The sequence below is a fragment of the Patagioenas fasciata genome, chromosome 15 (genome assembly GCF_037038585.1).
Source record: "Patagioenas fasciata isolate bPatFas1 chromosome 15, bPatFas1.hap1, whole genome shotgun sequence".
Classification (NCBI taxonomy): domain Eukaryota; kingdom Metazoa; phylum Chordata; class Aves; order Columbiformes; family Columbidae; genus Patagioenas; species Patagioenas fasciata.
The window spans coordinates 2,309,829-2,418,218 of record NC_092534.1 but is presented as its reverse complement, the minus strand read 5'-3'; the positions used below and the strand labels follow the sequence as shown (position 1 = coordinate 2,418,218).

The following is a 108,390-nucleotide window of genomic DNA, read 5'->3' as shown; positions in this document are numbered from 1 at the left end:
GGGCAGCCTGTTCCAATGCCCCACAGCCCTTTGGGGAAGAAATTGTTCCCCACATCCAACCTCAACCTCCCCTGGTGCAACTTGAGGCCGTTTCCTCTGCTCCTGGTGCTTGTTCCTGGGGAGCAGAGCCCGACCCCCCTGGCTCCAAGCTCCTTTCAGGCAGTGCAGAGATCAGAAGGTCTCCCCTCAGCTCCTGTTCTCCAGCTGAACCCCCCAGGTCCCTCAGCCGCTCCCATCACACTTGTGCTCCAGCCCCTCACCAGCTCCGTTCCCTTCTCTCAACTCGCTCCAGCACCTCAAGGCCTTTCTTGGCGTGAGGGGCCCTAAACTGCCCCAGGATTCGAGGTTTGGCCCCAGCACCGAGCACAGTGTCACAATCACTCCTCTAGCCCTGCTGGTCACACTGTTCCTGATACAATCTTAATTCTGGAGCCCATCCATAAGAAATGTTTCTTCACTAATCAGGTTTCCAGGAGCATTAACTCCTGCTCCGAGGTGTCATTCCTCCCGAGCCCCACACGTATTTCTGGCAATGCAGCTCCGTGCACTATTTCTGCGGGAATCGGAACCTCCCGGCCCGGCTGCCACAGCCTCTCCCGCACCGTTCGGCTCCTGCTGCGGAACCAGCCGGGCAGTGGCACCCACCAGCCGCCCTTCGCCACCGCTACAGACACAAATGCACATAACCTCGTGTTTATTTAAACTTTTAATATTTAAGCCCACCCTTGGTATTTTTTTAAGTTCGATCACCCAGCTCCCGCCGCTCTCCCACGCCGCTGAAGCATCTGGTAACGCAGCCCGAGGCTGGTGGGACACGAACCGCCATCCCTGCACGCAGGTGCCGCCAGACGCGATGCGCTCCGGCCTGCGAGCAGCACAGCGGCCCTGCCCGCCCGCAGGGACCGAGCAACCTCCTCACACCCAACCCAGGGTCCTGCGGCCGCCAACACCTTCCCAGCACCCCCGGAGACGCGTCCGGCCCGGCCCGCCCGCCCTCACCAGCTGGTAGACGCTGCTGTTGTCACCCGCCGCCATCTTGCACAACTGCTCCCCCGCCAGCAGTGCCCTCCCACCCCGCGCCGCCGCCTTTTATAGCCTCCGCCGCCCTTCTCTGCGCTCTCATTGGCCATCTCGAAATTCAACACGCACCAATCCCAGAGCTCCTGCGGCGCCCTATCGACAGCCGGTTGGCTGGTGGGATTTGAATTGAAACAACTGCCCAATCAGCGTGGGGCTTCCGCGCCTCCTCCCCCGCCCTCCGTCGCAATGCGACTGCGAGCGGAGCGGTCTTTGGAGCCGCGGGGCGGGGCGAGGGGGCGCGGCTGGGGCGGGGCGGGTCCCCAGGGCCCGGGTGGCGGCGGGCGGTCCGGCTCGGCCCGGGGCGGGGCCCCGCTTGCCTGCGGGCGGCCATTGGGACGTGCCCGGAGGCAGCGCTGGGGGAGGTGCCCGCCGCCCGCCAGCTGTCCAGCTGTTATCTTTTCAGAAGCTGTAGCATCATGGGAATAAACGCTGGAGAAAAGCACTAGGGTGTAAACGTGTTTTTTTTGGTTTTTTTGGATTTTCTTTCTGACTCGGCTTCCTAAATGTTTGTCACATATTAATGAGCTTAATCACAGTCCCTGGGATGTAATTCGGTTCCAAAATGAGGGCAGAGAAAACATCTTGTCCCTGCTGGCACCAGAAGGGCCATGCTTTGCCAGCTCAGCTCGCCGGCTCGATGGAGGAGAAAAAGACCAAGGATGACGCTGTAAAAACAAAACCGTGTCTGCTCTGAGCTGTTTGAACTTCTACAGACACATTCAACCTTGTATGTAAAAAACAGATACTGAACAGCTTCTGAATTCGTTTACATGTTGCTCTGTACCACTTAGCACTTGAAAACTATGGGGTCCGCCCTCAAAAATGTGGAATTTTACCACAGCAAAGCTCAAACAAAACCCAATTTCTCAAGGAAGTGGCGCCAGGCTGAGCAGCCAGGCCTTGGGAAGCACAACGTAAAATGAAAGCAGGTGTGTATGTAAACAGGGATATGTCTATAAAGTTGGACGGCAGAGAGGGCCCACAGCAGCAGCGCGGCGTGGAAACCTGCTCAGCGCCTCCCATGCCCTGCGGAGCTATAGGAAGCCAGTTGTTCTGTGCACTTCAATGTATGACACATCCTTCCTACACTGAGATTATTCTCTCTTAGCAGATGTATAGAAAATTAAACACCCAAACTAACTTCAAAGTGAAAGGAGGAGTTTAATTGCTCTGTGCACTTAAGACAGAGACACGAATTTGCCATGCTAACCCTCCACGCATCCATTATACCCAACACAACAAATGCATTGCAAACGTTTTTCTTACGCTATTATTAATAAAAAATCAGGCTGATGGGCAGCAAAATTGCTCTAATCAGTTATGCATTTAAGTATTTACCCCAGTAGTTTTATGTAATATCTGTATTTTTACTGGAATGCTCTAACTAAAACATGAACAGTTTATTCATGAATAACTGTTTTCCACTGAAGAACAAAAATATATATGGATGTTACAACGGGGTATTGTGCCAAGAAAGAAAAAGGATGGCAAGTGTCAACTTTTTTCCTGCTCTTCAATGCATAAAAAAGGGTGTGTTTACCCATTTTAGGAAAATCTTACCAAAAAAGGGGAGAAAAAAAGCAAATAAACCTGTGAAGCACCTGAGTGTGTTAAAACAGGTTGTTCAAACGCACCAGGCACAGAACACATGGATGAATAATTGAAGCACATTAACCTTGGCTTAGAAAAATGAAGCTTTTTTTTAATATATAGAAATCTAATGTATTTTCCCTTGGAAAACTAAGGCCCTCAACTCCAAGGAATGTCTGATTTATATGGGAGATCTGAGTCTTTACAGAGATCTGAAAAATTACAGACAAAATACACTACCATTTAAATACACTGATCGCTAAAGGCACAACTAAGTGTTGTGAAGGAGAAATATCAAGCATCTCTAAAGTACTAAAAAAAAGAAAGAAGCTAACTGCACGTTTGTTGCAATTTCAATGTCAGTTATATTAATTTGGCACTGCCGTTATTCCACCAAGATAATGCAGGGCAGTGTTAATGACGTGTTTGGAAGCCGTTTGGCAGAGCTGATGGTTGCACGGGAGGGAGGCGAAGGGCCAAGGGCACCCCAGCCAGCAGCATGGGAACAGCACAGAACTGTGAGCGTACTCTTTGTCTTAATAAGAAATGCATTATCTGTTGATAACGCAGTCTTATTTAACATGCAAGGTGCACATACAGAATCTGCATTTTAAGTTAGAACCATAAAATCATTTTAGCTGGAAAAGACCCTCAGGATCATGGAGTCCAACCACAACCCACCCCTGGCACTGCCTCATGTCCTGAGAACCTCATGTCCGTCTGTCCAACCCTCCAGGGATGGTGACTCCAGCACTGCCCTGGGCAGCCTGTTCAATGCCCCACAGCCCTTTGGGGAAGAAATTGTTCCCCAGATCCAACCTCAACCTCCCCTGGTGCAACTTGAGGCCGTTTCCTCTGCTCCTGGCGCTTGTTCCTGGGGAGCAGAGCCCGACCCCCCTGGCTCCAAGCTCCTTTCAGGCAGTTCAGAGATCAGAAGGTCTCCCCTCAGCTCCTGTTCTCCAGCTGAACCCCCAGGTCCCTCAGCCGCTCCCATCACACTTGTGCTCCAGCCCCTCACCAGCTGCCTTCTCTCCACTCTCTCTAGTTAAACCAAGACTGAGCCAATTTGCCACATTGTCAACGTTTAGGAAGAAAAACGTGCCAGCAAACACAACCCGACAGTCCCGCTGAGTCCCGACCGCACCAGCCGTCCCCTCCACAGGCGACACACAGCTTCAAGAATCCTGCTCCATTATGAGTTTGTTTTGTGTGTTTGTATTAAGCACTTTGTTCTCCCCAGTGATTTTTACAAGTAGCTTTTCATACAAGGAAATGCTGAATACAGATCAAGAGATTTTTGAAGACTTTATTAAATGAGGTGGTAAGAACCCATCTCCACACAAGTGTTTCATTTTGGGAGAGCAGAGGTATAATACATGAGCCACAGGTGAGTGCATCGCCCCTCCCACCCCCCCCAGCTTCCAAGAAATAGAACAGCAGGAATAACACACCCTCCTTCCTACAGAACTCCACAGGGATCCTTCCTGCGGTTGTTTGGAACTGGAGAGAAAGGACCAGGAGTGGCAAGCGTCTCATTCTTCACCGCACCATCCCCAGCACCGTTCGGCACAGGGCTCAGGAGCAGCCGAACGCATCTGCGCGGTATCGTTTGATATCAATCCGTGACAGCCCCAATCGGGCCATCAGAACTCAAAAAAGGCTGTTTCTCTGTTGAAAATCCTTACACTTCTAAGTGCATGTCCATGGAAAATTGGCAATGGAGGAGAAAGTGAATTTAAGAGCTACGGAGGAGGCAGAGCAGTGAGCGCAGTGCAAACACTGAAAATAACGCACGCTCCTTTATTACTTACGCCTGGGTTAATTTATGTTATCTGAAAGTTCCCGGCCAAGCTTTCTGCTCAGATGAACTGCTGCGAATCCATCCTGTTAAATGAATTCGATGCCAGCAGTGAGCTTGGCACAAATCCTTTAATAATTAAATTGATTGAAAAATAAAATGCCATATTTAAAGTGTGTTTTGACTCTGAAAAGCAAATCAAATGGCATAAAGGATCTTCCCAGGGCCCTCGCTTTCCAGCAGCTGTGCAGAATGAATTCAGCAAGCTCACAGGAGAGAAACTCTTCACCCACAGCTACACAAAGGGCTCTGGGCTGGGCGCGCCAGCCTGCCTTTCTGCTTCAGCTCTGTAGTCGTGACTGAACTGTGTTATGAAAGGGAGCTGCCTTTTCCTAAAGGTGTAAGAAGGCAACCAAAAGTCTTTTAGACAAGCGGGACATGGATTTAAGTAAGAAGATGCCATTTTTAGAGAGACTTTTCTGACCACAAAGACACTTCAAGTGCGGAATTGATCAAAACCAAAAAACCTCGGTGGAAAACTCGCTATCATTGAACAGCCTACGGAAGTAACACGTCAAAGGAAAATGACTTTGCAGAAATCTTTATAGATCTAGCTGAACAAAAACTGGAGAGTCCTTCATTTCTTGGATGACACGTGTACCCCGTGAGCTGAAGCGCTATCATTTACAAGTGGAAACTCAAAGGATCAGGAAAGTGAAGCAAAAAGCGTATCACTCTGCCTCCACCAGAACGTCACTTTATTGTTTATCTGTCATCAACAATGTAAAACTCTACGAGATACTCTATCCTGGTTTTTAAAAAGGTAAAGGTTACATTGGATTAGCTACGTGGTACGAAAGAAACTACAGCCATCACAGTAGAATGCGACTGGAGGGAGAATTTGAGTTACAAAAAGTGTACACTGCAAGCAGAGGGAAGTGCACATTAAATCAAATGCCTGTAGGATTCATTACTTTTAAATGCACAGTGACAATTTTGAGAAACTGTACATAATAGAATTACAGAAATGACCGGAAAAGAACCAAAATTACATTTTGCGTATGCCCATCCAACTCATTGATGTTCTATATTTTCAGTGCTTTTGGAAAATTCGTTTACCAAACAAAATTTAAGTTGTTAATTTGACTAAAACGTGAAGTAGAAGGATCGAAATCAAAAGTATATTGGAAGTACGCCTAACCTACAAGAATAAGCCAAGAGGGGAGGGTGCTGGGAGAGGCTGGGAGGGAGGAAAGAAAGGAAAGAGCAAAGGGAGAAGAGAAGAAAGAGAAGAAAGGCTTTTTCTTCTATCTCAGAAGTTCTTCCAATGCAGTGTATATCTGATGTACAGCTCTTTGCTTTCAGTCCATTTCTGAAGTTTACATTTTGTAGCCTTTTTCCATACTAACTGGTCGACCCGACCAGCGCTGCTGCCACGCAACAAGAGCGACACGAATCCCAATGCATCAAATCTTCCCTTGCTGTGATTTCTTCACGGCCCCATTTTTTCTGGTTTTCTTTGAACGGGGTTCGGTGTTTTCCTGAATTGTTCACAGGGTCAGGTGGAATTGAGTTCCAAATCACTCTGCGGTTTTGTAGCATCCTGATTTCTTTCTGCGGCGAACCCCCGGCCACGTTTGCAGTTCTTCCGTAGCAGAAAGACAAACCGTGTTGCTCAAGCGGTGAGCGTTCACCCTTGACGGCGGGGGTTGCAGACCATTGTGTTGAGCGTATCCCTGAGTGCAGCTATCCTGCAGGATTCACTTCCCAGTGCACCGAGATTTCCTAGGTTTCCTCAGATGAAGCCCCAGTGTGCATCACCACCGGCTGTGGTGCGGCTCCGGATGCCTGAGGCCGAGTGGATTCTGGTGGGAACTGACCTCGCTGAACCAGACCGATCCGCTCTCCCCGCTCACACCCAGGCAGTCCAACCTTCATACAGCTGAGCCAAGTTATCTAGATTAGTTGCTTCCTTAATCACAAAGTCAACCTATTGGGAACAAGGTATTAAAAATAAGCGACATTTTTTAAAGTGATCTTAAAATGTACCGTTGAACGTCCCCTGTAAATACAAAACTGCAGTGAAAAAAAAATCGAGAGTAACTGTAACCTTAATCTTGCACAGCTTTGTGTCGTCCATGTAAGAAATAGGAATTTGTACTGGATGGGCAAAAAAAGATCATGCGCCATCTTTTTACAGAATCCCACAGTGTCAGGGACTGGAAGGGACCTGGAAAGCTCATCCAGTGCAATCCCCCCATGGAGCAGGAACACCCAGCTGAGGTTCCACAGGAAGGTGTCCAGGCGGGTTTGAATGTCTGCACAGAAGGAGACTCCACAACCTCCCTGGGCAGCCTGGGCCAGGCTCTGACACCCTCACCAGGAACAAGTTGCTTCTCATCTTTAAGTGGAACCTCCTGTGTTCCAGTTTGCACCCATTGCCCCTTGTCCTGTCACTGGTTGTCACCGAGAAGAGCCTGGCTCCATCCTCCTGACACTGCCCCTTTCCATATTGATCCCCAGGAATGAGTCCCCCCTCAGCCTCCTCTTCTCCAGCTCCAGAGCCCCAGCTCCCTCAGCCTTTCCTCACACGGCAGATGCTCCACTCCCTTCAGCATCTTGGTGGCTGCGCTGGACTCTCTCCAGCAGTTCCCTGTCCTTCTGGAACTGAGGGGCCACAACTGCACTCTCCCCAGGGCAGAGCAGAGGGGCAGGAGAACCTCTCTGACCTACTGACCACCCCCTTCTAACCCACCCCAGGTACCATTGGCCTTCCTGGCCACAAGGGCCCAGTGCTGGCTCATGCTCATCCTGCTGTCCCCAGGACCCCCAGGTCCCTTTCCCCTACGCTGCTCTCCAACAGCTCATTCCCGAACTCATATTAGAACCTAATTCCTAACCCCTATCTTGGAAATGGTCACAGCATTCTCCAATTTACATGGACATCTGGGCCCACAGACTCAGTTTCCCAGAGACTGGTCGCCACGGCCAAGTTCAAACCCTTCGGCAGATGTACAGACCTCACGTTCTCCCTGGGTACCAACAAACATTCCCTCACTGATATACAAAGGGCATTTTATCCGATTCAGGAGTTTGTGTAAATCTATGGCACAGGAAACAAAAACATTTGCTAAAAACCCAGATGCAGCAGCACACCTTGCTTTGCATTGGAAATAAATGCCCCATCCAAAGGGATCCCCGTTCACACCAGGATTTCAGTCTCTCAGGCGAACCTCAGCGCGCGCACACACACACACACCCACACACACACACACCCACACACACACACCCCAACTGCCACGTATTTAACTGGAACTTCCCTGCTGCCAACTCACCTGTTCAGCAACAGACATTCTCCTGTTGGGATCCACATCTCGGCCCTCGAGCTTGGCTTTGACCCGCTTCCACACGCTAACTGCATATGAATTCCTTTCCTGCACGGCTAAAGGCACAAAATAAAATCAAGTCAATTTTCCGTTCCCACACTGAGGTGTTTTTGGGGTTTGTCGTCGTTGTTAGTTTTGGTTGTTTGGGGGACTTCGTTTGTTTTTAAGCCCTGTATTTACCTTTTCCTGTTTTAGGGTCCCTGGCTGTCTTTTTGGGACTACAGGCGACACTTTTACCAGTTCCCGGGACTGTGCTCGGAGGAGTATCTGCTGACGTGGCAAGATTTTTCTGAATTAGCTTTCTTGCATTCTGCGACATCACCTCTGGCTGAGTTTTCTGCCCCGTATTGCTACGTACAGCTGTAAGGGAAGTTCAAAGGCACTTTGAGTATTCAAAATAAGACATTATAGATGCAAGAAAAGCACCATTAAATGTGTATCAAATGCAGCTGTCAATCCCTCAGATAAAAGCATTTTAAACTCTGCACCAGTTCTTCCCTCTTCACTCTGTTACGCCATTTCTTTCACTTCATAAAGAAGAGGTTTTGTTCCATTGCAAAGCATTTATTTAAATAATGCAAGTTTTTATGGGCTCTCTTAACCTCGAATTCTATCATTGCGTGTGACAGTTATAAAAGACACATCTTGTACATGACAGAAATCAGGAACCTGCGCTTAGTCCAAATACAGAGTAGATTAATCCTTTAAGGAGAAAGGAATTCATGCTCAGGAGAAACTTTATTCATGTTTATAACTGTAAAATACTGAAAACATTGCCAACATAAATGCATTTGTAGAGTGTCGGGATTCTGAAGCCACCATAATTTTAATACTAGTTTCAAGAGAAATGACAGTTCAGTTGACGTATGTGACAACGTGTCGTGTCTGTGGGATGAACCCAGAGCGTGACCAAGCGGTCACTCCGTACCGGACACTGGACAAGTTTAACCTCACGGGCTTTTCTAACCTCACAGAGGTTGTCTGCATTTCAAAGTTTAACGAAAAGTTCCGATCCCACCACTAATCTATATTCCTGATGTTTTAATGCTCGTACTTTGCCAAGCGTTACCTGCAGCGAAGGTTGGCTGATACGGAGCAGCTGACGTTGGGCTCGAGCACTCGTTTGATGTATCCGTGACTAAGGGTGATGCAAAACCCACCAGATTATTGTAGACACTGTGTAGACACAACGGAGTTGATAAATATTCATGCAACTACCTGACTCAGTGAAAACTCAAAAATGAAAGCTTCGAGGCAAATTTTGCACAAGGATTTGTGCATTCGAAGCAAACCCCCACGCTCCGTTTGTCACGTGCAAGTAGAGAAGCAAAAGCTGTCACCTAAAAGACGGCGATTTCTCACCTTTGGCTTTGCGTTTTCAGTTCTTTCAAGGTGGGAGTTATTTCCTGCAGCATTTCGATGTGTTCCTGACTGCGGACTTGACCCATAACCTGAACTAATGTAAACAAAACTGTCTGAATATTATCTTGCCACGATTTATATTCGCCCAAGAACTGCCTAACACTGTTCTCATAAGGAACATCTTCACCATCCGCCAAAGCCGCTTCTTCATCCTGTAACAAAGATGTGCAGAAAGGTTAACTGTATGATACGTATTTTGGCTAAAAGAATAAAGATGAGCATTTCCTGGCCTTTTCAGCCCCTCAATGTGTCATTTGACTGCAAATGACCAGAATTTTCAGCAGTTACATTTCAAGAAAATCAATTTGAAAAATATCAAACGTTTTACTGATTAAAAGCCAAAAGGATTCGTAAACACACAGAATCTTTCAACTGCCAAAAAAGAAAAAAGGCTTAATTGAACCAAAGCCTGATTAACCTAAATCTAGAAATAAAGCTTTATAATGTTCATTTAATCTCTAAGAATTCAGGTCTTGAATTCCATATACACGATCACATCTTCCTGTTTCTGGATACTTTAAAAAGCACATGGCAACTATAAACTCCGCTGACATGGTCTGGAGCAATAAATGTACTCAAGTTCCAGGCTTACCTTTGCCATAGCTTTCAGTAGATGTTTGACATCTCCAAGTTGTCTGTTATGACCCGTTAGCACAGTTTTAATACTGTCCACCAGATTCTGAATGGTTTCACAAACGGTCTCTATTTGCTGTTCTCTTTCCGTTTGTACCGTTCTCTGCGTCGAGATTTCCTGGGTCAGCTGCTTGTGAGCCGAGTGGAGCCATTCGGAGCTGCCAATAGGATGTTCGAGACCAGTGCCCTAAAATGACAGACATTTTTGACCTGCATCCAGAGAGAAAATTCAATTACTGCGTAGATGCTGCTGCCAAATGTTTAGCAGCGGATGAAATAAACTCTGTAACCCACAGCCCATTAGAAGGTACACATAACATTGATTTAGAACGAAAGACAAAATGGAGAACTCATGAGTCTGTCACGTTCTGTGTTTTGCTTTGACCGTCACTCACCACTCTCTGCAGCAGGCGAAGCTCCAGTTCAGACACCGAACTGTTGAACTGAGACGCGAACGAGCACATTTGTTGGCAGCGTTTGAGAAGTTCAAATAATGCAGCATCAAGATTTAAGGCTTCTGCTGTTCTAGTACGTAAACTTTCAAAATGAATTATATTACTGCAGAGGAAAGTGACCTGAAAATGAAAGCAAGAGCGCAAAAAGTTATTCCAATTGAAGTGTCTATTGCACAAACTGCATTTGTTCCATGTCTTTCAAAGGGAGAATTTTAAATCCCGCAGTAAAGCTGCTCTGTTTGAGCAGCGCTACCATTCCAGGGTCAGCCAGCCCTGCAGCAATTCTCCCAGGGATTATTTGTATTGCTTCTCAAGTGGGACTCCAAGGAGTATTTAGTTATCTACATCTGCTCGTTAGATGCTGAGAAGGAAAAAAAAATCTTCTACATAAAACTCAAGTAGGAAATAGAGTGAACACACTTAGCAAGTCACTATATGGATGTATTCCAGAGTACCTGACTTGCTCTTTGACTTTCTTTCAGTACAAGGTTTCTTCTTTCAGCAATAGTGGCATCAAAATCTTGCAAGACTGGTGCCAGTGCTGGATTAGCACCTCCCGCCCATTTTAAACGCTGCTCAATACTTGCTTCAAGTGCTGCCAGTTTCTCCTGCATTGGCGAAGAAAAGCAAAAACCAAACCAGATAATGCATATTGATATGTATCATCCTAAGCCTAATTTAAAAATTCTAAGACATGCAGACACATTCTTACACTCCTATATAAAAGAATGTGGTGTATATGACTGACAAATGTCAGCTTATGCTGTTTAAAAGGTTTATATTCAGCACAACTGGATTTGATTGTTATGGAAATAAAGTCAGCTGTCCAGATTTTAACCCACCAGAAAACAAAACCAAAAAAACCCACACACAACAAAACACAAAAGCAAGTGTATCACATTTGTAGAATAAAAATGATACAAAATCATAGGAGTCCTGAATTATTTTTACAAATAACCTTCAAAAAATTACAAGCATACCTTCATACCTGAATAGAAAATTAAAATTCAAGAAGGTAAGCAGTATTTATTTTAAACAATTAAACATTCTGTATTACTGATAGCCAGAATTCTGAAAAGCTGAGTGAAGCCCAGTACACAGAAGCCGCAAAGAGAAAAACTGATTTGCCCAGATCTACACAGGGACCTTCAGACACTGAGCTGGTAAAATGGCACGAAGGATGATCTAAGCTTAAAGAACAGGAGCAAGAGAGAAGATAATGTGGAGGTGGCAGAGAATCCTGGGGTTTGTGTTGGAGTCACGCTCCAATGAAGCGCTGAATGAAGCTCCCCAGACAGCAGTACCTGCACTGTTGCGATTGAAGCTTCGATCTGACTGAGCGTGTGGAGCTTCTTTTTCATGCTGGCTAGAATGGCAGAGCGAGGCGGAGGAGTGACCGAGATGGCTTGTGGGCGGCTGATGAGGAGATCTTCGTGTTGCCACTGCAGGAAAACACCAGAAACACTTGATTACCAATGTTGCTCAGCACAAAGTACTTTGCTTCACAAACAGCAATTCTAGTCCTCTGTACACTTGCTAAGTAAGGGCATTTTAAATTTGTGTCAGATGATACCAGCACACTGAGATCTAAATTATTAGAGAGCATTAAACTATATAAGTAGCTGTAAACTGTTTTTCCGGTTTGGATATTTATACCGCTAATCAGTCATTAACCTCCTAGATGTGATTTACACACATTTCCTCAATCTAAAAAACCCATCGATATCCAGAAACAATTCACTTGTGATGCACTAAACCCAAGACGACCTTGCTCACCGGTCTGTGAAATGCTTTATGAATTGCCACGGAGAAAACCTGTACCCCGGATCTACAAATCACTACAAAATAAAGAGCAACGGTGCTACAACCCAACTGGATCCAGCTCAAGGTACATGGGGGTGTTTATCTAAAGCCTCAATAGAACATTTTCAAGATTGATAGTTCTGCTATTTATATTCTTTCAGAAGGCAAACAGTGGAGCAAGGGGACAGCGAACGCATTAAAACTTGGAAGGAAAGGTACAAGATGACATTCAGCAATGCAGATTCTGCTCCAATGAATCTCCTCCCTTAAAATCTTAGTCTGTTTGACAAAAGGGGGACAATGGGACAACATTGCTAGTAAGAAAGCCAGTGAAAGACTTCTTTTCTAATGGTTATTGAAAAAAATTACATGCATTGCCTTGAAAGTATTTACACGTTGTTACATTTGCATCTTATAAAGCAGCCAGTCTGCAAAATAAGCCAGCTGTAACTTTTTCCTTACGTATTTACAGAATAATTTAGAACAAAATTAGGGCAACAAAGATGCTGAAGGGAGTGGAGCATCTCCCATGTGAGGAAAGGCTGAGGGAGCTGGGGCTCTGGAGCTGTAATACGGTGACAACCAGTGATAGGACAAGGGGCAATGGGTGCAAACTGGAACACAGGAGGTTCCACTGAAATATGAGAAGAAACTTGTTCCTGGTGAGGGTGTCAGAGCCTGGCCCAGGCTGCCCAGGGAGGTTGTGGAGTCTCCTTCTGTGCAGACATTCAAACCCGCCTGGACACCTTCCTGTGGAACCTCAGCTGGGTGTTCCTGCTCCATGGGGGGATTGCACTGGATGAGCTTTCCAGGGCCCTTTCAACCCCTGACATTCTGGGATTCCGTGAAATATAAAGTTCGAGTTGTGCTCAGCCCCAGTAACCAGAGCTCACTTTCCGGAGACCGGAGCTGGAGAGGAGGAAGGCGTGTTTTACCTGGAACATGGCGATGTGCAGCTGCACTCTCTGCAGACTGGTCTTGCAGGATGAAATGCTGGTTTCCAGCCTGCGCACCAAATCGTGCTTCTTCCAGGCGGTGTCGTAGGAACTGGCCAACACCGTCGCCCTGTTCATCACCAGCTGCGAGAACTTGCCGATCTGGATGTTGTGCTCCACAGCTTTCTTGCACAGGTCGTCCACCGAAACCTTGCTTTCTGCCCCAAAGTCTTTAGCCTCTACCTGAGCAATGATATCGACGCCCAAAGCGCTGATGAAACTACACAAGGTCAGTCCCAAAGCTTGATTGGGAAGGCCGATTAAAAGCTGCCTCACAAAGTCAGCTGTAAAAGCCTTGATTGGTTTGGCCATTTGGTCTTCACTGAAGCAAGAGTTTCTGTAAAGGGCTTTGACGTTGACAATTTGCACAGGTCCATTCACCGCATTCTGGTCTTCAAGTGAACTGATCCCTTTGAAAAGAACAAGATAGTATTTTTGTTATAAACAAAACATTTGATGCATCTAGGAAAATATTATCTGACTTAGAAATACAACTAGATTACAGGAAACAATTTTTAATCTCTGCACACTTGCCAGATATAAAGGGTAAGTTACAGTAAAAGTGACCATTTACACATCCTTCTCACCAGGGCACAGGACGAGAAGGGGACAAGGCAATACCGAACATCTGATAACATTTATTTACCTGACAGTGTTTTAGAAAAGGTACCACAGAGCCTGAAAAATTCTTTAATTGTTTGCAGTCTCTTCAGAAAGAAAATTTCCTCTAGAACTTGGCGATTATTGTCATCATCAAAGAAGTTCACTTGGGTGCTGCGGGCTTCCCTAATTATGTCAATCTTACGCCAAGCAACAGGTATTTCCATCTTGTTTAGCTGAGCGATGAAAAGGCAACAAATTAGTATTGTTTTTAGAAAACTTTCATATTCCTGACTCAACAAGGACTCCGATAAGAAGAAATCCATACCTTTTCAATCAATAAACCAAACGCAGTTTCCACTTGAGCAAACATTCCATCAAAGGCCACCAAAAGCATCTGACCAGCTGACATCTTGGGGGTTTCATCAACTGAACCATTTCTTGGCTGAATCAGCTCACCATACTGAGCATGAAGTACTCTTTAAAAAAAGAAATACATGTTTTTGCTTAAGTCTACAAGAAATAAATAGGATTTTCTTGAACTGATTGATCCCACAACTGGAGCAGACTGGAATTAAGCTGCATCTAAAGTAGGTGGAAGCTTTGCAGGCTATTCTTAACCCCTCGCCCCACTTCCCATGTCAGCACTCGTGCTGGTCTCATATGAACGACCAAGGATACCAATGAGATGGATTTGGATTAAAGGACCAGATACAAAACTGACTTAAAGTACAGGTAGAGGATACAGACCGTACTTTTTATGAGCATGGTAAGACAAGTTATGAATAGTACACGATGTAAATACCACCCTGAAAACCAAGTAGTGGTTTTATAGTATACACATAATTGGCTGAATGGATTATGGGGTAAAAAGGCAGAGGATGAGGTCTCGGGGTACGGCTGAGGTGGTTTAACACTGTGCTGCTCCTGAAAGAGCGGTGTTATCCTCTCCCTCCTAGCACTTTGACCCTCAACCAACAGGCTGAGCAGGCGTGCCAATGGGTGAACCTGGAAGAAAATTAACCCAAGAGAAAAACAGCAAGTTGTTTGCTACTGGTCCGGCAGCCTTCCCTATCCCACAGGACTGTCACCGGCTCAAGGGAAGCAGCACGATCACATTTGCTCCACAGGAACATCCTGAAATGCTGGAATATCGTCTGTTTGTAGGGTTTTTTGTTTATATACATTTTTTTTTATACCAAGTCACTGATTCATTATGCAAAAGCTGCACCAAACCTCCTGACAAGAGGAGCGCCACGGTTACAAGCTCTTCCTTTCACAGGTTCTTCCCACCAACTAACAGACTGGTTCCTATTCTTAGCGTCCCTTAAACTTCAAAGAGAAAAATCACAACTATGTAACTTGGAAAAAGCTGATTACTGAAAGTCAGCTTTAAGCAGATGTAAATTGCCATAGCTCTGTATTTCCATGTATGCATGTGGATAAACACACAGAGAAGAAACAAGCGCAGGCATCGCCTCTGCTTACAGAGGGCAAGAAAAGCCTGTACATCAAACAAATAATAAAGTTTAGTCAAATTAATGTTCCACAGCCTTCATTCTCCCATATCTGAACTACCAGAAGAAGCGATTTACCTCGCAACATCGATGTAATGTGTGTGTGTTTCCTCCTCCAGCCCCATGGCAGCATTTCGCAAGTAGGCCTGAAGAGATTCAACCAGCGTTTGCAGAGGGACTCCATCGGTTGTTTGCTCAATAAGATTATCCAATTCGTGGAGCATACTTTCCAAAGTATACTCTCCTTTCATTAAGCACCTCAGCGCTTCTGGGAAAATGATCTGTCGGAAGTTTGAGTTCAATTCCTGTTGGAAAAGATGAAAACGTAATAAATTTTCCTCCCTCAGAAAGTATTACACGCAACATCTTTCTCATTGTAGGATCACACCACAGGATGGTAACATGATGGTGGTCAGTCAAGGCTCAAAACCTAGTATTTTTTTAATTTCGAGAAATCAGGAAGACATTAAACCCTGTACAAACCCAGAGGTTTGACATTTGCGCAATGTCAAAGTGCCTCAGCAGCAGCCCCTCCCAGCAGAGCATCAGTGGTACAGACCACACTTTGCCAACCAATTTCATCTGATTACGTAGCTTTTCTTCTTCATTGTGTAACTATAAATGAGTTACATTATTTCCTGTATTCATGATTTGCTAATCAGACTCGGCAAAGGAAACAAATTAAAGACTTGCCAGATAGTCATTATTTTGTGAGAGTCCTACTCATGCCACAGAAATCGATGCGGGTAAGAGAAACGGTACCTTAAGTGGCATGAAGCAATTTTCCTCAAGCAGAACGCATCAGAGGGCTAAAGGCAGCTACAGAGAGAACCAACCAATGTGCTCAATCTCCAAAATGAGACAAGACACACCAAAAACATTCATTATCTTGGCTGCTCATACACATCTCACCCAGGAGCTCACAGGGAAGACAACATGTGTAGGTGAAAGATCTCAGCTGCAATGCAATTCAATTGCATGCCCGTTTTTTAAACACTTCTGAAGTGTTAATACTTTGAAGAGCGAAGAAACAAAAAGTGATGAAAATCTCAATGTGCTCCCCCATGTTGGCAGGTCAACCTTTCTCAAATACAAAGCAGTGGAACGAAAACCCTCAAAAAGCTCTTCACACCGGCCACAGTTTGTAAACCACCTCAGTCTTCAGCAGATATTTCAGTCGAGCTCCTGCTAATGTTTGGTTTTGTTTTATTAAAGTGAAAACATTTTTCGAACACAGGATTATAAATACATTTTTCTCCTTCCCTGTAAATAAGGTTTTCCCAATTTGTTTTAAACTGCTTGTTTCAGGTGAAAATAAGTAAGGTTTAACAGGAGAAGAGAACAGAACAAGCACAGATTAAAGAGTATGAAAGTTATTCTGGACTGGAGAATACAAGAATGAAAGCAAGACGCGAAGCCGGTGTGTCTATAAATCTGATCCTAACTTCTGATCCAACAGTGTGCCCAAGGCGGCCAAGAAGGCCAATGGTATCCTGTCCTGTATCCAAAATAGCATGGTCAGCAGCACAAGGGCAGTGATCCTTCCCCTGCACTCTGCATTGGGGAGGCCACACCTGGAGTATTGTGTTCAGTTCTGGGCCCCTCAGGTCAGGAAAGAGATTGAAGTGCTGGAGGGGGTCCAGAGAAGAGGAACAAGAGTGGGGAAGGGGCTTGAACACAAGCCTTATGGGGAGAGGCTGAGGGAGCTGGGCTTGTTCAGTCTGGAGAAGAGGAGGCTTAGAGGTGAGCTCAGCACTCTCTAGGACGACCTGAAGGGCAGTTCTAGCCAGGGGGGATTGGGCTCTTCTCCCAGGCAGTCAGCAATAGGACAAGGGGGCAGGGGCTTCAACTCTGCCAGGGGAAATTGAGGCTGGAGATTAGAAAGCAATTCTGTGCAGAGAGAGTGGTCAGCATTGGAATGGCTGCCCAGGGAGGTGCTGGACTCACCGGCCCTGGAGGTTTGTAAACTGAGATTGGCCACGGCACTGAGTGCCATGATCTGGGCAATGGACTGGAGTTGGACCAAGGGTTGGACTGGATGATCTCTGAGGGCTTTTCCAACCCAGTCCATTCTGTGATTCTTTTTCATGGTTACTTGGCAGCAGTTGTTACACTTTGTCATGTATAGATCAAAACAGTTTATTTCAAGCAATAAAAATGTAAATGGCAGCAGTAAATGTCTGTTCAGCTCAACCAAATATGGGAACCAAGACCAAGTCCAATAAAAAAACCCACAAACCTCTTGGCAGCATCATATGCAAACATTTAACTGTTAAAGTAAGAGGCTTTTAAGAATGGCTTAGCTAAACCTTAGAAGGCTGGGGATGAGGAAAGAAAAAGTAACATAAAAGCCAGTCTCACCTGAAGTGAGATATATACACCATTAGCTAAGTGAACAGCTTCCGACGCTTCAAGTGGGTTGGGAATATCCAGGTCCTGGGGTACGAGGTGACACTGCTTCAGCAGCTGCACGAGGCACGTCACGTTCCCACTCATGCTGCAGAGCTCCTCCAGGAACCAGGCTCCATCTCTCGAGGTCAGATCAACCAGCTGCTCCCCAGCACTAGATGCTGCACCCTCCATCATCAGATTGCGCCTGGACGAGTTACGATGGTCAGTGTGGCAGTCCCGAGCACCCCCCACCCTTCGTGAAACAAAGGGCTCAATAATGGTGCATGTTTATGCCTTAAACAGCTGGGCTTTGCAACTCTGGGCAAAGATAGGTGGCTGTGAAGGCAGACACTATACTTTCCCCTCAAGGTCTTTAACAAATGAACATTTTGGAGATAAAGGTAATTAATAGCGTTGCTTCTACCAAGTTCTCAGTTAATCGGGATGACCAAGATGGGTCATCCAGTGGACAATGAACCGCTAGGAGAAATCAAACCACCAGCTACCATGAATACACAAACCAACTCACTTCTGGTCAGTGCTGGGACCATCCCTCTAATTTCTTGACCACCAACTAATTTCTGGAATGATCCTAATTAGCATGAAGAGAGAGCAGAGGGAGGAGATGAGCCGTCCCTCTCCTGTCTCACGTGCAAAGGGACTGGGTTATCAAGCTTCCTCACTTGGGTCTCTCTGGAGTCTGTCTGCATTTTGTGTGTGTGTTTGAGTGTACACTCCGCAGCATTAATGAAGTTTTGCACCCACCAGCAAGACAATTACAGAGAACACTGGAGTGCTGAGATCTTACCTTTTCTTCTGATATCTTAACCTATCTCTCTGCTTTTCCTCTCTCTCTCTAACTTTATTCTGGGTACGTAGGAGTAACATCTCGTGAATTTTGTTCTTAAACCCTTGCTAAGTTTTTATGATAAAGTTACAAACTTTTGCCAAGCCACTGTTCACTGGAATTCCGCTGAGTGTTTTTAGCAAATTCATTATTTAATTGAACTTCTCAGGGGATTGTCACCACTTTGTGTTAATGCACAGAGTGTTCAGTTAATCCAAATCTCACCTGGTGTGATGGGACAGTTGGACAACCTGTCTGCTCTTGCATTCTCCACATCATTATGTCCCTTGAACATCCCTTTAATGCCGCCTCAAACATAAGCACATGCAAAACAATTTCCCGAGAAGCAACTCACCTCGTTAGTGTACAAAGAGCAGAGATGATCACGCTGGCTAAGCTCAGCGAGCCCTCCTCTCCGTTCTCATGGAGGAAAACCTTTATGCACCGTTCAATTTCCTTCAGCTGCTCTTCGCAAACAGGTACAGTAACCGCCTCCTGTTTCAAACGCTCCACCTGCCTGATCAGTCTGTTATTGATATCTGCTGCATAGCGCTGGAGAGTCATCTCCGTAGCGGTTATGAACTGGCACATACTTGGGGGTGGTTGAGGAGCGTATTGCATTTCATACCTGTAAAGCAAAAGTACAAAGACAAAACTCTCTCAAGATCTAGCAAATTGCATCCTGCTCTGCAGGTAGGAAAAATAACTCCCCTTTTGAACAGTTCCCACATCACCTCTGGAATCCCACGGTACTTGCTGCCTACCCCAATGGCACTCACATAAAGTCCAAGAATGCACCATATTTCATTACTATTTGCAAGGACAGGAGACAATCAGTAGCCCTTGAGGCAAATAATAAATAGAAGACAAGAAATAGGAAGGAAACATGTTCAAGTGTAAACTCTTAAATACAATCTAGACCCTGTAAGCCAGGCAGTAGTAATGCTGAAACAGCCTGACTTTAGAGGAAAAAGAACAAAAAAATACTTGCTTGAAAATCTGCTTTTATAATAATAATAAAAAAACCCCAAACTTTAGTGGACTTAAGTAATTTTTAAATACCAGAAGTTTCTAAAACCCCAAAATCTCACTACCCTACAGCCACAAACAGGAATCTTCATTTGTTCACTACAGGGCAATGTTACTTGGTTTCCTTTTTGCAGTACACGAGTTAAACTCTGGAACAGGATTTTTAAAGCAGTTTTTCATCTTTTTCTTCAAACTTTTGGAATTACAACTTGATCTTTATACCTGGATTGGTCCTTGCAAAAGTATTTCTTTTAACTGGAAAATTAAAATCCTGAAGTCACTTGAAAATTAAATTCTTCAAACAACCCATTATTCTGTCAACTTACTTCCTGAAGATCTCCTGGCAGCGCTCTATGGTCATGTTGCGGATGAGCTCTTCCATCCAGGTTTTCCACTGCTCTATTCGGTGCTTCTGGAACACAGCTTTGGGATACTGCAGAGCTACTGTTGCGTAGTTGTGCAATTGCTCGAGACAACCCCGTAAAACGGATCTCCTCTGCTGCAGGAGAGCACCGACTTCACCTTCCAGCTGCTCACACTGACTGATGAGATGTGCCTGGCCCGCGTTCTGCAGAAACGCTGTTGCTGGTACGTAACTTGGGGGACCTTTCAAGAAAGACGATGAAAAATTAAGCTTTACTCTTCTCTGAAGCATACACATTTTATAGCATACAAGTACTGAGTGTTAACATCCCCTCGAAAACATTTTTACCTTTATTGAGAATTCATACTGATAATTTCAAGCACAAGGTTAGAGAACAAATTCATGCAGAGCTGGGACAAGACAGACATTCCTTCAGGCAGCTTAGAACAGAAGCCTTGAAGTGCTCTAAATTGGCCTTTTCATTTATTATATACAAGGCATTGCCTTTAAGGTAGAGGATACTCATAAAGCTGCCTGATAGTAAATTGTAGTTACCTTCAAACCACTGAAAACCCCACGAATACCATTTATACCTAGGTCCATTTGTGTGCTGATCTCTTGAAGGAGACTTGCAAGTTGCGTTGCCTCTAAATTGCTGAAAGCCGTTTGGTAATGCGTTATCCACTGCTCAAACTCATTCAGCTTCACCTGGATGGCCTCCTGCACCGCTCTCTGCTGAGACTGCAACTGAGTGTGCTCAGAATACCTGAATCATTGAAGCCACAGAATCAAGTTAGTGCTACATATACTTAACTATATTGAATACAAAGCCTTATTGAATACAGCTACCTTGTTGACCAGAAAATGATTGTGTTCCCACTAATTGCATGCAACTCTAACAATATTGTGTTAATAATGAATTCTGTTTTCCTACAAAATAACGAACGCATGTGCGTATTCAGGCAATTCTGGAACCCTGGACTAATTTCAAATAAAGTCGAAAAACAGTTTAAAGAATTAGAAACCTGGATGAAGAGATTTTGTGCTATTTATCAACAGCTGCATTACATGGATTGATTTGATGGGACAGCACATTCTGTCTTTTGCCTTGTGAGTCGAGTGTGGAACATGAACAGCACTGGTGATACCAATGGAGTATGAGGTGCAGGACAAGTAAGATTTAGTAGGAAAACGGTTTTGATAGCACTTCTGTACAAGGAGTGATGTGCTTACTGTACAAATACCTTTTAACCATCTATTAATTTCTCTCAAATACACATTTTAACATGTAACTCATAAGTATATCACTAAACCACCAACTCTATTAATGTGCAAGATTCCTGACAGAATTCCTGGCTCCTCTTACCTGTGCTGAAGTGTGTGAGAGGGGTGATCCGCTCCTTCTGCGCCCTCCAGAAACTCAATCTCCTCCAGTAGTTTTCCTTGCAACTTTTCTACATCTGTCAACTGTTCTTGCAGGTTCAGATACTCTTCTAAACTACTGTCCAATTTTGGCAGCACAGCAAGCATTTCGTCTCTGTTCTTAAACCAGTTGACCTAGAACCAAGACAGACATTGTAGAACAGGACTTAACTGAACAGGTAAGAGGACACAACATGGCAGCACCAAACCCTTCACCGATGTCCATCTAGGGTTACCTCCAGTGCTACAAGTGCTAAAGCTTAACAGACGTCATTTATTCAGACTGCCCTCTAAATGTCTGATTTTATTTTTCTAGCCCAGATTAAGGCAAAACTTGAAAACATTTTAGAATTAAGCACACAGAAAATGAAAACTAGGTATTTGCAAGTTCCATACAAGCACTTCCCTCAAACTCAGTTTAACTCAATAAGGTTTGTGAACCATTCCTAAGAAATTACCACCTCTTCCACCACCCCCCTAACGCACAAATAAGTCAAGTGAAAGCATAGGGCCTGCTCTGGTTATAAAATAGCAAACGACTGTAGCAAACTCACCTTGATTTCAGCCACTCTTGAAGAAAAGAGACTCCGTGTGATATCTCTTTCCATTTCTCTTTTGCTTTGCTTGTTCTCAGCCTGCTGGCCGCCCCCGCCGTAGACGGCTCCAGCAAACCCCGCTTCACCTCCCGCTGTCCAGTCCACCAGAGGGTCATACACAAAAGCTTCCAGCAGCGTCAGCAAAGTCTCTCTCCCACGCCGCATGATGTGAAGGACCTGCCACCGTGTTTTAAACAGACTCATCTTACATCATCCTTGGAGAAAAGCGGTATTTTAAATGCAAAATACTGCACTTGAGGAGGCACAGAAATCCCTATCTTATGCTCTAGCAACAAACACTTGAGGAAGAAAACTCCCCTTTGTTCAGAGCTTTTTTCTTTTTAAAAATATATCTGTCATGTTTATAAAGGATGAGTCCTGAAGAAAGGGGGTAAACAAAACTGCACCAAAAAAGCCTCAGGGAAAACCATTTTACATCTGGAGCTACGAGTCACAGAATCCCAGAATGTCAGGGATGGGAAGGGACCTGGAAAGCTCACCCAGTGCAATCCCCCCATGGAGCAGGAACACCCAGCTGAGGTTCCACAGGAAGGTGTCCAGGCGGGTTTGAATGTCTGCACAGAAGGAGACTCCACAACCTCCCTGGGCAGCCTGGGCCAGGCTCTGCCACCCTCACCCCCAACAAGTTTCTCCTCATATTACAGTGGAACCTCCTGTGTTCCAGTTTGCACCCATTGCCCCTTGTCCTGTCACTGGTTGTCACCAAGAAGAGCCTGGCTCCATCCTCCTGACACTGCCCCTTTCCATATTGATCCCCAGGAATGAGTCCCCCCTCAGTCTCCTCTCCTCCAGCTCCAGAGCCCCAGCTCCCTCAGCCTTTCCTCACACGGGAGATGCTCCACTCCCTTCAGCATCTTGGTGGCTGCGCTGGACTCTCTCCAGCAGTTCCCTGTCCTTCTGGAACTGAGGGGCCACAACTGGACACAATATTCCAGGTGTGGTCTCCCCAGGGCAGAGCAGAGGGGCAGGAGAACCTCTCTGACCTACTGACCACCCCCTTCTAACCCACCCCAGGTACCATTGGCCTTCCTGGCCACAAGGGCCCAGTGCTGGCTCATGGTCATCCTGCTGTTCCCAGGCCCCCCAGGTCCCTTTTCCCTACACTGCTCTCTAATAGATCATTCCCCAACTTACACTGGAACCTGGGGTTGTTCGTGCCCAGATTCAAGACTCTACACTTGGCCTTGTTCTATTTCATTAAATGTTTCCCTGCCCAGCTCTCCAGCCTGTCCAGGTCTCTGGATGGCAGCACAGCTTCCAGTGTCACCACTCCTCCCAGCTTGGTGTCACCAGCAAACTTGCTGACAGTCACTCTATTCCCTCATCCAAATAATTGATGAATATATTGAATAATACCGGCCCCAGTACTGACCCCTGAGGCACTGCACTGGATCCAGGCCTCAACTGGACTTTGCCCCATTGACCACGACTCTCTGGCTTCTTCCCTTCAGCCAGTTCACAGTCCACTGAACTGTAGCTGTACCACTACCTGTACGTGTATTTATCTGACATTCTCTTGTTTCTTAAATACCTACTATAAGATGTATCTAAAATAAGGTGACGGCTTTCTAAATCAACAGCAGAATATTTAATAGAGAAGCTCTAAGGTGGTGTTCAGCAAGCGACAGTCCTCAGTTTTCTGCCAGTGTCCTACTCACCTGTTCACAGGAAAGCCTGAAAACCCCTTCTACTCCCGTCACTCCAAGTGCTGTTTCAATATTGTGCGTCATCCGAAATGGAACCTTCTCTGGTACCCTGAGGCTTTTTCCTTTAAGAGAAAAAATTTAAGTTGTTTGTTTGTTTTTAATTACCAAGAAGATAAACCTTTTATTTGAATAACATATAGCATTTTTTATATTACCTTTTTCAAAGCAAACATTATAATCTATGTGGACAACTTCTCCTGTAGTCATATCTATAAGAACATTATCCAGATGTCTGTCTCCAAGACCAATGATGTAGCCAACCATGGACATAACTGCAGTGGATCTTGCATATGACTTTAAAGAGAGTTTCAGGAAAAAATTATTGGTGGGAATCCTCCGCCAACACATCGGACTGACTACCATCTTGAAACATTACTTTAAACGTAAGTGCAAGACAAATCAAAACCAACTTATTCCAAGCTGTTTTCTATTTGTTGTCTGATGATATAAGAGATTTTCACATCTTAGGCTGATAGCTCTACATTATTAAACTAGAACTATCAGGTATATACCTTTTTTTTTTCCAGATGGCACAGTTGCCACCATTTCCTGTTACATGAAATTTTGGCAGTGCCAGCTCATCTAACTTAGGAGTATTGTTTGAACACATCCCAGGCACTTGTTTCCCCTCATCCCATTAAAAACAAGCCTTTCAGAGGGAAAAATGTATTTGTGATGACTCACCTGTGTAACTCTCCACCACTCATCCGGTGTGGTACACGATGACCAAAGCTCCTTCGCCAGGAGATTTGGGGGAGTTGCTTCCATCAGCTCTTCCAGAACAGCCCTCATGACATTCAAGGGCCAGTCGCGCCGGGACACGTCGAGGCTGAGCCCGACCGCCTTGAGAGCGGGGCCGATCTTACTGTAGTAAAGCTCACTGGGTCTGGGCACTATTCCAGGATTCTGAGGAGTCTGGTAAGAATCCTGAGCCTAGAAGAGGTACAAATGGTGGTTCATTATTATTTACTTATTTATTATTATTATTACTATTATTATTTATTGCTCATTCCCACAGAAAAGCATCAAAAAAATCCAGTTTGATGAGAATGAAATATGAAATCAACTCCTCAGAGAATCACTTCTACAGCTCAGAGAACTCCTTCAAAATTCAATAGTTAAGAAAGCCTCAATAAACTCAAAACTTTTGGCCTAACTCTACTCTTATCAAGGTAAATTTCAAAAATGGAAGTGTAAAACTCTATTTAAAATGAAATGAGAATGAGATGTGCAACTAGAATAATTTTAATCAAGGTTAACTCTTTTTGTGCAAAAATACTTCTTGAATCATCATGCCAGAATAGTGCATGTTACGTACTGTGATAAATGTATATATCCAATTTCTAGTGAAATCCCAAGAGATATGAACACACAGCACCATTCTGCATCATTCTGAACAAAACACAATCCTGTTACAACTGCGTGATTTAGAACTGTAAGGCAAATCAGAATAAATGGTTCCCTTCTGTATTGTCCCAGCTGGCATACAACACAGTTGTCACCTTTTGTGCTTGTAAAGCAGCTTCTCGCTGTTGCCACCGCTTGTACAGGCCGAACAGCGGCGTCGCTCCGTCCACCCACTGGATCAGGCCCGACCTCGTCCCCAGCGGTGTCACCGAGTAGTGCCGCGCGTGGAACCGCGGCGTCTCTTGGCGGTTAATAGTAGCAAACATCGTGTTCACAATTGATAAGAACTGCATGATTCTTTCATCTAGATGCAAGTCTTCCAAACCTGCGACACATTTATTTTGTTTCAAATTTAGTTTCTGGATTAAAAAAACCCTAAACTACAGCGTTTTTTGAAATTGGAATTCATTTCAGACTATGAATAGCTTTATAAATTATGCAGATCAAGGATGAGCTCTTCAGTCTAAATCTTCACGCAGCATTTGCCCAGTTTCCAACAGCTCTCTGTGAGCAGTACACACAACAGTTACCAACTTAACAAATGGGTCTTGTCCTTTCGGGGAAGACATGAAGTCCCACATTAAAAAACAGATGTGAAATGCTCCTGATCTACAGGTTCACAAGGTAAAATTGCTCAAAAATGTACAGTGGGGTGAGAGGTGGGGAGGAGAGGGAGCGGGTGCTCCAAACACCACGTTCCTCCTATCATGCAGCAGAGAAAGCTCAAGTTGCAACTACGTGTCTTCCCAACTTTAATATGGTCTGATTTGTAACAAGAGACAGTAACTTGTATGAGAAAATATCCATTTCTTACCTTTGAAGAGGTAGGGATAGTTCTTCCCATCCGAACCCAGGAAAAGCAGCTTTTTAGGCTTGGTTTTGGTCGGCAGAATCGTGATGGTGCTGCCCACGCTATGAATTGTGACCGTGTCTCTGGTGGATACTTCTCCAGGAAGGGCTATTTCAGTGTTGAGCATGGCAGCCAGCCAAGGGCTGATCTCTTCAAGCCGTAAAAGGTAACTGGCCCGTTTCTGTGCTCTTTGCTGCAAACTTAGCATTACCTATCCCAAAGAAATGTTAAGGTGAACCTCACCCTAAACCAGAACAACTACCATTATAAAGAAAAACAAACCAAATAAAACTCAAACCAAAACCAATGAAAAAGCCCACACACAAAACCAAAAAAAAAACCCCGAACAATTAACACAACAACAACAAAAAAAAATCCAAACCAAAAAACAACACCAAAACCAAACACCCAAACCGACTTAATGGTAGTCATCTTCCAGAAAGCATGGAGATTTTTCTTAACCTACCTTTCATCCTCACCACCCTACTAATCCACTTGTAGCTTAGCATGAAGATGACAAAACCTAAAACGCATCCTTTATGCAGCAAATATACCCTTCATGGTGATAAGCACCAATGTCACAACAAATCAAAGTGCTCAGGAGGTTTGCTCCTGCAATTATAAATATGTGAGCTGTGGTCAAAAGCAGCAGCATTCAGCACTCTCTTGTTTACATATCTGTATCATCATCTGTTCTGCAAAGCAGAATGGGAACTACAAAAACACCTAAAGGTCTATTTGTGTGTAAAACCTAGGATCTGTCTATCAAGACTTTTCAAAAATCACCAGGTTGGCTCTGGTTGTCCAAGTGAATACGTATTGTTTCTCCTCAGACTCAAAAGACAAGATCACATAATTGAAAAATCAGAGAGTATTTGGGAAGGGTTGACCATCTGAAGACTGCCACACAGCCTGAGGTCTATACTTAGATAACCAGAGTACCAACTTGTCAGAATTTAAATCCACTACACTCAAATGGCACGGAGTTTCAGAAAGACAGCATTAACAAAATTAAAGCCCTCTGCCCAAAAACTGACACAATCTCAGACAGCAGAAGATGAGAGAGTGTCACAAGTCTGTACTCGCAGTTTGTGCATATAATACCTCTTTAAAAGGGAGCCAGCTGCTTCCAGGTTTAGCAGGATTCAAAGGATTCTTAAGTTTCTCTAGTGCATTCTCAATGGCATCTCCATAGTTGTCCTGAAACCACTTCTCGTGAGGAGTTTCTGCAGGAGCCGCAGTGATGCTCCGCACGTGCTCCAAAGCAAAGACAATGGGTTTCATCAGAGCGGTGTGCTTCTCACGCATGATTGCGATCTTCTCCTCTCTAAAAACAAAACAATTTTCTCTTAATTCCATAAAGCTTCATAAGCATAGCATTGAAATAAAGGCTTCAAATGTGCTAAGAATTCACAAAAAATGGTTATATCTCTACATGAGGTCTTTGAGGATGGCCACATGAAGAGCATTTCATTCCACATGGTACGCGTCTTGCTCTGAATCATACTTTTTTGTTTTCTGGGGGTTTGTTGTTTTGTTTGGTTTTGGTTTTAAACCAAAACATTTTAACTGAGCTCTTCACTACCTGGAAACACTGAGGAGAAGCTCAGAGAGCTCAAACCACCCTAAGCAACTGTTCCCTCTAATAGAAGAGCTCCTAATTACTCCTTCCCAAGTGTACCATGCTATGAAGAACGGGAAGAGCACAAATCAGATGTGGTTCTTCTCTCATTCACAGGAGAAAGCAGGTGAGAGGAAAAAGACTTGCTGAGCGCTGAAAACCAAAAGCAGATTAAGGCGCTCCATTACTCCAAATATCAGTGTTTACAGTGAACTCCAAATAAACTACATTCTTCAACATGCTTGTCCTCATTCCAGCTGACTTGTAAGAAAGACCTTGGGAAGAAGAACTACAGGATCCCATAGTCCACGACCTAATATACATCAGGTTCTAACACTGATGCTGTAGCATCAAAATGTTCTTGAAATATGGTCAGTGACTTACAAAGCAGCAGGTAGGATAGCACAAATTCAGGAGCAGCAACACTGCTGATTGGTTTGTCCTCAAGAACAAACACTTGTTATAATCATCACTTGAATTATTCAAAAAAAGAAACCATACTTCCGTAAAGTGTTGTTGTTTTGGACCCTCTTGACTTCGTCTTCCAGTTGTTGAATCCTCCTGAGGACGTACATGTGCTGCTGCAGTAAGACTCCCAACCAAAGCTCATCCCAAAGAACAGTAACTCTGCGCAACTCGGCCACCAGCATCTGAACCTGGATCAAAAAAAAGTAAGATTCACTTACTTTCAGGAGTATTAAGACTTATTCTTAAAAATCAATTTGATAAAAGACAACAGCCTAACAAAAAAGATGCACCAAATTTTCAGTAGGCCTTCCACAAGACAGACAAATTACATAGTTTGTGGTTCAAATAAAAGCACAAGTGACACACATGTGGATTATTTACCTGCAATACCATTGTTGGATTTGCAGCAGAGAGTTTCTCCACGATTTTGCTGTAACAATCTTGCATCATTGCTTGGTCTTCATTTAACCCCACTTTTGTATCATCTTTACTGCTTTCTTGAGAAGCTGTGGGGCTCCCTCCATCACATTCACCACCCAACAGTTCTTCTCCTTGAATATTACCCAACAAAGTGGGGATAGCAGAAGGCAGCTTGTTCCCTACATTAAAAACAGATGCTGAAATATTATCTACACTGTTCTGGCCTTGAAAGATATATCACTCAATACTTCATTTAGCATCAAGTCCTCATATTCCATTAAGTAATACGATAAAATTGAAAAAAAAAAAAAAAAAAACAAACCGAAATAACTTATTTGACAAACTGGTATATCAAATGAAAATTATCAGCAAGGTCCATAATAAAAATGTTTAAGATAGAAAGTATCAGAGTTACTGGAAAAAAAAAAAACACAAACTCCTTCAGTATCATTTTATCCAGTACAAAAAAATTGTATCAGCTGAAGTGTATTTGAACAGTTGTTTTTTCCTCCATACCTGAAGTCTGGGATTCACTGCTGAGTGAAATGGTACCCACGATTGCAGGATATAGTATGAGGTGAGGAGAATCTTGAGCCACTCGACACAATAAGTTGCAAATACTCTGACGAACATACACTTCGGGGTGATTCAGGCGGGAGAAAAGCTGAGGAATAATACCTGCATAGACAGGAAAGAAAATGTGCCAGTTCATTTCCACACACTTCAAATGATACAGAATTTTATTTTCAAAAGTATACTGGTTTTGCACTAGTAGAACATAAACATTATTTTCCCCAATAGAAACTACTTCTTTTAAATAACTGTCTTTCACAGTACAGGCAACAGCTTATTCCCCTCTACTATTCAAATACAGATATTATCAGACGTAATATAGAAATCCTTCAGTCAAGTTCTAAGAAGTGATTTTTGTGCATTGTATCTGTCATAATTTTTTTAAAAATAAGGAGAGTCACATTAGTATTTCATGAAGCCAGCACAGCTGGATGTTTCAAAAGAAAGTACAATTTGGCAATCGTTGGGCTCCTCTGCTGCCACTTTCCACATTCAATCACCTTTTGTGGGAAAGTCCCTAAGTGACCAAAGTCAGTTGTGTTATATTTAGAGGAAATGTGTCAAAATTCATTTTAGCAAGTAGATAAGATATCCTTACCTCTCCAAGGAGCTGTAGGGGTAGTTTCCAGCCCATGCTCCAGATACTGGCGAAGTTCTCCAGCATGTTTCACGAGCAATCGTAAGAGCCTGAGAGTTGCCATCACAATAACATCATCAGTGCTTTGCTCAGAAGTGTTCCTTAAGTGCAGTCTGGGATCATCTTCATCAAGTGCAACCTTGAAAGAAAGAAATTCTGCTCTAAATGCATATCATTATTTAGGGAAGTTTGTAACCGGCTTCCTTATCAGCACAAACACTGACCTGACCAGCGTTGAGCTTGAGAAAGGTGAAATACGCACTGCAGGAGAGTTTATAGAGACTGAAGATTCTGTCTACAACTTTCCTCCACACTTTAATTAACCCTTCTGTTGCATTTTCATCAAGATCTGAAAGCCAGGGACAAGTCGTTAATAACTGACGCCATATAACGTCCACCATATCATCTTCCTCGTTGTCTTCGTTTTCAGTGATCTGTAGTGTCATATCTTCATCCTAAATGCCAATAAGGAGACAATAGATTTGATTAAGTCCTCTGACCATTTCCACAAGCAGTATCAGCTCCCAACCCAGCTGCTGTCTTGGGAATTCATGCAATTGCATCACTCCATCCTATTACCACAGTCAACAGAACGTGTTACCACCTCACTGATCTTAACTTTAACTTTAAAACATTTACAAGAGTTAATGCGAATCACAAGTAAAATAGGTTTTACGCTGAAGCTGAACAGTTTTTAAGCAAGCAAATTCAAACTTACTTGAATCCCAGCTGGACGACACACTGCCTGCCCAAGGATCCCGTAGATTTTCTCTTTATCTTCCTCGGCAATGTTGTCTGGAAGCAAGTTCTGAACCTCCGATTTTTCCCGGGGCAGCAGTCGAACGCCTTCTCCCTGACTGTAACATGTAAGGAATTATTGATCCTCAATATATTAGTATTTGTAGAGCTACTGAACACATTAACATTGAATATTGTCCTGGTTTTGTTAAAAAACAAGTTTCTCTTTTAGTGAATTTGCCTGTCAGCTAAAGCTTCATATCAGCTGCATTTTCCTGGAGAACCAGATCCATGTTTTGGTAAACACAGCAATGGAATGTGAAGTTATTGATAAGCATGGATGGACATCTCGCAAGAGGGGCAAAGAGAAACAGGTGACCAAAAACTGACCAACTGTGTATAACATCCCATTCACGTGAATACTTCATATAGAAGTGGGAGATCATGAGGATCTCGTCCCTTTTCCTTATGGAGACATTAGGAGAGGACCTTGCGAGTCGTCCCTACAAACTGAGGCCAGTGACAGACTGAATCCAGCTCCGGTTGGCTGCAGAGTCCAGTCCAGGACTTCGGGTGCTGGCTCTGCAGTTGCTGAGACTTTCAAGATTGGTTTTGCATTATTTTCTCTATTCTTATCAGTAGCATTAGTAAAACATTGTTAATTTTCCCAACTCTCTTCTCTCTGCCCTTCTTTCCCTCCCGATCGCCTGTGCTGAGTGGGAAGGGGAAGAGGGAGGGGCTAAAAAGGGGGAAGGGGGTGGAGGAGGTGAACAATACATCTGCCAGGGTTTTATTGTCACCCCGCAATCAAAACCCTCGACATATACAACTTCTTAAAGGAAAAAAAATCTTCACCCTTTAACTAAGAATTAAACTCACTTCTTCTTAGAGGTGACAAGTAATGAAGACAACATCCACAGTTCTCTGCTCACATGTGGCTTCTGACCACAAAACACAATAATCATAAATACAAAGGTAGGGTTTATCTTCAGAAAGAAAACTAGTTGTGCCACACAAATGGAAGAGTTCGGATGAATTTACCTGGCATTATCAACTACTTTCCGACCCCATCTATAAGCCCAACTAGCCAGGGCTGCCCAGGATTTGGCCACCTCAGGTGCCTGCACCGAAGACAAGTGGTAGAGCTGGCCTAGGATGAAGTCAGGTTCTCCAACGCCGATATTTACTGTGACGGCAGAAAGAGAGCGATGTGCGTTACCATGTAAAACCTCCTCCTCATTTCCTCAATATAAAAAATAACAGCAACATATTTTAAGTACCTAATTTTTTTTTTTTTGGTCAAGTTAGTACCCAAAAGGGTCAAGTTTTCCAACATGCAGTTATTTTTCAGTTCTGACACTGGCTGCAAAACAAAGAGCAGTTTTTCCATTCACTAACAACCATTGCCAACACTCTACAATTGTTTTCTCTTTCACAAAAAGATGGTGCTGAGGCGAGAAACTCATCATCTCCAGAAGAGCAAGATGCTTCAGAAAGTAGACTTAGGAACTACCAAGGGCAGTGTGTGTGTTTATTTGTCTATATATTTATTTTCATCACCATCAAGTCAAAAAGCTCCTACCACTTAACATTCATCAGCAGCTCTAAAATAATTATGATTCTGCAAGACAGGAATTAAGTTATTTGTGAAATCCATGTTTAAGCAAAGAAAGAACTTCACATTTGAAGAAAAGTCTGCCAAAAACTGGGAATTCAAGTACATTTCGTGGCAAAAACGTGTAGATCAAAGATTACAAGAAAACCTAAGGTTACTGCTTTTCACCTTCCTCAGGGCCTTCAAAATATAAGTCTTATCCATGCTCAACCTGAGAGATCTAATTCAAACTAATAGTTATAGGACCTGAAAGCAGACAGAATTTGATGCCCTCCTCATAAAAGAAATGCATTCCAGTTTCTTGTTCCGGCTAATCACTCTAATCAGAAACGTGTGAAAGAAATATGAAATATCAATATTAAGAAGAACACCTCTACCTGTAGATTCACTTTCAATCCTAGGATATTCTTCTTCCAGTGTATTAACAGCTGGGAGGTCAATCAAATTATATATGTTTTTAGACAACGTAGACAGACCAGTGTGATTCTGCTGCTGCCGAGCTCTATACACTTGTTTCAGCTGTCCCGAAATCTCTTTCCATTCTGCTTGAATCCATTTTGCCAGTGTGAGAATAGATTTAGCAACAGCATATTCAGCTTTGGCAGATTTGCAGAAGGATATGGCACAAGAACTCAGCATTTCCATGGCATGTGTTGACTGACCTGCACACCATGAAAAGCGTATCAGTAGAGTGTTCACTGCATTCCAAACGCTTCCAAAATTCAGCATATGCAGCTTGTAACAATATATTTTTACAAAGAAAATACTCTTCTGAAGTTCAAAACGACAAGGAGAAAAAGACTTGCGAAAACGCTCTCAGATTGAGTCAACAGTTAATAGGATCAAATCAATTCTTAATGATACTGCACCATAAAGCGGAATTAGCCTGGTGATAAGGACAAGAAGTCCAAGCAGCTCCAACATAATCAGCAAATACTCACCCGCTGTGTACAACAATTTTGTTTTCTCAATGTCAAGTTCAGGACCCCATTTTTCATCTATCTGACCAGGCCCAGACAGTTTTTTGAAGTGCTGGACTAAGTCCTGTGCAGTGGTGGTTCTTCCCAGCTGAACTTCGCTGCACTGGGCGAGCAGCCGCGTGGCCAGGGCGATATTTCCTCGCTTCCGGGCAAATTTCGCTGCTGTTAAGCCCAGCTCCATTAGATGGCTTTTAATTGGGACAGTTGGTTCTGAAGAAGAGCGCAAGACATTCTTAAATAAAGTTATTCAACAGTAATTTGCACTGGGGGTATGAAGATATTTTCTGCCCAAGGTATTCTGTATGTGGTCATCAGTAAAAGATTGCTCAGCTCTTTTGTATTTCCTAAACCTTCCTGCAGAAATTTAGATGACTTCATTTCTGCCTAGAATACTTATATACTCCATCTGAAATAAATAATATATATCCAGAGATTTTCTGCTGGGCAAAAGAGTAACTTATTCAGCATAAGCATTCTTCTTCACTAAGAAATCTGCTTGTCCCCCAATACAACTTTTTTTCCCATTACCCCTTATTATATTGCACATTTAAATGGCTTTTATGACTATTAAAGACCCATTATTGATAGTGCTGAAGAGTTTAAAAGCAAAAGCACTTAAAGCGTGAGGAGATGAGCAAGTAAAACATGATCAGAAGAGTTTAATTTGGAACTGCTAAGCCTTTTAGAAGATTTTTTTTTCTTTTTAGTTGTAAAGCAAGACAGCTAAATAACCAAAGCCTGGCTTGTAAAAATTAATGCATCTAAATAAAAGATAAAGACACAGGTGCTGTTTTCAGTTCAGATTCTGCCTTTACCTTTCCTAATGCTAAACTGAGAGCATCCCTACCTTTCAGCTTCCCCAGCAGCTGGTTCTGGTAGGCGGTGTAGCGCAGCGCGTGCATCCACAGCCGCACGTCATGCTGCTTGCACGACCTCAGAGCCTCATTGAAGAGAGGGATGAGACAGTCCTGGAAGAGGCGCACAGGGTGCACAGTTGTCACTAATGTGTATCTTCATTTATCAAGACTATTTTAGTGCATAAGAAATATTCTTATTTGTATTAGTAGCCACTCTGATTAATAAAATGGAAATAAAACTAATAAAACTCCCCTCAGTTCCAGAAGGACAGGGAACTGCTGGAGAGAGTCCAGCGCAGCCACCAAGATGCTGAAGGGAGTGGAGCATCTGCCGTGTGAGGAAAGGCTGAGGGAGCTGGGGCTCTGGAGCTGTTTGGAGAAGAGGAGACTGAGGGGGGACTCATTCCTGGGGATCAATATGGAAAGGGGCAGTGTCAGGAGGATGGAGCCAGGCTCTTCTGGGTGACAACCAGTGACAGGACAAGGGGCAATGGGTGCAAACTGGAACACAGGAGGTTCCACTGAAAGATGAGAAGAAACTTGTTCCTGGTGAGGGTGGCAGAGCCTGGCCCAGGCTGCCCAGGGGGGTTGTGGAGTCTCCTTCTCTGCAGACATTCAAACCCGCCTGGACACCTTCCTGTGGAACCTCAGCTGGGTGTTCCTGCTCCATGGGGGGATTGCACTGGATGAGCTCTCCAGGTCCCTTCCAACCCTGACACTCTGGGATTCTGTGAAATGTGTTTTATGCAGCTCTAGAAAGATATGTTTCATTTTGAGAGGACAACAAAATAGCTCAAAATCAAGCAAAACTGTTTTCTGAACAACACGATTAGAAATCAGAACTACATAATGCACGCTGGTCAAAGCTTGACGGTGAGTTTTCAATTGCTGAAGTAATTGGTTTTTGATGTAAACTACACGTGTGTGTTGTAGGAATAAGTGTTACAATGCAAAAATATATCAATACTTCTCTAAAAAGCAGCTGCCAATGAACCTTTAAAAATACTGTAAGTAACTGAAAGAGATGGTATATTTAGAACTATAGAAAGGAGCCCAGTGGAGATGTAAATTTAAAATAACCTGGGTCAAGGCACGCTAAAAAACTAAATGTGGTCTTTTTACAGCATGATTCACTATAGCCAAAAAAACGAATGAGTTTTCTATACTCAGTAGCTCATGACACGAGATGGAGAAAGACAACTCCAGGTCAGGTGTGAAACACGCAGTGGTACCTCTGATGTCAGCCTGTTGGAGACGGTGTTTTCCAAAGCAGAGCAACAATACAGCTGCAGAGTGCTCAGCACCGGTAAGGACTGCGACACCGTGAGAGTGGAGAGTCTCAAAGGTCCAATCGCGATCCGGGATGTCTGCTTTAAGTACTTGATCACATTTCTGAAAGAAAATATTCAGGTTGGTTTTGTTAGTGAGACTTTAAGAGTAAACAGCGTATCAAAATTACAAAGGAAAACACAAATTCAGCTTCAAGAGATGTGGAGAAAATGTTGCAATATCACACACAAGTTCCCGTATGATACTTCAATAATAAACTGACAAGAAGCAAAACTTCAGCAGCTCAAAGAACTACACAATCTTCGAGTTAAACATCACCTTATTTTTCCACAGTAAGCTTATCACTCACAACAGGTAAAACCAGTAGCAAACTGCCCTGAAGCACACACTTTTCACAAAGTTCGGTTTAACAAAGCAGAACAGATTTTCCCAGTACATTCCATTTACTCCAGCTTACTCAGATATGGCCTGCCACTTCTGCTCCTGCTCCGGGTGGTTCACAGCCGTTGCCAGACACACGGCGCTTCTTAAAAGCTGCACTTCAACTGCTTTTTGAAGTTCTCTTGGATCGGGACTTAGCATATTAGGAAGGAGCTTCTTCATGTCTACAAGGAGATTAAACAATTCAAATCAACTAGAATTGTCACATTTTGTCATCGTTTGAGAAAGCAAGAAAGCTTGGAAAAAAGGTTTTTAGTATCTATGTGTGTATGGGTTTATTCATATTAGAAATTGATGATAAATTACTTAGAAATAGACACATTAAGTCCAGAAAACGCACTTATATCAACATTTAGAATGAGCGCTGCCCATCATTTTGAAGCTCGACTCAAAGATTATGGTCAATCCACTGAACACAGCAAAACTGCGTGAAGAATTTCAGTCTGTCATTTATAGACACAGATACATGAATAGTTACTTTTGTACTTAAAGTAACATTAACTTATGCATTCATACCTATTTTTTCTTTGGATCCCCCTGCAAGCAGGTTGATATTTTCTCCTGGTAATAATTCTAGTTGTTCAGTGCATTCAGTAAGTTGTCCAGACTCAAAGCTGCTCAAAGACCTGCAAATCAACGTTTACAGTTTTATTTTCACATTTCTTACTTCATACCAGCTGCTAAATAACTTATAACTACATAGCAAGGAAGTCGCAAGCTTAAGTCAAAGCCCTTCTGGTTAATTCTGGTTTTTACAGAGAGCAGTAAAGGGCAATAGTGCAATAGGGCAATTCAATATTCAAGAGAAAGGAAAAAACACCTCAGCAGCTATGAAGCTTTCTATCACTCTATACACAATAATCTCCTACCACAGTCAGGAGGAAAAAGGTCGACTTTGAAGAGTTTAAAACCAAACAAAAATCCAACACTTCTTTTAACCCCAACTATGCAAAGAAAAAGAAGTTTTAGAGCAAGCCATGGTCTCAATTCTTCATTTTATTTAAACCAAAATTCCAGAAACACCAGAATATCGCACAGATCATATGTTATACAAATTTATACTGCTTAACAGCCTGAAGCTGCTACCTTAAGAAATAATATGGGCATTATAGATTTTTACAGAACTGCACAAAAAGGCACTGAAAGGCTAAGGAGGTTGATGGTCTAGAATACAGAAGACCTGACAGTTCCAAGAACAGTCACTTTTTCAGACCCACAAGATCCTATTTCAAAGCCTCCTTCTATGCTTTTATTTTCAACTCCAGAAATTTCAGTCAAAAGGACTTTATGATGCTTACTGGAGCGGGACCAGAGAAGAGGAACAAGACTGGGGAAGGGACTTGAACACAAGCCCTATGGGGAGAGGCTGAGGGAGCTGGGCTTGTTCAGTCTGGAGCAGAGGAGGCTCAGAGGTGAGCTCAGCACTCTCTAGAACGACCTGAAGGGCAGTTCTGGCCAGGGGGGATTGGGCTCTTCTCCCAGGCACTCAGCAATAGGACAAGGGGGCATGGGCTTCAACTCTGCCAGGGGAAATTGAGGCTGGAGATTAGAAAGCAGTTCTGTGCAGAGAGAGTGGTCAGCATTGGAATGGCTGCCCAGGGAGGTGCTGGACTCACCGGCCCTGGAGGTTTGTAAACTGAGATTGGCCATGGCACTGAGTGCCATGATCTGGTCAATGGACTGGAGTTGGACCAAGGGTTGGACTGGATGATCTCTGAGCTCTTTTCCAACCCGGTCCATTCTGTGATTCTGTGATTATAGAGATGGAAAGTAACCAAGTTGTCAAATGAAACCGAAAGGACCCTTAAACCTTGAAGGACTATTTCAATGCCACAAATATTTTTTTCATGAACCAGGCAAATATTGAGGATTAGGAAAAAAATGCACAAACTTCAAGTCTAAATTCCGCTTTAAAAAAATGGAAAAAAAATAGATTAAGCAGCCACGACCACCACCTTAATATACTTTTTACATTAAATTAATGAATTAAAGTAATTTTAAGAACTGTACCACTGACAGGCATTTTAATTTTTACTATTTGCATGAAAGGATTTATCTTCTGGCAATAGAAGTAGAATGAATTTGATATCTTCTATTTTCAATTAAAAGATGTATTTCTGGACTACTAAGAAGCTTCAGCAGCCAGAAAGCCACAGCAACTGCTCAGAATGATGTTACCTCTTTACTTATCTGTATGGATACTAAACATCAGGGCCAAGTTTTCCCCTCCCAAGAACACAACTTCTCATCGCGCCCCTATTTCAATGACATCCGGTTTCTAAAAACCATAAAAACTTTCACATTTCCCTTCTAAGACACTGAACCCAAGGTACCGTTGAATATACTATGTCCTTACTTGATGTAGTTGAAGTCTGCTTTCAGGTTGATTGAGGTATTACTATTGCTTTTCTTCAAGTCGTGGACCATGTTTTGCCACTCCTGCACCGCAGCCCAGTCAGCGATGGAGATGTAACATTCACAGGCCTTGTTCCCCAGGTAGTTTATCACCTCCGGGGACGAGTCGCTTGGCTTAGTCAGAACAGTTTTTCTAGTTTCTCCTGTGAAATGAAAAAAGTAGCATATATACTTAAATATACATTGACACTTATATATTTTAAAATTGCAATTCTATTACACAAATGTAATTTCTACCTCTTTTACCAAGAAAATAAATTTTTTCAAATCAGTTACATAAGATTTACAGTATTCATCTTCCACTTATACATTAAAAAGATGGAACATTTTCAAAGGAGATTTTAAAAAAATTTAGTCCATAGCTGAAAAGAAGCATCAAAACAGGAAAAAACAACTAATTTAGGAACAGAAGATGCCTTTTCAAAGATGAAACAGAATACTGAAACAGTCTCAGCCGTTAAACAGCTCTAACTAGTGTGTTCATGATACAGCTACATGTCATAAATACTAAGCCTTCAGTTATGATGATCTAAAGTAATGTAGAACTAAATTAGTAAATTACAAAATGTTTTACCTATAATTTTTAGTCTCATTCAGCTAGACCACAGTACTGCAACCCCTCATATCTACACATAATATTGGTTTCAAGGGCATTAAGCATCTCAGTTTAACTGCAGGTGGAAACAAGTTTTCAGATACAAGAATTAGACGCTATAATTACCACTGCATGTTCTGATTGTATGTACGTACAGCTACAAAACGGTTATTTCTCTGTAAAAGAAACCATTAAATACTGACCGTTGACGGAATGCTTTGGGCTGGCGTTGTTGACGCTGTTGGAATTGGCCAACTTGAGCACAGTTTTGTCAAAGCCCGTGATGCAGCAATCCATCCCCGTCATGGAGCACAGGTGCTCCTGGTACTCCGCAGTTGCCTTCTCAAACCTTCAATGGTTTAAGAACTTCGTCAGCACTTGACAAAAACAAGTTCTCTTTTTCAGTAAATCAACTATATTTAACATTTCATTACCACAATGCTCAAAAAGTTGACAGCGCCTTTGGCAAAAGAAAGGGATTAATACAAGTTTACCGGTCGAATTTCCAGGTTATGGCACAGTATGTAAGTTCTTCTGTTCAGGTTTTAATGCCAATTTCCAACCAAGCACAGGTTGAAGGAGATACATGAGTTTCATATTTGACTGCCACGCTTTTAACCTGAGCGAGTAAAGCTGGATACTGATGAGCTACATATCATTTAACAGAGGATTTTAAAACTGGATCTAGGACAGCAATTTATACCTTAGACTGGATACTTCTGAGAAACTTCTCAGATATTACAAAGCTGCATATTATTTACAGGAATCTAACAGAAAACAGGAAAAAGCTATAAAACTTCATTTTTTGGTCTTGTCTGGGTTTTTTACATGGCAGGTAAATAATGAAAGGCGGCTCTTTTTCATGGCATAGAGATAAATGGATGCATGCCTTTAAGGAGGTGAAAACATCAAAATGAAGGCACACCCTAGCTGCAACATTGACCCACTTATTTGTATCTGCAGACAAAGTTTCTACTTCAACAGATGCAGAAGCCACTTTTCAAAGCTGAACTAAAACTGCAAAGCATCTCCCTCGGAGTCCCTCTCTTGGCAAACCGTGGCGGGTAATCAGATCACGCTGTTCGTCAGAAACTTCATTAGAAAAATATTTAAATTAATAATATTTTGCAATGGAAAATTAAATACACTATGAAAACAGTATTGCTATGTACGAACAATTAAGAAAAAAAACAGCTTAGGAATGCTGTTTATAGTTAAATCCTGGTCATTTATTTAGAAGTTAAAATATCTAAGAATGCTGGATGCATTAGGTATCTCTGCAAAACACGATGACTTTAATCGATATAGAAATGAGATCAGACTTAGTTTACGCCACAAGATTAAGAAGCAGAACTACGCATAAGGAGGAAAATAACGTCCATGTTTGTAGCATCCAGTGATGTGAGAAAACTCACCGGCCTTCCGCTTGCTGAGCTACGGAATGGATCCAGGCCAGACTCCTCCCCAGCACCACCGACGACCAGACCGCGATGCCCTGGATGGCTTCGGGACAGTGCAGCTCACACAGCGCTTCCACCAGCATCATAATTGTCACTTCCAATTCATTTCCCTAAAGCCAAACCAAAAGCTTTACTTAGCTAATCTCATATACAAGAAGTGCTATAGACACGGTTAAATATTTGGAAGCGGTAAAGTAATATTTCATTATATGCATCCACAAGTGAAGTATTAATGCTCCACTGTTAATACTATTAATATTCTGCATATCCATCCATCCCAGTGCTTTTGGAGAAGAGAAGAGGATACGCAGGGAATTCACAGCCTGAACATCAGTTGTTAGCAACATGACATGATCTATAGCCAGAGAACCCATAAAGAAGCAGTGAATATCTAATAAATCTCCTTTGTAAAAACGTTTACACAAAGCAAGTCACATACTGATGAAACTATTCAACCTTTCCAAAAAGGCTTAAACACTTGATCCACTTGCGCTATTCCTGCACTTACCTGCTAGTTCCTCTCAGAAGGACACTCAGGATCCACCTCCCTCCTGCACATACCCATGGGTAAGCAAAGACCCTACACAACCTCAGGAAGGCCTCACACCAACACAAGGTTTTAAAAAGGTTTAAGAACCTTCTGCTCAAAATTGCTCAATTCAAATGGTGAACAAACTATAGCATTCATTTCTCTATGGGACATGACCGCACGCACACAGCACATCCTCATCTCTAACCTCCCGCAAAAGCCCATCAATACAGAAGCAGTTTAAAACATGGCTTTAAATAACACAGAATCAACTGGGTTGGAAAAGCCCTCAGAGATCATCCAGTCCAACCCTTGGTCCAACTCCAGTCCATTGACCAGATCATGGCACTCAGTGCCATGGCCAATCTCAGTTTACAAACCTCCAGGGCCGCTGAGTCCAGCACCTCCCTGGGCAGCCATTCCAATGCTGACCACTCTCTCTGCACAGAACTGCTTTCTAATCTCCAGCCTCAATTTCCCCTGGCAGAGTTGAAGCCCATGCCCCCTTGTCCTATTGCTGACTGCCTGGGAGAAGAGCCCAATCCCCCCCTGGCTAGAACTGCCCTTCAGGTCGTTCTAGAGAGTGCTGAGCTCACCTCTGAGCCTCCTCTTCTCCAGACTGAACAAGCCCAGCTCCCTCAACCTCAACGGTCTTGTGTTCGAGTCCCTTCCCCAGTCTTGTTGCTCTTCTCTGGACCCGCTCCAGCACTTCAATCTCTTTCCTGACCTGAGGGCCCAGAACTGAACACAATACTCCAGGTGTGGCCTCCCCAATGCAGAGTCCAGGGGAAGGATCACTGCCCCTGTCCTGCTGACCACACTGGTTTGGCTACAGGACAGGACACCATTGGCCTTCTTGGCCACCTGGGCACACTGTTGGCTCACGTTGAGCTTCCTGTCCATTAGTCCCCCCAGGTCCCTTTCTGCCTGACTGCTCTCCAGCCACTCTGTTGCAGCCTGGAGCGCTGCAGGGGGTTGTTGTGGCCAAAGTGCAGGACCCGACATTTGGCCTTGTTGAACTTCAGCCCATTGGAATCAGCCCATTTTTCCAGTCTATCCAGAGTCCTCCTGCCTTCCAGCAGGTTCACACTCCCTCCTGACTTGGTGTTATCAGGAAATTTGCTGATGATGGTCTCAATCACCTCATCTAAATCATCAATAAAGATGTTAAACAGGACTGGACCCAACACTGACCCCTGGGGACACCACTAGTGACTGGCCGCCAGCTGGATGCAGCTCCATTCACCAGCACTCTCTGGGCCCGGCCCTCCAGCCAGTTCTGAACCCAGCAGAGAGTGCACTTGTCCAAGCCATGGGCTGCCAGCTTTTGCAGGAGTATATGATGGGAGACAGTGTCAAAGGCTTTGCTGAAGTCTAGATAGGCGACATCCACGGCTTTCCCCTCATCCACCAGCTGGGTCACCTGATCATAAAAGAAGAGTAGCTCGGTCAGACAGGACCTGCCCCTCCTAAACCCATGCTGGCTGGGTCTGATCCCTTGTCTATCCTGAAGGTGTTGTGTGATTGCATTCACGATGATCTGCTCCATCAGCCTGACCAGGCACCCAGGTCAGGTTGACAGGCCTGGAGTTGCCAGGGTCAGCTTTGCAGCCCTTTTTGTGAATTGGGGTAACATTCGCCAATTTCCAATCGTATGGGACCTCCCCACAATCTTTTACAAACCAGTTGGTTTAATAACCACTGATTGACTTAGTTTAGTTCCTCTAGAACAGCATGGGAATATTTGTGCAAGAGTCTACATAGTCTGAGAAGAGTACCTGAGAGAGACTATTATTAGTTTTCATTTCGGTGAGTAAATCAAAGCCGTGCCTGACGGTCACTGCGGGCTGGCCAGCCAGCAACCCAACTCGCATGATGGAAAGTCTAATCCGCGTTAGCCAGTCTTGGCACGTCTGACGATTAGTATAAAAGAACGTCCTGATAACCTTTAAAGACAGAAAACAGAAGTTTTACAATACCATTCTTTCACAGGAATCAGAATAGTTAAAGTACTTCATATTTATAACAAAGTTGGGACAGGTTTCTTTTTTCCAAGTGAGCTTTAAATTTAGACATGAAGACACAGGTAAAACTTTGCATTTTGAATTTTATTAAAACAGATGGTCTGAAGTCTTGCACGGGACACAACTGGCCAGGCACACTGCCAAGCTAAAAATCTTGACATGAACTGACTATAAATTATATCTTACTGTCACATCAGAGTCCAATAATGAAACTTGGACAGTGAAGAATGTTTTGCAGTGAGAACCACACAGAAGGGTATGTTGTTTATAAATAACAATTATATTCCTCAAGAAGCAATTTAAAGCCTCAGATAATTGTGTTACTTTATAACAGGACTGCTGACAAGCTACTAGTAAAAGTGACTGCTACAAATCAGAGGTACTACAGACTTGATTTGTAGCACTGCACAAGTTACTACTCCAGAAAGAAATCCTGTTTTCACATGTTCTCCAGGAATAAGCCCAATTCAAAGCCAGAGTCTTTGACCTGGAGTTCTTCTGAGGCTCCATGGTTAAAACCTGAACAATCCAAAACCACAGTTCATTCACCAGACTGTTCCAACCAACATCAGCACTGCGGGACAGACAAACCTTGGGTGGAGAGGTGAGGGCATTGGCACATCCTTCGTACGCATTGTACATCAATTTTTCCAAGTTTTCCAGGTACTGCAGAAGGAGAACAAGCCTGAGCTGGTTGTTGCTGTGTCCTTCGTCATTGTCAGCAGTAGTCCACTGGCTAACGTCTTGGTCAGGATTTAATGTATGGGCTGCAAGACTCCTAATAATACCTACACATTTTATCAAAACATGGAAGAAAAGAGTTACCAGACGATATTTTACTTAAATGCATCAAGGGATAGCAATGCTGCAGTAAAATCTCTTAAAAGTTAATAATAATTATGCAAATATTCTTCGCTATCGCATTTCTTGATGTGTCAGACAAAACCATGCTAAAAAATCTACAATCACTGAAAAATAAAACCATTGTGCTTCTCAACTTGGACATGAAGTTTTCAGCTGCACAACCTCTCCCCAAAATAAACACACATGAAAATAAATCATGTTCCTCAAGTTACCTTCAATGGTTTGAAACGTGTCTTGGGCTCTGCCCAGAGGAGTCCGTAGCTTCGAAAGAACAGTGAACTGAGCTGCTTCCCAGACAGCCCATTGCCAGAGAACAGCATCGGTCTTGAGTAGGTTCCGCGGGATGGCTGATTGATCCCTTTTGTCCAGCCTTTGACAACTATAGAATAACCTTTCTAACCAGTTATCCTTCCTGAAAGGAAACAGCAGCCCATTAGCACCCGTTCATGTGGGAACAAGTTCATACTCACACACTTCGGGTCCCTATTGCTCTCAAACAAACCTCTCACAGGATTATTTCCAAGCGGTAATCAACGTGCACAGGCAAATATGCAAACAGGTGACTGGCGTCCTTCCATCAGAAATGATGGAAGGTAAAGCAATGTAATTTGTAAAGGTAACTACAAATTTTTAACTAACCACAGCTTAAATTGTTTACTATAAATCCAGCATCCACGGATTTCAGTTTTAAAAGTTCTTACCCAGTTCGGTGACAGTTTCCATACAAAATAAAACTAATGACATCAGAGAAATCCTGCGGGTGGAATGTATTACTTGGAGCTTTGCTCATATGACTTCTTATAGCCAAAGAAATTTCTTGTATTTCTGTGTGGGTACGGTTACTGCAGGAAGAGGAGGGAGGAGAAAAACAACCCAGGCTATAATCTACTTAATAAATAAAACAAATTGTGCAAAAAAGTTACACACACACACACACACACATATATATATACACACGCAACGACTGGAAATAAGTAAGTCCTTTAAGACAAATTGCAGGACATAATATTGCTGAAGCTCTGGATAACACAGACCTTGCCAGGATTCATATTTGCTACAAGAAATGCTGCACTTTATCAAATTTGTTAATTACTTTGTGTACCACCTACTGTTCCTACACCTGCAACAACATGGAAGAAATAGCAATACACTTGATGTTTTTTGATTTCAAATTAAGACAGTATGATGACATTCAACTGGCATTCTTTTTTGGATAAATGTCATTGAAGAAAGAAACTAGATCATTCTCTGTATTGAAGTTAATCTGAACAATTTACCTTAACACAACATCTAAAGGAATCGACTTCAGAAGTTTTCCAAAAGTCTGTCTGACACGAGCACCGCTATGCACTAGTTGAACACGACACACGTCAACACACCTGTATCACCAAAACAACAACAAAAAGTCATAACATTTCCATTAACAGCATAATTCAAATAACATACAGAATTCTGCGCGAGTACCTTTGTAACAGGTCATCTGGGAGGGAGGAAGACAGGGCATGGAGGCTGCTGCATGCTTGAAGACAAATGTTCACATCTTCCAGGAGGGCTGAATTAAGGAGTTGAAAGAAAAAGAAGAAACTTACGCATTATTCTGGTTGTGGTAGAACATCTGAAGACATTTTTACAGCATGGATGGTAGGGGGAGACACAGGTTTTAGGCAATACTTTGGATTTAGTTGACTGGTTGTAGTATAACAAGTAAATGCTGAGTAACAAGAAGTGACTTGTGCTACATGTTACTTTTACTGATGGCTGATAGATTAATCCTTCTGTTGTCTCCATACGTTGGCATCACAGAAAATATATTTCAGTAAGAAAAACTAAGGCAAAGTTAATAACTCCCGGCCATGGGAAGTTACTGCTTCCGTTAGCATTATGTTACTGAAAGCATCTGTTCCCATGTATCTATTTCCAGGTTCTTTTGCAATCCAAATCAGTACACCACATCACAGAAAGGTTCCACTGCTTCTGATAAAATAATAATTTGTGGTTGTGAAATTAGTCTACCAAATGTCAGTGATGTGCCAAATCTTACAAGTACGATTGCATTTTATTTTAAGAAAGTAGTTGTTTGCATAAGTAATGGGTAGGGATTCATTCGAGAAAAATGATAGGAGAGTGTAAGTTTCTACATAACACAAAGCAGAACCATCCCTAAAAGTAAATGAAACAACAAGCAGTTACAGCTATCAGTGGTACATGACAAGGTCGCTTATGTACTCAATTATGCCAGGTAAAAGACAGTTAATCAATAAAAACATGCAATATCTTACTGTTTGCTAAAAGTCCTTTACAAAACTTATGAAAAGATGGGAGAGAAAATAACGGTGCGTATGTTTCTGACTTTTTCATCAGAACGGCCACTTCCAAAGCCCAGGTCATAAGTAGTCGCCTGCAAAAACCAAAAGTATTAGTCACTGTATATATAGTTACAGAAAGACACCTTTCAATAGAACTTAAACTACTTTTCCTTACAGATGAGCATTAGACTATAACTCATCTTTTTTAAACAGAAGGTTGCACAGCATTTTGGTAACTATCGCAAAAAGGTAGCTAGTTACCTGGTATCTTGAATAAGGTTATCCTTCTTAAGCAGTAGTCCCAAAAGGTTTAGTATGATTGAGAAGTGTTTCTTTGTTGCTGTGGTTACAGTACTTATAACCGCCCCGTCAAACAGCGAGGGAGAGGAAGAACTGAGGCTGCTGGATATGAAATGGTCATGTCTGAAACGGCAATGTAAAACCAGCCCACGATTAGGGATAATTCCTTAAACTATACAAGAGGGGAGAAAAATAACAACAAACCGCCAAAAAAAACCAAACAAACCCCAAGAAAACAGCAGCAAAAGTCAATAAACACCCAGATAGTTACTACATTATGTTAAAACTCAAATATTTTGATCCAAAGCTATAATTTTCCATCAGTCCATGCAGCCCAATAATCTGGTTTCAAATGCTTAGCGATAAAAAAAAATCAAACCCAAGAAATGTACAGATTGACAGTTACAGTAGTATATTCCCTTCCTTTGACACCATTCTACAGTAAAAAGGTTCAAACTGTGTTTAAATCTGTTGTTCACACTTCATTACCTCTCCTAGATCTCACAGTAAACAAATAGTAAATAATCTTCCCTTATTTACTTTCAGTAGTTCTCCCTCAGTTATCTCTAGTCAAACACAAGACTTCTAATCTGCCTTTGAATAAAATGCCAAATTTTAAGCCAGGATATGCTCTCTTGGCTGGGTTACAGACTCCCTGCAATTAACGAAAGTAAAAACTGATTAGGGAAGTTTGGGCACCAGCTTGATTGTAATAGCCTATTTAAATTCAGCCCTCGAACAATATATTCTATTCACATCAGTCCATCCTCATGCTCTCAAAATACGGGTGAATTATTGATCTTCATACCTGGAGCAGTGTGAATAGAGCGTATAGAGCACAGCGTACTGGACAGCAGGAAAATGAACTGCAATGTCACCATGAACGACCATCAGGTTTTTACTCAGTAGTGCAAACACAGTCGGCGAAAGGGCCCACATCTGTAAAACAATTGCAACATAAGCAAAGGAATACAAGAAATAAGACCTATTTCCGTAACATTAAGTATTGTGTTTTACTTCTTCTTAAGGGATATAATCTAATTTTCTGATCTCAATTGTAACTACTTGCTTTCTCCTTTTAAAATAACCTTTTAAAAGCAGTTTATGTTTTTATTTGGGAAGAGCTGGAACTACCAGAGGACCTGCTTAAGGCGTCTTGATTTTCAGCTGAATTACTATGACGATCTTAAAATGAATAACACTGACGAGATGCTCTTCCCTAGAAACCGCTGCTCATTATGCACCAACTAGAGATACACTCCACCCATTCTAGTTCCAAATTTTAATACTGGTATTTCTACAACATAAGTTAGGAAACAAATGCGATCACTTTAATTACACATACGTACATTACAGGTGAAATACATCATGGTATATCCTAAGTTAAAAAGTGTTTTTGCCCTTACTGCACAAACTGTATTTGTACAGTTTTACTCACCCCAATTAATGAGTTTTTCGCATTTCCAATAGTACTTAGGGCACTGAGGTCAAATATAACAACAAACTTTGCATTATCCACATTGAATATACGCTTCTTGAAAGAGTCATGCTGGATTTCAGCGCAGGCCTCGGGCAGATGTAAACTATAGAGCAGACTGTTGAGAGCACAGGTCATTTCCCCCAGGATCAGCCTGTACGCAGTTTCCAGCACAGGAATGTTCTTCAGGCTCAGCACGGCTTGGTACACAGCGTGGGCTGCTGCCACAACCTGCCAGAGACATCATTACAGTGAGAACTCGTTAGCACATCATAACACATCCTCAACACCAATGGAGAATTTCAAATTATGCTTCTTTATCTATTAATAGCCTAGGCTGATACACAAACCTGTCTTCAGTTTCCTGTAATTAACTACTACATACTTATAGACTCTATTAATTACTTTCTGGATCACACACGTCACACATCACAGAATCCCAGAGTGTCAGGGTTGGAAGGGACCTGGAAAGCTCATCCAGTGCAATCCCCCCATGGAGCAAGAACACCCAGCTGAGGTTACACAGGAGGTGTCCAGGCGGGTTTGAATGTCTGCACAGAAGGAGACTCCACAACCTCCCTGGGCAGCCTGGGCCAGGCTCTGACACCCTCACCAGGAACAAGTTTCTTCTCATATTTCAGTGGAACCTCCTGTGTTCCAGTTTGCACCCATTGCCCCTTGTCCTGTCACTGGTTGTCACCCAGAAGAGCCTGGCTCCATCCTCCTGACACTCCCCCTTTCCATATTGACCCCCAGGAATGAGTCACCTCTCAATCTCCTCTTCTCCAGCTCCAGAGCCCCAGCTCCCTCAGCCTTTCCTCACACGGCAGATGCTCCACTCCCTCCAGCATCTTGGTGGCTGCGCTGGACTCTCTCCAGCAGTTCCCTGTCCTTCTGGAACTGAGGGGCCACAACTGGACACAATATTCCAGGTGTGGTCTCCCCAGGGCAGAGCAGAGGGGCAGGAGAACCTCTCTCTGGTACAATGGCCTATTTACCAATTCGTGATCAAATCTAAATGCCCAAACCAAGAACAAGCTACATCTGCCTTTTTGGAAATTTCACAGATATATACTTAGATTTAAAAATACATATTTCAGATGTACAAAGTTTTGCAGCTTAATAAATATATTCTAATAAATGCACGAAGGCAGTTGTAATAGACCTGGAGAAGTCGCCTACTCTTACCTCTTTCTCCTTATGATAACGAAGAACAAGTAGTTTAGACTCTGGTATAAATAATTTCTCTACAAACGACGACGGTAGTTTTGTATTTATTTGTTCAACAATCTGGGGATAAAAAGCAATTATAAATACCTTCACCTAGACTGATTTTTATCAGAAAATATTATTAAATATTAATTAAAATACTTTTTTTTTCTAGCTTGTATACACTGTATTTATCAAGAACAGCTTTCCAGCAATGCAAGTATTTTGTATTTGCTTTCCCAAATTCACAGAGAATGAGTTATTTCCAGGCTTTAACAGCCCAGTTAAGAAAGTTGTGTGATAAATTTCAGTCGACCTGGGTTTAAGACTTCATGTTCTACACATTAAGAGCTGTGTTTTGAATAAATCTGATTTCCCAGGTCATGGTGTAAATAGATAAACAAAATGCATGAAGCACTAAGATTCTGGAAGTCATCAGGTGGTGGTATCAACTTCAGAGGCCACAGAATGGGGCTGCCCAGTCAAGCTAGATAGGGAGAAAACCCAACCAACCCAACAACAACCCCCCCACCACCACTCAGGCTAAAACTAAACAGCACTTAACAACAAGCTGGTACCATAAGCTTTACAGAAAACAAGCATTTAGAAGAGGAATTTCTTGCTTGTGATCAGGAAGAGTTTTAAACATTTATCTACTACACACGCAAAAAAGGTCGCTTGGAAAATTATATTTTCCGATGGGAAAACAGCAATAATAAAAATATGTACAAACCAGCGTCAACAGATTGAGGACTGAAATGACGTAATCGGTGCCACAAGTCTGACAGTTCTCCATTTGATCTAATCCATACGTGATGACCATGTCACAGTGAATGGTCATACTGGGGTCCAGGCTGCCCAGTAAAACCCCCACGCACTCGTTGGCGGCGGTGAGCACGGCTTCCGAAAAGAACACCTGGTTTGCTGCAGTCACACATCGCATCACTCGGTACAGAACCTGCCAAAGGAGAAACAAACCTCAGTTCAACACTGTTCCAAACAGACAAGGACTGCAGGCTGGGTCATGATATCCACACTCATTTGATATCCTGTCCCCTTGCCTACTTTGCAGCTTAGAAAATTCTGGCAATAAAATATTCTGAATAACAACGCACCGGACTTCAGAAATATAAGGAAAAACAAACCTTCAACTGTATGGTTTCCTACTTAATAAAGACCTGCCAAGGTCTAGAAAACCTACATTTTTTATTCCAAATTCTGCTCAGTTCCAACTAACTTCAACAGAGCCCCTCTTGTAAAAGACAGACTAGATTTGTTGAGCTTTTGTCACAAAAATCCTCTTCAGATTAAGACAAATTCCACAACCGTCTCAGCCTTAATGGGGAAATCATACACTTATTTAGCCGAGAAGTTTTGTTCCTCACAGAACTCTGCAGGAGCATAAATTCCAGTTGTGCAGTTCATGCAGCCACTGCAAAATTCCAACTGCAGGTATTCTCATATTTTTACTTGTTTATTTTTAATTATTCACACCTTCTACAGATCCTGTTACAAAAGCATAGTAGCTACTTAGCACGTATTGTAATATTTGAGTTTACACCATACTATACTATGGAACAACAGGACTTTGCTAAGAGATCTGATAGATATAAATTTCAGTATGGATTAAAAAATCCCTACATTTTATAAAAATCTAACTCAATTTGAATCCAGCTTTTACAGCATCACAGCAGTGTGAATAAATGGTAACCTTATGGTTACAAAGACAGATAACACAAGCGTAAACCTAGCTGCGTGAAGTTAAAAATGCCTAAAAAAAGTTAGTTTCTACTATATATGGCTCCCATATGCTGCTGTCACAATCTATACTTGAATATTTAACAAAATTCTTGTAGCATACTTCTTCAAGAAAATGCACTTGCCCAAAGCTGAGCTTATCACAGAATCCCAGAATGTCAGGGCCCTGGAAAGCTCATCCAGTGCAATCCCCCCATGGAGTAGGAACACCCAGCTGAGGTTCCACAGGAAGGTGTCCAGGCGGGTTTGAATGTCTGCACAGAAGGAGACTCCACAACCTCCCTGGGCAGCCTGGGCCAGGCTCTGCCACCCTTACCAGGAACAAGTTTCTTCTCAAATTTAAGTGGAACTTCTTGTGTTCCAGTTTGTACCCATTGCCCCTTGTCCTGTCACTGGTTGTCACCCAGAAGAGCCTGGCTCCATCCTCCTGACACTGCCCCTTTCCATATTGATCCCCAGGAATGAGTCCCCCCTCAGTCTCCTCTTCTCCAGCTCCAGAGCCCCAGCTCCCTCAGCCTTTCCTCACACGGCAGATGCTCCACTCCCTTCAGCACCTTGGTGGCTGCGCTGGACTCTCTCCAGCAGTTCCCTGTCCTTCTGGAACTGAGGGGCCACAACTGGACACAATATTCCAGGTGTGGTCTCCCCAGGGCAGCGCAGAGGGGCAGGAGAACCTCTCTGACCTAATGACCACCCCCAGTACTATTGGCCTTCCTGGCCACAAGGGCCCAGTGCTGGCTCATGGTCACCCTGCTGTCCCCAGGACCCCCAGGTCCCTTTCCCCCACACTGCTCTCTAATAGGTCGTTCCCCAACTTATACTGGAACCTGGGGTTGTTCCTGCCCAGATTCAAGACTCTACACTTGCCCTTGTTATATTTAATTTTTTCCTGCCCAACTCTCCAGCCTATAGATATTCACGTCAAATTTTCAAAACCTAAATAAACTCAACAGTGAACAGTGTCACTTTATGGTGATAAATCATGTCAGCAAGAACCAAAAAGGTGAATTCTCACATCAGTGACATATCCTTCGGTAATGGGTGGCCCCCGGATGGGGCTGAAGCGCTCCCCGATGCTCCTCACCACCGTGCTGAACACCCGCAGCAGCGCGGCCAGCTTGGGCAGCGACACGGAAGGAGGAGGAATATCTTCATCCACCGACTCCCCAGACGCCACGTGGCTCAGATCCTGCAGCACACAAGTTTGACGTGTTAGTGCACACATGAACAGCGATGATACATGCATAAAAGATCAAAATATGAGATTTGAAGTACGTTATTTTCCAGATGCTATCATAGATAGCATCCAAGAACAGATCTATCTCCAGTATCTCTAACTTCACATGCAGACAACGATGAGCAAGTCACTGAGTAGTGATGAAACACTTTGTTAGTTTATCACGGAAAAAACATACTCAGGCTATATCTTGCACATTAGAACAGAAGCTTATGATGTTCCTGACTGCTGGAATATGATCACCTGCAATGCTGCCCTGTTATAACACTTGTCTGCACACTTTTACCCATCGAATTATAAGCAAATATATATAATGAGCACATATACATATACTGTTCCCCTTCGCAAACTCAAAATCTTCCTTTAATGACAGTTTCAGATCAACTTTACACCCTGTTAACTAACCAAAGATTAAAAAGTCAAAATAAAGTGTGTTAAATGAGCATGCTTTCCTTTTCTATCAGCTCCTGCCGCATTATTTCCTTCACAATATAATCCATTCCTTTATTTAAAAGAAAAACAGCTTGACGATTAATCTATGAAAGCTTTAAGAATTCTTTTCCCCACAGGGAATCACCACTAAAAAGCTCTGGAGTTGGACAATTAGAGAAGACACCAAGGAAAGACAGTGAAGTATCTTCACTGCAGCTTTTTAAAAATGAAGGCATTCCTATTTGGCTAATTGCTTTTATTTTTATTATAACCTGACATTCTCAATGACAAAGGCTGAAAGCTTGGCTATGATCCTGTTTCAGTGGTTCACAAGGATTCATGTAGAATTGCCATTTATTAAGAAATCCACAACAGTTAAGTCTGGTTTATGCCATAAAGTCTTATTTACCTCAGCGTAAGCTTCCATATCTTCTAAAAACTGACCCAAGAGCGTGGTAGAAAAAGTAAGATCAGCCACCCAAAAGGGCTCCAAGCTCTGCAGCCATCCTGTATAAAAACACCAGGGCAATTAAAACAGGGGAATAAGGTAAGAGCAGAAAATTAAATTTTAGTTGCATATTGTTGAGCTAAAGGTTGCTAAGAGCTCATCTGCATGAAAATTTTAACATAAGTTGTTTTTAAAATAAATATAAACTGTATTTCATTATTTTGTCCCTATGACAAATTCATTTTAAGGTTCAGTCCTGCCCCACAGCAGCTAAACTTGAAGGATAGAATGTCACAGGAAACATAACACATCCACTGGGAATAAGTCCAAGGCAACTGCTATAACTATAGCAAGAAGTTCCCAATTCTTAACTGCCAGTACAGTGTCTTTACCACCAAGGCTTTCTAGAAGTACATAGGAGAAAAACTATTCTTTCACAGAGAACGCATTACGATCTACAATTCATTAAAAACTGTTAAAAAGTTCCACAAAACGAATGATGTTTAAATGTAGCCTGATTAAAGCATCCCATTTTTCTAGCTATCGTGTAAAATGGCAAATGCAAATTTATTTTAAAAATTAGGAACAAAGTCTCCTGTTATGTAGCCAGAAACTCACTTTGGTGTTATGTCAACTTGCACGTCAGTAAGATCAGACTTGTGGAAGTGAATGCACACTATTCTCCTGGACAAGGTGTCCAGCACACAGCTGGGTGAACACACAGCACACTGGGTGAGCAATCACCGGGCTCAAAGGGTTCCAGTAAATGGGGTCATGTCAGGCTGGTGACCAGTCTCTACCGGGTTCCACAGGGATCCGTCTTAGGGCCAGCGCTCTTCAATATCTTTATAAATGACTTAGACTCAGGACTTAGTAAGCTTGCCAATGACATAAAATTGGGAGGAGCTGTCAACACTCTGGAGGGCAGAGAGGCCCTGCAGGGGGATCTGGACAAACCGGAGAACCAGGCAATCACCAGCAAGGGCAAGAGCCGGATTTTGCACCTGGGACACGGCAACCCTGGCTGTACACACAGACTAGGGGACGAGATGCTGGAGAGCAGCTCTGTGGAGAGGGATCTGGGGGTTCTGGTCGATGGCCGGTTGAACATGAGCCACCAGTGTCCCTGGAGCCAAGAGGGCCCCGTGTCCTGGTGCATCCAGCACAGCACGGCCAGCCGGGCAGGGGGGGATTGTCCCGCTCTGCTCTGCGCTGGGGCGGCCTCACCTGGAGCATTCACTGTGTGCAGGGCTGGGGACACAGGAGAAAAGGAGACAAAGCTACTGGAGTGTCCAGGAGAGGCTACAAAGTTGGTGAAGGTTTGGAGGGGAAGCCGGATGAGGAGCGGTTAAGTCCCTGGGTTTGTTCAGCTGGAGCAGAGGAGACTGAGGGCAGAGCTCATGGGCTGCAGGTTCCTCAGCAGGAGCAGGAGGGGCAGGGCTGAGCTCTTCTCTGTGACAGTGACAGAACCCAGGGAACGGCAGAAGATGTGCCAGGGAGGGTCAGTGGGACATGAGGCAAAGGTTCTTCACCCAGAGGTGCTGGACACTGAACAGGCTCCCAGGGAGGGGTCACGGCCCCAGCCTGACAGTGTTCAAGAAGAGACCGGACAACGTCCTCAGACACACGGGGTGACCTGTGGGGTGTCCTGTGCAGGGACAGGAGTTGGACTCCATGATCCTTGTGGAACCCTCTCAACTCAGGACATCCCATGATTCTACAAGCCAGAGTGATTTTTGGTCAAACTCACCAGACACCTGCTGCGTCAGGGAAGGTTTCTGCGTATGATCTATGTGCCACCCCACCAGGATGTCCACCGTGTCCTGAAAAGCAATTTTGAAAAAAGGTTAATGACCCAATTTGCTGTATCAACATTCCTACGTGAGAAAGAAAATACAGAGGACAAAGCAAGCTTACCCTAAAATTGGTGCTGAAAATGTGGGGGTAGCATCGGGACACCAAAAGGATGCACTTGACACATTTGCACAGTAACTCTGGCGTATCCACATTTTCCAGAATGGACTGCAGGCTGGTCATCACAAGCTACAGAGTAAAGCAAAGCCGCTAGACATTTCACTCCATTATAACAAGACGTGAAAAAGTTCTGATATTAGCCACACGGATTTATTCAGTGTTGAACACTTTTTAGCAAGCTACTTTAATACAAACAATACTCTTTCTGCAGGAATGAAAAATGTAAAAAGCATCATATATACTGCATGAAAGTAATAATTTCAAGCAGATGTTTGCTTGAGATATGGCAGACCCATGTTCAAGGCTTGGCTATACGGTTTCCTTTAATTCTTTACCAACAGAACAACCAGTTACTCAAACAGATCCTAAGGCTTGAACTAGGGGACTGGATTTGTCTGCATGCATCCTACTCCCTCTGAGATCTAATTACAATTCAAGTTAGAAATTGTAAATAGGAGGCGGCACAAAGCAATCACCAGGTTGGATTTTGTGTGCTATTCCACTTGATTTCTCTTTTTTGTTTCAATAAGATCCTTCATCTTGGATCTGCAATATATACTGAAAAGTCGCATCAAAATATATATCCCCTTACAAAGGGTTGACGTTCCCTTCTAACGTCATCAAACAATCCCATTCAATCAGAGTGTAATTATATTTATGATGTCAACATAGCATTACTTATTGTTCATCCCAGTTTAAAAAGTTGATTCAAGCACTGCACTGGAAAAACTGTCAATATTCCTGTTTTAACTTGTAGTCTTACCTGCATTAAAGATGAAAAGGCTTTCTTTTCTCCTACAGTCTCTAGTGCTTTGTAGGTTGCATACAAATAAAGAAGTTTAACTTCATCTTTTGTGGATGAGCTGAACTTGCTAAAAATCCATTTAAAGATCTTCTCAGCCTCGTAGCTCAGAGAAGCACAGAGAAGGCCAAGGCAGCAAGCTCCTTCCTGTCTCAGCTCCTGAAGCAATTTGCTACTGCATTTTGGAGGAGGAAGACAAAAGAAATATATGCACAAATGAAGCTGCTTCTTTCCTACTTAATGGTAGCAATGGTGAAATTAATAATCTGAAAAATTCCACGAAATATTATTTCTATGGAATAAATCAGCTCGAATAAAAGCCTGCAATAAATAGGCTACTTGGAACATACTACTCGGGGAAGAAAATTCTTAACATGCAGTTGAGATTTTCCAGCTTACCTTTCATTGAGTACATCGTGAATGGCAGTCAGGATATTATCCAGTTGTTTCACTAGTACCTATGAGATACAGACAAGGCATAAGCAAAATAATCGCACAATAACTTCTGCAAACGAGCTCCTGTTTACACCCACACTAAAAGCGCCACTGCCAATTCTGTTTGCTAATAGAATGCTCCTATGCTTCCCGTGGCCACTGCAGGCTACGATGAACTATACTAAGTAATATTGCAATATTATCCTGCATGTTATAATTCATATTTATTCACAGTAGCCACAGAAATACACTGGCAGCCCACTATCAAGGTTTGTTCTAAGCTTAGTTCTTGGTGAAAACACTATATCACAAACTAAGATTCACCATACAGCTCATCAGTAGCATTAACAACCTGGTCTCCTAAACTAATCATCAATCGTATCAGCAGAATATTTAATTGATCAGACAATACAATGTGAAGTATTAACATTTATCCTTAGGCAATCCTGACTTTCAGAGAAAAGCAGCTCTATTTGGGGGGATGAAACATTATTGATGAACCAGTGCTCCTGAGGAAACAGCACCAGAAATACATGTTTTCTTAATATGCACTGAAAAAAACCCACATTAAGTCAGTTGAGCTGCCAAATACACCAATTGCAACTATTTAAGATACCAGAATTCTCTTAAACTACACTTAATAGCATCAAGAACTGCAGTGGCTATTGCGAGGTTAAACACTGTCCATTATATCGTTTTGGGCTGGACAGCACAGGTGTCACTGGACACCTCGTCTTGTTCTCATTAGCAAGCGGGAGAAGTTTTAAGAACCTCAGTGACAAACGTTTAACATTCTGACCACTAACAAGTACAAAATTTGCCACCAAGCCAGACATGAGAATGGCAATTCCAGTATGTTCTGGGATACCAATAAATCCAAATAAAATGCAGTCACAAAACGGGGAAAAATGCATTGAGAATAATTAATGAAAAACTCAAGCATGGAATAACTATTGAATGCATTTAGTCCCCAAACCTTCGCATTAACAAAGACTTTGTTTCAGAGGAAAGCTCAGTATTAGCTAGGCCTGCACATGGTCTGCTTAGACCTAGGTGCAGAAAATAGACAAGTCTGAACGTTTAAGTGTCATATCTTTTGGAAAAGAGCACAATTACCACTGTTTAATTAATATATAATGAGGGAATGAACCAACTTCTTGTAAATAGGGATAGACACACAACCCACAACTGCAATATCCCTGTGGCAGGGAATTAAACCAGCACTTGCAGCTTCTTCAATACTTGAGAACTCTGCGGCTCTCCAAAGCAGCGGGGGGTTGTGTCAGGCAAAATACTCTTAATACTTCGCTTCAAAATAAGTAATATTAAAAACGTTTACCCACAGTGGAATGCTTACACCCCCGAAATCATTAAAAGAACAATTGAGGATATTAGAGTTCAACAACTCATTAAAAATCCAAAGATGTAATGAAAACGAAGACTGACTTTATTCTCTGATCACGAAAGGGAATCCACACACAAAGGTGTTTACCTAGAAAGCTGAGTAGCTCCAAGATGAGCTATGCACGAGACTATAAATGTCTGCATATTTTTAATTGAAAATACCCAAGTTCTTGAACAACACATTGCACTTCATTGCCCTCTCTGTCCTTGCTGGAGGATACAAAGGATATCGCTAAGACCAGTCCAAAAAACCCAACTGCCTGCCATATTTATTCCTAACAGGTCATTCACTCCATAGTTTGCTTTCAGGCAATATGTCATAAGTAACCAAGCAACAAAAAATGTCCTCAATGTCAGAAAAACAACAAGCAATCCAGGAAAACACTTTCTGTTGTTGCAGAAGGCAATTCCTTGTATACAACATATTGCTTGCAGACACGTCCCAATGCTCAGGCTTTTAAAAAGACAGTTTTATACAGAGAGATGTACGCCAGGTGCTATGGAAAAGCAAAACTTACTAACCAGTTTGTTTTCTGGTTGCTGAATGAATTCTTTCAATTGCTTTACAGTAGCCAGTCTTCGGTCTCTGTCGTCTTCCCGAGTAATCCTCCGAAGAAGATTTGACAGTCGAGACTCGTCAGAATAAGACAACGATCGCTCTGAAAAAGAAAAGGCAATTCTTTTCAGAACACCCCATGTGTGCGGAGGTGCAGTGACTATTGATGTAAGTGGACCATAATACAGGAGAATTAGCATCTTCCTAAGAAAATATTTTATTTAAGTTAGCCAATAGCGCTCCTGATACCAGTGAAGGTGGCAACTCAGTTTACCCGGTTTAGGTAGAGATTACAATGAATTAATATGAATAATTCATTTCCCTCATTTGCGAAAAGGAAACAAAGTTTCTTTTTAAAAAGTTTAACATTAGATGTTTCATGGTGACTAAAATTAGATGGTTTGTGGAACATCAGGTTTTCTTAGTCACCATGGCTCTTACAAGAACACTCAAGACAAGACAGGGGTTCAAACTGGAACACAGGAGGTTCCACTGAAAGATGAGAAGAAACTTGTTCCTGGTGAGGGTGTCAGAGCCTGGCCCAGGCTGCCCAGGGAGGTTGTGGAGTCTCCTTCTGTGCAGACATTCAAACCCGCCTGGACACCTTCCTGTGGAACCTCAGCTGGGTGTTCCTGCTCCATGGGGGGATTGCACTGGATGAGCTTTCCAGGTCCCTTCCAATCCCTGACATTCTGGGCTTCTGTGAACTCCAGACAGCTTTTTTCTGTGCTTTTCCACATCAGTCACCTGAGGGGAGCAGCCAGAAAGGCAACCTGGATACAATGGGAAGGTTATAATGGAAAAATCTTGAGAGCAGATGCCATCTGCCAGCCTGTGAACCTGGAGCATCCTGGAAGGGCAGCTGGGTACCGCAGAACCCGAGACATCCCAAGATACCCTCAATAAAACAGCATCACCTCTTGGATATTACAGGTGAAAACCAGTAAAAGCTACTGGTGGCTCCACGTGGTGTGTTCTGCAGCCCCACATGTCTATAACGATATCAAAATAACTCACTTTCTACCCAAAACGGAACTTCTCTCTGAGAGCTCCCCCTGCAAAGACTCTGGGACACAGAGCAGCTCTGGCGAGAGACTTGGTCATCAACCCATCCCAGTCCTGGGAGAAGTTTGGTGAGTGCTGTACCAGCAACACCTCAAATACTATGTACAAGTGTGCGTATAACTAGTTAAAGTATATACTTGCTTTACTATTGGTAAATTGTAATACATTTAAGAAACAAACCCCTTTGTGTTGTTGTCTATCACAGAATCCTGTGAACCACCCTCAGGCCAGTAACTCTCACAGGTCAGGGCATCATCTATAGAAGAGCAGCTCTTCTGCATTATAATCCTGACAAACATTCTCAACTTTATTTTCACATCTTCATTTTTTGAATTTTAAGAGAGGTTTGGATAATCTGTTTCTTACCAGGCATCAGTTTAAGCAATTAATTTTGAAGACACCTGACATTCTGAAGGATTAGGCAGGCTTAGCAAACACTAAAATAGCAGTAAGAGTCTGAAGGATCCAACCTATGTTTTGTTCCCAGCTAGAACATGTTGAGATGTTCTCTGACAGGAATGAAGAGCACTTTTTAAGTGTTGCTGATTTTACAGAAGACTAAGGCACGTATATCCATATAGGAAGAATTAAGGTGGTGCTGGGGGATGGTGCCAGACTGGTCATCACAGTCCCTGCTAGACCATCATTTCCACCTGACCATCTCCTTGTGCTGCAGCCTAAGGCTTCTCAATACATAGTCAAACTTCCAAAGATGGACCTAGTGCAGTTACCCACCCAAAAACTCTGATCTGCCCTGGTGAAAGAAAGAAAAGGCCTATCAGGAAGGATGCAGCCTGCCCAAGGTGCACCATGGCTGCTGCTTTAAAAGGTCACCAGGGAAAAAAAAACTCAACATTGTTTGAAAGTTCAAATGGAATAAGTTTGGAAACAAAACATACACAAACAAGAATGAAAGTTCTTGTAAAGCTTGGTTAGAATGGAAATTAACACAGACCGCAGTACACAAAATAAAAAGTGCAACTGCTGTTCATGAATAATTCCATGTGAAAACTCTTCTGCTAGGAAAGTACCATGTTCTCCCTTACTGGAAGTATCTTGAAAGCTTAAGCTGAATTGAATCTACACACGTTTATTTCCCTATTAGTCCGTCTATATATGAAGTCTCTCAAAACAGCAGTTTGCATCTGTCCTTGAACGTGGACTAAACACCCGGCCCAGCACAGCCCCCCCAGCCCTCCCAGTCCGCACTGGGGACCAGCCCAGGCGCATCACGTCACCAGATGCTGCTCTTGAAGGGCAAACCAGGGCCAGTGATTTGGAAAACGCTGAAAATTACTTCTGCTAAATAACTTTTTGTTAAGTAATTCTAGATATTCGTAAATTCCCTAAAAAAGTCCCCCCATCCCTAAAAATGTTGGTGGACTCATCAGTGTTAGACGAGAAGTCAACAGTACGTGTAAGTCTTGTGTTAATTAAACTCACAACTTGCAGCTTTTTAGTGCTGTCTTCTCCACATTAATCTTTTTGCTTGTAATCTCTTAATGGAAAACTCATTTTTTAATATGGTTGTGCTGTTCAACACACAAAAAAAATCCTAAAACGAGAACTGCATAAATAAAACCACCGCCACCAAGGTTACTGGTATGAAACACGCCTTTAACTGTTGCTAGAACAAGATGTACTGTTCAAAGCCCTACTAAAAGCAGCTCTGTTTTTATTCAGTTAATATCTGATGAATATCTAATTCCCTAAGAGAGTGTTAGCTGTCTGTTGAGCCATAATCATAACCTACAAGTAAATCTTTTTTTAAAAGAGCATGACTGAAGATAGAATAAAAGAACTAGTTAACGATCACCTGCATGACTTCCACTGTGAAAAATCAGCAAGGGCTCAGCCACAGAAAATAGCTATTTTAAAAACTGCTTAATGTACACACTAACAAACATGAGAATAATTAAAAAAAAAAATAAGATCTTGTCACAACACAATCCCACTGTATCTTGAAGACAACACAACAAAAATCACAATGACTTGCTGAGACCTCTAACAATCGCAAAGACAGCCCAGTTAAAAAGGAGGAACTCCCGGGATCCGGCGTGTAGAGGACAGACCATATACAGAACGTACAAGTCACAGGCAATGACTCCAGTCATGCGAAATTCTAGTTCCTAACACTTCAGAATTAACGAGGTGCTCACATACCCAGGAGAACAGTCTGAATTTTCTGCCAGTACCAACAGTAAATTCATGCACAAGACCACTACCACATGCATTATTTAGAGAGATCTCTGCTAAACAATTCTCTATTTCCTCTACATAGACAAAATTTAAGATACTGAAAGGAATGAATAATTTTTATATCAAGATGCCAGAACAGGAGCATCAAGCCTGAGTTTAACCCATTCTAAAGAACAGGACTTTGCACCATCCTGTCACCACTTGCCCCTCAGTTCTTCCACCCACAACACACTGAACACTGACTTCACCTTTTGTCTCCTCTGAAACAGGAATCCCTGGGGAGAAACACAGTGTCCTCACATGTTTATAGCGGTCCTGGCATAAAGCAGACACTGTTTTTGTCAGTGTCTCAACTACCACTTACACTAAATGATGCAATAAATGACAGTGCTTAGTCATAACAAAGATTTATTTTCTTTCAAAAGTCCTTGGTACAACCTTTTTTTTTTTAAAAAAACTAAGATTCAAACCCAAATAGTGGGCAAGTGAAGCTTGCTTTCTCAAAAACGTGTGTCCAGCATTCTTGCACCCTCTTTTGCAACTCTAGATTTCCTCTTGCTGCATGTCCCAAGACCTTGCCCACATTCTTAGACTCATAAAATCGTAGAATCATTGTGGTTGGAAGAGATCCTCAGGATCATTGAGCCCAACCATAACCTGCCCCTGGCACTGCCCCATGTCCTGAGAACCTCATGTCCGTCTGTCCAACCCTCCAGGGATGGTGACTCCAGCACTGCCCTGGGCAGCCTGTTCAATGCCCCACAGCCCTTTCGGGAAGAAATTGTTCCCCACATCCAATCTCAACCTCCCCTGGTGCAACTTGAGGCCGTTTCCTCTGCTCCTGGCGCTTGTTCCTGGGGAGCAGAGCCCGACCCCCCCTGGCTCCAAGCTCCTTTCAGGCAGTTCAGAGATCAGAAGGTCTCCCCTCAGCTCCTGTTCTCCAGCTGAACCCCCCAGGTCCCTCAGCCGCTCCCATCACACTTGTGCTCCAGCCCCTCACCAGCTCCGTTCCCTTCTCTCAACTCGCTCCAGCACCTCAAGGCCTCTCTTGGCGTGAGGGGCCCAAAACTGACCCCAGGATTTGCGGTTTGGCCTCCCCAGGTCCCAGCACAGGGACGGTCACTGCCCTGGGCCTGCTGGCCACACTAATGCTGACACTAACCACCTGGTGTGACGGGATCACTAGCTGACCCACAGGCCAGGGAGAACTGATAACAGCTGTGCTCATCATTGCAGGTTTTCCCACACCAGGGACTCTTCACTGACAACTTTTTACTCAGGGAACAATTTTCAACAAATCTAAGAGCAAAAATCTCCTTGGAGCCCTCGATCTCTTTGCCAAGTTTGGCTCTAGCCTGAATAAAGGTTCAAAAGATACTTAAAGGAAATGGAAATATTGATAGCATAAGTCGAGAGATCTGCCTATAAAGTGTAGAAGTCTCAGTTCAGGCAACAGTAAAGATTAATACAAGATTATAGTTTCCATCAACATCATCTCATCATGTATCACAAATAATAAAATCCACATAGATTGCCTGATTGTAGTGAACTTCTTTCTGTATTCTAAACACGAGAAGTTGCCAAAAGAGATCCTCTTTTCCTTACCATCTGTGGTATCCTTACCCTGTGATTTCCTCATGTCTTTTGTGGCTAAAGCACGATTCCCATGCGGAACACTGGTAAAATCAGGGTTGGTCACATTGTTAACTCTCAGCTCTTGCCCCAACGACTTCCGACCATAAGTATTTTCCCCAGATCCTCCATTGACACTGTAGCCACCTGCGGAAAAAACAAGAGGTTAAAACAGGTTGTCAGACCATATATTTAGTAGGGTCATATGTTATGAGCTATTCAATTCATATGCAAATTAGCAGCCCTATCCTCTACCCCCTTCTTTAGCTTCCTTTTTCACTCTCACATGCAGAAATGTTTTGTTGTGCCCTGTAAGTCTCCAGGTCACATTTTCAGAACCTCGTGGTTTTGTATCATATGAAGAAAACTCTATTGCAATAAAGTTTAACATCAGTTTTGTTGCATTTGGGGTTTTCTTACTATTACTTTCAACCCTGTATTTTACAAAGCCCTTCGTGTCCAACTGCTAATACACATGGCTAGAGGCATTTGCTTACTTGCACCTTAATTACGCACATCAAATTTCCACTGTTTTTGTTATAAATCCACTATGCAGGCTCAGTAAAATGGCCAAAAAAATAGAAGAAAGCTTGTAAAAAGCCACAGTTTATATGTACAGATTGAACAACTCTCCTTAAACATACAACAGTCAGTATTTTCATACATTAACATTATCTTTAACTGAACTCAATCCTACGTTCTCCCGCTTGAGATACACACGGTGCATCTTTGGTAACAATATAAAGCGGAAATAAAAGTGTCATTTTGAGTAATCCAATTATTTTTACTCCTAGACTCACAAGACTTCACACACTCAAATGCTGAAACCAAAGCTGTAGCCACAGGGAAGTGACACTGTCCCCTGGGCAGGTGTCAAGAATCAGCTCATCTACTTAACCCCAGAACAGCACAAGATATGCAAGAGGTATTTCAGAACAGATATTTCCACGATTCCACCGGCACCCTTGTATAAAGGGAAGCCAAAGGACAGGTGGGTCCCTGTGAAACCAACCAACCCATCAGGACTACGGGATGGATTAAAAAATCAGTTCAAACATGAAGTGGAATCTGGACCTTAGCAGATGTGAAGAATGTCATCCCGAAGGCAAAGCTTTCGGTACAAAGCAGCTGTGAACTACTAGTAGAACTTTATGTATTTCTATACACACAGGACTGCCCTACCAGAAAACCCTGTGCAACGTCTGCAATTCATTACAATTACAGTAAAGATGATGTGTATTTTTGGAGTTGCAACACTAAACTCAATTTTTAAACGTGAACTAGTATGTCTGCCACCTTAATGTTATTTTGTCCTAACAAACCAAAACTGTGTATAAAGGAAGTAACTTCTAACAGCAATAATTACATCTATGACTAAACAAGTGTATCACTAGAATTCAAAGCAACAAAGAAACTAATTTAACTGATTATGTCAGATAATCATGCATACAGCCCACAAGCATTGACTTTCAAAAACAGACATACTATCATATACTACTGGAGTTCTTAAAGTTCTTTCATACTTCCCCTCTATCACAGAAAAAAATCCCATTTTTTTGTCTACAAAGGCATGTAGCATTTGTTACAGCATATTTGACATTACCTTAAATGAATTAAATAGAACCTTATATTCTCCCACTTTGCACATAGACGGTACATCTTTGGTAACAACATGAAACAAATTGTCATTTAGAGTAATTAAAAAACAGCAGGGCAATCAGGTTTTTTGGCAATAAGCCTGTCAATATGACATTATAACTCTTCAGCTATCTGCTGGTCTGAAAAGCTTTTGAAAATCCTAATACATACAAATTCTATTCACCTCCCTTTAAATGTTAAATCTGAGGCCAAATAAGAGCATGATCAGCTACTGTCATTAATTTTAGCATAAACACTCAGATACCAAGTGCAGTATCTTTTTTGCAGTAAAGACTCTGAGCACATGACTCAGCTACAAATCCAAAGGGAAGAGAATGTTGCAGGAACAGATGATATCTCATCTATGAGTAAAATCCAAGGAGCCTTTTAGTCCGTTTTTAAAACTTAAATCTGCAAACTGTTTTATAAAGACGACAGAGGGGAGAGATCTAATTGCAGCCTTCCACTGGTTAATGTGAAGGGTTATTTAAAAAGAAGAAACCAGCCAGGCAGATTAATCTTACAGATGTAGAGCAAAAGGACAGGAGTCAACAGCCATAAGTTGCTGCAAGGGAAATTCAAACTGAATTTGAGAAAGCAACTATTTCCTGGGCACTGAGTGGGTTGCAGAACCTCCCATCCACAGAGGGTTTCAAATCTCAACAGCTTCCAGAAATTATCTTCATTATCAATACCAATCAATACACAACTTCAAACTGCTTCACTGATTTTGTCCATAACTTACTATTTCACTATACTCTCAGTATATTCTTTAGATACTGACACACTTCAAAGCATAAGAAAAACCTGTGCCAGTCAGTGTGAAACACAGTAAAACTGAGTAAAACTCACACACTGACAAATATACTCATTTTCTAAGCAGTTTCTCTGCTAAAATTAACCAAATCTTAGGATTCTCAAGGTATGCAGATTAAAAAAATACTTGTTTCACGCTCCTGCCTCCTACTAACAGTACCTACTACTTATAAATAAAAATAAATGTGCATGAGCGCACCCAGCTGTAATTTCCCCTAAGATGCAGCAATTCTTCACAGACAGTTACAGGGCAGATATAGTGGGAGTGTGAATGCTTTTTAGGTTCCTGAACAAAAACTCCCACACTAATATTACTGTCAGGTTTTTTTGAGTCTGGCCTGCCTGAAGAAAATTTACATGGCCTAAGACGTGAATCTGCAAGTAAAAAATCCTCCTATTTGATATCTGTAGATATTTTGTAGAGAGAGTATTTCCATTCTAAAAAAAAAAATGGTCTGAGCCATATATCACCCCACCTATATGAAGCCAGACTGTGGCACATAAAAGTAGAAATTCCCATTCATGACAAAATATGCATCTGATTCCCAAACTAAGATCCCAGTTTGCTGCAGTGAAGGTGTAATAGATAACAGATAATAGATCAGATTAGCAGTCAGTTTAGTCAGGCAGTTCATTTTCAACACCAGAAGCACTAGACAGTGTTCAGGAAGAAATGACAACTCGCAGAGCAGACAGATGCAGAACACTGCTCTTCAGAAAAAGGGCTGAATCTGTTCACGCACAAAGTCTCTTCCATTCCTCTCCTAACGCAACTGCAGAGTTTTCTCACTATTCACATCACCCACAACGTTTTGTTGGTCCCTGATAAACCTCTCACCACAGCGATCCTGTGGCAATGAGCTCTATCAGTTCACTGCCTTTTCAGGGGAGAATAAAAAAATCCTCCATCGTTTCAAGTTTACTGCCTCTGTGTCCCCTCACAATTCACACATGAAACAGCAATCTGAATACCTTTTTCTTCATTCTGTATGTCAGTGTGGACTCTGATATCATCGTGTCTTTGTCGAGACACCACAGCTGAATTTGAGGGTTGTAATCCATAGGAGGCAGAACTGCCCCGATCTCTGGATGAAGAGTATTTTAAATTGTCCTGGTCAGCTGATGCACTGTCAGTTCTATAAAGAGAAAAATAGTTGTTTTTATGTAGGCGTATAACAGGAGTGGGATTCACATTCACTTATAAATGCAACATATTTAAATGACAATCCCAAATGTATTTTCCTGTTTTACAAAAGTTGTATGTCTAACCTGCTTCTTAAGAAGTGACCTTAAATTCCCACTGGGGTTGGAATTCACTAATGATTTCAGCAACATGCAAAGGAAACGCATCCTAGCGTGCCACCGCCATTTCTCTGCATGGTCTCAAGTCTCTTATCTGTTAGATGCCTATATAAGATACACAGAAAAATTACTTCCCAGAACTGAAAAATAACATACAACTAGGTATGGGTATCCACCACCTGAGAGTCATTACTGATCCACCTATGAATATTTACATAACATACTATGGGCCTTACTGAGCAATGTAAAACCACTTGCTAGATGGAGGTGTCACTACCCTGTCACTGATAAGCAATATAGGAATCACATTCATTTCTTGAAAAACAAGCAAACAGGCTTCACTGTGGAAAAACCTGGTATATAAACTAAGAGCTGTCATCCTTTAGAGTCAATGCTGGGAGATACAAAGCAAAATTTAAAAATCTGCATTAAGTCTAAGCCACTCTCATATCAGAAAAGTGATTTATAGCCCAGGATTAAAGTTAACGGAAGAGGCAAAAATTACGAAAGGAAGTCTTCTCGCTGGACATCCTAAGTGATCTCGTCTTTTAAAATACACTAACTTTAACATACTGACCTATGTGCATGAGACTTCAGAACCTAAATTCAAGCAATCACTTTAAATGCATTCTTACAAGCCATACTGGAGGTTTTATATTAAAACTAGTAAAACAATACCCATCCTAAACAAAAATCAGCAGAATTTTGTTCAACTCCAGTATATCTGGAATCACGCTATTATTTACAGAAGGCTTTTCCTAAGCAAACTCTAAAGATTACTGGTTTTATTTTAAGCTTTGGATAGTTGATTTGATTATTTAACAAAAAGCAGGACAGATCATTCCTGTGAATTAACTGCAATTTGTGTAAGCACAAATGCCGCATGTTCTTGGAAAAAAGTCTTTCATTTTTACTTTTCAAGAGAAAAATGTGGTTAGAACCAAGAGACAAAAATCAGGGAAATGGAGTTAAATATATCTCAAGGCCAAAAGGGAAAAACACAGCTAAAATGTTTGACAAGCAGTTGTTAGTGAAGCCGTGCTGGAGGCTTGTTCTTCTCAAACATGGCTCGTCCTCAGGACAACGGGAAGAGTAAGAGCACGAGGGCTGATATTTGCAAAAAACAACTGGAATTAAACTCACGCCCCCACGCTTCATTCTCTTGAGAATGTTAAAAAACAATATACTGTCAATGTGGAAGAGGGTTCAAAATAAGAATATTGTGGGTTTGCCCTGTTTTCACAGTGAAAGGCTGACACTAGGTTTGCTTGGCAGTTATTATTCCCTTTTGCCCTGTAAGCAAATTCACCTTTAGATATACCAAATAAGACCTTCTCCTCTTTCAGTATTCACTGTGGTCTCACATCTGTTTTGTCAAGCACTTGTTTGGACTATTTTACAAAATAAGCTGTGCTGCTCAAGGGACAAAGCCTTAGTAAACGTCTTTGCTCATGATGGTCCACTAGGATTGTACAAATACTTACACAGGTTGGACCTTCGTCACCCTCCTAAATCACACTTAAAGTTCTGCACTGAACCTTCAAGGTGTACAAAGTTTAAATGTCTTCATGCCACCCGCGATATCCCCTCCCTGCTCTAAATCTCGGGAGACCCCCAGCTCACTGAAGAACAGCACTTTAGTACAGAGTATCCCAATTATTTCAGCCTTTCAGTGAAACCAACTGACAAATTTTCAACTAAATATAAGTTGGATATAATATAAGTCCTGATGAGTTCGCAACAGCATCACTTTTTTAAGGTGATGTGCTGTAGACATCATCATCTCCAATTGTCAAGGATTAACTCTGGAATTCTTAAGTCTGAAGGCAAGCTGATAAAATATACAGTTTTTAAGACTGTTCTGCATATCCCAACCAATGGAAGGACTAATGTGTTCTAAGCTAACCTTCATTCCTGCAGCACAGCCTTTGAACATTTCATAAAATTTTCCATTGTGGTAAAATCCATAAGCCCATTGTTTTCCTGGGAAGAACCACATATTCGCTGTGTTCTGTCTTTGGGCACAGATTTCTACAAGCTAACCTGTTCACACGTTATCATCCGACTAAAAGGTGAGCATAATTTTATTAAAAATACGGAATTTTTCTGCTTTGTATCAATTTAAGAGGCAGTAGTTCCCACTGAAGACATGGTTCCCATTACAGGTCTGTTCAGCTGGAGCAGAGGAGCCTGAGGGCAGAGCTCATGGGCTGCAGGTTCCTCAGCAGAAGCAGGAGGGGCAGGGCTGAGCTCTTCTCTGTGACAGTGACAGAACCCAGGGAATGGCAGAAGATGTGCCAGGGGGGGTCAGTGGGACATGAGGAAAAGGTTCTTCACCCAGAGGTGCTGGACACTGAACAGGCTCCCAGGGAGGGGTCACGGCCCCAGTCTGACAGTGTTCAAGAAGAGACTGGACAACGTCCTCAGACACATGGGGTGACCTGTGGGGTGTCCTGTCCCATGTACCCACCTTGTCTCTATTGGGAATTGCACCACAGGCTCCTGAACCAGTCTGGCTCAAGAGCTGGGGACTGAGCCCAGTACCCGTCATCTCTGTCCCCTTACCGAGGAACTCCGGGTGAGACAGGACACTGCGGGTGAGCCAGAGCACAGCACGGCCTGCGTGTGCAGTGAGATGTTTCTTTCAAATACCATTTTTCATGTCACAGAATCCCAGAATGTGAGGGTTGGAAGGGACCTGGAAAGCTCACCCAGTGCAATCCCCCCATGGAGCAGGAACACCCAGCTGAGGTTCCACAGGAAGGTGTCCAGGCGGGTTTGAATGTCTGCACAGAAGGAGACTCCACAGCCTCCCTGGGCAGCCTGGGCCAGGCTCTGACACCCTCACCAGGAACAAGTTTCTTCTCATCTTTCAGTGGAACCTCCTGTGTTCCAGTTTGAACCCACTGCCCCTTGTCCTATCACTGGTTGTCACCGAGAAGAGCCTGGCTCCATCCTCCTGACACTCCCCCTTTCCATATTGATCCCCATGAATGAGTCTCCTCTTCTCCAGCTCCAGAGCCCCAGCTCCCTCAGCCTTTCCTCACATGGCAGATGCTCCACTCCCTTCAGCATCTTGGTGGCTGCGCTGGACTCTCTCCAGCAGTTCCCTGTCCTTCTGGAACTGAGGGGCCACAACTGGACACAATATTCCAGATGTCAGTAACTTATTTGTGGTTTTGAAAGAGAACAGCTTAGAACTCAAAGTGCAGCCGCTCTGCAGACAGGACCTGCGGAAGTGCCACAAAGAATGACTGTCACCCCTCCCTCCAGCAGGGCGGGCAGCACTGTGTCCCCACCTCTCCACTGTCTCTACATTGTGACAAGCACACAGGAGGTGACAGACAAAACGCTTATCCTCTTTCCAAAGAAGTCTATGTAACAACAAACTTATCAGTTACATACATCGACATTGTCACAGATCCAAACAAACATTGTATACTAATAAAATCACAACGGACAAGGTGAGCAACGCATAAGCACAAGTACAAATAAAAATGTGATATTAGACAAAGCTGACACCGGAAATTGCGAGAACAAACATGCCGACGATTACCTTGTATTGTATTTGCCACTCTATGAGACACTAGTCTGTTTTATTTCCACCTGAAAAGCCCATTGATGGAGAACAAGAAAAATACTTCAAGATCTCAGGTGACAGTTTTCATCCGCGCTGGTTCTGGTGGAAAACCACCCGATTTCCACCAACACCAATTAATCTCCTGCACACACCGTTTTGGCAGCATCATTTAGAGGGAAGAGACTGCACTCAGTTTTCTGCAGAGTGATTTTTAACCTCTGTCCAGCAGAAAAAGAAAACAGTTCACCCACCTAAATGAGCAGAAATGGCCACTAATTCTGCCTTTTAAAAAAAAGCTATTTTTTTTTTCCCTGGGGACATTCCAAAGGAAAGTTAGACTTTTCCAAAACTAAGTGTACCTCTCATTCCAGCAGGAGTATCAGCATGATTTGACTGGCCAGTTTGTATGACTGAAGGAAGCACGGCTGAGAAACACTGGTTTAAAATTAAAAATCAAAACACCAAACTTTTTATTTAAACAAAAATAGGTCCATCAAAAATATATCATTCTTCTTTAGTGATGTGGAAGCCTTAAGAATTTCTGTCCAAGGAACTTGTTACAAACAATCTGGTGCATACTATTCACTATCTGTAGCTCTTTCAGAACAAGCCTGCCATATGGATATTATTTTGAGACAAAAATCACTTAATTATTCTATTTGATTTTATTTCCAAGTAAGGGATCTACATGGAGGATTTATTCTGAGACAACTCTACTTCATAAGCTGTGTTATTGTTCAAGCCAGTCAATTTTATTAGCTGATTTGCTCTATTTGCCAAGTTTGTTTGCTATAACCCAGATAAAGATTTTAAGTAATGAAGAATTTATCATTTAAAACTTCAAGTCACTGTATCCACTCAAATTAACTCCTTCCCACCGGGTTTCCAACCGTTCTCCCACGGGCAGACGGAGCAGTGACCACCTTCCTTTGCCACACTCCTTTTCCATCCCTTGGTCCATCTTGTCAAGGCCAAGCCTGGCTGAGCTCAGCCCCGAGCCTACTTCTGAGAGCGCAATGGGAGCGCCAGCAGCCATGCTTTGCACTAGTGAAATAACTAATTACCTATTTTCCTCCTGCAGTTCGGCCACCTCTGCTGCTGGTCAAGCACCTGCAGCCATAGCAGCTTTTCAAATCGCCTCTGGATTCTGCATCACTCCCTACACAGGAGCTCAGCAATTTCCTTCTGTCCTGTGACGGACATGGGCAGGGAAATGTATCAAATATATGCATTCTGTTCTTATTTTTCCATAGGCATCTTCTGATACTTTGGATACAGGATATTACACTAGCTAAATCCTTGGTCCAATCTAGTACAGCTTTTCTTGTCTGGAAGACTATCTGCACTCCAAGTTCCTTTTACTTCCCACTGACATGCTTTCATCTTCTTTCATCTTTCTCACATCTCATTCTCCTCTGTGTTTGCATTAAAAACAAAGGTTTTCACATTACAAACTTAGGCTCCCCCATCTTACTTCCCGCCTCCCCTCCCAAAAAAAAAAAAGTTCTTTGATCTTGTACCTTCCCAACCTTATCAGCATATTCACCACACTTCGGTGTGAAAAGAGATCAAGAATTACTTGTTGCGGGTTCAGAACTGAACCCATTCCTGCTCAGCATCTCCCACACGCCATCCACTCAATCTCCTCCCAGGGTTTCTGTTGACCTCCTCACCCTGACACTGCGCCTTGTTCTTGAAGCTGCCTCCAGCATCACAGACCTGCCCGAACTACGATTTCAGCCTATTTCTAACAAACATTTTTCTATGTACTTTGTTGCAAGTGCAGAAGAAACCTTTGTCTCAGCTTTCCATATACACAGCACCCACTGCCACTATTCTGCTGGTCAGCCAACATTACGAACACACAACATCCACAAGGAGTACTTGCCTTGTGTAAAGGATGCACTGCTGCCCTTCAGAGCTGCAGAAAGCACCGCTCTAACCATCCCTTTCTCAGCCCATTTCCCCCCCCACGATGAGTTTCTTTGCTCCGCGCCCTGTCTTTAATTAAACACAGGGTACTTGGTCTCAATTATGAAGTCCTGGCCAATACTGCTCTCTTAGGTTATAAGCTACCTGGAAGGAGAGCCATATTTTAGCGTCTTGTCTCATCGTGTCTAGACCCACAGGGTCCTAGGTGGTAACTCGTTTTGGCAGGCACCGTGCTAACAAATCAGTAATTCCTAACACCGACTTACATTGCCGGAGAAGGATACACTTCATTTTCAAGAACAAATTTCAGCACTGCACCTAGTAAGATGCTTCTGGAACTTTTCTCAGATGTGATAGATTTTCTTTTTCACTTTTCCGTAGCTAACCTACAATTCTGACAGGAGAGACAGAAGTCCTGTTAATTAAAATCTTATCTTCCTTTTCCCACTTTCGCCTAAGAACAAGCAAGCCCCGGTGCACCCTGCACTTGTTAACCTGCTCCCCTGCTCAGCACCATCAGCACATCGAGTTGGCTTTGCCACACAGAGCATTTCCCATCCAAGGGAAATGTTGCTTATTGCAGTATATAATTACCTTTCAGTACTCTACCGAATTAACTCTGCTCACACGTAAGACCTACACACTGACATTTTATTCCCTCCCACCCCCAGAAGTCGTATCAGGGAAAACGCAGTGAGATCTGTCAAACAAAAAGAAACAAAGGTGTAGAAATCTATATAGATTAGAAGGGGGAACAAGATCTTATCAAGCCTTCCCAAAAACCCTCACTGTTCTCTGTCACATACATCCTAAAAAGCTGTTGTGGGCTCCAACTTTCAGTTTCACCCCAAGTGCCAATGCTGATTAGCATTACTAAAAGTTGAGAAAACTCTGGTCCTAGTAATGAGAATCCATCTAGTCGCTTATACACACACAAAAATAGATGTTTAGAAACACAGTCCATCTGATAATAAACCTGTGTGTTAGCAGGTCCTTTTTTCTCCATTAGGAACTTGAAGCAACTACAATTGCTGCCATTTTCATTACTTGGGCCATGAGCATTCCCTCTTTCACGCCCTGCAAAAGGCATTTACCAGCAACATCATCTCAGCTAAATGAAACTAGCAGAAAAAAGAAAGAATATATATATATAAGAGTATATTTTTTTTTGGGGGGAGTCCAAGAGCATGTTTGAAACAATCAACAAAAAATAAATACTCGTTGCCAGTTTTATTTAACAGATCTCCTTTCAACCATGCATGTGAATCACTTTCAAAAATTAGTTAACACCAAAACAACAAAGACTGATTTAATCTCTACTCCATTCTTTAGGCTCTTACTCCAGACTCACAGGTTCCATATCACCAAAGCTATCTTTTGGTGGAGATTTAAAAACATGGAGCGCAACATACGCAGAAAAACATGCTCTGTGTTTGGGACTGTGTGAACATTTCTCACCGCTGGGCTCTCTCACCAAATTAAAAAGAAAACTAGTTAAAGAAAAGGCTAAAGTTAAATTCCTACCAGTGACAGGATCAGTGAATAGGTGTTACCTATTTCTTAGCAGGAGCCCTACGCACACAGTGCGATGGAAACACTTTCTGTAGTGCTTTCAGATTTTTGTTGCTGCTGTGGCTTTTCAGATCACTATTTTAGCAGCACAGTTTAGAGCAGCTGGATTTGGGAGCTGCAGAGGCACCAAACTACACCATGAGGAACAGGTTGGTCAGACTCTGAAAGGCCAGACTAACTTCTTAAAGCAGCCTTCTCACCTTCCTTTCACCCCTAACACAACAGAAACTATTGCAGGCAATGGTCTGCTGGAAAATGTCAGCTTCCTAGTCCCCGTAAGACACATTTTTAGGCTGAAAAACAGAACTTGAGACAAATTAATATATCCAAGCAGCAAACATTTACAGAAGCCATCCACCGCACAGACAAAAGACATACATGCAACTTCGTGCCAGTGGGAAGGTCAAGAGTTAGTGTCCAGAATTCCAGACTGCAGCCCAGAAATCTGAAGGAAAGCAGTAATTAAGAAGTAAGAGAGATACCAGACTTCTTCATTCCCCCCCAAAAAAATCCAGGTGCTCTAAGAAGATGTCACCAATGAGATTTGTAAGTTAAGTGAGGAAAAAACGTTAAGTTATTTGACCGAGTAGTTCAACAACTGAAGAAACGAGAATTTAAATAACCATGCCCCACACACCATTTAGAATGGAACAGCCCCTGGCCTGAGCCCTTCAGGCTGTGCTGCCAGCTGTTCAAGCAAAAGGAAAACCTCCTGCATGGTAAATAGTGAAGTTACATCTGTGTTTCATAAGATCTACCATCACATTCACCCAGTTCTCCTTGTTTAAATCACATGTGACTGGACTGTCATCTGTAAGTACATTCCCAAGCACATGCCACACTGTTCTTTGCCAGAAGTTTAAAAAGTAGGATCCTATATTATTTTAATAATAATAATTTTAAAAAAACACTTTAAAAGGCCCAAATCTTCCACATTAAGAAACAGCAATCTCTACATGATAATTTTGACTATTAAAATAGCAAAGCGGAGTAGTGCAGCAAATACACTGGCATCAGGTATACTAGAAGTAATCAAAACCTGAAATTCACTCTCTATACTTGACTAAAGAAGTCAACAGACTTTGAATTTTACTTCCTAAGAAGTAAAGCACCAGGTACAAACACACCTTACAACCTAACACATCGTATGAGTTCTCACCCCACTCTACTCACAGCTCAACTACTTTCCACAGATAAAAGGATAATAATAATGATACTGTACTACTTTTCTAACCCTCGAAAGACCACCAGCGCTTCTACAGCCTCTGCTCTTCTCTCATTAGCTGCCAGCTGAGAATCTGACTGAGCAAACCCGGCACCAGGCCCAGCCCCGGTGTGCACCCCCAGCCACAGCCCGGTACCGCCGATACGTTACAGCCCCGAGCCCGAGGGGACAGCGGAGCGCTCTGCTCGGGGTCCCCGCGCGGTGACAGACCTGTCCCTGTCCCGCCTCCAGCCGCCGGCATCCGGAAATCCCCTCCGCGCCCCGGCCCGGCTCCCCGCGGGGCACGGCCGCCCCTTCCCCCGGCCGCCCGCCCCGCGCTAGGCCCGGCGGGGCCCGCCCGCCCCTAGGCCCAACAGCCAGGAAGTGGCTCCGCCGGCGCTGCGGGCCCGCGCCGCCCCGCTCCGCTCCACCGGGCCCGGCCGAGCCGTCGGCCGCAGCGCCCCGGCCCCCGCGCCCCCTGCCCCGGGCCTGCCCACCTGGGTTGCCAGTCATTCCAGCCCCGCGGGTGGTAGTGCTGCCTGCTGCCGGTGCCGCTCAGCCGAGACCCCGGGGCTCTGCGGCTCATTACCTTGCCCGAGACGGCATGGCCGGCCGGGCAGCGGCGCGGGGCAGGGGCGGAGGATGGTGGAGGACGGCGGGGCGAGGCGCGGGCGGCGGCTCCTCACTGGCGCTCCGCGGGCGGCTGCCGCCTCTGCTGTCTCACACCGCAGGGAGGGGACGCGGCCGCCGCGGCTGCTCTGGCTGCTGCCCGGGCGCGCGGCATGCCGGGATGGCGGACATGGGCCGCCCGCCCCTCCGCGGGGCACGCCGGGAGGGCGGGGCCGCGCCGGGCCGCTCCGCCCCCGCCCGCCCCGAGTACGGGCTTCCCCGGCCGCCGGGTCCCCGCTGCCGCCCGCCCCGGGCACTGGGCGAGGGGGAGTGGGCGAATCGTGGCCAGCCCGCCTCGAGGCATGAGGGGGGCAGGGCGTTCCCGTACCCCGGGGGAGCCCGAGGCACCGGAGGCGCTGCAGCCACCAGGCTCGCAGCCCCTCAGCTGTGAGGGGAGGGCAGCCAGGGGATCCCAGCCTGAGCGGCGGGAAGGGGTCTGGGGTATCCTGGGAATCCTGGCACCCCAGTACCCTGAGGGGATCGAGATCCCGGGGGTCTCGGTCCCGCAGCTGCCAGGGGAACCATAGGATCCCAGATCTGAAAGGCTGAGGGAGCTGGGGCTCTGGAGCTGGAGAAGAGGAGACTGAGGGGGGACTCATTCATGGGGATCAATATGGAAAGGGGCAGTGTCAGGAGGATGGAGCCAGGCTCTTCTCGGTGACAACCAGTGACAGGACAAGGGGCAATGGGTGCAAACTGGAACACGGGAGGTTCCACTGAAAGATGAGAAGAAACTTGTTCCTGGTGAGGGTGTCAGAGCCTGGCCCAGGCTGCCCAGGGAGGTTGTGGAGTCTCCTTCTGTGCAGACATTCAAACCCGCCTGGACACCTTCCTGTGGAACCTCAGCTGGGTGTTCCTGCTCCATGGGGGATTGCACTGGATGAGCTTTCCAGGGCCCTTCCAACCCCTGACATTCTGGGATTCTGTGACCTGGCTCCTGAGGGGAGCCTGGGCCTCCTGGGTGCTGAGGGGACAAGGTCCTGGGGTGGGAGGGCAGCAGAGCTGGTCCCTGTCTCGCTGTTATCTGCCTTGTGAAGGGGACACCCACATCCCTCCGCCCTCATGCTGCCCCAGGCCTTGCTGCAGCGTCTGCACACAGCAGGGGCTCATCCCTGCTTTTCTCCTCATCAGGACATGTCACCCATTTGTGACTACCAGGGACAGGTCCGATGTCTGGCAGTGGGCAGCAAAAAGCTGCCTAATCCCACTCTGAACACTGACGAACCGCTAAGGTTTCTCCTTCTTCCTCCCAGCTGCTAAACCACTTCAAAAGCAGACTGGCAACATAGTGTCTTTCTATGCCTGGATGACTTTTCTACATGCAGCATTTGCCAGAAGGGCATTTAGTGCCAGTGGTGGCACAAGCCCATCCGTAAATGGGAAGGCAGCCAAACCTGAGGGGAGGAAAAAAGGCTCCTTAATTCAGTAGACATTCTGAGTACATTTCCCAACAAAGACGTGGAGACTGTCCTAGACATATTTTTATTTCTCCTGCAGGACCTGGAAACTCAGATTAGCTGATTTGGTAAACCTAGTTTCTGACTGCAGAATATTTCCTTAGTTATGAAAAATTATTATAGTTTAGTCAGATACTCAGCAAAGAGACCTGAATAGATCAAGCTTTTTTTTTTTTTTTAATTACAATATGCAAGATTTGAGATCACTGAAAGACCTGAGGAAACTTTTCGAATCCCCCGTGCCCCTGTGCCAGGGTTGGTGACTTTGCTGGGACAGATGGCACGCTGCCACCTCCCTTGGCCGCTGGTGAGTCCATAAGCAATGCGTGCAAGCCATGTACAGATACCAAAATCAGTTTCAGGACAGAAATAAAGAAAATTATATCAGAAATTATATCTTATTGCATCATGATGCCATTTTGATGCAATATAAATATAACCCAGTGCCCATCAGCCTGCGTTTCAGCTGGCATACACTTGTGTATTGTAAGTGAATCTGTTTTGCAATCAGTTCCATGAGCCATGATAGATCCTTTTTTTTTCCTTCTTTATAATTGAGATGGACATCTAGAGTTACACAATATGCAGCAAAATTAGGGTTTTATAAGTATAACAACCATACTTGCTGCAAATTTGCTCACCCTTTCTAACCAAGTCTAGCAGATCCCCTGTCCCAGTGATGCGGTGGGTGATGAGTTTTCTTTTTATTTCATGGCTGAGTAGTATTCCAAAGGTAACTATTAATCACTTGAGGGGCAAGGTACTACTCGGAACGTATTTTTAACTACCTTTCACACATTAATTTAGCAAGGGCAGGCAAGAAAGCAAGCTGTCATACTATGTCCAACAACTGCCTGCTTACAGCAAGAGTTTAAGAACCACTGATTCAGCGTTTGGTACCATAAATTTTGCATCAGAAATCCTGTGTTCTAGTAGTGAATTCACTGCGGTCTGTGTTGGCTCATGCTGGTCCCCCTTCTGAGGGGGTTTTCAGAATGGACCAGTGATGTGGAGCTTTATAAACTCCTGTTGTGCGCAGCCGTAAAACTGCAAAATGTTACGGAGTTGCCAAATGAAGAGAAGTTCTCTATCTCTTTCTACAAGATTATTATAGGTATTATAGATAACAGTTAAAATGCTCATCAAGATCAGTGAGATAGAGCAATAATTATTTGGATAGCACTTTCTCAGTTGCAGGTTTCAATCAGCCATTTTGTGAAGATGCCATTCAAACCTCACGATGAAGCCCGGGGAAGCTGAGGACATGATTTTCAAAACAGATGTCTAACTTTCTGTCATCAAGTCAGGGACTCCAGTTTTGGATATTTAGCAGCCAGTACTGATGCCAGCTGGAGCTGTAGATTCTTGTGTCTTGTTAATAAATGACGTATTTAAATCTGAATCCTCTCTAAATGGAAATGTATGGACTTAGAAGACCTGTCTTAATCCTCAGAATGAGTCGGTGACACTCGCAGAGATACGTCTCCTGCCTCACTCCTTGGCATAAGCTCAGTCCTCTCCATCAAACCCTCCACATCCATCCTAATGCAGAACTCTGGAGCAACAGACGCTGTGAACCACACTCCTCCTGCTTTATAATTCATAGTCATGATTTCTCTGTTCCATATATAAAAGAAAGATGTATTAATCTGAACGTTATTTTTACTTGGAATAAAGTGCAGATTGTATATATTTAACATGCTGGAATAGGGCACTAAGTACCACATTGCATCTTTTATATCTTATATCTCCTTACTAAGCAGTATGTCTAGAAAAACCTGTGTGTGCTGAGGATTACAAGTCACTTTTGGCCCTTGGCTCCCTCTGATCTGCACCAAAGCTACAGATTGCAAGAAAAACAATTACCAACCACAAGAGGTAAAGAGATGCTATTTCCTCTTCTGGAAATAGGACAGAAGCCAAGGAGCAAAGCGGTAACTACAGCACAGAAGTACTGGACGCCAAGATTCTGTATATTGCAGACAGCTGCCTCTTAAAAATTAGAAAAGAAACCTACAATAGTTATTCCCTATACCTGCCAATTCTCGTGCTTTGATGGCAGGACCCTGTTTTTATCAGTAACCCACCAGATTTTCAGTGGAATGGTCCCATACACTATTTTCTGGCGGCAGCAGACCCAGAGCTCTGGTGATGTGTGGCCAATGCAGGGTGCCCAGAGCCCCTGTGCTGGTGGCATGGGCACGGTTGCTCCCTCAGGACTCCGACTGATTTCTTCATTGAAAGTGTTGGCGGGTATAATGCCTATCATGAACAAACGGTGCAGTCCATACTGGGGCCTACCTTGTTTCATCCCAAACCAGAATTTTTTCTTATCCTATGGGGTGTATTAATACAGAAATCCAATGTACAAACAGAGCTAACTGCAAGGCATATTGAACCATCCTAGTCTTTTGTGTTGAAAATATTTTTAATGCAAAAAAAAATCACTCCTATATTTTAGAATTCCATAACAAATGCGCTGTGATTTGAATACTAACAAAAACAATCCTTTGCCTACTTTTCTTTACTTAAAAGACTGAGGAAATGACTACTTTTTCTGAGTGTTTCTAAGACCGCTGTGAATTTCAGTGGGATGGCATATGGAGCCATCTGCTCCGTTTCCTGAAGGTCTCTTGGAGGACAGCTCTTGCTGAACAGTGTTCCTCTACAGCAGTGCAACAAATACAATACAGTTGCTTCCTCAGAACTCGCGTTTTTTCTCCACTGAAATTCTTTCAGGATATTACATCTTTAAGGCATTTTATATCTCCTAAGCAGGGTAGCATTATGTACAGTATATGAGTAAATACTTGAGTTCCTGTCACAGGTGTTCATTATAGATTTATTACATCACAGACCACAGAAGGCCTTGGTTGGGTGTAAGATCTGTTTCTTCACATCGTGTTTATTAACACCATGCTTTTCTGCTTTTTAACCATATGCTTCCTTAAATGTCCTGGACGTCATTTACCTATTACCAGCAACAGTCATATATAATATATAATATATAATATATAATATATAATATATAATATATAATATATAATATATAATATATAATATATAATATATAATATATAATATATAATATATAATATATAATATATAATATATAATATATAATATATAATATATAATATATAATATATAATGCATAATATATAATGCATAATATATAATAGATATAAGATAATAATATATAAACTGAGCACTTTCATTCTTAAACTCCTAAACAAGCAGTTGTTGGAGTTACTTTGGCCTGACAAATATACAGCCTAAAACAATTGTAGGTCTTTAAATATTTAGGTCTTGATATGTCCAAGAGAAAATGGTAGTAAAGTAATATTTTTGTCAACACAGTCAATCACTAAAACATTTGTGTTGAAAAAGACTCTTAAGGTCATTGGGTCCAACTGTTAACCCAACACTGCCAAGTTCACCTCTACCCCATGTCCCTGAGAACCTCATGTCCGTCTGTCCAACCCTCCAGGGATGGTGACTCCAGCACTGCCCTGGGCAGCCTGTTCCAACGTCCCACAGCTCTTTGGGGAAGAAATTGTTCCCCAGATCCAACCTCAGCCTGCCCTGGCGCAACTTGAGGCCGTTTCCTCTCATCCTATCAACTGCATTACATCTGTGACATTCCAGCCAGTGTTAAAACAGTGAGCAGCCCAAAGCAGGAGTTTCCATGCTGGTCTTCAGGAGAGCAGAAACTGCAGCAATCCTTGCAGGAGTTTTGGAAACCACATAGAACACCCCAGAGGAAAGTCATGGCCTGTGTGTTATGTAGTTACACTGACAGCATCGTGGCAACTTGCTTAAAAAGTTTTCTCACCACCTCTGAAAATCGGACTCTTTGTGGAACAGTTGCATCGGCAGACAGCACTGGCTGAGAATCAAGCTTGCTTCTACTCACACGGAATAAAATGTGTGCCACGAGCAGCAGCTCTCTCACTGCTGGCCATGGAGACAGCGCTGTCCTGCGGTCCTGTCCCCTGCCAGCCGACCCGCGCAGCTGCAGAACCATTCGTGTGCTGCAAGAGCGGCTGTCAGGATGTCGATGCTGCCGGCGGGATTTCTGGAGAGCCTGGGCAGGAGCTCAGTGAGAAACACTGCATCCTGCATGAGCAAAAGGCTGAATCAGGACTTGGGAACAAGGGGATGTTATGAAATGCTGCACAGCGCTGGCACGGAGCTGGCGGTATCTGTGCTGCACTGCAGAAAAAGACCAAGCCAGAGCAGGAAGCAGTTCTGTTTTACCGTGGGTGCCAATAGTACGAGACTATTACACTGTGGAGTCCTTTTGAAAACTTAATAGTGTACTTCATGCTTCACCTTCCTAGTGAATCTGATAATTTCCATCTGTTAAAATAACTGCGCTCTCACATAAATTTTCACGCTCTGCAGACTCAAGTTTATGTCACGTGTGCTGAAGGGGTAATTTGAAAGAGGCCGCCAGAAAAGTATCAAGCCCTTAAGGCATAATAAGCCCAGGGAAATTTGTTTGGATGGTGTAATGAATCCTGCCTGTTAATTTAGCTCAATTTGGTTCTTATTGCTGATAGCAGAGTGCTATGAAAATTAAAAGAATAATTGGTCTAAGAGCTGTAGTACAATTAGAAGTGAAACATACAGTAAATTCCTCCAAGGTATTTATCCTTTAATCTTCTCTAATTTTCACTGCTTTTTCTGTGCTTATTTTCCTACCTGATTTTTCACTGTGTTCCAGGTATCAACATTACCAAATCCTTATCACAGAATCATAGAATCCCAAAGTGTCAGGGACTGGAAGGGACCTGGGAAGCTCATCCAGTGCAATCCCCCCATGGAGCAGGAACACCCAGCTGAGGTTCCACAGGAAGGTGTCCAGGCGGGTTTGAATGTCTGCACAGAAGGAGACTCCACAACCTCCCTGGGCAGCCTGGGCCAGGCTCTGCCACCCTCACCAGGAACAAGTTGCTTCTCATCTTTCAGTGGAACCTCCTGTGTTCCAGTTTGTACCCATTGCCCCTTGTCCTGTCATTGGTTGTCACCAAGAAGAGCCTGGCTCCATCCTCCTGACACTCCCCCTTTCCATATTGATCGCCATGAATGAGTCCCCCCTCAGTCTCCTCTTCTCCAGCTCCAGAGCCCCAGCTCCCTCAGCCTTTCCTCACACGGCAGATGCTCCACTCCCTTCAGCATCTTGGTGGCTGCGCTGGACTCTCTCCAGCAGTTCCCTGTCCTTCTGGAACTGAGGGGCCACAACTGGACACAATATTCCAGGTGTGGTCTCCCCAGGGCAGAGTAGAGAGGCAGAAGAACTCCACTCCAGCCCACCCGTGGCTCTGCTGGCTGGCTGGCTGGAGGACGAGCATCCCTGTGGCCACTGTCAACTGGCACTGTCTAGAGCAAACCCAGCAGAGTTCAAAGTCTCCACAGGGGAACTGAGGCCCCAGACACTACTTGTTTGAAATCTCACCTGCATAGTTGTTATCCCCTGGTATTTTTGTGAAAAAGGCTGTGTCCCTGTCTAAAAATGACACAATTCAAGCCGAATCAAAAGAGAATAAATTGCCTTCTACTGCCAGATACATTCAGTGCAAAGACCTGGTATTAAATTGAGCCTGTGAAAAGCTTGGTGTGGGAGAGCTGTCGCACATTATGTAAAAGAGAATCTGATTTCCCAAATAACATACATGCATTGTAACCACCACATCGTCTTCCTCAAGTGCCCCATCGAAATCGCTACAATTTCCAGCTTCTCTAACAACAGCCTTACAAACCACAGCTTCCTTCAATACGCAGCCTTGACTCATCTCCAGGGCAGGCTGAAAGAAGCAGTACGTGCTCTTGTGCATCAAAACGTACGTTGTTCCTGGTCAGCCTGAGTGCTGACTTCTTCCCAGTTTGCAAGTTTTGCTTTTTCAGCCTTAAAGTTCTCTTAGTTCACTTTTTGTGCATTTACAGAGAAAACTCCAATGATTTAATCAGACATAAACACAAGAAAACCAGCAGATCTCACCATGTAGTATTGACATGTTCTTTTAATTTTTTTTTTGTGATTTATACAACATTGATACTTCTTAGTCCACACTACTTGTAAAAAAAACCACGTTATTCTGTAAAACTCTGCATATTGTAAAGCTTTCTAGGCAGAAGTTACATCTTTCCTTATGTTTAGCACAGTAAGACCTCGATCTAGTTGGGATCCTGGAGCACAACATAACGTTAAATGTAATAATTTCACTATAGAAGAGGCCAAGAGCCTGAAGTCGGTGGGAGCTTCATCATGTGAAGCAGAATGAGCCCTTGAACAGAGCAGATCTCTCATTCTCTTTCTCTTTCCTTGTTTTTTCAGACTGCGGTTTCTGCTGTGCTTGTGCCCGGTTCCCCATAGCGCAGCCATCGGCCACAGACCACAGCACGGCAGCGTCACAGCCCTCTGACCAACACAACCAGCCTTTCCTTCAGCTGGGAAGTCATTGATAAGTGACATAAATGTATTACTGTCACCCAGGTTCCTTTAAGTTCTTATTTGATACTCTAATTCGATTGTTTTCAGCTTATAGTTCATAAATGCTCAATTCCCTCGGTTCATTGATCTCATTATTCCTCAGTCTTGCAGATCAGCGATCATTCAGAATGAAGAAAATTAACCTTGAAGTAATCAGTAATGCACAAGCATAGTGCTTCATCATGGGGCTTTTTCTTGTTATTTCTGTTCACTGATATAAAACCAGGCAATGTTTTACTCATTCATTCAGATGTTTTTGTAAAACACTGACACTAGAAGCTGCTCTGCATTTATTCCGTGTCTGATGTGCCCATCATTTAAACACCTGCTCTCCAGATAAATGGAATTCAGCTCCAAGCATGCAGACCAGTCCAGCAACCCCAGAATGATGCAGTCACAAATCCATAAGTCCTCTGTCACCAACACACAGCTAGAGGACATGGTGAGCATTTAAAAACCCACAACGACAGAAAACAGTGACACTGAGAACGGACCAGAGCTGCATGTGTATGGCGTATACATACGCACACATATCTGGATCAACATCGTTGATTTCCTTTAAATCTGGAATCCAAGTTGAAAAAATAACATCTAAGTTTGAAAAACATATCCTTTACATTTTGAACCATGTAAGATTAAAAACGACACCAAAGCCAATTAGAAAGCAACCCGTCACTTCTAAGACGTACAGAAATCAACTGTTTGAGGCAGATTTTTAATGTATTTCCCTCCTCCTGTCACGCCACGCTGCCCTGAGTGTCTTGGCTGTGGTGAGCTGGTCCCAAAGGCCGAGGGCACCTCGGGGCTCGGCTCTGGGACCAGATAGCACATGAACACATGGCCTGGATCACACCGGGGAGATGCACATCGGCGTCCTAAAGCAGCTTCACATGTAACTAACTTATTTTGTAAATCAGTGAATAGAGACTGATTTGCCTAAGTGACAGAGTATACGTGATTCCTTTCAGTTCCTCAAACCCTGCTTTGATGTACATTTTTGTAAAAGGTCTGAATTGATTAATTACTTCATTTTATGTACATATGTAGATTCTTTTAGCTGGGTGAGGCTACTCCTAATGCCTGTTGAATATTTATGGCTTGGTGTTGCGCTGAAGGGGTGATTTGGAGACTATCTGCTGCTTACCTATTTCTGGGTACAGGTGGGCTCTGGTCTGCCCAGGGAGATTAACGAGTGACTGTCTCTGTCTCAGAGCGCTCCTGTGGGCTCCCAGCCCCACAGCCAAATGACCGTGTACCTGTTCCTCAGTTACTGCGGGGCACAGAGCGACCTATTAATGAAAAGTGGAATTGGGGATCATGTAAATATGTCAGACTGTGCCCAGGAGTGGGGAAACAGGGCAGGGAGCTGGGAGCTGCAGCTGCCATCTCAGCAGGAAACGCAGAGCTCATCAATTCGCACCTTGAATGTGGAACTTTATTATTTTATAGGCTTCCTTATGTAATTTTTGCTTGCTCACTCGCACCCAATTTGAAAGGGGTCTTCCCATGGTACTGAGGCCCTCTTGGACCGGGCTGCAATGATTTTCTCCCTCCTATCTCAGAAGGAAGATACCCTGGTGTGCACAAACCCGCTGCTTGCTGGCCCTTGAGCTTTCCAGTGTACCAGCTGTTATAAAACCCAAATTACAACTTCTCTTTTGTCTTGGCCTTCTTAGTAAAGCCACACTTCTGTGGTGGCCAAAATGGTTTGAGTGCACAGTGCCAGCACACGGTCAGGTTCCTCCAGCCTGCTCTTGCCCCGTCTATCGTTGAGATGTTGCAGCTGCTTCTGTTGCAACCGTCCCACCGCTCTCCTGGGAGTCAAAGTGCCACCACACAAGTGACACAAGCTCCAGTCCTGCCCTGAGCAGGTGCAGCCTTCACCTGCAGTGTCAGGATGCTGACAGTCGCCTCGGAGCTGCTCAAACCAAGCTGCAGATCATAGAACCATTTTAGTTGGAAGAGACCCTCAAGATCATCGTGTCCAGCCATAACCCACCCCTGGCACTGCCCCATGTCCTGAGAACCTCACCTCCGTCTGTTTAACCCTTCCAGGATGGTGACTCCACCGGCTACAGTTCAGGACAAAAATAAAGTAGAAATCTATCCAATGTGCAGCTGAACACCTTCCAGTTATTACATCTATTTCATGTTACAAACACAAACTGTTATATGCAGAAAAATAATCTGCGTTTCTCCAGAAGACATTCTATGATGAGTTCTTTTGCTTTCTTGCCTCTGTCTGCATTTAAGGTCACAACCAAAACAAAATTTAATGGGAAACAGACTGGAATAGAACAGTTACTACCAGCAGCCCGCCCCTGCCAGCCTCGGAGACAACTGCTGCAAGTTGTCTTCTCACTGGGCCAGCTCGGGAAAGCTTAAGTCAGCTTTTGTCAACACCATCTTATCAGTTGGAAGAGACCCTCAGGATGATCGAGTCCAACCATAACCTAACTCCAGCACTAACCCATGTCCTTAAGAACCTCATCTAAACACCTTTTCAACCCCTCCAGGGATGGTGACTCCAGCGCTGCCCTGGGCAGCCTGTTCAATGCCCCACAGCCCTTTGGGGAAGAAATTGTTCCCCACATCCAACCTCAACCTCCTCTGGTGCAACTTGAGGCCATTTCCTCTGCTCCTGGCGCTTGTTCCTGGGGAGCAGAGCCCGACCCCCCTGGCTCCAAGCTCCTTTCAGGCAGTTCAGAGATCAGAAGGTCTCCCCTCAGCTCCTGTTCTCCAGCTGAACCCCCCAGGTCCCTCAGCCGCTCCCATCACACTTGTGCTCCAGCCCCTCACCATCCTCTCCCCCACTCCTGGTCCCACCGCGTTAGTCCCTGTCTCCTGCCCTGCAGTGGTGGCCAGCGGAATTGTTCCATTTCCCTCTCCTTCGCATCATTTTAGTGAGGCGTTTTCCTTGGTTTCATCTGTTTTGCTTCAGGTAGTATCCATGAAAGATCATCATTCCTGTGTTCTCTGTCCCAATCCTCAAGTTTGTGAGCTGCTCCTGCTCTTATTCCAGCAAGTTCAGTCCCTCTTTGCTATTTGGAGACTTGTTTCTTAATAGTCCTCCCTGTAATTAAGTCTCCTCGAAATAAATGGTTAGGAAATCCTTTAGGGTCTCCAGAGCTACAGTTCACCTACAGCACACCAACGCTCACACCATCAGACATGGTCTCTTTCCTGGAGGCAGTGATGGCATAAGAGCTTGGCAGAACACAATCTGAAGACCTGAAAGCTTTGCCTGACCTTCAAAACTGTCCCCATGGAAGACACCTTTTTGTAGCCCTGCCCTTAAAGCCAGGCCTGCTGTGACTGTTCAGAAAGTCTCAGCTCAGCCAGGCTGGACAGTGGAGGTGAGAGGCCAAAAATGAACCAGCTCACCTCATTCTGCACAGTGAGTTATGAAACACACATTCCTCGCGGGGCACTGGGAGTTGCTAAATGTGTTGCTGATAGTCTCCATAGCAATGGAAAAGAACACTAAGAAGAGAAACCACAGAGAAGACGTGTGCCAGAGATGTGTCTCCTTGACAACAAGCGAGGCCTGGGACCGAGGGGCTGCCGGGAGCAGCTAAAGCTGGATCCTCACGTCCTCCTCTCCGCAGTGACTCAGGACATCAGCAGGGGCTACTTGACATAATAGTAACGAGCACCGAGAGTAAGTGGAAACACTAACATCAGGAGTGAAACCACCACTGATTTACGTGAATTGGGAAGATAATGTCTGGCTCTATCAGTTTCTTTCCCTACCTATATGAATTATGGATGAGTTTTACATATTCACATGCTGCCAAGCCAAGTATTTAAAAATTATCAGGCTTACTATAGGCCACGCAGCTGCCTCCAATCCTGCTTTTCTTTGCCTTATGAGACATTCCTTAAATACATGATCAAGGCAGATTTTTCTATAGGACCCCTGCCTTGCTCAGCACACTAGGCAGATGATGCTTACTTGAATTGGTGAGACAACATTTTGTCTTTTCCTTGTTGTCTGCTAGCTTGCCTCAGGCCTTCTTTATTTCGCGCTGTACAAACATATTCACAAAGACAGAATAAATTCCCTAATGACCAGCTCCGCAGCAGTTATCATAGCAGCAAGGTTAAACGCTAGCAAACTGGAATAATGCCAGAAATGCTAGCAAAACAAAAAGAAATCACAACTACAAAGGCAAAAAAAAGCAAGAGGAAGCAAGCCAAACTGGCCCACAGCTGTGCCGCGCGCCCGCGGGCTCCAGCTGCTGCTTTTGCGCTCGTTTCCCTTTATTTTCACCCAGATTTTGGTAAGTTTTTCCAGCCTAGGAGTACCCAAACATGCCTCTCACCCCCGTAACCCCTCCAGTTACTGTGTGCTCTGTCAAGGAGCTACAAAACCTGGGGGGGGTTGCTAAAAATATGATTAATAAGTAATAACAAAACAAACAGGGCATCATTCAACTCAGTTCTGGGTTGTCTCAGTGAACTTTGGCACTGAGGGCAGACACAGCTGTACAGAGATTATAATTTAAAAACAAAGTGTAGTGCCCTGGTTTATTTTTCAGTGAGGTACTGAGCCTTAAGCAAAGTCCATAGCGTGGTTTATCACGTCAATGGTGAAGATAAAGCACGGTGTTTCCAGGCACATAGACTATCAGAAAGCAGGAAGTCTTATCACTTTTGAATTAAATAAAAGCCATAGCTGAGGTGGTTGAGATTTTATTGAAATTAAATCTGATTGTTTCCCCCATCTTGTAATTAAAGGAATTAATTGCTCTTTGATTGCTTACGTGATTTAAGATTAATTCTGTTGCTATACCCTGCCATGGTCATTAGCGGAAGGCATTCTCCCAGGACGGCTGAATAGCTCCTGCCGCATTCCCGGCTGACTCTTCCCTGCCTTGGTGTTTTCGGTATATCCTGGAAGCCAGGAGGAATCCATGAATCTCCTGCAGCAGTGTCAGCACACAAAGCAAAAAAAAAAAAGAAAGAAAAAGAAGAAAAAGAAGGGAAACCCCGGTTAGAACCTGGGCCTAGCAGGCTCTAGTCTGGACATGGCAGATTGCAAAGACGGGCTTGCCGAGCAGCCCTGAGCTCAGCTCAGCTCCCGGGGTCCTGGCAGGTCATCCCAGATCCCAGTTTGTCCCCGTGAGAGGGAAAGGGCCACTGAGGCAGCAGGATGGAACCACGGAGAGCTGCGGCTCATCTACAGATGCAACTGCTGGGACAGTGTAAAATACAATCACATTGGCTTTGGAATCATCCAACACATCCTCTGCTAGTAGTCAACATTATAATTTCCTTTTCTCTTCCTAAGCATATTTTTCATTTTCTACCTGAAAAAGTGGGCTTTGTTCTGTAATTAGTACAAAGCTGCACGTACTGCCCCTGCCTCCCGAGGAAGTTTTGCTTCCAGAGATCACGATGTCGTCAGTGACTTGGACCTGGCTATTCTGGACACTGTGTGCAGGCGCCGAGGTGCCAAATGGAAAGAAGAACAATGGCAAAATATTTAATGGGCTGCCAATAAGACAGACTGTGTCGCACGAGGTGCCTGCCCGTGAAGCCAAGTAAATACACAGCCCCTGAAGACAGCTTTGAAATGTGAATGCAATGCGAGAGCGCAAACCCGGCAAATGGGCAAGTCCCAGAAAAGACAAGACATCTCAAAAATAAGGGATGTCTCCTTGATGCCTTTTTTTCCACATGTGCAAAGCTCATGGCCTCCATGAGCCCTGGGACAGGTGTTGCTCAGGTTGTATGAGTTACATCATTTGTCTTGTGGCAAGAAATGACTCTGTGTCTGCTGCGTTTTCACCTCTCGGCTCCTGACCCTGGGTGTCTTGGGCAGTTTCTGTACCGCGGCCGTCACTGGCACAGGCAGCAAGAGCTTGAAATGCAGCTCAGTGATTCCCTGGGGCCAACACAGGGGACACCTGTTCCATGTTCCATGCTCAGGCCCTTCAGAGGTCAGACATTCTCCTTGAAGTTAGGGGAATCTATACATAAAGATGCATATGGCCCAGGCTGATACAGCAACCCAGACTGTATGTCAACTTGCCCTCAGCTGAGCTAAGGGCAAGCAGGACCAAGGGGGTGGAGGTCAGGAACATGAACATGAGCCCACAGGAACGGCCCTTTCTCCTCTCCCCCTTCGTCAGAGCTGTTTTTTCTTTAATTGAGACAGAAGATGTGAAAGGGAAACGCTGAACAAATCAACAAAGAACTCAGCATAAAACGAAGTTTTCATTAATATCCCAACCTCCTGCTTTGTATGGGATCGATATTCATTCCGTACCAGATGTGGGAAGTATAGCAGTAGCATTAAATGCTGCTTAGGATATTATTAAACCATCAAACAAGAGGAGAAATTGGAATACAATTGCAACGAGGGCTGTTAGGCCACAGGCAGATCTCAGCCACGTGTGGGAAGACTTTCAGTTGTGATTAAGGGCTGCGGGGAGAGAGTAGAAAGTGTTTCATTAGCAGGATGAGGGAATTGCACAAGATTTTTGGCCCAAGGAACATCTCGCTCCTCGAAGCCTCACAGGGAATTTGTCCCCATACCTGTGACACGAATCCCTTGTTCTGCATGACATCTCCACCCGTTCCTTCAATATGTGGCAGGTTTATTTTTTCAATCTAGGCCAAAACAAACCCAAAATGCTGCAACAGAACTGCTACAATGCTGTAGTTGAGCTCCCTCAGGCAGCCTTGGCTGCATTCACTTGAAGCAGTAGCCGGGTCTGAATTTTGCCAATTGTTCGGGTTTTTACAAAAAGCCGAGCTGTGAGCCCTGGAGCAGACAGCTCTGTCCAAAACGTGCGGTTTCAAGTTTGAAGATGTGCACTGTCACGGAAAGAACACAAACTGGAATAGCCGCAGGTGAGACGGTGAGAAATATGAGATGAAAATCTGAGTTGCGAAGCAAATGAGCAGAAGCGAGTTAATACACTGCCTGTCAAACGGAGAAACGAGAATGGAAAAATACATATATTTTACAGAAGCAGTCAATGGAGGCCCTACCTGGCACAAATTCCTTGCAGCAAGTGGAATGACCCCGGGGCTGAAGCAGGGACTGGGCGGGGTTCAGGTGATGACTTTTGACAGATGATGGGAATTTCTCCTCCCCGAGGAAGTGGAAACAGCAGCAGTGCCACCCCGAGCAGTGCTCCTCACGGGGCACTCAGCGCTGCCAGCCTGGGGGCCACACTCCTGTTGAACTCCATGTGTTCAGCATCCCTGCCCTTTGTTTGTCATCTTCCCATACCCAGGTCTAGCTCTCACTCCAGAAAAAGCTTCTCTGTTCCCAGCTCACAACCCGCAGGTGAGACTCCGGGTTTGATGGATACAGGTGGGACATAACGGTGCCAGAAGCCCCCATCTCTGTTGGGGGGAGCTTGCAGCGCAAAACTCTGTGCTGAGAATATTTTGGAACAGTTCAGTGGAAAGAAATGGAAAGAGCATGTTTAGGAAAGACCAAAATAATCACAGAATCATTTGGCTGGAAGAAACTCTCAAGATCATTGACCCCAACCATTCCCCACCCCTGGCACTGCCCCATGTCCTGAGAACCTCATGTCCGTCTGCCCAACCCTCCAGGGATGGTGACTCCAGCACTGCCCTGGGCAGCCTGTTCAATGCCCCACAGCCCTTTGGGGAAGAAATTGTTCCCCAGATCCAACCTCAACCTCCCCTGGCGCAACTTGAGGCCATTTCCTCTGCTCCTGTGCTATTATTTTACCTGTCTGTTCTAGAAACATTTCCTGACTCACTATGTTTCTGTGGGTCTAAAAGCCAAGTCCTCTTTTCTCACCTCCCAAACCCCCTCCTCAGCACCTCTGTGGGGTGGCAAGGATGAAAATGGAGCCTCCCTCTGATGGGAGGAGGATAAAATAAGGAGATACTGTCAGAGCTCACTCCAGTGTGTTCTGTGGGGCAGGCTGTAAAATCACATCCCTATATGTAACCTGTCCAAAAAGCACGATACCAATGTTCTGCATTACATGTGTGTGACGGGGGAAGAGCAGGAGAAGGCCGCGAAGGCTTTAGCACCAGGTTTCCCCAAGGTGACACAGGGTGCCCATGTCCCTGTGTCCCCCCAGCCAGGGCCACCGCAGTGCTGGCCAGCGCTGGCACACGGAGCAGGCACCAGTCTCAGGGAGGAAAAGGAAAACAAAAGAGTGACTAAAACTTTAAAGAACTTCTTTCAGTTTTGAAATAGAGCTGAGCACATCCCCCCAAGCCGAGAACACAAGTTCCGGTGCTGGCAGGGTTGGACGGGAGCTAAAACGTCCCACACGCCTTCTCCCCCAGGGCACAGCCCCTGCCGGCAGAGTGGGAGCAGAGGGGACTTCCAAGGGACAGGTTTCTATCTATCATGGCCTGGAGGGCAGATCCTAACTTCTCTCTTCTGAGAAAAGTTCATCACTTCACCACACCTTTCTCCTTTTCTCGTCTCCACATGTTCTTGTATCAGCTTTTCCTTACTCTTTCATCCTCCACCTCTTCCCTCACACAGCCTCAACCACACCAACCAGGACTTTCTCACTTTCTTTTTTATTTAGACCTTTCTCACTTTGTGGGTTTTTTTTGGTTCTTTGTTTCTTCGGGTTTTCTTTCCTCTCATCTCCCCTTTTCTTCTCTCCCACCTCTCCTTTTCTTCTCCCACTGGTCACTGTGCACTGGTTTTGTTCCCAGCTGTGGTCCACGATCCTCCAGGTTACAGGTACCAGGCAGCAGTATCTCCAGAAGCACCTCCAGCCATGGAAAGCAGCAAGCGGTCACCAGCCTGGGGACAGCTGTGGGGGCCAGCAGGTTCACCTGCTAGTTGCCACCGGTATTATTGACCGAGGTGGTGAACCCAAACCTGGATTTGGGTTTCTCTTGGTGTCAGGAAGCCCGGATGAGGCTGTGCCCCCATGAGGTGCTGAGGTCCCCACAGGTCCCTCATCCCACCCATGGCTCCCATAGGAGTTGGTTGTTGGGGGGGCTCCGCTCTACCCATGCAATTCTTACTGTCATCAGCAGATGGCCAAATATTACCACACATTCATAACATTTACATCAAAAAGGCCACATAACTGGGTAGAAAACACCCTTCCTTGCCAGAAACATTTATTTATAAAATGGCATATGTACGCTTGACATTTACCTTTCTATATGCAATATTACCAAATGGGAGACAAATGTTAACACTCATTTCCTTTCCCACTCTCGACACGCTTGCCAAAGAGCATTAAGCAAACAAGTAGGAGGATCGAGCTCTGCCCTCAACCACCTAAATATTATTTCTTATTTCAAATTTGTTTTACAATAAAGAAAAAAAAGCCCAGGCCTAGACCCGGCTGCGGTGCAGCCGATATTTGCGGCAGCAGGTGGCGGAGCGGCGCTGCAGACAGCCAGAGCCAACCGGCATTTGAATGCACAAAGTGTTCCCTTGGAAGCAGAAAAAGTCCCAGCGAGGGGTGGCTTTTGCAAACGCACAGGTTTATGGCCCCGGCAGTTTCGAAGAAAAGCATGCAAACCTGCTCTCCCGCCGGTGACAAGGGTGGAGGGGCTTTAACTTCATGCTTTAATGTTGCATAATGCCTGAAAATAACCGATACAGGTGCAAGCGCTAACATGACTAATAGGAGCAAAAAGCCAAGGAATAACCTCTCTGGCATCACCTCAGGGCACGGCTGTGCAGACACCAGACGGTGGAACTGCAGCAGAGCAGCACGTACACAGTGGTACTCCATACTCCATCACCTTTTCGGGTCCGCGGCAGAAACACGCACCCACCATTTGCTGCTTTGGTCAGGACTCTCAGGCCATTGCTGCTCTTGTCACCCAGATCCACCTTTCCCACAGCTGGTCAGGAAAAACGACTTAGTAACCTGCTCTACATCCTTTCCTGTACATCAGTTAAAGAGGACAAAGCGAGAGGAAACAGCTCCATCACTCAAGCATGCTTTAAGAGATTAATTTTCCCCAAATGCTGAGTTTTCAGTAGCTCTGGAGTTGCCATTTAATCTTTAAGTAATTAAATATTACTCTATGGCACCAACACAACCAGACAGAAATGTCCCCTTTGTTGGGCAGTTCTGTATTTTACCTTTCCTCAAACTTTTTTGAGCTTTGCTCCAGCTTGCCTGTGAGCTGGGTAGTGACACTGGCCACCAGGAAGGTTTTTGGCATCACTGTCACCTTCAGGAAATGCAAGACCGCCCCACTCCCACTCCCTGCTAATTCTGGCTGACTTTTATCAAGAGTGGTGGCCTGTAACTCTCAGTTAGATGAAGGATGTAGGACAGCTTTCTAAAAATGCATGATCTGTGGACCAAGCTGGCAAAGAAGGCTGAATTCACACTTGATATCTGCCTTTTACACTGAATTAATAAGAATACAGGCACACACCCAGGGCTTTCATGCTGGGAGCCAGCACTCCCACCTCTTACCCTGGGCACGGCCCAGGAGCGGTGCAAAGATGCTCCAGATGGGATCCTAGGAGTAAAACACACAGCAGCATAAACTACCCTGGATCAAACAGGGATGATTTCCCTTGAGCAGGACTCTGCTCCCTGGTTTGAATGCTGCAGGACTCCCGGCAGCTTCTGACCCACAGCAGAAACCTTCTCCTGCCCACAGTATTCGGGCCCGGTGCCTGTGGAGACCTTCTGGCTCACAAACAGCATCGCTCCCGAAATAGCATCTGTCCTTGTGATGACATATCCCTCCCTGATAACGGGGCTGCAGGTTATCAAGGAGATTCCAGACCGCCATTCCCTCCCGCAGCTACCCAGATCACACCCCCACTGCCCTCCCCACCTTTGTCTATGCTCAGAGACCCATTCTCTGCATCGCCACCCTCCAGCTGGGCTGCCCCCCGGGCAGACCCGCTCACACGCAGGGCGGTGCAAGCGCAGGAGCTGCAGCGTGTCCTTGGGGCTCCTGGGCAGACAGGACGGGGCTGTGCCCAGGAGGCACCCACAGCCTCAGCTGGATGTTTTAGGTTTAATCAGATTTTTCCACTTCATGTGATCTCCATGTTTTGTTCCATGTGCAAGCTTTTGATCACTCTTGACAAATATTATTTGTACTGTCCCAGAATTTGAAAGCGATTAATAGTGCTAATGAGGGGCTGCTGCCTCCAGCCGGGACCCCGCTGAGGAAGTTCTTATTCTACAACAGCTCGAAAGGAGAGTGCTTGGCCAGCCCACGGCCAAGGGCAGCATCAGGACAGCGGGTGCTGCGCTGCCGTCCCTTCCTGCCCACCCATGAAAGCCCCTGTCTTTGCCACCCAATGCCCGAGACCTGCCTGTCGCCTTACGGAGGCTCCTTGGGGCCCACACTCCACACAGCGATCACCCCGGAGAGGCACTGTGTAACACCGCTGCGGAGCAAGACCATCCTGAACAGCGGCTGGAGGACAACTTTGCAGCCTTAACTACTCCTGTATTAACTCCTAGGAAGAGCTGCAGTACTCCAGCTGTTGGAAGGCTCCCATGGTCTCCATGTGCAGACATCACTTGGCCAGTGGCTGGGACGTGCTTATAGCCACGCATCAGCTTGGGCTCCTGCCACTTTGGAAACTGGTCCCCAAAAGTCCTTTTTGTGTGTTGCTTTTGTACCTTCAGTAACTCATTTCAGGATTTTCCAGCTTCAAAAGGAGCCTGACAGGGCACGGAGACTTACAAGATTTTTTTCTTCAGCTTAATTAATTTATAGAGTTACCTGTGGGTCAGCAATCTGATTTAATCAATTTAAGCAGGTATAATTCAGGTATCAAACTTTTCAATTTGAGAAAAATAACTCCCTTCATCTTCTGAGAGCCCTGGTACAACTGAGGGTATCGTAGACTTTACAACAAAACATAATTCCACTCTCAGACACCAGCAATTCTGGTAGGCAGCTTTAGAACCATGCAATTCTGTACATGTCAGAGAAAACAGATCATCTGAAAGGAAAATGGCTCACCAAAGAATAAACAAAGCATCCTGCCGATCTTTTGTGCTCTGCGTTTCCTCGGTTGTGTGTCAGGGATTACCACAGGGGCATATTTTGAGCCCAAGTCCCTTTTTTGATGCCTATTCCCAAACAGAGCAAACCAGAGGGAAGGGTCTACTGTGCCCAGAACATGGACACAGGCAGCTGGGGCTGTCACCGCTGCACGCAGGGGACATCAGCCCCAGGGGCAAACCCCCAAATCCGCAGCTCTGCACACCCGGGAGCCACCAGGTTTTTGGGCGGCAGCCAGGTGGGAACCGCAAGGAGAGCTCGGCACGTGTGCGTTAATAACCGCCCGCCGCCATCCCCGTCACGCCAGCCACGGGGCGGCTGCTAAGCAACTAAACCCTGACGATGAGGCATTTTTGAGATAGTGCTAAAAATAGTCCCCGACAGGCGAGACAGAGCGAGCAGCGTAGCGGGTGACGTCAAGTTTCTCATGGCTGCCCTCCCTGCTGGCGCTCGCTGGCGCTGTCCATGACCAGGCAGGCTCCTCCAGCCCCCGGGGAGCAGTGTCACAGCGGGGAGCAGTGTCACAGCGGGGACCAGTGTCACTAGTGTCCCCAGCACGCTGCTCCTGCGCACCCCCAGGCCCTAGTAGCATCCCCAGCCCCAGGGGAGGCGTCAGGGCAGCCCCCCCAGCCCTGCCCGCGCTGGGGCCTCATCTGACCCAGGCAGAAAGGAAAGGAGCCCCTGAGCATCTCTTGCGTTAAACGGAGCAATTTGATTAAACTGACAAAAGTCACACACACGAATAACATCTATAACTTCAGTGTAAAGGAGAGGCCGAGCACACGCGTCCCCCTTGTCCAACTGTCTTTCCAGCCTGTTGCTCTGGGCACTTCGTCTGTGCCAAACTCAGTTTGTACCCATCTTCGTACAGGGATGGAATAGAAAATAAGCCAGAGCACAGGAGAAGGTGCACATAGCCTTTATGCAGCAGCATCTGACTTTCTGGGCCCAGAGAGAAGTGGCAGGACAAGCTCTGTGTGTCACCTGCTTGTCCCCAACACATCAACCTCCTCCCAAGGGCAGCACTGCCCCAGGCACAACCTCTCCCCACCAGCCCAGTCCTGCCCAAAATGGGCCACTACACACTTCTGGGGTGCAAACAACACATCAGGGAACTGATGCAGTGCAAGAATCACCATCCTTCTGTACTGGTTTGTCTCATTTTATGATTCTTGAATAATGGCTGAAGTCAGCATAGCTGTGATCACCTCTCAGACATTTCTTTCAGCAGCAAGAAATTTCTCGAGCACCCCCTTTGTCCATGAGCAGCAGCCCCTGTGGACCCCCTTAACCACATCAGGGAAATTATCAGGCTGAACATAGCTCCCGGGCCCCTTTTCCCAAGGTTGTTTTGACCCCGGTTTGTTCACACAGAGCCCCATGCCAGCTGCCTGGATGCCCAGAGGGCCGGGGTGCAGGGAGGGTGCCCATGGGCAGGGGGTCAGTTACTCATGGTATTGGGCAGCAGCCCCTCCATCTCCTCACAACACCAGCAGCTAACAGGAAGGTTCAGGTTCCACCTGAAGGGCAGGTTCCACCCCACATTCAAGGGTGAGTGTTGCTTTAAATAACGCATCCAAGGGGTGTGCTTTACTCCCCAAAATACCCCTTTTTATTTAAAACAGTGGCCCAAGCTCACAGGAACTGAGAAGCAAAGCTGCTTGAGCAGAGAACAGCATTAAACCCCTCCCTGCTCAAAACAGCAGAGGAGCAGCCCAGCAATCAGCAGTGCCCTGCATAAGGACATCTGGAAGGACCAGGACAAGCTTAACCCAGTAACCCAAGCAAACACCTTTACTATGGTTTACTCCTGCCTCCTCTCTTCTTCTGGTAGAGCAGAAGCCCTCAGTATCAGCCTTGCAAACCTCCGCACCGGACCTGGCGGCACTTCCCATGGTGGCACAGGGGACACGCTGCCTCCTCCCGCAGCTGCTGCTCACCACCCCGGGGTGCAGATCCCGCAGCTGCTTCCACCTGCAGCCCACGCACAGGATGGGAATTGGCTCCTTCGGTTACCCAAAATAAGGCTCAGGAGGAGGGAGTGAGGTCTGAGCTGGGTCCCAGCCACCACCAACCTGCTCAGTCCTTCCAGGAGTTTCCTTCCTGTACACAACAACGTACTCAAATAGAGAAAGAGCAGAGCTAGGAACCAAAGTTTCAAGTTCACCGTGGAAGAAAAGGCCTCTCTGCAGCTGGGGAGAGGGCCATAAATTTCCCGGCAAGCATAAGCTGGGACGTGGGTGCACATATGTCTCCAAATAACAATGTCGTTTTCAGTGGGAGTAAAAGCTAATCGATCTTTAACATGCAGCACTTAATTTCAATGCCTTTCACTACTAGTGAAACAAATACCAGATTTGACTAAAATTAATATGTGTCAACATATTGATGACTCACATGCCCAGTTGCGAAGGGAGACTCTGAATTACTCAAAAGGATTCTGCTCTGGAACTTTTTATCCTGCAATAATAGAAATATCCCAGCTGGGACTCCTGGTGTGTCCTAGGTCTTTCTTGCTCTTGCCCCCAAGCTGAGGTCTCAGCGCATTCACAGAGAGATTTCCAAGTGATAAATATTGTACCTGCCAGCTGCACACGTGTGGCACTTAAAGCATTAAGCCAGCAACCACCACTAAACCATTCTACAAAGCTCATGGAGAGGCTTCAGCCAAAACAGGTGCCTGTCAACGTCTTACAGCAGGCTGCTCGTTACCCTTCCCGGGCCAGCCGTGCTGCGGCACAGCGGCCATGGGACAGCGTGCCGAGCGCCGGGGAGGCAGAGCAGGCGGTGGCTGGAGCCACACGCACTTGCTGCTCCTCTTTACGACTTGCTCTGACTGAATTATCGTTAAAAAGCTGAGAGTTTGATACCTCACAACTGTGAGGAATAAAGACAGGGATATCTTGCACCATAAATGTACTTGCCTGCGCTGGTCTATATCTCAGTGATAAATGAAGCCCAAGACACTTGAAAGAGCTTCTTAATCTTTGGAAAGCAAACCAAAGCCATTAGTCCTTTGTAGTTTTATTATACCATCCATCCAGTTTCTTGTGCTCCGCTCCCAGAAGCGGCTGTGGCAGACGGGCCATCCCCAGGTGGTGGGGCTGAGGAGGAGCAGGGTGAGGAGCAGGAACCAGCTCCAGCTGCCCTGGAGAAAAAGGGACATGGAGGGACAGCCTCAGATTCAGCAAGATGTGTCCAGACCCTCGAGACATCGCCTTTCCTCACCATGCTCTCCTGCTGCTGCAAAGAGTCTCCCAGGCACCACAGCCAGCAGCAGACTCGGGTTTCTCCTGTAGGAGCATGAATGTTCTTTTTCAAGAGGTATTATAGCATCCCAAGCCACCTCTGAACTGTCTGAGCACCTGTAACTCTCAGCAAAAGCTTCAGCAGTTCTGGTTTTTCTGGTTTCTGTTCCAAAGCACCTCTCCCTGCCACAGCCCTGACTCATGCCAGGCAGCCCAAGGACTCTGGTCTACTCCCTTCTCACTGTTTCAAGGAATAAAGGAAGAGATTTGAGCTCCTCATTTGTGGACCAGAACATTTTCACCCTCCAACCCTTGGGGCACATTCAGGTCCTCTGTGTGTGGAAGGGAATACTCCTGGGACAACCGTTCTGTGCACTTGCTAGTGAAAGGTGTGAGGAGGCGACTGAATGCGAATTTGCAGTTCCAAAGAGCCAGTCTGAGGATCTCAGCTGTTCAGGAGCTGCAGCTCAAATCAGCTGAGACCTCCGCATCCCCACCGAGCGAACCCACTGCACCAGCCGCAGGCCTCACCAGGTTTGCAAGCCTTCTTCCTCGAGGCCGATTCTGACAAAACCTCAAATCTAAACCAGAAAATTCAGGCTGATCTTAAACTTCTACCAGATATAGCTCCACAGGCCATCTCTCTTCTCCTGGGCAATCTCCTTGCAGAGCTTTGTCGACCCTCACAAGTCCCAGGTGTGAACCCCAGCCTACAGCCATCCATGACTCTCTGCAGACCCAAACCCAGCCAACAAAGACCCACCACCACCACAACCCCACAGCGAGGTGGGAGGATGCTACAAAACCAAGAGCACGTCGCTGTGCTTTATTTCCCTGCTAGGCTCCACCATGAAGTCTCTCCAATGATGCTTTTATGGCACCATCAATCTTATTTAAACTTCAGTACAAATAAATTGGAGTACATTCACAGTCCCATCACAGCCCTCTGACTCACCCAGTCCCAGCAGACATCATATATTAAATTAATTTTGGGAATGTATTCCAAAGAAATTGTTTCAGCTTCTTCAGCTAAGAACTCCCCATGCTGCGTGTTAGGGCAAAGCAGCACGGGATATCTAATAGGAGGACTTTAATTAGCTGGTGATTAGTCTCATTAGGACTCAGCTCATCAATAATGTAAGTCACCTCCTTGTTCCCCCGCTCTCTTGGCTCAGGGGAGGCGGGGGAGATAACTCTCCCACTGATAGGGGAAAAGACCGCGTTGATCTCGGATTTCCTCCTGCCCAGGATGCGGGTTCCTTGTCAGATGCAGGGACAAATTCTGCAGTTCTTTACACCTGCAGTAACTAATACATTAAATGAACTTCAGATTTACTCTGGTATCACTTAGAGCAGGGTTAAGCCCACAGACTGAAATGTTTACCAATCAGGCGGGAACAAGATGCCCATCCAGTGCACACAGCTTCTCTTACTCTCATGGGAAGCGTCCAAGACTGAGGGAACTGGGGCCTGGGGTAACCAGGGCACCTGCTTAATGCAAAAGTTTATGTACTGCTGGCTCAGCACCATGTGTCTTATTAAAAACTTTCATTTTCCACTGGCTCTGCCCCCCGATAGCAGGCTGAAAGCTCACGTTCGCTCTGGGTTTGTCTTCTGGCCCCAACATCGAGATGTAATTCAGGGTCCTGTGGAATCCAAAAATAAAACCACCCAAACAAAGACCAAGCAGCCACAAGAACCCAAAGGCCAAGGTTTTGTCCTGCTTTGCTTTAGTGCAGCAGGAGCAAAGCTCCCGCAGAGCAGGGGCTGGATGGGCTGCAGCCTGTGCAGCACCACAACAGCACCTGGAGATGCCAAAGGGCCAAATATGCTTCCAAACAGCAAAAAAAGTGTTCTTAAACTGAATTACTGTGTGTCTTACTGGCTGACGAGATAATTACTTGTCCCACACAGCTAATTAGCAAATTCCTGAGGCTGCAGTAACCAAAAGTCAGACCAAAAGCACACCAAAGTCCTTGCTAATTCAGCCTTGCTCCCTGTCTTCTCTATCTCCCCTGATTATGCATCCTTATCTCCATGAGAAAATAGGAACAGGAAACACCTTCCTATTTAACTGCCTGTGCTCTGGAGTGGTTTCCAATCAGCGGACATCAGCACCAGCTTTGGATGCAGTGAATCTAATCTGCCCAGCTGGTTGATTAATATCTGTGAGGCTGGTGTTGAAGGGAGAAGCCTGCGGAGATGGGCCCAGGCTGACGGCACTGGTGGTGATGACCGTGCAGGCTCACACTTTCCCAATCCCGTTGCTTTCTGCGCAGGGAACCATCCGGGCAGCGAGGAAGGATCTTCTCGCAGGGCAAAGCACAGGCTGTGCAGAAGCAGCAGCTTCCAGCTCTGCTACTTTAAAATCAATCGCAGTTCCATTCCCAAGGAAGAGGCAGAAAGGAGCTGTGGTGACAGGGACTTCAAGGCAAAAGGGCATCTCTATTGACCTTGCAAAGCTACTGAAATACTTCCCTCTGTAGCAAGCTGAACTAAATCCTCCCGTGTCAGTGTGTTTCACCATTTGCTGTTGTTGCGGGTGCCGGGGGTATGGACCTGTACCCACAAAGACTCCTGGTTGGCTTCAGCCACAGACTGACCTGCTGAGCTGTGCTGGGTACTCCTGGAAAACAGCTACTGAGGCTTTTCTTCTCAGCCATGTCAGGCTGCTCAGCAGGAGCTTCTCAGCAACATCCACGTGCTGCAGCTTTCCTAGAGAAATCCAGCCGTTCCTGGTCCCTGTGCTGGGACACCCGCTCCGCTGGCCCTCCTGGAGCCACCAGCCCAGAGGTTTAGGGGTGGGCAGTGAGGGATGTGGCAGGGGAGGTGCTGAGGTACAGAGGCAGCCAGCTCCGCTTTGCTTTAATCACAGAACAGTTTGTGTTGAAGGACCCTTCCCAGCTCCCCCAGTGCCCCCCCCCGCCATGAGCAGGGACATCTTCAGCAGCTCAGGTTGCTCAGAGCCCCGTCCAGCCTGGCCTGGGATGTCTCCAGGGATGGTTCATCCACCACCTCTCTGCCCAACCTGGGCCAGGCTCTCACCACCCTCAGGGCCAACAATTCCTTCCTCATGTCCAGCCTGAATCTCCCTCCTTTAGTTTAAAACCATCACCCCTTGTCCTGCCGTAACACACCCTGCTGAAAAGTCTGTCCCAGACAGACATCATCCTCGCAGAGATGGGCTGGGGGAAACACGGACTCTGCACCCACAGGGATGCTCCGGCAGCAGCTGCGGTTGCACAGGGATGGACAAAGGGCAAATGGGGGACCATGAGGCTAATCCCAGACTTCTGCTTTGCTCCCTCTTGCAGAGTTCCTGTGTCATTAACACAACAGTTCCACAACACTCAGACCCCAGGGCCGTGTTGGGGCTTTCCAGGTAGGAGCCCTGGGCTGTGCACCTCATGGCTCCTCTTCCCCAGGGCCCCATCTGTCACTGTCTCCCATCCCAGCGTGGGAGCAGGGCACCACATCTTTTGGAATTGAAACTAAAATGTTTCTGGCTCCTGAAGCTACATTCCAGCTGAGCGGTCATCAATTTGATGCTGAGGGTGGCCGGGATCAGTCCCGCCGCTGTGAGCAGAGGAAGGCAGCGCGTTTCGGCAGCCTGCGCTCCGAACCGCTGCGAGCAGCGCGGCAGCTGATCCCGTCTGCCCGCGATGACTCACCGCTCTTGGTTCGGGCAGAGGCAAGAAAAACAGCGCCAGTTTGGCATTCATATTCTCAGCCATGGGCTATTAGCTCAGAGCAAGTCCCCGTCCTATCTCCCCCTGCATCTTCTTTCAGTGCAGCACCACTGACATTTATTTTTCTATATTGCAAAAGTGATATATTGACGGCCTTATATTTGGGAAAGCAGCTTATGTCGCTGCCAGAGATGTCACATTCAGATGGATCACATCTGCATCAACAAAATACCTGGCACAGTTTGAACCTCTCATCTCCCCAGGCAATTTTTCTTTCTTTTTTTTTTTTTCCAAGGCTGCTGAAATATTGGCTTTGTCACCACGGGAAGGATAGGGGTGACATGTAGAGCAAACGTTCATGATAGCTTTTCAGAGCTATTTTCACAGGGCTGTTCTCCCAAGGGCATTCACCCCAAAAGAGACCTTAAGTCAGGGTGAGCCCCCAGGGATGTATTTCAGCCTGATCCTGCACAGCTGCAGCCAAACCATCGGGCAGGACCACGGTCGCGATGGAGCCGAGCACTGATGGCCAGCGCTTCCCAGCCTGGGAAGGGATCACACAGCACAAAGCAACCTCCGTGGGATTCAAAACATGTCCCTGCAGCGTGGGTGACAGCTCAGCTCCAGCCTTGCGTGGGAAATGAATGGTCAGGTCGCATTTGCTGTGTCCAGTCTCAGCAGCTCCGAGTATTCACTTATATTTGTCCAGTAATTTCCATTTTCTTTTCCTTTTCAAAGGCAAAGGACCACAGATGAGCGATTTGGATGCACACACAAATGAAGAAGAAAAGCCAAAGTACTGATGAATAACCTCTGCAGCCCATGACGCTCTGGAGCTGTCAAAGCATAACCCATTTTCTCTGAGAGAAACCAGTGGATTTTGTGGTGATGGATGGAGGGATGGAGTCATGCTTAGCTCTGGGTGGTGCCCACCAGAGAGAAACCAGTTATCCTATATTCTGAAGTTAATTTCTGATTCCTGTGGTGCTTAGTGGTTGTATTTACCATTCAGTCCTAGACAACACACACACACAGCAAACAGCCTATAAAAAACACAGTGCTCAGTTGTTTGCTTTATCTATGTTGGGTTGAAACACTAAAAATAGATACTCGATCTAACATTTTGTTTTGAAGAAACGGATGCTGGTGTCCCACAACACCATGTGCTTGCTTGTTTGCTTGGACGCTGGGATGCAGATGCCACCGCAGTGTCCCCTCAGCCAGCTCTGAGCACAGGCCAGGGCTCTTGCTTGGCACCCAGGGTCACTTCACATGGCAAAGGGAATAACGCACGGCAATGGGAATAATGGTAAAAATACACAGAACAGAGAAAAGCGGTGTGCAAGCAACATTTCCCCAGCCATCGCAAATTGCTGTAGGACCCTCCTGTGTCCCTCTCCTGATTTGCATAGCCAAAAGATGGCAGCACTCTCTCACGTATGTGCCGCTGCGAAAGCTCCCTCTCTCCCCACAAATACAGACAAACACGTATAACTTTAATCCAGACACGATGCACATCGGAGGGGCCTTTTCCTGCCTCACCTGCGGTGGCTCCCGGCCAGGCCGATGGCCGCAGCGGTGGCCGCGCAGGGACGGAGCTGCTGCCTGTGCACGGTGCCCGATGCAGCAGCACCGGCCTCCTCCCAGCCAGGGAGAAAGGGCAGAAATCATTTCACACTCGCCCGCTCATCCCCAGTGTTGTTTGGGGGAAACAATTAAAACAATGTTAACGGAATGACGCTTCCTCGCTCTCCCACCCCTTGCACAGTGCAGCCCCCAGCTGGCCCCTGCACACCCTCTCCTAGTGCGAGCGCCTCGGCAGAACTTAAACACAGAAACTCAGAGAAAATGTTCAGTCTTGATTGTTGCCTTTCCCAAGATGATAAATCTACTGTGTGATTCCATCCACTTGCTTTTGTTTCCCTACTCTTCACCTGTTTCTTGCCTGACTTTGCTGAGCTCGCTGGTGTGCGCTCCTGCCAAGGCTCAGCTCCCACGGGACCCCCGGCTGGCATCGTCCTTCCATCAGCCCTGGCGCTCTGCAAACAGAACCACCCGAGCTTTGCTTTCTGTAATGATGCAAAGATTTGCTCTGCAATCCCTATGAAAACAGGAGGAACTGAGAGGGATGGAGATCTGCAGGGAAATTCAGATTTGCAGAGCAGATCCTGGCATCTATACACGGGGGAAAAGCTGGAGGTGAGAGTCCCTCCCTGCTGTGGGTTACAGGGGTGTCTGCACCCAGGGGAAGCCGCTTTATATCAAGAAGCTCATGGGCAACAGGGCGTAATGGCGCGACAGAAGCCGTGCCGTGTTCTGATTATCACATCTGTGGTGCATGAATGTTGAGGTCAGGGCTGAGCATTTCCACCACCCCAGGGACCAGTCCAGCAGATCTGGAGAGCCCGCAGCTGGGAAGCTACCCCAGCTCCATGAGTCAAATTGTGTCAAATTAAGAAGAAAAAGCTTAATTTCTCTGAGCGTGTTGAGCCCAACATGCAGCAGGTGGGAATGGGGAGGGGAAACGCTGCTGCTGTTGTGCACTGCTGGGTTTGACGGGGCCCCGCTCTCCGCCGAGCTGCTCCTCCCCGCGGGGACACGCCGGTGTTTGCCGTGCCAAGGGAGGCTGCTGGGGTCCTGAACCTGACCAGGCACTCCCAGCCAGATCCCTCATGCACACCCCGCTTCCCACCCACAACCCTGCCCCAGTTCCCAGTGTTTTGGTTAAAACATGGCTTGGTTTTTATCTTAAGAGGTATAAACCCCTTTCCAGGGTGCTTCTGGGACTCCCACCTCCGGGGACTCCTGGCCTGAGGCACCATCTCCCAGAAGCCACCCCACAGGGAAGCAGCCTTGGTCTCTGCTTTTAGAGAGGGACAGACCATGTGTCCCCACTCACTGTTTGCCATGACCATGGGCAGATCTCGTGTGAAGCACGAGCGTGACCTGAGCCCTATCTGCTTAACGCTGTCACATCAGAAGTAGCAACAGTAAAAGGTGTCGCTCTGAGAGCTGGGGACGGAAAATGTTTGCTGATTATGACAAATTTTTACAAAGAAGAGCCTCTGAGGCGAGCCCAGTATGTTTGGGTGGTACCACGAACCAGAGATGCCCCCTCACCATTGGGTTTCAGCAGGACCCACAGCTCGTCTCCATCACCTCTGGAGCCTCTGGCTTGGGTCTCCACAGCAGACAGCCCACTGCCAGCAGTATGGGAAATCTGGGCAGAGAATTAAGGACAGAATTAATTAGTGACAGCATTCATCAGAAGCAGCAAGGTGGCCTCACCCGCAGATGCCACCATGCTACAGCCTCCTGGCCTGTCCCAGGAGGAGAGCACGGGGCTGGCAGCACCTTCCACAGGACCCACCTCCTCCACGCAATGGGAAACGTTTCCTTGGGGGCTTCGCTTAAAGAAAATGCATCCAACATTTCCCATGTGGCAGCTGCTCATTAAGCCTGACTGCGTTCTGTCCTCTGTCCGCGAAGGCATTACTGCTCATCCTGCCGCCCCCCGGCACAAATACCCAGAGCAAGGCAAACTACAAGCCCAGATCCAGGCTTTGCAAAGCAAGGAATCTGGGATTTGGACCAACCGTAAATAAAAACTGATAGAAAACATACTGAGCGCACCTGGTTTAGTGTTTTCGCATTCCCACAGACGCGATGAGTTTCCATTGCAGTGCTCCCCAGGCCGTGGGGCAGATGCCCTGTCGGCAGTTCCCATGCGGCCACGTCCTTTCCCCTCCTTTTTCTCAGTATTTTCCGTGCTGCCCGAGCAGCTCCCAGTGCTGGGCACAGCTCAGGGGCCAGTGTCCCTGTGGGTGCTGCTGTCCCCCCGGTGAGCAGAAACAACGGGCTGCCCAGCCAGGCCACCAGCCTCACCACGGGGTAACCTTGTGGTAACCCTGATGTAACCCCCATGCAATGCGCAGGACCCGCCAGCCTGGGCAGAAAGGCACCTCCAGCAGCGGGGCAGCCTCTGTCACACCTGGAAGCTGCTTTTGGATGTGCAATATCTCAGCCCCCACAGATTCCCTAAAGGCTTCTGCACTGGTTGGGCACTGGCAGGATCACAGAATCCCAGAGTGTCAGGGTTGGAAGGGCCCTGGAAAGCTCATCCAGTGCAATCCCCCCATGGAGCAGGAACACCCAGCTGAGGTTCCACAGGAAGGTGTCCAGGCGGGTTTGAATGTCTGCACAGAAGGAGACTCCACAGCCTCCCTGGGCAGCCTGGGCCAGGCTCTGCCACCCTCACCAGGAACAAGTTTCTTCTCATCTTTCAGTGGAACCTCCTGTGTTCCAGTTTGCACCCATTGCCCCTTGTCCTGTCACTGGTTGTCACAAGAAGAGCCTGGCTCCCTCCCCGTGACAAATGATGACAGGGATGCAGCAGGTTCTGCCTCACCCCCCGCACGGCCAAGGAGAGCCCAGCACTTCCACCCAGGCTGAGTTTGGCCCGCAGCCCCGGTGTGACCTCAGCAGCCTCGCTAGAGAATGAGCAGCAACAAACATTACAGCGACCCGCCGCAGAAATAGGATCTTTATCTTCTCTCTTGCAAAACACAGAGCATAATGTCTCCTAGATTTGCTTTTGCTGGCAAGCATTTCGTTTGGTTTCTGGTGGCACTTAGGGATGTCTTGTCTCAGCTAATGGGAAAACCAAACACCCAGAGCCATTTGGAAACTACGTGTTCAAAATGAGCATGATAGAAAGAAAAGAGCCCAACGCACAGGTAACTACGGGCTCCCTGGGAACTCAGACTGAGCAGAAAGAAAGCCCAAGCAGGAAAAATTGTTATCCAGGGTGGCAATCAATAAGTTTCGAGAAAAGGAAGAAGCCAGCAGCAGTCATGGCTTAATAACAGTGATTTTAGGCTTTCTTTTTAAACTGCTCATTTTGTATTCCAGAAGGCATTTTACAATTAAGGTCAGGATCTTTCTCAGGTCGGCATATGGGAGATGTGCTGTTTACACCCTGGGCCTTGCCAGGCAAGTCGCTAAAGGGGCACGAAGTAAATCAGTGCAGAACTTGGCTCCATGACACACCTGTCACTCGCAGAGAACACAGTTCCCCAAATGAGCTAGCAGGGACAAACCATTTAACTAAAATAAATCACTGCAAGGGAGAGGAAACTGCTTTTGTTCTTCAGTCACCAGACAACTGAACCACATCCTTCTGGCCTTGCTCACTGGTGCTCCCTGTCTCACAGGGATACTTTGGGCATTTCCCTGTGCAGAATGACCAATTATGTTTATTTTGCATGTAATTACCTCTATCTTCCAGAAAGATCCTGCCCAGGTATGATTTTCGGTGTGTTTTCCCCATCGCTGCTGTGTTGCAGCTCCTGGTTTTTTGTATCTCTGGCTGCAATTTCTCAGCTGGGGCATCTGATCCCGAACACTCCTGTTTGTTTTACTCCAGCCAGAACACCAGTCCCTCACCAGCAACTCGTGAAAGGAAGAAAATGGTTATAAATGGTGATGCACTCTCATTCCCACCACTCGGGAAGTCCTTGCTGGTACCCGCTGCAGCTCCTCTGCGCTGCCTTCAGCTCGAGCATCTCATCTTATCTTATCTTGGAGCCTCCACTCAGCAAAAAGATGCCACTGGGCCCAATTCAGATCACATAACAATTTGGATGATGGCAAAGGAATTGACAAGTAAATCAGGTCTGTCCCTGTCCTGGCCCTGCAGGGTTGGTTGGGGGTGGTAATAGGAAAAACACAACCAACCCGCTCTTTAAAAAAAGAGCACAACAAACCAACCAAACACACACAAAACACAAACAAAAAGAAACACATCAAGTCTGGGGTGAAATTCAGGGTCAGTTTTAGCACCGACTTCCACACTTTGTTTCTCAGACCCACAGAGATCAAGGAGGGGAAGCAGATTTTGTCCAAACTGCCATAATATACATAGCCCTGAATCAGCACTTTTCAGAGCCAGTTTTGCACCAAAAGGCTTGGTGAAGTTTTAAAAGCTGAGGCTCGTACAGAAGCAAACTTGCTGGCCAAGTGGGATTTTGTCTCCCAGACTATGAAAATGCACAAAATAGAGGCAGCTGAGGGACACCCCCAGCCCTCAGGCTGGCTTGAACCCCAGCAAAACCTGTGGGATTTCTACTGGCATTG

General features: G+C 45.0%; 2 protein-coding genes across 3 annotated transcripts in view; both read right to left on the bottom strand.

Annotated features, from left to right (window-relative positions):
* Positions 1–1,065, bottom strand: part of ARL6IP1 (ARL6 interacting reticulophagy regulator 1) — a 7,629-nt gene extending 6,564 nt beyond the window's left edge. Inside the window, exon 1 of the mRNA XM_065851038.2 lies at positions 1,000–1,065. Within this exon, the coding sequence (XP_065707110.1) occupies positions 1,000–1,035 (36 nt within the window). The 5' untranslated portion in view covers positions 1,036–1,065. The remainder of the gene's footprint in view (positions 1–999) is intronic.
* A 4,144-nt stretch (positions 1,066–5,209) lies between these two features.
* Positions 5,210–75,513, bottom strand: SMG1 (SMG1 nonsense mediated mRNA decay associated PI3K related kinase). 2 transcript variants are annotated; one of them, XM_065850292.2, is made up of 63 exons: positions 75,215–75,513; positions 66,100–66,263; positions 62,665–62,820; positions 57,744–57,880; positions 55,782–55,840; positions 55,344–55,557; positions 54,524–54,649; positions 54,357–54,429; positions 52,568–52,665; positions 51,505–51,678; positions 49,465–49,689; positions 48,711–48,812; positions 47,484–47,753; positions 46,854–46,984; positions 46,007–46,168; positions 45,719–45,837; positions 44,904–44,991; positions 44,717–44,818; positions 44,141–44,281; positions 43,652–43,851; positions 43,167–43,363; positions 42,330–42,497; positions 39,978–40,132; positions 38,766–38,911; positions 37,909–38,110; positions 36,069–36,178; positions 35,569–35,716; positions 35,054–35,213; positions 33,812–33,932; positions 32,926–33,174; positions 32,362–32,646; positions 31,411–31,555; positions 30,350–30,488; positions 29,856–30,086; positions 29,593–29,770; positions 28,938–29,099; positions 28,383–28,600; positions 28,035–28,189; positions 27,017–27,239; positions 25,877–26,123; positions 25,158–25,387; positions 24,340–24,588; positions 23,811–23,949; positions 23,608–23,717; positions 21,887–22,105; positions 21,277–21,467; positions 20,504–20,676; positions 19,873–20,152; positions 18,873–19,145; positions 17,641–17,875; positions 15,358–15,584; positions 14,091–14,241; positions 13,809–13,998; positions 13,103–13,572; positions 11,669–11,806; positions 10,820–10,972; positions 10,305–10,484; positions 9,869–10,096; positions 9,217–9,428; positions 8,924–9,030; positions 8,035–8,214; positions 7,804–7,910; positions 5,210–6,458 (listed from the first exon to the last, which is right to left on the bottom strand). In XM_065850292.2, the coding sequence occupies exons 1-63, from the start codon at positions 75,301–75,303 to the stop codon at positions 6,381–6,383; spliced, it is 10,989 nt and encodes a 3,662-aa protein (XP_065706364.2). In that variant the 5' UTR covers positions 75,304–75,513; the 3' UTR covers positions 5,210–6,380. The 2 variants fall into 2 exon arrangements, with proteins under 2 accessions (XP_065706364.2, XP_065706365.2); XM_065850293.2 differs by lacking the exon at positions 66,100–66,263.
* Between the last annotated feature and the right edge of the window lie 32,877 nt (positions 75,514–108,390).

What these genes read in the sequence shown, in the direction of transcription:
- SMG1 (XM_065850292.2), bottom strand. Translation starts at nt 75,303, where the DNA reads ATGAGCCGCAGAGCCCCGGGGTCTCGGCTGAGCGGCACCGGCAGCAGG. An exon ending in CATTACATCGATGTTGCGAG is followed by an intron (nt 14,242 to 15,357) that starts GTAAATCGCTTC and finishes CTTTTTTTAAAG; the next exon opens with AGTACTTCATGCTCAGTATG. An exon ending in TTCGCCTGCTGCAGAGAGTG is followed by an intron (nt 10,097 to 10,304) that starts GTGAGTGACGGT and finishes CTGTCATTTTAG; the next exon opens with GGCACTGGTCTCGAACATCC.